Here is a 122,519-nt window from a genome sequence, read left to right as displayed (position 1 = left end):
CAGATTTGCAAAAAGTGTTCTGTAATACAAACCAAATACTTTTACATTTTATTTTTTATATTTCTATTTGTTCTGTACACTTTTAATTGACCAGTAGAACATATTTCAACTTAATATAACTGTTACAGCTAAATTAATTATTACCGTTTTTTGTTATTGTGACAAATAGGTCACATCACATTTTCAGTCGTATTTTAAGGCTAAAAGCCCAATGTGACATATATGTCACAGCGATATTTCCGTAACTGGTTTGATATTACTTTCTTCAACAAATATGGTCAGACAAGGTTGAATGTGATATAGGACATGTTATCAAAGCATTGGAACTGTTAAATGTGTTTGAAATTACCTGTAGTGTTAAAAATCAGCTTTTTGAAATTAGATGCTTTCTTGAAATTTCCACACAGGCCATTCCAGTATTTTGGAGAGGCCACTTCCTGTCAGAGTCACATGACTGTCACATGGTCATCATACCAGGATGTTTAGTATATGTCACATAGGGACTTAATGAGTTAAAGTCAGACATAAAGCTTTTTAAGGAAGAGACTGGTGTATTCAAAATGTTTGTTACACTGGTGTCACCGTGGGTTCTTATGGGTTAATGAAACACCGTGCTATTCAAGATGTTTTATCTGATACCAACATAATCCTGTTTAACTTCCACCGAATGTTATAGTACCTCAGGCAAACAAAAACTTCACTGAGGTTGTTTAAACAAAGTAGTGTGTCGGAGTGATGCACATCCTTTAACATGGAAATGTTACGAAACGTTACTGGTTAAACAAGAACTGGTAGAATACATGATTATGCTGTAGATTTTCCAGTAGTATTTCTACGTTCATTCAGCTTTTTTTTTAAACAACATTTACAAATTCAATATTATACATGAAGTAGTTCCTTATAGTTGATATATAGAATCTAAACTCACAGGCTGTCTGACAAGGTAAACTGACCAGAGGATCAGGTCAGAATGACTTGGATGACTTATTTTCTGAGGACATTCTCCATAAAATCTGTTGCTAAAATTGATATTTTATCTTAGTTCCTTCCAGCAATGTTATTGCTTTTTTTCACATCTCAAAGAAATAGTTTGTGACTCACTCAAAAGTTTTTAAAAATCTCATAAGAACACATTTTTTTGTGTCATATTTTTTTCTTTTATTTTCTCTGGACAAAAGTAGATAACATGAACAGAGAACCTCAGACACGTGTTTGAGGCTTTCCCTCGGCTCCCTCTGGCAGCTCACCAGGCTGCGTACTTCCCAGGTCCTTGTCCTATGTCTGTCTGTCCTGTTAAACAACAAACCTACCACACACACACACACAGCTCCAGTTAAACTCTGTAATTTGACTGTACTGACAGATTAGTCAATGCAAGCCTGTCTGTTTGTTATGTGTCAGAGCAAGGTTTTCTCTTTGCACGGACATATCCTACAACCTGTTCAAGCTGTTAAAACATACAACAAAAATATTTAATATTTTCAATTTGATTTCTTTAAAAAGTGATGAATTTATCTCAGTTATTTTTTGAATGTGAATTCATTTTATTGGTTCTCTGGTTCTCTGTCCCAAGTCATCAATCACGGATGTAGATAAATATATTACATTTTAGTATTTCCTTTTCAAATTGTGCACACAGTGACAACCAGCCCAGCCGGTTCATCTTTCTATCAGATAACTGACTGACAGACTAATAAAAAGTGAGATAACAGACAGGGAATACAAGGGAGTAGACAGTTTATTTTCCCTTCATATTTTATCCTTTCCTCAAAACGTTTTTTTGATGGGATCCAGCATTTTTCCTTCTGTAGTTATGTTGGTTAGGTTTAGTCACTCTGTGCTGTGTGTTTCTGCGCATATCTCCAAAAAGGCCAAACGGTCCCTTTTCTGTACTCACTCATAGATAGGTCAGCCGGATGGTGAACAGTTTTCAGAACAGTGTGTTCAGTGTTTTACTATTTGCCACATGTTCAAGCACAGCACTGTCCCAAATATTTTTACATACAAGCAGTGAGTCAGACAGTTTATCACATGTTTAAACAGTGCTGTCTGAACTGCTTTGTGTGGCCTCCGCTCCTCTAATGCCAACCTCTCGTCTCGACAGGACTAGCCTTCTCCATAGCTCTCCCTCCCTCTGGAGCGCTCTCCTCAAACACATTCCCACACCATGTATTTGTTCAGAAAAAAATCCCTTTGCATTAGACCACAACAGCTCACCGGAGGCACCCTGCAGTTCCTGGCTCTGATATCGAGTCATCCTCAAGAGCCTCCTCCTTACCTGGAATGCATATTTACTTCTTTTTTTTAGTTAGATAACAGGTACACAGTACTAGCAGATTTAGTATTCTTTAAACTTGTAGTGTGAATGTTGTAGAGTTGTTGAGCATTTAGATTTTGTGAAGTGAACTCACAACACAGCCAGTTAATTTTTTTTTTCTCTTGTTTCGAGTTACATCTTCTAAGATCCTTACATGTTGTCCCATATGCGCTCAAGAAACGCCATGTCTCAAAGGGTTTTTTTCAACCAAGAGTTAAAACTAGACCAGTAATTAACACAGCTGAAACAAGGAACCGCTTGTAGGATTATGTGTTTGCGCTCAGTTTTTTATGTGAGGGAGAAGATGATAGAGGGATGATGACGATGATAGGCACTCAGTAAACACGTGATAAGCCCTTGGTAAATGTTTAGCTAAATAAATGGTTGAGTGATTTAATGACACATTTGAACACATTTACTGATCGTCATGGAGACGGAGATACATCCTAAAACTTAAAAATGCTCTGTTTCAGTGGGAAAAGCACGCAAGTCTTGCATGAACACGTCACAGTTGAAGCATACAGTGCATTGCTTGATTAACTGTGGTTTATTTCCTTCACTTACAGGATATATGTTAATATTAACTAAGGAGTAGCCCAAACAGAGCTGTGGAGCCAGAGAGTTGTTGATATAATATTCGATGAGTGCTGTAATACGAAACCTCTTCACGGGTGTGATGTTCATCGAGCCAGAAACCACAGTGGTTGACACCCCGAATGTATCTTTGACCCCTCCTTAACAGCAAATATCCAATGAAGTATTTTTATGTGACATTCACAGTGGGACATCAAACGGCTCATCCATCTCTGTCAGGACCGCTCGTTGCTCTCGAGACAAGCCAAGATGCCACCTGATCGGGCAATACCATGGCTCACCCTCTGGTTCACCCTCTGGTTCGGACTGTCTGCCGGACTCACAGGTGAGTCCACTCAATGGGACACAAAGAGAGCTGCACATATTAAACTGAACCTTATTGTTCTGCACTATCATAAGTGAACTTATCCTGTGAAGACATGACATTGTATTTTTTATGTGCATATTGGATAATACAAATGTAAACAGGCTGCTTTTGTTAAATATCGTTGTGTGTTTTTTGTTTTTTTTTTACTAACTTAAAGCATGAATGTCTTTCTTTTTTTCAGTCATGGTTCAGAAGGTGACCAAAATGCCAATAATCACAGGTAAATGTTTTTTTTCCAAAGATAAAAGAAAAACAAAATGTATGATTCGAGCTTCAGTGTAATGAAGGTTTTTGTTCGTTTTTCTCTCCGCAAACTAGAGGTGAAAAGCTCTGAGAAAGACCAGTTCTGCAGCACGTGGGGAAACTATCATTTCAAGACTTTTGACGGAGATTTCTTCCAGCTTCCCTTCACTTGCAACTACGTCCTTGCATCCCAGTGTAAGAGTAACTATGAGCTTTTCAATATTCAGCTCCAAAGGCAGGTGATCAATCGGACCACTACCATCAAGAAGGTCACTATGAAGCTGGATGGGGTCGTCGTCGAGTTAGCCGACACTTCTGTCAAAGTTGATGATAAAATGTGAGAAACCTCTTTATTACCCACTGGTTAAAATGACGTTTAATTCAAGATTCAGTTGAACATTAGTCTACACAGTTTCATACAATGTAATGTTTTAGTATCTTATTGGGTTGATTTTCTTATTTGTAGTTATTCATTTATTTTTGTCGTCTCTAGTGTTACCATGCCATTCAACCAGCGTGGCATCTCAATCGGAAGAACCGTGTCCTATGTCCAGCTTGAGGCAAAGCTGGGTCTGATCGTCATGTGGGATGAAAAAGACTCCCTTTGGGTATGTGTATATTCATTGTCTCATCATACTTGCCTCTGCTTGTGTATAAATGATATCTGATGTGTTCTTTAATTTTTTTTGATAACTTACAGATAAGCACATTTACCGAGCTCTGAAAGTTCTACACTTGATTTAGTTTTATTCCTGTTTGAATAATATGAGAATTGACTCAGGTGAATCTGAGATGAGTTGAGATTAATTAAAGAGAAGCAACGGTGACAGCTATATTATACATTACTTCACTGTCTGTTTATTCATAGTTCAGTGTCTTGATCAACACATTTCTTACGTTAATGTCTTTACTGAACTTGACACACTATGTATGTGAGAAAATCTATACAGACCAAAATATTACTAAAGGCAACAGAAAAGGTCAGAGCCTGAGCGCACTTTATGTTTTAGATTTAAGGTTGTCAGTTCTTCCTCTGAGACAGCAGTTTTCAACGGATAAATTATATAATCACATATTAGATTATATGATAATATTATAAATTATGATATGGATGTGTCATGTGTTAAAAACAAAGGTACCAGTGAGCTACTCGGCATAAATTGTGCCAAGATTTCCTCTTTTCTGCCCTTTTTTTCAAATCTAATTTTCACTTGGTTCTAAGGTTGAGCTGGATGCAAAATTCAAGAATCAGACTTGTGGCCTCTGTGGTGACTTCAACGGAGTAAAGATTTACAACGAGTTCATTGAAAAAGGTATTTACTAAATAATACAGCCTTAAACAAACTGCACACAGGCAGTCTTCACATTTTTGCTGAAACCTATGTTCGCTTCTAGGAACAGGGGACACTTTAACTCCTGAAGATTATGGGGATGCCTGGAAAGTCAATGGTCCAACCGAAAAATGTGAAGAAATCCCATCTAAAGCCACAAAGAGCTGTACAAATCAGGTATGTAAAAATGAATTTGCTTCAAATGATTGTGTGTAAATAATTTTTGCTGATACAATTTAAACACATATACTTCGACCCACAGAAAGACCTCTGTAAGAACCTGCTCTCAAGACCGGAATTCCGCAGCTGTCAAGGCCTGATAAAGACTGACTCCTTCCTCAAAGCTTGTGAGAAAGACCAGTGCAACTGTGACAGCAACAGCACCTCATGCTTGTGTTCAACCATATCCGAGTACTCCCGTCAGTGTGCTCATGCAGGCGGGAAACCGCTGGAATGGAGGACCAAACACCTGTGCAGTAAGAACAGCATTTACATGTTGAAGCTTTTTGAATTTATATCTGAAACTCTGTTTTTATCAACTGTTCATTTTTTGTGCTCTGAATAGCAAGAACATGCCCTTTTAACAAGGTGTATCGGGAATGTGGTAGTCCCTGTACTGACACCTGCAGCAACCCTGAGAGAAGCCAGGTGTGTGATGATCACTGTGTAGATGGATGCTTCTGTCCACCAGGTAAGATTAAACATTTTAAAATCAATAAATCAATAAATGTAATTTAAGTATCATTTGTTCAAATAAATATTTAACTTGTGCCGTCAATTACTTAATATGTGCTGCTGTGTTACTGTCAAGTTGTCATAGCGTCATAAGGGGAAATTGTAGTTTTTAGCACCAGGCTAGCACCTGTGTTTCTGTCTTTAGTTGCCTAAGGTTGTTACATTGATTACATTTTTCCTTTTTCTCTCAACACTTATCTTTACACATTTGTGCTGCTACATAAGACTAAAGCTTTTAGCTTTGGCTGCTATCAGTTAGGTGCTAGCATGCAACACTCTAGCTTAATGTGCTATAAATCTAATTGAGGAGCTCAGATACAATGTTTGTTTTTTTTGTATGTTTCATTTGTATGGAGACATGTTCATTTACTGCCATTCATTTTATCTTTGACATTCCTCAAACATAAAACATATAATTTTATTTATGCACGCAAATTATTAATTGAGAGTGCAAATAAATACATTTTCCCCCAATACACCCGCTCAGCACACAAAAAAATATATACTTTGCAATACCCATGTACATGGAAGGCTTTTACAGTATTTCACTGTAGAGCTGTTCCGCTTCGACTAATCGTGTCACTGTGTTTCTTCCAAGGGACCGTCTTTGATGACATTACAAAACTTGGGTGTGTTGCTGTTGAGAAGTGCTCCTGCATGCACAATGGCAAGACATACTCCCCAGGGAAAACAATCTCAAGGCAATGTAAACAATGGTAATCACTTCACTTTAGTCAGTATAATGTTTACAGTTACAACATGTGCCCGTCATGATGGTCTGTCCAGGTGAAGTGACTAAAATCTGTTGACAGCACCTGCACCAAGGGTCGGTGGAGCTGTAAGGATAAGACCTGTCCTGGTATCTGCTCTGTCCTGGGTGGCTCCCATATCTCCACATATGATGAGAAAACATACACTTTCACTGGAGACTGCACATATGTTCTCTCCAAAGTGAGGCATTCAAACTTTAATTCATCCTTTAATTCACAAAAATATGACATAACCTGTAGAAAAATTAATACATTAATAAAAAAAAGAAAACTCTCTGTAACCGAGGGCACTTTTTTCCTTTCTGATTTTAGGAAACTAGTGGGCTTTTCCGTGTCCTTGCTGCCCTGAAAAAATGTGAAAAATCAGATAAGACCACCTGCCTGAGTGAAGTCACTCTGCAATTTCGTAACAGCACGGTAAAATGAGAGTATACTATGGATTTCTCCTAATAAAGTGAAAACATACTCATAGGATTTTCTCTGTTTCATATCTGAGGGAAGGTTGAGTTGTACTCTGTAGTTTTTAACAATCATATTGTCTTCTTTCCCTGCAGCAGAAGATTGTAGTTAAAGCAAACGGACAAGTTTATTACCCAAGTGAGAGAGAGATTGCCAAACTGCCTTTTTTCATGGGTGAGTGAATGGTTATTTTTGTCACTCATTTTTCTGTGAAATAACAGACATAATCAAGTTTTCTCAAATTAAAGCTGTCTGTTCTAATTCATGTGAAAATGTTTTTTTTGCCTGCAGATGACATAAAAGTCTTCAAACCATCAACATTCTTCATTGTAATCCACACTGCCTTTGGGCTTCAACTTGAGATTCAACTCACACCCACCATGCAGGTCTTCATCAAAGCCAGTGTTTCCAATAAGCGAAAACTCGAAGGTTTGTTTCACTTCTTGAGAACTTTTGATTATAGTGTAACACACGATATGAGGAGTATTGGGATGAGCATTAAGACAAAATCATTATCCTCATTCAGGTCTCTGTGGAGATTTTAATGATGTGGAAGCTGATGACTTCAGAACCCACTCTGGATTGGTTGAGGGAACAGCTGGTCCCTTTGTTAATGCATGGAAAACAGAATCAACCTGCCAGGATACGAAAAACAATTTGAAGGACCCCTGCAGTTTCAGCACAGCAAAGGGTAGGTAACAGACCTTATGCTCCAAATTGTTTATATAATCCTTCACAACACTGTACCAGTTAACAAGTCTTTGTTTTCTTTGTAGAGAAATATGCCAAGCACTGGTGCGCCTTGCTATCAGACCGAAACGGGATTTTTTCCAAGTGCCATTCTGAGATAAACCCAGAGGACTATGAAGCTGTAAGCAGGGATTGCATTGTATATGTTGTCTGACATATGTACAATTTTACTTTCTTTCACACGCATCTCAACTATTCATTCTGCCGTTTCTCTCCTTAGGCCTGTATATACGATGCCTGTGCCTGTGAAGACAGTGAAGAATGCATGTGTGCTAGCTTATCCGGCTATGTCCATGCATGTGCCGCTGAGGGTGTTTTACTGAATGGGTGGAGGAACAGCACATGCAGTAAGCTAAACCTAAACTACCAAAGCTGAAACAATGAATTCTATATCTATCATATTCAAACACTGAGTGAATCTGTTCCCTTTCAAAAGAGAAATATATGACTTCCTGCCCATCGACTATGGTGTATTCCTACCAAATGACAAGCTGTGGACGCACCTGCCGTTCTCTCAGTCAGTCAGACTCGACATGTGGGATTAGCTTTACCCCCCTTGATGGCTGCGGCTGTGCTGAAGGAACTTACCTAAATGAGAAGGGAGAGTGTGTGCCAGCCAGTAAATGCCCCTGTGGTGAGGTACCTCCCAAGGAAAAGAAAACTATCAATGGACAAACTTGGTGAGAATTTTCATTTTTCAAAGCAAATAATAAGGCAGAGCAGTCTTGTTTTTGTTTTGTTTTTTTCAGTAGTTAGCTGATGGTCGAGAGGTCACAGGATAGAAGTGAGAGAGAGTGGAGAGAGAGATGGGAAATGACATGCAGCAAAGGTCTCCATCAGGAGGCAAATTGGGAACTTTATTTTTAACTAAAGAAAAGCGACACAAGATTAGTGGATGCTAAGTTGTGGGCAAAGTCCCAGGAGCCAGTTGTGGGTCAACTTTGTGCACTACATATCAGGCTCATCACGGAGAGAGTACCAGTGTTAAGGCATGCAGCTCTCCAAAAAACGAGCTAGCCTGACATTGCTTGCCTTGTACATCGTAGAGATTTTTATCCTCAACTTACCTTTTTAACAGAGGTATGACTAGTAATACGGGAAATTTGGTTTGACTTTAAGTGAAGATTAACCAAAAACAAAAACAAAAACAACCTGGGTATGTTATATGCAGGGGTGTACTGCCCCCCCCCCCCCCCCCCCCCGCCCTTGCTTTAAGTCTAGCTTGTAAGTTGTTCTTCTCAGCAAAGACAATGCATCATTAACTTTATTACTAATCTATTCTCCTGATTAGGCCTGTTGACATTATGCTGTAAGAAACTAAACTGAAAAACTGCTTTGTGTGTCTTACTTAGTTGCGGCTCCTAGATGCAATGGTTTAAATGTATTTTTTTTAAGCCGTATTTTATTGGGTTTAAAGCTCACTTTACACATTTATATTTTATTTTGGGGGTTTTTTCGTACATGAAAATGAAGGAGGTCCTGGTTTTTGACACATTGTTTGTGTGTATTTCCTCTTGCGACATCAGTTTAATCTCAAAAGTCCAAAAACGCAAAAGCATTAGTGAATGGAGGGGTGTAGGGAGAGACGGAAAATTACAAATTAAATTAAAATCTTTGTAACACATGATAAACATTGTGAAATGGTATACTTTAAACCAAACCCTCATGTCCTGAAACTTACCAATTCTTGTTATTGTCTAAACCATACAAAGTTTTGTTTGTGCCTCAACCTTACCAAACAGCAGTATAACAGCATGCTCCAATGAGAGTCCTGCACTCAACCCATGAAGCCACAATGTTTTGCTTAAAATATGGACATTCTTTCTTTCTTGGGAGAAGAAATGATGACCCTGGAACAACATTATTGGGGAAAAACACCAACACTAGACTTTGACAGACCAATGATGGTTCACGTGTACACTGCTTTTTCTCAGTTTGCACTAAAATAGTCCCCAGCTTTCTGTAACCTCCTCTGTTCAGAGAATGCACTGATGGACACAAGATTTTATTGGCATCAATTTAGCCTGTGTGTAGGGACAAAGACCTAACTACCACTGAGAATGGTAAATCCTAAAAAAAAAAAAAGAGCCGTTTGGAACCACTGTCTAACACTCTTTTGCTTGAAAAAAGAATCTGAGCAAAAACCACCAAAAATTAACTACAAAATGTATTTCTATTCTTTGGCCTCCTTGCCTGTTTTTTCTCTGCATTTCAGCATCTGTCACAGTGGAAAGCTGGAATGTAAAGGACCAACCGAAAATGACTGTAAGTACAAATCGCTCAGCACTCAGGAGAGCACTGTGAGTGTAACATCAAGTGTACAGGGATGTCCTTTGTAACTTGCTTTCATTGTCATTAGCATGCAAGGGTCCGATGATTTACTTCAACTGTTCAAGTGCAAAGCTGGGCGTCAAGGGATTAGAGTGCCAAAAAAGCTGCCAAACAGAGGACACAGAATGTGTAAGATTGAAACGCTGGTTCATGATAGTTGTTAAATCTTCTACACATGTATACTAAAGCAGGATGACATGTTGAATACATTGCTTTACGCTGTACAGGAGAGTAAACAGTGTATCTCAGGCTGTGTGTGTCCTGCTGGCCTGCTGTCAGATGGCAATGGAGGCTGCACTGAGAAGGAGCACTGTCCTTGCAAATATGCTGACAAGTACTATAAGTCTGGACAGACAGTAACAATGGACTGCAACACCTGGTGAGCCCTCTAATCCTTTATACACTATTTTGTTTTTCAAATCTGTTTTGTAATGTGACATTACTTCATTGATATAATTCATAGCACTTGCAAAAGTGGAAAATGGAATTGTACAGCTAATAAGTGTGATGGAACCTGCACCATATATGGAGAAGGGCATTACATCACTTTTGATGAAAAGAGATTCTCCTTTAATGGGGACTGCGGCTACATCTTCACGCAGGTATAGAGCAACTTTGTTATGTCTTTTGCGATTTGTGGAAAGCTAGTCTTGGGATACTGACAATAATCAATATCTTGCAGGATTATTGTGGGGGCAATATGAATGGCAGCTTCAGGGTTTTGACTGAGAACATCCCTTGTGGATCAACTGACACCATCTGCTCCACTATTATCAAGCTCTACCTAGGGGTACATTACTCTATTATGTGCATTTAAATGCATTATTTAATGCTGTCTTTGCAGGACTACAAATAAACATGTTTTGTTTCTTTCAGAACAAAGAAATTGTTCTTTCAGAGGAAAATATCAAAGTTATAAAACAAAGCAAAGGGGTGGACATACCCTATCAGGTCCACTCTTTGGGCATATATCTTGTCATTGAGGCAAAGAATGGTCTTATTATCATTTGGAATAAGAAAACAACACTCATGATCAAACTCAGCTCAGCATTCAAGGTGAGCACAAACACAGGTGTTCAGGAAATTGTTGAAGTGGTTGCCAGATTACAAATTAACTATTCCATTTTATCCCAGGGAAAAGTATGTGGTTTGTGTGGGAACTTCAATGGGAATGTCAAGGATGATTTCACCACCAGAAACAAAGTAGTTGTGGTTGAAGGCCTTGATTTTGGAAACAGTTGGAAAACATCAACTACATGCCCTGATGCAAAAGAAATTAAAAATCCCTGCAGTCTGTACTCACACAGGAAGGCATGGGCCTCAAAACACTGCAGCATTATCAAAAGTGAAGTATTTGCTGCTTGCCATTCAAAGGTAAGGACACAGTTGAGCAATGACTCATGACATGAAAACACAAAGTCATTGTAGTCACAAAACTAACCTTATGATGACTTTCTGTATGATTAGATGAATATAATTTAGCCTCATCTTACATTTACATGTACATTTTCCTCCAAAAAGGTGGAGCCGCAGAATTATCATGATGCATGTGTGAGAGATACGTGTGCCTGCAATACAGGAGGAGATTGTGAGTGTTTCTGCTCGGCCGTCGCAGCCTATGCAGCAGCCTGTAATAAAGCCGGAGCCTGCATAAAATGGAGAACTCCCACCATCTGCCGTGAGTGTTGTATTTTTGTGAGGAGATTTCTCTTTAAAAAGACTGTGTATTGTCAGCTTACAGCAGCTTGTTGATATTCCTGTCCTTTGTTTCATTAGCTCTATTTTGTGATTATTACAACCCTGATGGAAAGTGTGAATGGCACTACGAGTCCTGTGGGAAACCCTGCATGAAGACCTGCAAGAATCCCTCAGGAATTTGCTCCAGTAGACTTCCAGCATTAGAAGGTACAAATGAAATAAAAGTGAAGTGGGTATTTCATACTTAAGAGTTTATTAGGGAGAACTTATAGACAGCACATGATTTTGTTTTGGCAAAGCCCACTGGTTAAGGGCAGGTGCTTACCGTCATCTTAACAACCTTTGGTTCACTTTTACCACTCAGAGACTGTCCCAGGGTTTGGGCTTGACTACCTTTCTGTACCTCTTGCATGGTTGTTTTGTGATTTACCGTATTATTTGAATTTTTAAGGTTGCTATCCACGTTGCCCGCCTGAACGATCTTATTTGAGGGAAGATACCATGAAATGTGTGTCAAAGGAGAAATGTGGCTGCTACGACAGTGAGGGGAATCATTACGAACCAGGGGAGCATGTGCCTCCTAGGGAAAAATGCCAGTACTGGTACGACACTTTCCATCTTATTAAGACTGACATTGGAGCAAAAGTTAATAACACTTATTATGCCAGTGGTGTCAAACTGATCCAGTTAAGGGCCATGTGGCTGCAGGTTTTCATTCCAACCAAGCAAGAACACAACTGATCCGAATCAGGTGTGTTCTTGCTTGGTTGGCTGATTGGTTGGCTGATCCAAATCAGGCGTGTTCTTGCTTGGTTGGAATGAAAACCTGCAGCCACATGGCCCTTTACTGGATCAGTTTGACACATATGTATGCTATAAATAAAAAACAAAAGTAGTAAAGCTGACACAATTGAATAATTAATACTGTCATACATTCATGCTGGTAAGCAATATCAAACTATTTCATGATATACCGAATATATGTATATATGGTTAATAAAGTACTGAGTAGTTCATGGTGAAAATAATTACGAATAAGACATTATGGGTTCTAATTTAAAGCATTTTGCAGCACTGCACTGATCACAGTCAAGTGCGTCTTGCCCACTCCATCAGGGGTGTGCCAAATGCATCACCAAAGAAGCATGTGTGATGTTGTGCCAAAACCAACATATGACCCTAAATGTTCATACATTGTGTTAAATCTCTTATTTTGTGCTTATCTTTCAGTGATTGTCATTCAGCAAAAACTGGATGCATTATCCAAGGTGAGCATGGTTATTCCTATTCCTGTGATTGACTATCACAACACAGAGAATAATGGAAAAGTCAATATAACATGTACATTTTAACCATAAACTATTCATGTAATTCTCATGTAAACATTTCTTTTACAGCTTGTGAAGGAACACCTACAACAACCACAGAAACACCTACAACAATCACAGAAAGACCCACAACAAAATCCACAACCACCACTGCAACAATCACAACCACAGAAACAACTGCAACCACACCCACAACAACACATACAACCACACCAATGACCACAACTACAATTACAACCACAGAAACAACTACAACCACAGGAACAACCGCAACAATCTCAACCACAGAAACACCTACAACAACCATAGAAACAGTTACAATTACCACAGAAACACCCACCACCACAGAAACAACTACGACCACACCAACAACCACAGCTACTAGTACAACTACAGAAACACTTTCAACTACAACCACAGAAACACCTACAACCACACCCACAACAAGACCTACGACCTCACCAACAACCACAACTACAAGTACAACCACAGAAACACCCACAACAACAAGTACAACCACAGAAACCCCTATAACAACCACAGAAACAGTTACAACTACAACCACACCAACGACCACAACAATAATTACAACCACAGAAACACCTACAACTACACTAACAACAACACCTACAACAAGATATACGACTACACCAACAACAACAACTACAAGTACAACCACAGAAACACCCACAACTACTGCAACAATCACAACCACACCCACAACAACACCTATAACCATAATAACACCCCCAAGTACAACAGCAACAACCACAGAACCATCCACAACAACACATTCTGACTGCTATGTTTGTAAGTGGTCTAATTGGACAAACAGCGATAAACCTGACAAAGGCAACCCAAATGGTGGGGATTATGAACCCATTGATAACATTCCTGATCTAGATCGAAATGTTTGCAGAAAACCTCTGGAAATAGAATGTAGAGCAAAAGGCTTAGATATTCCTTTTGATGGACTGGGTCAAAATGCAACATGCAATGCAGAAGTTGGACTCATTTGTCGTAATATAGACCAAGGTGTACCTTATTTATGTAACGACTATGAAATACGAGTAAAATGTTGTGTTACAATCAAGTGTGTAACATCATCCCCAACAACAACAACCACAACCACAAGTACAAGTGCAACATCAGAAACACCTACAACAACCACAGAAATAACTTTGACCACACCAACAACCACAACTACAAGTACAACCACAGAAACACCTACAACAACAACAGAAACGGTTACAACTATAACCACAGGAACACCTACAACAGCCACATCCACGGAAACACCTGCGACCACACCAACACCCACCACCACAGAAACAACTACGACCACACCAACAACCACAGCTACTAGTACAACTACAGAAACACTTTCAACTACAACCACAGAAACACCTACAACCACACCCACAACAAGACCTACGACCTCACCAACAACCACAACTACAAGTACAACCACAGAAACACCCACAACAACAAGTACAACCACAGAAACCCCTATAACAACCACAGAAACAGTTACAACTACAACCACACCAACGACCACAACAATAATTACAACCACAGAAACACCTACAACTACACTAACAACACCTACAACAAGATATACAACCACACCAACAACCACAACAACAACTACAAGTACAACCACAGAAACACCCACAACTACTGCAACAATCACAACCACACCCACAACAACACCTATAACCATAATAACACCCCCAAGTACAACAGCAACAACCACAGAACCATCCACAACAACACATTCTGACTGCTATGTTTGTAAGTGGTCTAATTGGACAAACAGCGATAAACCTGACAAAGGCGACCCAAAGGGTGGGGATTACGAACCCATTGATAACATTCCTGATCTAGATCGAAATGTTTGCAGAAAACCTCTGGAAATAGAATGTAGAGCAAAAGGCTTAGATATTCCTTTTGATGGACTGGGTCAAAATGCAACATGCAATGCAGAAGTTGGACTAATTTGTCGTAATATAGACCAAGGTGTACCTTATTTATGTAACGACTATGAAATACGAGTAAAATGTTGTGTTACAATCAATTGTGTAACATCATCCCCAACAACCACAACCACAAGTACAAGTGCAACATCAGAAACACCTACAACAACCACAGAAATAACTTTGACCACACCAACAACCACAACTACAAGTACAACCACAGAAACACCTACAACAACAACAGAAACGGTTACAACTATAACCACAGGAACACCTACAACAGCCACATCCACGGAAACACATGCGACCACACCAACACCCACCACCACAGAAACAACTACGACCACACCAACAACCACAGCTACTAGTACAACTACAGAAACACTTTCAACTACAACCACAGAAACACCTACAACCACACCCACAACAAGACCTACGACCTCACCAACAACCACAACTACAAGTACAACCACAGAAACACCCACAACAACAAGTACAACCACAGAAACCCCTATAACAACCACAGAAACAGTTACAACTACAACCACACCAACGACCACAACAATAATTACAACCACAGAAACACCTACAACTACACTAACAACACCTACAACAAGATATACAACCACACCAACAACCACAACAACAACTACAAGCACAACCACAGAAACACCCACAACTACTGCAACAATCACAACCACACCCACAACAACACCTATAACCATAATAACACCCCCAAGTACAACAGCAACAACCACAGAACCATCCACAACAACACATTCTGACTGCTATGTTTGTAAGTGGTCTAATTGGACAAACAGCGATAAACCTGACAAAGGCGACCCAAAGGGTGGGGATTACGAACCCATTGATAACATTCCTGATCTAGATCGAAATGTTTGCAGAAAACCTCTGGAAATAGAATGTAGAGCAAAAGGCTTAGATATTCCTTTTGATGGACTGGGTCAAAATGCAACATGCAATGCAGAAGTTGGACTAATTTGTCGTAATATAGACCAAGGTGTACCTTATTTATGTAACGACTATGAAATACGAGTAAAATGTTGTGTTACAATCAATTGTGTAACATCATCCCCAACAACCACAACCACAAGTACAAGTGCAACATCAGAAACACCTACAACAACCACAGAAATAACTTTGACCACACCAACAACCACAACTACAAGTACAACCACAGAAACACCTACAACAACAACAGAAACGGTTACAACTATAACCACAGGAACACCTACAACAGCCACATCCACGGAAACACATGCGACCACACCAACACCCACCACCACAGAAACAACTACGACCACACCAACAACCACAGCTACTAGTACAACTACAGAAACACTTTCAACTACAACCACAGAAACACCTACAACCACACCCACAACAAGACCTACGACCTCACCAACAACCACAACTACAAGTACAACCACAGAAACACCCACAACAACAAGTACAACCACAGAAACCCCTATAACAACCACAGAAACAGTTACAACTACAACCACACCAACGACCACAACAATAATTACAACCACAGAAACACCTACAACTACACTAACAACAACACCTACAACAAGATATACGACTACACCAACAACAACAACTACAAGTACAACCACAGAAACACCCACAACTACTGCAACAATCACAACCACACCCACAACAACACCTATAACCATAATAACACCCCCAAGTACAACAGCAACAACCACAGAACCATCCACAACAACACATTCTGACTGCTATGTTTGTAAGTGGTCTAATTGGACAAACAGCGATAAACCTGACAAAGGCAACCCAAATGGTGGGGATTATGAACCCATTGATAACATTCCTGATCTAGATCGAAATGTTTGCAGAAAACCTCTGGAAATAGAATGTAGAGCAAAAGGCTTAGATATTCCTTTTGATGGACTGGGTCAAAATGCAACATGCAATGCAGAAGTTGGACTAATTTGTCGTAATATAGACCAAGGTGTACCTTATTTATGTAACGACTATGAAATACGAGTAAAATGTTGTGTTACAATCAAGTGTGTAACATCATCCCCAACAACAACAACCACAACCACAAGTACAAGTGCAACATCAGAAACACCTACAACAACCACAGAAATAACTTTGACCACACCAACAACCACAACTACAAGTACAACCACAGAAACACCTACAACAACAACAGAAACGGTTACAACTATAACCACAGGAACACCTACAACAGCCACATCCACGGAAACACCTGCGACCACACCAACACCCACCACCACAGAAACAACTACGACCACACCAACAACCACAGCTACTAGTACAACTACAGAAACACTTTCAACTACAACCACAGAAACACCTACAACCACACCCACAACAAGACCTACGACCTCACCAACAACCACAACTACAAGTACAACCACAGAAACACCCACAACAACAAGTACAACCACAGAAACCCCTATAACAACCACAGAAACAGTTACAACTACAACCACACCAACGACCACAACAATAATTACAACCACAGAAACACCTACAACTACACTAACAACACCTACAACAAGATATACAACCACACCAACAACCACAACAACAACTACAAGTACAACCACAGAAACACCCACAACTACTGCAACAATCACAACCACACCCACAACAACACCTATAACCATAATAACACCCCCAAGTACAACAGCAACAACCACAGAACCATCCACAACAACACATTCTGACTGCTATGTTTGTAAGTGGTCTAATTGGACAAACAGCGATAAACCTGACAAAGGCGACCCAAAGGGTGGGGATTACGAACCCATTGATAACATTCCTGATCTAGATCGAAATGTTTGCAGAAAACCTCTGGAAATAGAATGTAGAGCAAAAGGCTTAGATATTCCTTTTGATGGACTGGGTCAAAATGCAACATGCAATGCAGAAGTTGGACTAATTTGTCGTAATATAGACCAAGGTGTACCTTATTTATGTAACGACTATGAAATACGAGTAAAATGTTGTGTTACAATCAATTGTGTAACATCATCCCCAACAACCACAACCACAAGTACAAGTGCAACATCAGAAACACCTACAACAACCACAGAAATAACTTTGACCACACCAACAACCACAACTACAAGTACAACCACAGAAACACCTACAACAACAACAGAAACGGTTACAACTATAACCACAGGAACACCTACAACAGCCACATCCACGGAAACACATGCGACCACACCAACACCCACCACCACAGAAACAACTACGACCACACCAACAACCACAGCTACTAGTACAACTACAGAAACACTTTCAACTACAACCACAGAAACACCTACAACCACACCCACAACAAGACCTACGACCTCACCAACAACCACAACTACAAGTACAACCACAGAAACACCCACAACAACAAGTACAACCACAGAAACCCCTATAACAACCACAGAAACAGTTACAACTACAACCACACCAACGACCACAACAATAATTACAACCACAGAAACACCTACAACTACACTAACAACACCTACAACAAGATATACAACCACACCAACAACCACAACAACAACTACAAGCACAACCACAGAAACACCCACAACTACTGCAACAATCACAACCACACCCACAACAACACCTATAACCATAATAACACCCCCAAGTACAACAGCAACAACCACAGAACCATCCACAACAACACATTCTGACTGCTATGTTTGTAAGTGGTCTAATTGGACAAACAGCGATAAACCTGACAAAGGCGACCCAAAGGGTGGGGATTACGAACCCATTGATAACATTCCTGATCTAGATCGAAATGTTTGCAGAAAACCTCTGGAAATAGAATGTAGAGCAAAAGGCTTAGATATTCCTTTTGATGGACTGGGTCAAAATGCAACATGCAATGCAGAAGTTGGACTAATTTGTCGTAATATAGACCAAGGTGTACCTTATTTATGTAACGACTATGAAATACGAGTAAAATGTTGTGTTACAATCAATTGTGTAACATCATCCCCAACAACCACAACCACAAGTACAAGTGCAACATCAGAAACACCTACAACAACCACAGAAATAACTTTGACCACACCAACAACCACAACTACAAGTACAACCACAGAAACACCTACAACAACAACAGAAACGGTTACAACTATAACCACAGGAACACCTACAACAGCCACATCCATGGAAACACATGCGACCACACCAACACCCACCACCACAGAAACAACTACGACCACACCAACAACCACAGCTACTAGTACAACTACAGAAACACTTTCAACTACAACCACAGAAACACCTACAACCACACCCACAACAAGACCTACGACCTCACCAACAACCACAACTACAAGTACAACCACAGAAACACCCACAACAACAAGTACAACCACAGAAACCCCTATAACAACCACAGAAACAGTTACAACTACAACCACACCAACGACCACAACAATAATTACAACCACAGAAACACCTACAACTACACTAACAACACCTACAACAAGATATACAACCACACCAACAACCACAACAACAACTACAAGCACAACCACAGAAACACCCACAACTACTGCAACAATCACAACCACACCCACAACAACACCTATAACCATAATAACACCCCCAAGTACAACAGCAACAACCACAGAACCATCCACAACAACACATTCTGACTGCTATGTTTGTAAGTGGTCTAATTGGACAAACAGCGATAAACCTGACAAAGGCGACCCAAAGGGTGGGGATTACGAACCCATTGATAACATTCCTGATCTAGATCGAAATGTTTGCAGAAAACCTCTGGAAATAGAATGTAGAGCAAAAGGCTTAGATATTCCTTTTGATGGACTGGGTCAAAATGCAACATGCAATGCAGAAGTTGGACTAATTTGTCGTAATATAGACCAAGGTGTACCTTATTTATGTAACGACTATGAAATACGAGTAAAATGTTGTGTTACAATCAATTGTGTAACATCATCCCCAACAACCACAACCACAAGTACAAGTGCAACAACAGAAACACCTACAACAACCACAGAAACAACTATAACAACACCAACAACTACAACTACAAGTACAGCCACAGAAACAACTTTGACCACACCAACAACCACAACTACAAGTACAACCACAGAAACACTTTCAACTACAACCACAGAAACACCCACAACAACAAGTACAACCACAGAAACACCTACAACAATCACAGAAACACCCACCTCCACAGAAACAACTACAACCACACCAACAACCACAACTACAAGTACAACCACAGAAACACTTTCAACTACAACCACAGAAACACCCACAACAACAATTACAACCACAGAAACACCTACAACCACACTCACAACAAGACCTACGACCTCATCAACAACCACAACAACAACTACAAGTACAACCACAGAAACACCCACAACAACAAGTACAACCACAGAAACCCCTATAACAACCACAGAAACAGTTACAACTACAACCACACCAACAACCACAACAATAATTACATCCACAGAAACACCTATAACAACAACAGAAACGGTTACAACTATAACCACAGGAACACCTACAACAGCCACAACCACAGAAACACCTACAACCAGAATCACAACTACAAGTACAACCACAGAAACACCTACAACAACCACAGAAACAACCACACCCCCAACAGCAACAACCACAGAAACAACCACAACCACTGAAACAACAACCTTAGAAGTTGTAACTAATTCACTGGATACAAAAACAACAGCAAAAACTGGATCCCAGGAGGAGATTTCAACAACCACAGAAACACAAACAACAACTACAGAAACAACCACAGGAACACCAATAACACCTACAACCGTGGAAAAACCTACATCAACTACAACAACAGAAACACCTACTACCACACCAACAACCACAACTACAACAACACCTACAACCACAACCACAGCTACTAGTACAACAACCACAGAAACAGTTACAACTACCACAGAAACACCCACCACCACAGAAACAACTACGACCACACCAACAACCACAGCTACTAGTACAACTACAGAAGCACTTTCAACTACAACCACAGAAACACCTACAACCACACCCACAACAAGACCTACGACCTCACCAACAACCACAACTACAAGTACAACCACAGAAACACCCACAACAACAAGTACAACCACAGAAACCCCTATAACAACCACAGAAACAGTTACAACTACAACCACACCAACGACCACAACAATAATTACAACCACAGAAACACCTACAACTACACTAACAACAACACCTACAACAAGATATACGACTACACCAACAACCACAACAACAACTACAAGTACAACCACAGAAACACCCACAACTACTGCAACAATCACAACCACACCCACAACAACACCTATAACCATAATAACACCCCCAAGTACAACAGCAACAACCACAGAACCATCCACAACAACACATGCTGACTGCTATGTTTGTAAGTGGTCTAACTGGACAAACAGCGATAAACCTGACAAAGGCGACCCAAAGGGTGGGGATTATGAACCCATTGATAACATTCCTGATCTAGATCGAAATGTTTGCAGAAAACCTCTGGAAATAGAATGTAGAGCAAAAGGCTTAGATATTCCTTTTGATGGACTGGGTCAAAATGCAACATGCAATGCAGAAGTTGGACTCATTTGTCGTAATATAGACCAAGGTGTACCTTATTTATGTAACGACTATGAAATACGAGTAAAATGTTGTGTTACAATCAAGTGTGTAACATCATCCCCAACAACAACAACCACAACCACAAGTACAAGTGCAACATCAGAAACACCTACAACAACCACAGAAATAACTTTGACCACACCAACAACCACAACTACAAGTACAACCACAGAAACACCTACAACAACAACAGAAACGGTTACAACTATAACCACAGGAACACCTACAACAGCCACATCCACGGAAACACCTGCGACCACACCAACACCCACCACCACAGAAACAACTACGACCACACCAACAACCACAGCTACTAGTACAACTACAGAAACACTTTCAACTACAACCACAGAAACACCTACAACCACACCCACAACAAGACCTACGACCTCACCAACAACCACAACTACAAGTACAACCACAGAAACACCCACAACAACAAGTACAACCACAGAAACACCTACAACAACAACAGAAACGGTTACAACTATAACCACAGGAACACCTACAACAGCCACATCCACGGAAACACCTGCGACCACACCAACACCCACCACCACAGAAACAACTACGACCACACCAACAATCACAACTACAAGTACAACCACAGAAACCCCTATAACAACCACAGAAACAGTTACAACTACAACCACACCAACAACCACAACAATAATTACAACTACAGAAACACCTATAACAACAACAGAAACAACTATAACCACAGGAACACCTACAACAGCCACAACCACAGAAACACCTGCGACCACACCAACACCCACCACCACAGAAACAACTACGACCAGACCAACAACCACAACTCCAAGTACAACCACAGAAACACTTTCAACTACAACCACAGAAACACCCACAACAATAATTACAACCACAGAAACACCTACAACCACACTAACAACCACACCCACAACAAGACCTACGACCACACCAACAACCACAACAACAACTACAAGTACAACCACAGAAACACCCATAACAAGTACAACCACAGAAACCCCTATAACAACCACAGAAACAGTTACAACTACAACCACACCAACGACCACAACAATAATTACAACCACAGAAACACCTACAACTACACTAACAACACCTACAACAAGATATACAACCACACCAACAACCACAACAACAACTACAAGTACAACCACAGAAACACCCACAACTACTGCAACAATCACAACCACACCCACAACAAGACTTACGACCACACCAACAACAACTACAAGTACAACCACAGAAACACCCATAACAAGTACAACCACAGAAACCCTTACAACAACCACAGAAACAGTTACAACTACAACCACACCAACAACCACAACAATAATTACAACCACAGAAACACTTACAACCACACCTACAACAAGACCTACGACCACACCAACAACCACGACAGCTACAAGTAGAACCACAGAAAGAATTACAGCTACAACCACAGAAACAACCACAGAAACACCCACAACAACAGCCACAACCACAGAAACACCCACAACAACATCAACTACAACCACTGAAACAGCTACAACAACTATAACCACAGAAACACCAAAAACAACCACAGAAACACCATCAACTTCAACCACAGAAACAACAATTATAACCATGGAAACACCTATAGCAACTACACCCACAGAAACACCCACAACACCGCCACCCCCTGAAGACTGTTCTTATCTCGAGCCACCTAGAAAGGTATTTTAAGTTGTGAAGTTATATAAACATGTACTTCATACTTGCATATTTTGAATATATATTTTTGCTTAAACATGACATTATGAAGTAATGTTGATTGCACAATATAATTGCTATAGAACAATGACACCATCTGCATAGAACTGGGTGGCATTCCAGTTTCATCACCATCACTGGTTTCACGTTCTACTACACCATAGATTTTGCAAGATCGTCATTAATGTAATGTCTTAGCATAACAGAAAGCTGGAAGCAGCGATGAATGGGCCCTTGCAGTCCACGCACGTCGGGGCATGCTTCAGTTGGGGTGTGCTGCATAGACATATTCAGGGCAACACCCGCTACATGTTTGAGCAATTTGGAGTAGATGGCAAATTGTTTGTGGAGGTTATAATGACTTAATGGTTTTATGATGAAGCATCAAAATGGACTGCACCACCACGGCCACCAGGTGTGACACAGGTGAAAGCTTTTGATAACTTTTGGCCACAGATGCTACTTGCTAAAATTTGGGTCCTCATACTCTAATTCACTAGCAAGGACCACACCGTCACCACACCTAGTGGTCATCAGCCAAAATTTTGCACAGAGCCTTGGGGGCTCATGGGGAAGTAGTCACCTGAGTTTCATGTCATTCGGACAGACCAATGTTGAGATAAGCAAGAAGTTGTTATTTAATAACTTGAGCATTGAAATATTAAAATTCTTTTTTTCTTTTTTTTCTCTTTTTCTTAGGTTTGCAACATTTAGCGAATTTGCAGAAATTAACGGAGGAAATGGGCCTATATGATGAGATTCAGCACAATTCAGTGAATGCGTGGATATAAGGTTTTTGAACGTGCAGCAAAGTATGTGAGTTATAAGGCAAAACGCACTTTCCTTGATTATAGCAATACCTACTGGTGGAAATTGAGAACGACAATAGATTATGACATTTTTCGGCAGGTGTGACATATATTCAAAGTTTGGTGAGTTTTGGATTATGCTGAGGCAGTGAAAAATGCAATAATTTGGAACAAAATCATCACTACAAAAACAACAGGGTCCTCTCAGGTTGAGACCTGCTCGGGCCCTAAATATGGTTGCAATTACATGAACCTAAAGGGCTTAACACCTACTCATAGAACAAAAGTTACATAAAGCAACCTTCATCTACTGCCACTATAAGAGGAAATGAAAACCCAATGCAAAACTCACCAAACCTTGAACGTACACCTGCCGCAAAATTTCATAATCTTTTGTCATCCTCGATTTCCACCACTAGGTGGGGCTTTAATCAAGGAAAGTGCATTTTGGCTTATAACTCAATATACTTTGTTGCATTTTGGCTTATAACTTACATGTACTTTGTCACGCATTCAAAAACCTTATATCCACGCGTACAAATTGTTTGAATTGTGCTGAATCTCATCATATAGGCCATATGTGTCAAACTGATCCAGGAAAGGGCCATGTGGCTGCAGGTTTTCATTCCAACCAAGCAAGAACACACCTGATCCAAATCAGGTGTGTTCTTGCTTGGTTGGAATGAAAACCTGCAGCCACATGGCCCTTTACTGGATCAGTTTGATACCACTGATATAGGCCATGCCCATTTCAGCCTTTTTTCTCACAATTTTTAAAAATGAAAGTAAGCTAGCATGGGGCGTGGGAGTTCTGGGAGGGCACGAGCACACATGAACAAGCTCATATAAAATATAAATGCTTATCATTTTGAAATGCAGGCGTATTTTTGTAGATGTGTCACGATTTTTATTTCTTTGCAAATGACGCCTTGATAATGGCAATCGCAAAATCTGACCCGCGCTCACCAGGTGTCCTACCAGATCTGCACCCATGTCAGACACCATATATTTTTCACCCGTTTCATCCAAATTGGTTTCTCCCAAAAAGCCCAGTCTGCTCTGATTCGATACCCAAACTTACGTGTACAAGCACTGAGAAATTTAGTTATTCAAAATATATTCCATGTAATGGGACAGATAAACTTAAAATAACAATGCCGTCATCATGTACTGATTTCTAAGTTTTGCCTTATTTGACCTTGTTACCAGTGTCTAGATTATTAAAGTCTTAGACAGTCTGAAACAAAGCCTTTAATCACTTCTTTGATAAAGGGAAATACATTTTAATGGCTGTTATTCTTATTGATCTTTTGAGTTAAGTACATGTGAAGCAAAGTGCACCCGCACTTATTAGATTTAAATTGTTATTATTTATCATTCAAAATGCCCTCAATGCCAATAATATTATAACAGCCGCTTGTTTGTGTATTTTTGCACCTTCCTTCCCTGGAGAAAGTCTAAACGAGTGTAGGATGACACCGAATTTGCTTCTATCAATAGACCTCCTCTTTAGCAGAATATTGCAACAAATGTCAGTGGTTGTGACTGATAATACCACCTTTGATTAACACTATATTTCATGTTAGCATTGTATCTGTGTAAAATTCTTCACTTGTTTCTGAATCATTTTCAAGATGTGTATATTGTACATGTGTCCAGCTATTGGGCTCAAGCCTTATATTGATTTCACAAATGTATTTGATTCTTGATTTGTGGTTGATAAAAGAACTGCTCTGGCTTTTACAGCATGGTGAAACCTGGAGGGAACACAAGTGTTCCACAAAAAATTGTTCCAATGGAAGCGTAATAACAACACATGTGCCATGTAAAACAGTGACCAGGCCTGTGTGTGAAAATTCGATGCCACCAGTGAGGATTTACGATGAAACAGGCTGTTGTTTCCACTACGAATGCGAATGTAAGTTCACATTAAAGCATTCTGAAAATTCACATTCAGGATATGTTAAAAATGCTGCACATATCAGCTATTGACAATATTTGCAGTATTTCTGAGATGTAACACTTATTGTGATTTCAACTTAATGTTTGCAGGTGTTTGCTCTGGCTGGGGAGATCCTCACTATAGTACATTTGATGGCAAGTATTACAGCTTCCAGGAAAACTGCACATATGTCCTGGTCAAAGAGATCATTCCTCGATACAACATTACGATTCTTATCGACAACGAAAACTGTGATCCTTCTGGAAGTGTGACATGTGCAAAAGCCCTGCTTGTTTTTTACAAAAACTATAATATTACTCTTGTCCTGGAGAGAGCCCCAAAGACCAGGAGCTTGGTAAGTTTTTTAATTTTAAAGACCCCCTCCACACATGTATTAAGGGTTAGGCATAGTATGTAAAATACTCTGACATGGTTTTTGCATTGATTATCTATCTATCTATCTATCTATCTATCTATCTATCTATCTATCTATATATATATATATATATATATATATATATATATATATATATATATGTATATATATATATATAAAGAGAGAGAGAGAGAGAGAGAGAGAGAGAGAGAGAGAGACTTGAGAACATTATTATATAATTATACTGCATCAGTATATTTAGATGATATGCAATGATATCGATGAACAAAACTGTTTCACCTAAACCATGTTCAAATTGTTTAGGTGTACATCAACAACAAGCAGGTAGTCCCAGCCTACTCTAATGATGACCTCCGCATAACAAGTACAGGAATTAAGCTGGTTTTGAGCATCCCAGCAATTGACGCAACTGTGCAGTTAGCAGGATTCTTTTTCAGTGTGCAGTTGCCACTTTCCTCTTTCCACAGCAACACAGAGGGGCAGTGTGGTAAGTTGATCACGAATTTGCTGTTGAAATAGGCATCAAGATTGAATATGAAAATGCCAATGGATGTATCAAATGTGTTAATACATGGGTATTAATATCTATCATGTTTATCTTAACTTTCACAAGGTTATTGTGACAATAACAAGGAAAATGACTGTAGATTACCAAATGGCCAGATTCATCCCTCATGCTCAGGGATGGGACAGTGGCAAGTAAATGTTACTAATAAGCCATATTGTCTGAAGCCGCCTTCTCCAACAAAACCAGTACCAACATCATCACCTCGACCAACTTGCAAAGCCTCTATTTGTGAAATTTTGATCAGCAAGTAAGACTTTACCTAAAAATAAACAAGAATCATGTAGATTAATTCTGGAGTGACACCTGGATTAACTGCCTACTTTCCTTTTATTTCCATTAAGGGTGTTTGAGGAATGCCACAAAGTAATCCCAGTAGGTAACTTTTATGCGGCCTGTCAATATGATGTTTGCCACACATCGCAAGGCATGGGTTGTTCCAGTTTAGAGCTGTATGCTTCAAAATGTTCTGAAGCGTCCATCTGTGTAGCCTGGAGGAATGCTACTAATGGACTGTGTGGTAGGAGGGTTTTTTTCTATAAGTAGAAAGCAAACAGTGTTATCTTATAGATGTCCATATATTTTTTTTTATGTTAAAATACACTTTCTGTTACTGTAGAATATAAGTGTCCAGCAACGAAAGTATACAAGCCTTGTGAGCGAGGTGTTGAACCAACTTGTAATGCAAGGTAATCACTCTGTCCTATGTAGCAATTTTATAAATTACATAATGTCAGCTGCTTGTGATTTTACAAGGCACAGCTTATAGCCATGCTAATTGCTCTGAGACGCTGTACTTAGGCTCAAATGTAACATCAGCATGCTAACATGCTCATGAAGACAATGCAAAAATGGAGTAATGAAGTTATGTTTACTATGATCACCATCATTGGTGTGATAGAATTTACATGTACAAGTACAGTCAAAGCTAATTGCAATTTTGCAGGTATTTTGGTATAGTGATGCTTTGGTTATAAACCAAACTTGGACAAATTAAAATTTTGATTTGATGATAGAACTAGATAAGAAGTAATTACACCACTGTACTAAGAAGTATTGTAATCCATTCAATATTTATTGAGAACGTTCTTTAAAACTGCAAATGTCAACCTAGTGGTGGCAATAGAGGAAAAGTTGGGGGTCACTAGTAATTAAGATTCTTACTCAAGGGACTGTGAAGTTCTGTGCAAAATTTCACAGCAATCAGTTAAGTATATAATACAATACAGTATGTAAATTATGTAAAGATTCTGTTTGTTTTAATCCATTTTCTTCACATTAAGATACAACATACGGCAAGAAAAAGGCAAACAAGATTATACTGGATTCCAGGATGGATGTTATTGCCCAGAAGGGAAGACTTTATTCAGTTCAAATTCTGACATCTGCGTCACCTCCTGTAAGAGATTCTGGTGTGAAGAAAAAGCCTTTTTTATTTTTTGGAATGAATGAATGTACAAGTAAATTGATTGTTTTTATTATTTAAGGTTGCACTGGACCTTCTGGTGAACCTAAAGAGGTAAATGCTCAGAACATGACTAACTATCATAATTTTTCATTGTGTAATTCTTGCTGTAACCACATTAACTCTGTTTCATTAAACAGGTCGGTGACACCTGGCAGAGTGGCTGTAAGCAGTGTGTTTGTGATAAGGTCACTATGAGTGTCCAGTGTGTGCCTCTCACATGTCCCACTCAAGAACCAATAACCTGTAATGAGGAAGGATACATGTTGGTGAACCGCACTGTGGACTGCTGTGAGAGACATCAGTGTGGTGAGTGATTCAAAGTCTGCTGACATAAAAGTTTAACAGGAACTGGTATGATGTTTTTTCACAATTTTGCACACATTTACACAACCGTTTACTCATCATGAGGAGTACTTCTCAGCTCTCCTCATTTGAATACTGGCTCTCCAAAGACAGAAAAAATACACTCATTTGCCACATCATGAGATACACCTACCTAAATCTGGTACAGTCCAATACAACTGCCCTGCCAAAAATCTACTCTTCATGAAGGTTATTTTTTTCACTGTTATTGGAAACTGCTGTTTAACTTCATTGCATTGTACAGAGAGGTGACTTTTATTTAGCTTACCCCCAGTGAGGGCTGGACACATTCATAGAATTTGTCAATAAAGGCACAAAAAACTGCAGCCTCAAAAAAGGATCATACATTTAAACAAAGACCATCACAATTTCACAATATGAACATTCATGAAAGTAGAATTTATGACAGGGTTGTTGCATTAGACTGCATTGATTTCAGATTGGTTTATTTATTTAACTTGCAATTGTGTGCTGTGGAAAGGAAACTTTAGAAATCGGGCTCACAGATTTTGGCAGATGCATTCGTCCACCAGGAGGGTCTAACTTTAAAGTTTCAATGTGTGTGATGAAGAGCAACATTTAGAGTTTAAAGGCACACATAATGTCCATCAGCAGTGCAAATTTGGAGCTATTACCATCACTGTAATCATTATAGATTATACCTGTGACATGCAGCTCATGTTAAATTCTGCATTAAAGGATTCCTAAATCATGAACACATATTATGTGCATGAAAAGAAAAAATGGAAAAAGACATGTGCATTGAAATTACATGGGAGAAATGCTCACATTAGACTTGGAAGAATTACATAGAAGTTGTTCCCCTTGAAAAAAAAAACACATTACTTCACTATAGAGTCAAATGATTGATATGATATTATTTTACCTTTTGTCCAATTTGAAGCAAACAGGATATTTTCAGTTGTTCTTAAAGTTTATATTTTTGTTGTATCAGTGAAATTTAGTATTCCTGTAACTTTTTCGGCGTTTAAATAACTTTTTTATTGTGAGTTATGTGTTTGAAAGTAATAGTGATTCAAGTTAATGTGTCTAACAATATTTGGTATTCTTATGGTATACTCACCAACCTTGGAAATGTGTTTTAACCAACAGAATGTGTTAAGAGCCGCTGTTCTTCACAAAAGTGCAAACTGGGATTTGAGTTGAATATCCACAACTCAAATGACAGCTGCTGCCCAGCCTGTGGTAGGCTTTGCATATATGTTTCAGTTACATTTACTAATAGTATTAGTGAATGTGTACAATGACCTTAAACTAAACTCAGCAAAGCCTTTGATGTGATCATATATGTTTGTTTTTTTTTCATCTAGTACCCAAAGGTGTCTGTGTCTTCGATGAGACTGAGTACAGGGTAATGAGTAATATACTGTTTATATTTTAATTCTGCACTAATTAAAAGTATACTTATGTTAAGTGTTACTAATATTCTGAGATCTTTAAATTAAGTATAGTAGAATATAACATAATTCACTATCCCATGCCTGAGTAACATTAGTTTTGCTGGCGTTCATAAGACACTGGCTCAGACGTTACATTTTACTGTTCACAGCCCGGTAAGGAATTCTCCAAAAACCCATGCGAATCATGCCGCTGTACAGAAACTCAGAACACCACCAGCCAGTTGAACATCATTGAGTGTCGCCAGGAAACGTGTAACAAAACATGTCCAGAGGTACTTAAGATACATATTTGGGAATTCATTCTTAATTGTTGACTGATGATACCATTGCTTTAAAAGATTAATGAAAATACCAACTTTTTTCACATAACTAAGATGTATCTAGTATTGAGTTATACAAATATTTTAGTTTTATTGGCTCAGGTTTGTGTCTCTAAGATTTCTGCCACTATCTGAATACAGTGAATGTGAATGGAACGTTGTCCTCCGTTGACAGTCTCTTCTGAAGATTATCCAAAGTAACAGACATTGTTTCTGGAAAACACTGTAGCTATTGAATTTTTTTAAATGAAAAGAAAATGTGTTTTGATGTATAATCACATCAGTTCAGCTGGTAGCGGAAATCTCAGAGATGGCTACACTAAAGAAAGTGAGAAGTTTTCTTTTTTGATTTGGATGAAATTATCTTTAGGGATGGAACTATTCTGTACGTACTAGTAATTGCTTACTATGTGTGGACTTCCAGTAATTGATCAGAGATGCAGACCACACTGATTTTGGCATTTTTCAGGGCTATGTGTATGAGAACAAACCTGGACAATGTTGTGGCTCATGCAAAAGGACAAGCTGCATTTTGACGCTTCAAGGCTTCACTTCTCCAATAATTATTCAAGTAAGTGCTGTGTAATGGAAACACTTTCATAACCAGCATCTGTAACCTCATAGGAAATGCTGACCAAAAAATGAATAGTCAGTCATATCCACCTAACCCCATGCTGATGGAATGTCAGGTGAAATTTTGTCAAACACAAAACATTCCTGGCAAAACAGTGTTGCAGCATTCTCCTAAACTAATGCGGCAGATATAGATTTGTTTTGAAACAGGAAAAACTAATCTCCCCTCAAAAAATGGCTCCCTATAGCTAGTCTGGTATAGTCTGCAGAGTTCCCAGATTTATTTATTAAAGATATTATTTACACCCTTTCTTAAGCTGAACAGTTCAGTTGTCGCTAAACTAAAAGTGTTAGTGTTGCACCCTGTCAAAAGTAAGTGCATGGGTCTAGGCTTGCTGTACCTCAAGGTTGTATGTAACACATTTTCAAATTCATGTGCAATTTAATGGATTATGCCAGGTGAGCTGCATGAAGCCTTTTTTTGGTCCAGCTTTTTTTTTTTTTTTTTCATTTTGAAACAGGTCCCCAGGTATTTTCCATAGGCATGTGGGTGAAGAGATATGAAGTAAATTTTCATTTTTGGGTGAATTTTCCTCTAAATTGCAGTATCATTCAGAATGGTTTATGTTCCCTAATCAACCTCCTCTACACCTCTAACAGCCTTCTCAGTCTTGGTCTCCACCAAATAACAACTGTACCAAGTATGATTGCCAGAAGGTGAAGGATGAGTTCAGAACCTCTGTAAACCACATAAAATGTCCTGAATTTGATCCAGAAAACTGTGTTCCTGTGAGTATAATCCAGTCTCTTTGTTTATAACTTTGAAAGGATTGTTTTACAACCTATAATCTCAAAACAGTTTAACATTTGTCATGCAATATGAGTCAATGTATATGGTAAGAGAAGTATGATATGATATGATATGATATGATATGATATGATATGATATGATATGATATGATATGATATGATATGATTTCATATATGATATGATATGAAACACACAAATGCATCAGATTTTTTACTTTGTCATCGTTGTTTATCTGCATATATATATCATCTCTATTTTACAGGGAACTGAACAAACTGATGCGAATGGTTGTTGCAAAAGTTGTAAGTATTCCTAGATTAAATTCAGATTACACAATATTTTTCTTTTTATGTTATTACACATACATATAGACCTTCATGGACCCCATCCGCAACCACTGAAATCTTTGTTTATTTAAATGATTTGACTAACATGCAAGCCCTTGGTGTTTGGGGGAAACATGGAGGTAATTTTGTCCCCTTTTGTCAGACCAGCAGCCAACAGAGTGAGGTATTTACAATAATAAAAGACCCAGAAACAGAGCAGGTCGACATGTTTGAGAAGCTGGAGCCAGTGAATGTTTGGCATGTTGAAATTATATACTGATTATTGATAAACTGTTGATCAAGTTTTTGTCAACATTTGATATATCAACTCACTAAATTTCTATCTTCAGAGGCTAAAACTCCACATATTAGATGCTTTGTTTTACTTTGCAACTGCAACAGTAAATGTGCGTGAAATGTAGTTTTTGCAGAAAGATGAAAAAGATGTTCATGTGTCGAACACAGGTACTCCTCGTCATCGCTGTGTAATGAAGAAGAACACCACTGTTCTGAAGACAAAGGACTGCGAGTCAGTTGAGCCAGTGGAGATGACAGCCTGTCAGGGATCCTGTGGACTTTCCTCATCAATGTAAGAGGCCAAGGATGACAAAATAAAAACTTTTTTACTCATTCTAAAACCACCCGCCCAGTTTTCATGTGAAGAGTAATTTTTAAGAAAATGTCTGTTTAATCTGAACGGCAGATGACTGATATTGATCCTGTCTCAATTTACAGGTACGTTATGGAGAGCAACAGATTGATGCATTCATGCACGTGCTGTCAAGTAACAGCCAGCAGTGAGAAGAAGGTGAAGATGAAGTGCTCCGGTGGCAAACTTATGACGCACTACTTTACTTCAGCTGACGAGTGCGGTTGCAAAGAATGTTCTTAAAGCGACATAACAAAGAAAAAAGAGAAGGAAAATGAAACTGGGAAAGGGAAATGGAAAGGGAAAACATGATTAATACACTTTTATAAACTTCAACAATTCCTCTCCACAGTCTATTAGAGAATCATGACTCAGTATGTGAAGATCACCAAAGGCACATCTCACATCTCTCTGTGTATTCAGCAGCCCTGAAATAAAAGCAAAAAGGTTAAAGCTTTTAAACAGCAAAGAGCTTCTTGTCTGAAATTTCCATCACCTCTTTGCACTTGTCAACACTTTCTCATTTGTTGTCAGGGAGGCAGGTCCATAGCAAATATTCGCGTCATTGTCTCTATAAGCTTTGGAGAGGGTTATCCTTTATTCCAATTATATCATGTGGTGTTTTCTTTCAGGGTGTTTTCTCTTCCTTTTTTAATTTAAAGATTGAAGAGATTAAATACACAATGGATTTTTCAGCCAGGAGAAAAGGGATCATATTTTTGGTAAAGGTGAAAGATCTGAATCATAGATTTGATTTTTTAAGGATTGTTGTTTACCATTTCAAACAGCACCATCAACATAAATTATCTAATTAAATGCATGAGTAAAAAAGTGTAAGGAATCTTGAAACTATCATTATCCAGCATGTGGTGTGTCACTCTTCTGCAAATCTTAATAAAACTCTGTTTTTCATGGCAATTTTTGTGTAATTTGTCTGCATGTGTTTACATTATGCATTGTTGGTAGTGAGGAGAATCTCTTCATTTCAGTAAAAATGTATTCTTTTTGCCCACAGGCAGTACACCATTATTTGTCATTTAAAATACATGGAGTCTTAATCTACTTCAAATTATGAATCAGTCTTTGTATTGAACGCACAAATTTCTCTACAATAGGTGAACCATCCATGTTGGTGGCTGTTAACACATTGTTTTGTCTTGGTTGAATTGACAAGGTGCTGCATTACCCTGTAAAGCAAAAATGCCATTGTGCTCAAATTAATTTGAAAAACAACTTTATTTAGAAACATGCAACATGTGAGCCTAAATAAATCATAGCAAATAAGATAAAGCTAGATTTTGGCAAAAGGCCACTCCAAAGGACAGGGCCAGAAGCTCAGATAATAGACTAACCCTAACCCTAACCCTAACCCTAACAGTAATTGGTACAAACTGCCAAATGTTTGCAATAAATTACATCTCCATAAACCATTTGACAACCTGGGCTTTTGGGGGTCTGCAGCCTTAAAGCATTTGTCCACTTTGAGTGGTTGGTAATGAAGCCATGATCCAGTAATGTAAATACAAACTGGTTCAAGAGTATGGACAGAAAATCATGATATCGTATGTCAGTTGTTATGAAAAACAAATGAAAACCTCTTTGGCATCAGTGACTGAGGGTGTAGCAACAGATCCTGTTTGAAAAAGAGCCTGGTCTTTGGCTGTGTGAGGATTCTCTGCAGAAAAAATTCAGTAAACCTGATAATTAGATTTTGGTGTAAGAATAGGATCAGACTATGGAGGACTGAAACTGGTAAAACTAGAAAACAAAAGGGGGGGGATATAAAGTGCTCAATGACTAAATTAATTAAATGCACCATAAATAGAATGATGAAGTATTATTAAAAGTTAATAGCTTAATTAATACAATGGTAAATACATGCTGACTCACAGTTGTGTCGCCTGATTCAACTTTTTAAAATCAAAATCAATTTAAACAAAACAAAAAAGAAATGATTCAATAAAAAAAAACAACTAAAGAAAATAAGTATTATTTTATGTATTTATTTTGTATCAAAATCTATGTTTGCATTGAATGAACTGAATTGCCCTCTATTGTTCGGTAGGCTCTGAGTGGAACTGATTCTTTATCCCATTATCCAGTCGGAACTATTTGAGTGTAACACACGGCTTGGCAGTCATGTCGGCGCAGAAGTCGGGACGCTCACTGTTATAGTAGTCAGATATTGTGTTTAAAATAACTCATTCTGTAATATTTATATTGAAGCTGCATCAGTTTCAGATGAAGTGTTGAAGGAAAGCGACGTGGTCGTTGCAGTATCGATTTATTTTGAGGTAAAATAAGTTCACTGCCGACTTCTCCCCCAGGCTTTTCTCTCCTCTTCACTGTTAACGTTAGCTAACGTAAGGCTGGTTAGCTACGTTGATATGATTAAAAAACGTCAACTCAGTAGTGGCTCGCTTGTGTTTGGGTCACATTACCTAGCAGGGAAGGTGTTGTAGGAAACGTAACATTTATTCATGACGTTGTGGTGCTCGCAGCTGAACTAGTTCGTGCTTGTATCTCAAAGTGCTTCGTGTCTCGGTGTTTGTACTTGTTTTACTCCTGCTTCCGTTAATGTCACTTATGATAATTATGTATTGAGTGTATTAGTCACAGTGTTAAACATGGGTTCATACGTTTATATCAAGGGCTCTTTTCTCTTATGTTAGCTCAGATTGTATCAGTGCTGTTGTGCATGATTATTAATTATTAACAATGCTCGTTTTTGTATGCTGTCTTCTCAGTTATTGTTGTGAGCCATGGCATCACTATCAGAGGAGGTGCTGCTGGTGGTCAAAAAGGTTCGCCAGAGGAAGCAGGATGGCACACTTTATCTGATGGCTGAACGTATAGCCTGGGGTCCTGAGGGCAAAGACCGCTTCACAGTCAGCCACTTGTATGCAGATATTCGCTGTGAGTCCATAACATCACATCACAAGTAGTGCTCAAATAATGATGTGTTGATGGTGTTCAGGAGCTTAACTCTGTTTTATGTACAGGTCAGAAGATCAGCCCAGATGGTAAAGCTAAAATTCAGCTCCAGCTGATCCTTCACACCGGTGAGAGTACCACATTCCACTTTTCCAATGAGAGCAGTGCACTCAAAGACAGAGATGCTGCCAAAGAACTGCTGCAGCAGCTGCTTCCCAAGTTCAAGAAGAAAGCTAACAAGGAACTGGAGGAGAAAAACAGGTGAGATCTTGCTGTTTTCACATGTCTTTATAAGATAAGTCTGGTAACATCATGTGTTCTCAAAATTCAGAAATGGAGACCATGCAGTTGAATCAATACCTACTACAAAAGTAGTCACAAAAACAAAAACTAAACATTATGACCTTCATGAAGGGAGGATTTATTGTAGGACTGTTGGAGACTGTATGCGTTTTATTCAAGTGGAACCTAATAAACTGGCTACTGAGTGTATATGGACGTAATTTAGATTTTTTTATAGTTGTATGAAGTTTATTTTTTACATAAATCAGTATATAGTTTGATAACATCTTTTCCTCTTCTTAAAAGATGCTTTACAGTAAATTGATACAGTTTTCTGAAATTCATTGATTAATTCATTAACAGTTTAATTCTTAAAATATTATTGTTTGGTGTTTTTGCTGTAGGATGCTTCAAGAAGATCCAGTGCTTTTCCAGTTGTATAAGGATCTTGTGGTGAGCCAAGTGATCAGTGCTGACGAGTTCTGGGCCAACCGGTTAGGAGACATAAACAACTCAGACTCCACACCATACAACAACAAGCAGGATGTCGGTATATCAGGAGCCTTTCTGGTGAGCACAAGCCTTTGGAGCTTATATTCTTCTAAACACAGTAATTTGTTTAAACATGGACACCTCCGACATCACAACACAATGAAATTTAACAGATCTTCATTTTTTGCTTCACAGGCAGATATTAGACCTCAGACAGATGGCTGCAATGGTTTGAGATATAATCTGACAGCTGACATCATTGAATCCATCTTCAGGACATACCCTGCAGGTAAAAGATCACATCTCAACTTTGAAGTTTGCAACAGCAGAAAAATTCTGCTGCAAGCTCAGATTTTCATTTCATCTAAAGACAACACTGATTTTACTGATTAACACCCTCAGCCAGAGAAGAAGAATTGATTTGTGAAATCAGCTGGCATGTCTTTAACTAGACAGTGTAGTATATGCTCTCCTAAGTGACTGATATTTGATAGTGTTCCCCATTTATTACATAAAAGATTGGACTGAAAACAGTCATGTCAATTTGCCTTTTACATGCAGTGAAGCAGAAGTATGGCGAAAATGTGCCTCATAACCTGACGGAGAAGGAGTTCTGGACCCGGTTTTTCCAGTCCCATTATTTTCACAGAGACCGTATCAACACAGGAACACAGGATATCTTCTCAGAGTGTGCCAAGCAGGATGAAAAGGGTAGGAGTTTTTAAGTGTTTTTAGGTGCAAATATTTTATAGAAATGCAAGTATTTTCTGAAATTAAGAGCCTAACCTGATAAACCACAAATCTGTTGTCATATGTAACAGATTGTGTAACAAAAAACAGATTGTGTATATATATTTATATTGTATAGTTATATCTTCTACTTTTTAAAATAGTTTATATTGTTAATTTGTTATATTTTCTATTCTTTAAATAGTTTATATTGTTAATTTGTTATATTTTCACTTAATAGTTATTTGATGCATGCACCAATATCACCACAACAAATTCCTTGTATGTGTAACATCGTACTTGGCAATAAAGCTTTTTCTGATTCTGATTTTAAATCTGTCTCATGCAGGGTTAAAGTCTATGGTGGTTCAAGGAGTGAAGAATCCTTTGGTTGACCTCCTGTCATTGGAGGACAAAACATTAGATGAGGTGAGATGTGGTGAGATGATAAGTGTATCACAGCCACATCATACAACTTAAAAATAATTTTCTTGTATAGATTTCTTTTTCTATTCTGTCTTCCGACCTCAAGACTTGGTATTATCTGTGACACAGGGTTATGGAGCCAGCGCAACAACACCCTCAACTTCCAGTGCAAACAGGACAGTGAAGGAGAGCAGTAATGCTGCCATCATAAAGAGGTTCAACCATCACAGTGCCATGGTGCTGGCAGCAGGCTCACGAAAAGGGTAATGAGAAGTTCCTTTTTTCTTTTGTTTTTTGTTTAGACAAGGCTATAATTTTTGTGTCTTAAATTCGTTGCCAACTGTATCATATTCTAAAGTGAAACACCAACTGACCAAGCCAGTGAGACGAGCAGCACAGATGGGAACTCGAGGGATTCTGACTTATTCCAGCCTCCTGTAAAGAAGGTATGATGGCTCTGTAGTTTGAACAGATTTTTTCCAAAATATGGTTGTTCCGCTGTAACAGACTGAATCCTTTTTTTCTTTTGGCAAACTCTCATAGGTTAGATTACAAGAAGCCATTGAGTATGAAGATCTGCAAAGGGAAAACAGACTAAAAACAGTTGCGTTAAACCTCAAGAAGTCTGACAGGTACAGTGTGTCCATTTAATTAAAAAAAAATTTGTCCTTAATGGGTAAGTTAACATGTTCTTAACCCCAGATGGCATTAGTGATTATTGTAACACATCCATCAACAGCCCTTGTGCAGACTATAGCACTTAAACAGTTTTAGGCCTCTGTAGACAGAAATTAACTGTGCAGAATTCAGGAAGAAACTCTGTTGTGGGTGAGTCTCACATCCTCTGGGCAGAGTACTGTTTCGAAATAGATTATTGTATTTTAATTTCACGGTCACTGTGTGTAAGTTCCTGCCAGTCGTCATTAGCCAACACCTGAAGTTCACATAAAGTCAGAAATCTCAGGTACAGGACAAAGGATGCTCTTCCAATTTGCCGCCCCCATTTTGAATGTTAAAAACTTGACCAGTAATGAAATATTGATTTCAATTCTTGGTTGAATTTATGGCTACATGTTCTAACATATTTCTCAATCCCTCTCTTTGTTTATAAGATATGCTCATGGTCCTGTGCCACTTCAGTCTCAGCACTATACAACAAGCCAGGATATCATCAACTCTGTCAACTACATCCGGCATGAGATGGTCAATTACAAACCCAACCTCACTCAGGTTAGATCATACACGCTTCTGTAACTGAACATGAGTATATAATACGTATAGAGAACATACAAAAATCAGAAAACAGTATAACAGCAATAAAAGGTATAAAGCAATAAAATGTTTGAAAGGGTTTGAATAGGTTGTAAATAGAAGGGTGACAAACATAACACACAGCCTTTGTTGTCACTCTTTAAACCATGACCGTCCTTTGGTAACTGGTACTTGTGTTTGTACTTCTGTAAAGAATCAACCTTACACGATTATATATTTAATGTAACCAAAACCATGGTCTTTTCCTGAACCTAACAAAGTAGTTTTGGTGCCTAAACCCTAACCAAACTGTGACCATTTTACATTAACTTCTTAAAATGTGATTCACTTAAAATGTGATTTATGGTCATGTACACCCAGTTGTGAGTTACGAAGTGTTTTTCAGTATTCCTGAAAAGCAAGTAGAATGTAACTTGTTGAATGAATGAATGTTCCCTTAAAACTGATTCAGTACTCTTACTCTCTGCAGGTGTTGTCCAGCACAGCGGCTAGTTCTGCCATTACAGCACTTTCTCCAGGTGGTGTCCTCATGATGACAGGAACACAGCAAGCCATAAATCGTAAGTGCGTTATACAATTAATAAAAGACTGTAATATTACTGCTGTCTAGGTGTTTGGAATAGATAGAGGAGATAATAGTTTCTGTAAAAATAGCCCAAATCTCTGTTTACGGAAAATATTTAAATACTGAATATTTAAACTTGCAATATTCCATTTTTTTCATTTCTCTCCAATCTTTGTTTTTCTCCAGAGATGGTCCCCACTGAGGTTCAAGGAGAGTTGAAGCATCTTTATGCAGCAGCAGGAGAGTTGTTGAGACACTTCTGGTCCTGTTTTCCTGTAAACTCACCATTTTTGGAGGAAAAGGTGACTAATACTCCATGTATTGAAAGGACAAATAATTTTTGTCACACAGTCTGTTACACTGTCCTTTGGCAATTCTAATCTGGATTTTCCTCATGTATTTTCACATAGGTGATGAAAATGAAGACAAACCTGGAGAGATTTCAGATGACCAAACTTTGTCCTTTTCAGGAGAAGATTCAGCGTCAGTACTTGAGTACAAATGTAAGTCTTGAAGCAGTTAACAGTGACACAGTAATGGCTTATACCTTATGGCACTTGCATTTAAACTCTTATGTTGTTCCCACAGCTCACAGGGCATTTGGAGGAGATGTTGCAGACGGCCTATAGCAAGTTCCACATCTGGCAAACCCGGCGCATGTTGAGGAAAACCTGAGGTCTAATGGTTTAACAAAGAGAGAACGCGGAAGACATTAAAGTATTTGGACATAAATGGCCTGTGAAGGTTTCTCCAGACTGCTGTGAAGACACCACAGATCCTGATGGGACATGGTTCACAGGGGCTTAATGAGGATATAGATGGACGCTGCTACAACTGTTCAACAGAGACTAACTGCATCTCAGTCACAAATAACTGTAATTAGTTTCTTTCTCTTTTGTTTGTGTTTTTTCAATGGCTGAGAGACTGGTGCCGGTAATGGTTAAATGGGACTTTTAAAAAAGTGTAACATGACCAAATTTCAAGATGGAAAATCAGAAAGACGCTCAGGACAACAGGCTGAGGTGTGAGATGCCAGCGGAGGGCTGCCAACATGTGTTTATCAGTGCACAGAGCAGAGAAAGAGAGCTTGGACATTACAAGGAAGCCCCTCTGAGCACTGGGTCGATTTGTGGAACAAAGTTCCCAAAAATGTTAAGCAAAGGCGAAGTGAATATAGCAATACTGTAAAGACATTTCACACTCGAGTGCACTAGTGTGTGTGACTACAATCACACTGTCACTGGTTTGTAATGTCTGCACCCTCTGCACTGAAGACAACAATGTAACTCTGAATTAAAGTGAGGCATAAAGCTTTTGATCATACCGCTGTCTATTGAAAATGTAGTATTTCATTAAGCACTTCAACTTACTGATGCTTTTGTTTCTGTTTATATGCACATTCATCTCAGGTTTACAAGTTTGTTTTTCCCAGTGGCTCCTAACTGTGGCATCTAGCGCTACAGCTAGATGTTGTCACCTTTCTAAATATGCAGCGATTGTTGTAAAAGATACTCCAAAGTCATAGTTGAGTAAAAGTAAAGATACTCTAAGGTTTACAAATGCAAACAAATGTCTGTAAGGTACATCAAAAAATTACGCTGCCATTTGTAAAATTCTATTCTTTATATCTAGAGCCCTGTCTCTGTTCTGAGGGCCATGAAAGCTGCATATCTAAAAAGTACAAATAATACAATACAAAATCAGACTTCAGGTCCGCCAAATATAAACACTGTCAAACAGTATGAAACTTTTGGATGGGTCAGTTTGTTTATCAGTTTATTCAGTCATGAGATTTATTATTATTATTATTATTATTATTATTATTTAGTTTGTTTAGGCATTTAAAAAAAATCAATGAAGGTCTTTCTCTTCTGGTTAAAGTGTCTTCCCCATAACTACAGAGTACACCTTTAATTATCAAACACTCAAGTAAAAGTAAAGTGTTTATTTACATTGGGTCAAGGAATTTGGATATTTAACATTTTCTGATTCAGAATCTGTAGTTTTGTTTTCATCGGCTTGCCAATAAAGTAATTGAAAATGGTGCCGGTTTTGCTCTAATGCAGAATACAACCTGCAAAGTAACTGTCAAACAAATTTAGTGGAGTAAAAGCATAATATTGTGGTGGAATGGAAGTACAGTATAAAAAATAAAATACTCAAGTAAAGTACAAGTAACTCAATATTGTACTTAAAGAGATATACTCAGTTACATTCCATCACTATGTGTAACTGCTTTGTATAACTGGTAGATGGTTTCACTTTTTGTTAGGGCGTCCAGCAGCATCCACATCAGGGCTGGTGGGGAGGCCGCCGCGCTGCATTCAGGAAGTGCACTGACATCAGCTGAGAGAAGCCGTGACAGGTCGGCTGGCTGCCGTCCGAGTGTGGCGACACTGACCGCTAACTTTCTCCTCAAAAAGTGAGGGAACCCAGCGATGTAAGACAGCGAGGTTGATGTGGATTATTCATCGACAGTAAGTCACTCCGACCATTTGGTGAGTTTCACTGACGACACGGCGTGTGGATGACAACATCACGGTCTCAGCTAGCTAGCATGCGGGCTATAGCTTGTACATATATAAACACTGAGGCGAGTTGACATACTAAGCAAGAGCCTTTAGCTAAACATTAATTTTAATGACCCGTCCATGCATATTTAGCAAAAGTCACGTTGTGCTCATGTGTGTATATTAAAGTTTTCGGGGTTGCGTTAGTTGTGACAGAGACGTTAGCATCAGTGTCAGCAGACGGGTCTCGTGATGCAGACTGCCATGGTCGACCGATCGACTCGCCCCTTTAAATTAGTTGTGTTGAGCGAGGCAACTTTATCGATATTGTCGCTTTACTGAGTACATTCAACAACGACTTTAACCGAAAAGAGCCGTCCAGTAATCAAGTTGACCGAGGTGTAGTGGTTGGGTTGACATTAACTTGGAACGACTCGGCACGAAAGCTTGAAATGTAAAGGTCTGTTGTGGGTCAGTAATGTTAACGTGAAGACGTTATAGTGACTTAACGGTTAATCAACGTCCCGTCGCTGTCCTCTTTAGCTAGCACAAGTAGCACCTAGCTTACTGAACTGTAAACAGCCATGCAGTATTTTGGGTGCCGGTGCTTTCCTCGGGTATTTCCACTTCATGGCACTTCATGTTTGCAGTTTTGTTTCAAGTGCCCAAAAGTCGTACTTGAGTAAAAGTGAAGATACCATGTCACAAGATTACATTGGTTAAAGTGAAAGTCGGAAATTCACACAAAACCTCAGTGAAAGTGTTGGCATATTAAATATACTTAATATCAAACAAAAGTACAAGTGAAAGAAATGAGGCATATATTTACATATTCAGCCAGGCAGTAGACAGAGACTCATACTTTTATTATCTGCCTGATTTAAATATATTTATTTAAAAAAACAAAAAAACAGTTTTCTTTTCTTTGGTACATTCCATCACAGCATACTTGTACTCCACTTCAACTGTGGATGTAATTGATAGCTCTGTTATCTTTCACACTGCACGATTTTACATGCAAACACACACACACACACACACACACACACACACACACACACACACACACACACACACAATGAGCTTTAGAATAAAATTTTAAAAGATAAAAGAAGACTTTGGCGAGCTGCAATAATGCATGCTTTGTAACCTGTTGATGCAGCAGCAATAATGATCTCTTATAGGTAAAATAAAACTGTTATACTCAAGTGGTCATGTTAACCTTTTGTTAGTTTAAGTAAGATGGCTGTTAAAACTTCTCAGCTTCCAGTGACTTAAAGTATTGTTGTTACTTTGACTTTTAAGTGAGGGATCTTAATTTAACCTCTACCACTTTACATTCCTGTAGCACTTAAGTGCAAACAAATACAGTCAGAGTTGAATGCCACTCCTCACCTTCTTTTGAGATTCCTATGTCAGCTACTGAATGTTCAGGACCAGTTATGTTCTCTCACACTGATCTTTTGCCAACAGTAACTGATAACTCTCATGAGCTGCAGCGTTAGTTTTGCTTCTGCTTCCTCATAATTTAAATCCACAATAAGTCAATTAGAGTGTGTCTTGTCCTTCATTCTGGTCCTCTGGTCCTTTCTGGCAATATCAGCTGATGGTTCCAGGACAAGAAATATTTAAACAGCACTTGCACAATATTACAGGATAAGATGTTTTTACTCCTAGATGTTTCATCTTCATTTGTCTTCCTCATGTTAGGGATTACATGAAATGTATGTGAAACTTTGCTAAATTACAAAATATCCTTTAAAGTGTAGTTTTGCGTAACATTTTAAATGTCCATGAGAATGATGAGGATGTCTTATCGGGCCAGAGTCAGTGAAAATTGAAGTCACGATCGGTCAATTTAGGAGCGTTGGTACACTATTAAAAGTCAGATGGCACACAGCTGAGGACCGTGGTATGTGAGGAAGCAGAGTAGTGACTCCCGTTTTTGATTCTTTCACAGATGTAGAGGATCACCAGTGAAGATGCCTCTATTACCAGTCGTTCCAGAGAATCACAGTCATGTTCTGGCAGAGTTTGACTGCCTTGATCCGCTCCTGTCTGCTCTCCGACTGGACTCCGGAAGGCTGAAGGTAGGATTCACCATCACATGCCTCACGAGAAATACATACATCATACAATACATACATACATAAATCATACATCGATGATTTATAGTACCTTGTTATTTAATGTCTTTAAAGCAGTGCACAGTGAACAATTGGTGAATAACAGTTGGATTGAGTCGTAGGAGAAGTTGGGGTAACACTTTCGATGAAGACCACATCCATTGTTCATTTATTTAACAATGTATCTAAATTAATAGGACGAGTAACCTGTTTGTAAATGTGACCCTGTTGCTTTACAGTGTACCTGTTTGGCCGTGTCAAGGAAGTGGCTCGCATTAGGGACTTCAACAGGAGGGTTGCACCTGATTCAGAGGGAGGGCTGGAAGCAAAGGCTCATCCTCACTCACAAGGTAGTATGTGAATGAGTACCTCAGGCTATTGTTCTGCTTATAAGATAATAAAGAATACAGTGTTTGTGTGTGTTGATTTCTCTCAGTTTCGTGTTTAATTCTAAATCCGTGGTGCACTCTTTTTCAGGAGGGATCTATCACTCAGGTGGCGTGTTGTCCTCATGATGAAGACTTTATTGCTGTTGCAACAAGGTTAGGTCCTCTCCCTGAGGCAAAGATATGTCTCATACTAATCTTCCCCCTGTCTAAATTCACCTCTAGTTATCTGGTGCTACTGACTTCTTGTGTTTCTTTGTGTTGGGATGCGTTGCCTGTATTGTTCACAGTGTTTTTTTCTGCTCCAGTCAGGGTCTGGTGGTGGTGTGGGAGCTGCAGCTGGAACGGCGGGGTCGTCCAGAGAGAGTCAGTGTGTCCTGGGAGCACCGTGGTCACGCCATCACTGCTCTCTGCTGGGACACCAGCACTCTCAGAGTTTTTGTCGGGGATTCAGGAGGCAAGGTGACCTGTCTCCGTGCAGGATCCTCCAAGCTGGGCAAGGTAGTGGCTGCTGATTAATGTTGAAAATTGTTTGTTTCGTCAATGATAATGTAATACAGTATGGAAAGTAAATGTGGGTTTTGAAAGAGTTTAGAAAATTACTAGTTGGTAAGGTAGCAGTCATGTATGGTCTCAGAATTAAATCAGGCCAGCAGGCTTTAATTCAAGTCAGGTGATGATCATAGCAAGCTTCAATCAGCTGACTAAGGATCTAAAAATAAAAATGACTGACTCTTACATGGCACATTCAACAAAGAAATTCATCTCAGTCCCCAGATTTGAATATTAATTAGACACTGGCGGTTCAATATCAAACATTCATTGTGCGCAACAACCTAATATTTCTGAACTGCACTACTTGGTATGTCATTTTTTGGTTTAATTCTGATTGGAGTTTATTTTAATCTCAAACAGAAAAAACCTAGAAGGTTGAAATTCGATCAACAGAATACATTTTTTTTACAGCAAAGTATAAGTAGATTGTAGTAAATAGAGTAAAATATGCACAATAACCACCAGTATGCTAAATTATTATTTATTTATTAGAATAATATTTTACTATTGTTAAAAGTTTTTGTTATTTTTTTCTTACCAGTTTCAATATTTCCATGCTTTAAGTGACAATTTGATATTGTGTTGTTCTCTCTAGGGGTCAGCATTTGTTATCTTTCCTGTTCAGACCGTCACCACTGTGGACTCAAGAGTGGTTCAGCTCGGGTACCAAGATGGCCGCCTGTTGGTGTCTTCCCTGAGCCGCTGCTACCTCTGTGACACAGACAGGTGAGTACCAGCAAGGCTGCATAAACCACAAAACTGGTATGTTACTACTGGACATTGGGACTGGACTAGGGACTATACTTACCAAAATGAAGGCCTTAACATGGACACTATTATATTATTATTATTATTATTATTATTATTATTATTATTATTATTATTATTATTATTATTATTATTATTATTATTATGAGAAGTGAATTTGGTACTTTGTTTGTATTGTAGTAATTTGTATGTTTTAATTACCGTGGCAGGTATAGAAAGTGAATGAAAGTGACTTTTCGTTCATAATTTTCTTTAAAACGGTAATGCAACAGAATCTAAGGTAAATCTATTTTTGCAATCTATTTTTTTCTGCGTTTAGGGAGAAGTTCTGGCGTGTTGGAAATAAGGAGCGTGATGGGGAGTATGGAGCTTGTTTTTTCCCCCAGAACAGGGGATTATTAGTCGGTCAGCCCCCCTTGCTGTACTGTGCCCGGCCGGGATCCCGAGTATGGGAGGCCAGTTTTAATGGCGAGGTTTTGAGCACCCATCAGTTCAAACAGCTGCTGGCCTGTCCTCCTCTACCTCTCATCACATACAGGTATAGGCTGTTCCTGCTTTTAAATTGTCTTTTCTAAAAGAACAAACTCCTAATTTGCCTTTTGTTCCTCTATACCTGCAGAAATGAGCCACATTATAATCCAGCACAGAAGAGCTCCCAGTCAATAGCCTTCCCTAAACTGCTTTATTTGGGGTAATGTTGGCTATGATGATATGTTTTCTTATCAGAGTGGTTAGGCTTGTTGATCACTGTTTTTTAATCATATACACACTACTGAATACAAGACAAATGTGTTATTTACGTCAGACTAACTGTATACTTCTATTAATTTGTGTAGAGACCAAAACTTGCTGACATGGACTGATTCCGCTGTTTATATCTTCACACCTCAGAATGGACAAGTCCTCCTTTGGACTGAAGTCAAAGGTGTGTTTTTTGCTTTTCCCAAAACACCATGAGAGTTCCTTTCAAGTAGTTATGACAGTTTTTTTAATCAATAAACGCACACATGCTAGATATGTTGTTACAGATCTAAAACAGTAACCCCCCCAGACATATTTTTTCTATTTAATGAACTGTAAATTGATTTAAACTTGTTTTTTCATTTATTAGACTTGGTTGATATCGTAGTCTACCGCAGCGAGCTCTTCTGTCTCCACGGCAGCGGACGTCTGTCTCACCTCTCCTTGTTATCTGCCGAGCGCTGTGTCGAGCGTCTGCTGCGGCGGGAGTCCTGGCCTCTAGCTGCTGTTGTCTGCTGTATGTTCCAGCACACAATCACCACCAGCAGGGTAAGATGGCTGCCACTGCCATGCTAACTGGTCTCGTCACTGTGCACTGTTGTTGTTCATATGACTTTATGACTTCCTGTGTTCCTAAGGTGAGGTTTCACAACTTGATTGGCCTGGCCATAGAAATAAAAAAAACATCCAGGTGTAAGATATGACTGCTGCTATTGTCTTAGAAACAGTGTTATACTTTCATCAGGGATTGTCTCTGTCTTTCCTCTTAACACAGCACATAGTGAATCAGATGTAAGTCTAGTTTTGCCTTGAAATCAAGTTTTGTGAAATTGACATACTACAGATTAAAGTAAATGAAGCATTTTTGAAGTCAGGTATCTTAAACACATAATAAATCATCTTTTGGAATATTGATACAGTATTGATAAAAAAGCTTTTCTGGTTCAGGCCAGGAAATCAATTCCCATCGACCGCCTTGAACATCTCAGGTCCCAGCTCAGCTCCAGTACACACCTGGAGCTCTCTGGCCAGTTGGAGGAAGTCATCAATAAACTAGAACCTCTGGACTCGGCCTGCAGCAGCCGAAGGAGTAGTATCTCCTCACATGTAAGTTAAAGTAACTTTCTGTAGATGAGGGGGGTTTTAAAGTTCAAGACTGTAGGGTTCCCCTCAGACAAAACCCTTAACCCCCCCCAAATCTCTAGATTTCTGTGACATCCAAGACAGCCTAATATTGCTAATTGACATAACTTCAGACAACACCAAATATAAAAAAGTTCTGTCTAAGGTATTTTTTACTCTCTGACTCTGAACTTACGCTTTATCGAAATGACACAGATGAAGGTTATTTTAGCTACTGGATCTAATTTTGATACCTAATAATGTAATTATGTAATGTAAAAAAAAATCCCACTAATTGTAATAATTCTGGATTATTAGCATACCACTTCCATTTCATTTAATGTCTATGGGAGCCAGTGAATCCAGTTACTGTGGAGTGTCTCTGTGGCATTACATTGTATTTGATGTTTGTTAAGGACTAGCAGGTTTCAACAGTCAAATTAAGCTCACAGTTAACGTTGGCCTGTTAAATATCTCCGCTATGACTTTCTTTTATCTCATGACTAATTAATAGCTCCATGGAGCAGAACTGCATGCAGAATAAATCAACATAAAAAAAACACATCATGGTTTAATTGAACAGGCATTCAGCATATTTAATTCTGAACTGATTGCAACAGATGTTACAATCTGTATGTACATGTAATAAATGCCTGGACTTATCTCGGTCACATCATTAACCAGGAGAGCTTCAATGTCCTGGACTGTGGAATCTATCGTGTGATCAGCCGCAGAGGGAGTCAGTCGGATGAGGAGACAGGCTCCCTCATCAATCAGTCCACGTCAGAGGAGGAGCGACTCAAAGAGTTCAGTTTTGTGCAGGAGGAAGATCAGGTGGAACAAGGTAAGAGATCATCAGCCACAAAATGAGCCATCAGTGTAAATTATATAACGTACAAAAATGTAATTCAGAGTTGTGTTTCTTTTTGTCCCTTCAGGACAGCCTGATTTAGATTTTATGAATAAACAGGTTATCTTCAAGTGTTAATACAATTATCACTGCCGTGACCCAAAATGATATAGAGGTGCAGATGTTCTCATCTGCTCTCACTCAAAGTAAATTCTTCATCAGCAGAACAAATGATAAAGCTCTTATTCACAAACAAACTTATTCACACACAGTCTGTTGTTTCTTTCTTTCTTTCTTCACTCCTTCTTTTTCTCTGCTTTGGACTGTGTCTCTCTCTCTAAGCAGGAACAAACTCCTTTTTTGCAACTTCTGAGTTCAATGTGAAAAGAGAGTGAAATTATTTTCAGTTTTACATCTAACACTATATTGAAATAAATGAACAATAAAAAACAAAATATGAAGGAAAATGCCAAATACGATATCTTGGATTTTTGCCACTGCTGAAAGATTTTAAATATAAATAAATGACATGATAATAATTTTACTCTTTGACTTTATGTGCATTGTCATGAGGATCATCATGTATACATTTCTGAAACCTTTTTGTATGTTTCTAATTTGATTTGAAAAAATTAAATCAATTAATACTGTTGCTGTGCTGTACTGGATTTGTTTGAGAGAGCTGAATGAGCAGTCTTATGACTGACGTGCTTTGCGAATATAATCATTCTGTTAATATCAAGTTTCCTGTCTGTTCCATGTTATCACACATATATCACCATTTGGTTCCTTTGCATTGTGCAGCATTTAATTTACGTTGTCTTTGTAGTGGTGTCTGGCACCTTTGCTCCATTTGCTTGCATTATGTCCTCTGCCTCTCATCACTCCCGTCCAGTACTCCATCCATCTGTGTTTTTCCTCTGGCTCTTGCCTCCATCCTTGTTCAGATCCACAGAGCAGCGAGCGTATGGAGGCCGAGCGATCAGAGCAAGGCCTGCAGTTCCACCTCCCCCTCTCATTCCGCCCCAAACCCCCTCGCATCGCCCTGCAGGCCGTCAAAGACAGGTGAACAACCAGAGAAATCAAGGACAGAATTGTGAACAGCTTTAAACAGAATGGATTGTTCTTCTTTCATTTGTTCTTTCACTCCAAATATAATATTGTTCAGGCGCAGCTGTGCTTTCACAGGGCTTACTTCCCCTTTCCACTGAAGAGCCACATCTAGTTTTTTTCAAAGCACTTCACACTCATTTGTCACTTGTCATATGAAATCCTCCACTGCTTGTAGTTCAGTTCTGTAAACCCATCAGATGCAATCTCATCAACGACAGGTTGTGTTATTATTTGATTTTATTTTCTTCAGTGTTTCAAGTTTTGTTAAGAAGACAACAGAGAAGATCAACACCCTTCAGATGAACTCTGAGCTCCGGCAACGATCTGAATTCAAAGAGGGCATACAGGCTGACACTACAAGTTCACACTCAGAGGAGATGGATAACGAGTAAGTAGACTTGTAACAGTTTCTACTGAGAACAGTTATCACTCCATGAGCTAACAACTTCTATTTTCTTTCAATTATGAAAACCACTGAATAAAATTTATCGCCACAGAGTTTATGATGAAATGCCGAACACAGAGGCTGACATGCAGGAGCTTCGAGCAGCAACAGAGCGAGCTATGTAAGTATTGCACACCATTTTTTTTTAGAATATTTGACAATCTTTTCCCCAGTTTTAATAGTATGAACTGAATGTATATTTACTCTATTTTCCAAACTTCAGCTCCCAGATCCAAGATCCTTTGGTGCTACTGGATCCAGCCTGCTTGAGAGAAACTCTGCTGGAGTGGCTGCCGGTGTTGGAGCGAATACTCGGTCCTGAGGAGCACGGGTCAGGTGCTGCAGGGGATTCAAAGGTGGATGATGCAGGAGAGGAGAGATGGGAGAGAGATTATCTCAACCCCTGCTCAGAGCAACAAGAGGAGTCTTTTTGCTTATCAGGAGAACCAACAGAAAGCATTACTGAGGATGAGAAGAAAGAGGAATCTCCTGAGCTCGGAGGAAAAGAGGACCAATGTGACTCTGCTGAGAAGGAGCCCGAAGCTTCAAAAGGGAGTCCTCCAGAGCCAGTTCGAGTGGGGTCTCCCAAACCCGTACCGTCAGATCTCTTGGCTAATCTCACCCAGCTGGCAACGCTGTACACAGAGCTGAGCTGCTTCAGAAACCAGCAGGATAAACCAGCAGTGGGGTGCACACATTTCCTGCGGCGCTACTTCTTTCTGCTGGATAAGGAGCGCGTGAGAAGAATGTGCCTGCTGTGTTATGAGGAGCAGCCGGAGGTGCAGAGCTCCTTCACTGAGGCCATGTTAGGTCAGCTTCACCTTCTGATTCTTTTTTTCAGATTTCAAATTTCACAAATAAAACAAAGAAAATAATATAAAGAAAAACAGTAAAATAATTTAAAAAAATATATATTAAAATCTCTTCTATTATTTTATGTCATTCTCTGTAGATCTCACTCAGTCCAGTAAGGTGGTGGAAGTTATTCAGAGAGGTGATCTGCTGAGATCCCTGCGCAGTCTGAGAGAGCTGCAGCCCTGGAGTGCACCTCCTCTCCTCGCTCATTTACACCGGTCAGTGCACTTATTTCTTTCACTGTCAGCACACTTTATGAACCTTGTAAGTAAGATCTCTTTGTTGTTATCTAGGCTGTATGAGAAGCACGGGGAGGCGGCTGTACGGTCGTTTTCTCAGTTTTATCCTGCAATAACTCCTGCTGACATAATGACCATGGCTCAGCGAAGCCACTTCCTGGCATACCTGGATAATCTGGTCCAATCACGAACTGAGGGGCACAGGTTAATCTTCTTATCATATATTTGTCATAAATTAAAAAAAAAAAACAAAGCTCTCCTTGTTGCTGAATTTTACATTCACCTCTACCTCTAGGTTGTCATTTTTGCAGTCCCTTCTGGATCCAGAATCGTTAAGACAGGACTGGCTCGAGCTGGCACTTACCCATGATGCTCCTCAGCGCTGTGATACCCTGACCCCTGATGGACTGCCCAGGTCTGGTAACATTATATCAACAATGGTGTACCTTTAATACATTTTAAGACTTACTTGAAAAAAGAGACACATTTAGACCTGATGGCGGTAAACTAAGCCACTATCATGGGTACATTTCATTAGTGAGTCATGTTTAATCCGCAGATCTATCGATATGCAACGTGCAGCCCTATAATAATTGTAACAGTGAATTGGTATGACTCCTGCTGCAGGCGGCATTCTCACTGTTACAGTTGGGGATACGGACGCCTCCTGTCTCTCCTGATTCATCTTCCTGCTGATCTGTCCTCCAAGCAGAAGATGGCAGAGACTTGCCGCAGTCACGGGTATTTTGGATTTTCTTTCTTTTTGCTGTTAATGCTTTGTGGTGAGCTTTCATTGTCTATATAACCCTTCTGTATCGGGTGTGTGTGCAGGTACTGGATTGGCTACCTCTACCTTTGCAGTGAGCTGCAGTGTCGTACGGAAGCATTTGCCACCATCTGTAAACTGGATGACATCAGTCTGCTAGAGGAACCTGAAGGTAAAATGGAAATCTTTTCATTTTACTCTTCCACACAGTAGCAGAATTATAATGTCTAAGGGGCTGAGAGGAAAGTTTGTATCATGAGGTGTGTCAAAGGTTACTCAAAGCCCTGTCACACAAAAACCCATAATCGCTGCACTGGCTCGCTGTTTTTTTCCAGGTGTTGAGCCCCAGACCTTGGATGAGTGGAAGCTCTTGATCCAGTTATCACCGCAGTGCAGCAGCGTGGGTGACTCTGAGCAGGTCCCTGGTGTGAATGGGAGCAGCTGGTCCAATGGCTCGTCTGACTGCGGAGGGAAGATCAGCCCAGAGAGTCTGACCCTGATGCTGGCTCGGACGGCCGGTCCGGACCGTGCGATGGCCGTCCTGGAGGAGTGTGGAGTGCAGGTGGTCCTTTCACAGCAATCCGAACTGGTGTGTGAGCTGCTGAGAGTCACTGAGAAGAGGCAGAGGTGGGTCACGGTGCAGGTTACCAAACTGTAAAACTTTAAAAATTATAATTCTTGTGACTCCTGACTAATGTTGGGTTTTTTTGACATGATGGGATTCTGTTTATCTTTTTAAGGTGGTGACATTTTGGCAGAAGTGCTAATTTAATCCATCAACTTTATTAAGTTTGCTTCTTGGAGAGAGAGAAACATTTTAGAGATTTCTTAGTGGCATGGAGAGCATGACAGTGAGCTTAGTGGTCTGAAAATCCCTTTTTAATAACTTGATATTGAAACAAACTGTGTGTTTGTCATCACAGGGACTATTAGAATCATTAAGAATGGGTGTGTTTTGTATTTTATAGGTATCACAGTATGATGTCTTTTTTGCATTTCAGAGCGATGATCCAGACGATGCTCGAGCGCTGCGATCGCTTCCTGTGGTCTCAACATGCCTAACTAAAGATCGCCACCGTGTGGAGAGAGGCGTCTCTACAAGATGACTAACACTGTATGTAAATCTCCCCAATAACTGCTGATAAAACTGTGACTTAATTTATACACTGTAATATTTGTCAGAGCTTTGCAGTTTAAATGATGGTACTTCTCCTCCCACTGAAAACAGTATTATCGTTTTAAATGTTACTTTCCTTTTGCACAGATTTTTCCAGTATTATCCTCTTCATTCCATTAAGTTGCCAATTTTATCAATATTCAGACATGTGTACAGGGTTATCTCTACACTACCTTTTTTTTTAAACAGTTCAGGTGAGATGCTTTTTTGCATGTGCAGGTTGTCAAATATCGAAACAACAAAAAATTAGCTGTCAATAATAACTGTGAAATGTTCTAACCAGGTGATATTATGTGAATAAAAGCTGTCGATATAAAACCTCTTTTTATTTTCATGAGTTCTTTTGTTTGTTTTTTTAAATGTGCATTTTTCCCTCCTGTATCAGTGTCAGTGAGGACAAACACGAGAGAGGCTCTAATCCAACCTACAGATGAACTGACGATGCTACTGCAAACTAGCTGTAGGTTCTGTTTTACACCTGTCCAATGAAGTTTGCAATCATCTACTTGTCTGTTGAAAATTGAAAAACACAAAAAACCTTTTATTCCACACACGTCTCAAGCCAGTAGAATCCACTGAAATGTCTTAGCTGGATAAATTATACAGAAAGTTGACTCGGTATGAAAACTGTGTGACTCCACAGCAAGTCCAGCTTCCACACTGTCCTCAACTCCACTGCTTCACTAAAGTAAGAGTACTCATTTATCAAAATGAATGACATGGCGTATACTAGACCAAACATATCAAACCAAATATAAAACATATAAATCTTATTTTTGATATGAAAAAATGTATGTTATCTGGAATTAGTATAAAATATGTAAATAAAAATAAGAAAAATAACAAGCTTGTCTTTTCCTATTACAGTAGTGTTTTGCATTGTTTATTTTTGCACACCAAAAGCATAACAAATCAACCTTATATCTTAACTTCTCTTATTGCAACTGCAAAACAAAATTAAGTCCCATCCTTGTGTCCAACTACGTAGACAGATTTGGTCGATTAGTTCAGGTTTTGAGATAAAGGTTAACCCAGAAAGAATCCACGTAACTAGAGAACATGGACAAGTGGGAAAAACTGGTGAACTGTCTGGTGTATTTTTCAACAGCACCCAGACGATGGGTAATGTGGGGCAACAGAGATAATGTTAATAACGACGTAATGAAATGGGACGGATGACTCATTTGATGCTATCACACACCTGGAGCATCAAAGGGCAGAAGTGTGCAGAGGGAAGTCCTTCACATTTTGAGTTTTTAAGCCGGGCTCTGTGCCACAGTGACCTTTCTGTCTGATCCTCAATGCTTTCTCATTGTCATTCTCATCCCTGCTTCTACATCAATTCCCAGAAACCTCACATTCCCCTTCTTCCAGCTCACCATCCTGTTAGAGTGTGTCTGTGTGTGTCACTGGAACAGGGACGATCAGATTGAAGGCTTTGGCTTGTGGGAAGACGGACTTAGTTGAAATGAAAATGATCCACAAAAAATGTTTAAGTATTGTGAAATATTATAAGTAATCCTGTCTTTTCAATCTGCTTCTGAATTTGTTGTCGAGTGTGTCAGCATTTCAGCTGGCTCTCGAAGGACGGGTAGAATTGTTTCATTTAATTGAAATGATCCACATGTGTCAGAGGGTTTTCATCACAGCCGAGAGGATAGAGGTAAATTTGATTTGAGAGCTTCTTCGGTCGGGGCGGTGAATCCAGTGTTTGATGTTGCCTCCCTGTCACCAGGAGGACAGATAAGGGGATTCTGCACATACCTGTTGCCCCTGCTGCCACTGTATAAATGGCAGCCTACGATGCTTTCAGCCGGACACACACACACACACGCACACACACACACTCTTTGGTTGGCTCTCAAGATGAGCCACGGTCAGCCCCATGGTCAGCTCCTTCGAGTGTGATTTAATTTTCTCTCAACCAGAAGTGATTTCAGTTGAAGAGTTGTAAGGTTCTAGATGGACACAGCACTCATGGTAAGTTTTCCTTTATATTACACTTTTATATTTCTGTTTAATTCAAATAAAAGTTCCACAGTTCCTGAGATGTTTAATTAGAGGTGTTCTGGTTTCAGGTGTCCATCTCTCTGCTTGGACTGGCTCTCGTCCTGCTCTCTCTCCCTGAACACGCTTCACTGAGCAGAGAATTTGCCAACACATCAGGTAGGATGTCTGGCTGATTATTACTGAGGAGAGCTGCCACTGAGGAGCCTTTCTAACGGCATCCTTGTGTTTTGGGGTTTTTTTTTCAGGAACTGTGTTTTTGGGATCTGTGTTTGTGAAGGAGGCTCTTCAGAGAGCGATTGAGTTGACTGATGCTGCTTACGCTCGCACAAGTGAAAGGTAAAAATGACAAGATCATTACCCATTTATACAAGGCAGTGTGATGGCACCTAAAATAAAAATCTATAAACGTTTCCAGGGTGAAGAAGTCGCTGTCTGAAGGCGCCCTGAGACCAAGTGACCTGCTGGCTCAGTTTAAACAGATCGAAGCCAAGACCAGGACTCAGGTCTGGGCTGCAGAGCTGCTGGACAACACAGTGGAGCTGATCAGAGAGATGGTGTACACTCACACTATGGAGCAGCCCAACCCTGCTGGTACTGAACAGCAGCTTTAACACAACACATACAGAAACTGTTGATGAACCAAACTTATCTGAGATGCCAGGCTCTCATTACCCTGGCTCTCTATGTCTTTTAGACACAGATTAATGTTGTTTTAATCACATTAACACAGTCGATGGATGGTCCCAGAATCATTCCCAGAGGCTTGGTGTTACTCGTCAACTCAGAGAAAGTTAAAGCCTGCTATATCTCTGTATATATGGAAGCTGTTATTTGTTTAATTGTGTTGCTGTGTTAACTGTTCACTCCCCAAGAGCTGCTGAGTGAAGCAGACATGGAGAACCTGCTGCAGGTGACCGGCTGCTCCGCTGAGCTGCAGAGACCCAGCTGTCGCTCTGACTGTCTGTCTGAGCGCTACAGGTCCTTCACAGGAGAGTGCAACAACAGGTCAGTGCTTACAGAGATTATTATAATGAACTGAAACTAAAATAAAAACTAATGTCTGATGTGAGCTGGGACCGGTTCCAGCCCTCTGCGACCCCTCAAAGAATACGTGGTAACAGATAACAAATGAATATGAGTAAAAACTAAAATTAGATATGAAGACACATTTTACTGACATGTAAACAGGAATTGTCTTCAGTTTTAGTCTCTGTCAGTCTGGTAATAAGCATGAGGAGGCACCGCAAGTGAGCTGCCTTCATAATAGAGTGTTGAGTTCGTTCTGTAATTTGTATTCTGAACATCTTAAATTCCCCCATATTATAATAACAAAAACTAAAACTACTAACTGACCTAGTGAAAATTAAACCAAAACTAAACATTTTTAAACAATAAAAATTCAAGTAAATGAGAAAACCCATTCTGGAAACTAACTTAAACTAAAATGAACTGAAAACAAAAATAAAATACTATGCTAACTCTGGTGCTCACACAAAGAAACATGCAGTCACAGATTTTGTCCTGCCTAGAAAACATCCCAGATGGGGAGCTGCAAACATCCCGTATTCCCGCTGGCTGCCTCCGGAGTACGAGGACTCGTGGGGGACGCCCAGAGGCTGGGACCCGGAGCACACCTACCATAATGCCACTCTGCCTCCGGTAAGAGTCGAGCAGCAGCGCTCACTCATCCTTTGTCCTGTCAGCTGCTGGAGCCCCAACACTTTGTCTGTTGTCTCCAGGTGCGGCTGGTGTCTCAGGAGGTGCTGTTCACTCGCAACGACAACATCTCTCTGGACTCCACTCTGTCCCACCTGCTGGTGGAGTGGGGTCAGTGGATAGACCATGACGTGGTGCAGACGCCTCAGAGCCCCAGTACAGCCGCCTTCAGGACGGGAGCTGACTGCACCCACACCTGCAGCCGGGACACGCCCTGCTTCCCCATACAGGTGAGCTTCACCGTCAGCTGCTTCTTAGTCCAGTGTGCATTGTTTTTCTGTCCCTCCTTAACTTGTCCTTCAACCTACATGAGGTGGAGTTGCTGCAACTCTTTATTTTATTTTGAGGCTTTTCCCTCACAAAAATAAAACCTCTCCTCTCAGATCCCTTTGTCAGATCCTCGTAACGGCATCCAGAGCTGCATGCCTTTCTTCCGCTCTGCTCCCAGCTGTGTCGCTGGCGTCCTGTCTCACCGCCGCCGTGAGCAGCTCAACGCCATCACCTCCTTTGTGGATGCCAGCATGGTGTACGGCAGCTCCACCAGTCTGGCCTCGGCTCTGAGAAACCTCTCCTCTCCACTGGGCTCAATGGCCATCAACTCCCAGCACTCGGACCAGGAGCTGGCCCACATGCCGTTCCTGCCCCGCCTGCAGGCTCACCTGGACCCCTGTGGCCCTCGAAACTCCACCACCTCGAGGGCGTCAGACAGATCCAAGCGCCAGGAGAACACCACATCCTGCTTTCAAGCTGGTGAGCGAGTACGTGGAGTGAGATCTCCCTTCAGATTTGAGTGGAGCTCTTGTTCATGATTCATGCTTCACAGGTGATTCCAGAGCCAATGAACATCTGGGAATGATCGCACTGCACACGCTTTTCCTGAGAGAGCACAACCGGCTGGTCAAAGAGCTGCAGCGGCTCAACCCCCACTGGAGCCCTGACACCTTGTATCAGGAGGCGCGCAAGATCATGGGAGCCATTCATCAGGTATCACTTCAGCCAGACTTCATTCACCTCTGCCTACACAAGCATTCCCTTCACTCTGACCTTCTTCCTTTGCCTGTCCAGATCCTAACGTGGGAACACTACCTGCCGCGGGTCATCGGTGAGGGCGCCATGTCTCGTCTGATGCCGCCCTACAAGGGCTACGACCCTGAGCAGGATTCCACCATCGCTAACGTCTTCGCTACAGCTGCCTTTCGTTTTGCCCACGTCACCGTGCAGCCAGTGGTGAGCAGGCTGGGGCCAGGGTACACCGCCAACTCACAGCATCCCCCGCTGCCTCTGCATCATTCACTGTTTGCCTCCTGGAGGGTTGTGCAGGAAGGTAAAGAACGACGCTGTCAAGCATTACACTTTGATGACAGCAATTTACTAACGTTGTCTGTTTTCTTCTGGTGCATCAGGTGGTATAGACCCAGTGCTGCGGGGTCTGTTGCTGTCTCCAGCCAAGCTGCAGACTCCAGGTCAGATGATGGTGGAGGAGCTGAGAGAAAGGCTGTTTCAGGCACAGGGAGGGATGCCTCTGGACCTCGGGGCCCTCAACCTCCAGAGGGGCCGGGATCACGGCCTGCCAGGTACTAGCTTCATTACCTCTGATATCACTTGTACTTATATTGATACTACATAAATTGATGAATGCGAAATGAATGCTTTCCAAAATTAAAATTTTAATGTTAAAAGAAAAAGTGAGACGATCAAGTAAACTTAAAAAGTCAGTATGCACACCGAATCTACTTGTGTTGTGCTGTTGCTGCACGTAGAGGAGCTTCACACAGCTGCAAGAACATACAATTGAGTGCAGAGTGAACATTTTTTACATTTATAACCTTTTAATCTTATAATGAAAACAATTTCAGTTCCTCTTGTAGTGTTAGTCTTGTTTGAACTCACCTTAGACTGGGCCTCCTTGTGTTTGACTTGACTGTGTTTATTCCAGAATACTGTCTTGCTTTTGGTTGTTTGTCAAAGCAATGTAAATGCTGTTTTAATAGGAGCTATTTGCAAGGTAATTTATTATCTGGAAAAGTTCCATTCTAAAGGTGAGTCATCCATTGGCACTTGCATCATTTCCTAGTAGAGTGAGCTAACTCAGATAATAACATGCACAATTCCAACCTTCATACACCAAACAAATTCAGCTACCTGTGATGTGAAGAAAGTCTGTTGATTCCTAAACTAGTTTGACAAGAAGGAACGTACACTATATTACCAAAAGTATTCGCTCACCCATTCAAATGATCAGAATCAGGTGTTCTAATCACTTGGCCTGGCCCCAGGTGTATAAATTCAAGCACTCAGGCATGCAGACTGTGAAACAAGACATTTGTGAAAGAATGGGCCGCTCTCAGGAGCTCAGTGAATTCCAGCGTGGAACTGTCATAGGATGCCACTTGTGCAACAAATCCAGTCGTGAAATTTCCTCGCTCCTAAATATTCCACAGTCAACTGTCAGCTCTATTATAACAAAATGGAAGCGTTTGGGAACAACAGCAACTCAGCCACGAAGTGGTAGGCCACGTAAAGTGACGGAGAGGGGTCAGCGGATGCTGAAGCGCATAGTGCAAAGAGGTCGCCGACTTTCTGCACAGTCAATTGCTAGAGAGCTACAAACTTCATGTGACCTTCAGATTAGCCCAAGTACAGTACGCAGAGAGCTTCATGGAATGGGTTTCCATGGCCGAGCAGCTGCAGCCAAGCCACACATCACCAAGTGCAATGCAAGGCGTCGGATGCAATGGTGTAAAGCACGCCGTCACTGGCCTCTAGAGCAGTGGAGACGCGTTCTCTGGAGTGATGAATCACGCTTTTCCATCTGGCAATCTGATGGACGAGTCTGGGTTTGGAGGTTGCCAGGAGAACGGTACATTTCAGATTGCATTGTGCCAACTGTGAAATTTGGTGGAGGAGGAATTATGGTATGGGGTTGTTTTTCAGGAGCTGGGCTTGGCCCCTTAGTTCCAGTGAAAGGAACATTGAATGCTTCAGGATACCAAAACATTTTGGACAATTCCATGCTCCCAACCTTGTGGGAACAGTTTGGAGCGGGCCCCTTCCTCTTCCAACATGACTGTGCACCAGTGCACAAAGCAAGGTCCATAAAGACGTGGATGACAGAGTCTGGTGTGGATGAACTTGACTGGCCTGCACAGAGTCCTGACCTGAACCCGATAGAACACCTTTGGGATGAATTAGAGCGGAGACTGAGAGCCAGGCCTTCTCGACCAACATCAGTGTGTGACCTCACCAATGCGCTTTTGGAAGAATGGTCAAAAATTCCTATAAACACTCTCCTCAACCTTGTGGACAGTCTTCCCAGAAGAGTTGAAGCTGTAATAGCTGCAAAAGGTGGACCGACATCATATTGAATTCTATGAGTTAGGAATGGGATGGCACTTCAGTTCATAGAATGAGTAAAGGCAGGTGAGCGAATACTTTTGGTAATATAGTGTATGTGTGGTAATTAGCACTCCAGATCCCTGCAAGTCAAGTCTAATCTCTCGTTGGGGTTTCAATGTGGTCAGTAGATGATGGCCCAAACAAAAGCTTCATGGAGTCAAGGCCCTGCACACCCACACAGATGTTTTGTGCAGACCTCTGCTCAGGTAGAGGCTGGGTGGAGCTCTTCTGGGAAACAATGGGCACGCTCCAACACACAGCTGGCACCGAGCCGTTTGGAGCCGGTCGGGTGTAGTTTCCATGGCACACTGTAATTACAAACATGTACCAACAGCCGACTGATATCTCTGCCAACACTTATGCCAACACAACATCAGAATTACAAGGATACCAATCAAGCACACACTGTTGCTGCCCACACAGTCCTGAGAAGAAATATAATCAGGCAAAATAAGTGGGTGCGCCATGGGTAAATATATAGCCCCTGCTGTTGTACAGTGTGTAGCCATTCGCCTGAAAAAGTAATAATTTATGTCATTTAAGTGCTATAATTTATTTTGATGTTTACTAAATGTGAGGTTTGTTTCACGTAATTGAAAACCTGTTATTTAGTGCTCAGTCCTCTGTCTGTCCCGTCTCTACACATCAGGATATGGCTCATGGAGAAGGTTCTGCAGCCTCTCTGTTCCCAACACGACATCAGAGCTGGCCGAGATTCTGAGCAACTTCACTTTAGCTCACAAATTCCAGCTCCTGTACGGGACGCCGCACAACATCGACGTGTGGGTGGGGGCCATCTCTGAGCCCGCTCTGCCCGGAGGTCGAGTCGGACCACTCCTGTCCTGCCTGCTGGCGAGACAGTTCAGAGCACTGAGAGACGGGGACAGGTAAAACTAAATCCGGATTCAGAACTATGAATGTTATCGTGCAAGAAGAGAAATCAAACTGTTCTTCTTCCTCTCCTGAGGTTCTGGTGGGAAAGAGAAAGTGTTTTCACCGGCCCGCAGAGGAGACACCTCCACGGCGTCTCTCTGTCCCGCATCATTTGTGACAACAGCCACATCACTCATGTCCCTGCAAACCCGTTCTCACGCACCGAGAGACCAGAGGATATGCTGGCCTGTTCACACCCGCTCATCCCCCACCTGGACCTCAGCCCATGGAAAGAACCGGACACGGGTAAGAAAGTGAAAAAGAAGAATTTGACATCAGGTTTGTTGTGTTGTCATGTCTCCCTGCCTGACCTCTCCTCCAGATCCCAGCTGTGGTCCGATACCCAGGATTCAATCGGGCTACTCTCTGCTGTGCAACTCTGTGATTCTATATCAGTGTCACTCTGGATTCAAGCTGCTGGGATCTTCATCTGTCAGGTGTGATCCAGACAGCCAACAGTGGAGCCCCAAACCCCCAACATGTCAAGGTACAGAGCCTGGACTAGGCCCAGGTGACCTGAGCGGAGTATATATTGAGGATCAGTACATCACGAAATGTTTTATGTCTGTAAAATCACAACAGAAGTCACTCCTCAAACCACTAAGGTCCATTGGAGCTGAATTGTAGATACTAAAGTAATTTTTTTCTGAGCCCTTTAATGACTTCTCATCCGAAACTTGAGATACAAAGTGGGAAAACTCTCCTCTGCTCAGGAGGACCATGTGTTGCAATCCAAAACTACTGAATAAATCGTGAGGTTAAATTGCTCTGTTAACCTTTTCCCAGAATGTTACCTGTTTTTCATCATTGGTTTCATCAACACAGTTGGATCATGTCTCTACTATATATTCCAAACATATGATTTCACTAAAAGATTAACAGTAATTGTGACTAATCTCTCCGTCCAATCAGATACAGAATGCGTGTATGCCTGATTTGTTGCAGATATCAATGAATGTGAAGACCAAACTTCTCCCTGCCCACAAAACCTGGAGTGTCTCAACACACCTGGTTCATTTATTTGCTCAGGTTGGTTCACACATTTTCTGCCTGTTTGATAATTAGTGCTTTACTGTGAAGCCCTTTGTAACTTTTGTTTTGAAAGGTAGCATGAAAATCAAAGGGACCAATACAACATATTTTCATCTTTATCTGTAGTGCCATTTCTCCATCCAGATTGTTTTGGCATGAGTTTCCTAGTTTTAGAGATCTAATTTAATGCAACTAGATGGAACTTGACTTGTGGTGCTCAAAGCGCCAAATCAATTCACCTTAAAAACTAAACAGTAGTGTGTCGTTCCCTTTCCAAAAGTCATGACCCATTTACCCAGGATAATCCACAGAGCGGTTTCACGTAGGAACTATTTCCTTTCTACCAAACTACACCTACCAACTGTATCACAAAATGCAAAAGGAATTGTGCATCTAAGCATGAAACAGAGGCTTGTGTCAGTGGAAGCCCATTTCCAAAGATGGATTGAATAAAATAGAAAAAAAAAAAGATTTCCCATGCAGATAGCGTCAAAACTCTGCAACTCTCATCAAAACAATCTAGATGATTATTTATCCATCTTTTGAGGTGACTGCCCCTTTATTCTTTCCTCACATTGCTGAGATATTTAAAAATTTGGAACATTTAAGTGTTATTGACTTATGTTCTTCTGTTTGTGTGCATCGATCCAGAACCGTCCTCGCTGTCCGCCATCTCTGTCGTCACTGCGGTGATAGTGGTGATTGGTGGTGTGGCGGCGCTGCTGCTGCTGCTGCTCTGTTACCGCAGGTCAGTCACTGAAGGCAGAAGTCAATTTAATGGACTGTTGACTATAGGGCCGAAAAATAGGGCGAAATTCTGTAGGTGGCCCTGATCAGTTCACAAAACACACCAACATATACATACACAAGGAGAAAAATGTTCTGTAAATATGTAATTTAAATTTAAATAATAATATAAACTCGAATATGAATAACTTAATATCTCTTTTGCAGATATTTTCCAAAGAAAGAAGAGTTGGGGAATGCTGCATGTTGCCAAGCGAAAAGTTAAGAGTTTGGTCAGTTTTTGTTCTGATATTCCTGTATGTCATGTGAACAGTATCTGACTATCCTCAATATATTTGCAACCTAAAATAATCATCTGTGAACTTTCTTCACCTGTTTTTATTTTGTTTTGTTTATTTATGTTGATGCCATATCACACTACAGCTGAACAAATCATTATTACCCCTGTGGTTAGTGTGCTTATATCGTACGATGTTCTCTGACTACACATTATGTTACTGACCAGTCTCCCTCATTAAATACAAGTCAAAGATGAGGTCATGAAAAACAAAATAACAAGCTTGCATAAGTCCTTTCAATCCGGAAACTAAAATCTTACTGGAATGTCAGCTCCAAAAACAGATTTTCATACCATAAAAATCCCTCTGAGCGGGATCTGGTCTCAATATCCCTGTGACTGATTCCTGCACACAAACCTGTTAGGCAGCTCTGTGTGTGTCATTGTATCGAGGGGCACCAGGCTGTTCCAGGCAGCGATCTTATAATCTAAAGCCAAATCAGTGTCGTGCTCTGAGAGAAATAGGTCTCTGTGTCATCCGGTTGTACTGGTTGTAGAATGAATCACGGCGATGAGTCATCGTTCCCAATCTTCAGTTTAAAATGTACATAAGACCAAAAAAACAGCATCAAAGTCAGACCAGCTAATCCATTTATCTGCTGCCAGATAAAACACACACAGTACAAAGGAGATTTAATCAGGCTACAATGGTGGTCTTTAATGGCGTGTTTACACTGGAAGACACAGTTGATTATCAGTACACTGAGGTTAGAAACCTCGAAGCCCTAAAGAAGGCTAAGAAGCAGTTATTGCACTTTCTGACACAATATTCTTCATTTTTACCTTCAACAGAAGCTTTCTGTAAAAAATGGCCATTATGAATATTAAATCTACACTATGAGGTACAATCAGTATACATTGCATAATATGGCTATGTACTGCATTCATGCAAAGTCATTTATGGCTTTTTCTGTACGTACAGACGTTCATTGCAGACGTGCAAAACTACAGTTGTGCATATTGTGATCACCTGTATTAAAGCTTTTTTATTCTCGAACTATATTGTGAATCTGTTGCTATGTGAGCTCGGTTGTGTCAACACTAACTTGTGATTAATGTATCTGGTCATTAAAGCAACAATGTATTACCTCCTGAAGAAAGACAGTTAGTTGATCGCTGAGTCTCATCTCCAGGTCATCAAACACGAATCAGTGTTCAAAGTGTCTGTATTTGTTGATTTGAAGATGGGACTCATCAATTAGCCATCTTTCTCCAGGAAGTTACATTCTAAGGGCTTTTCCACTGCCACTTTTGACGGTGCCGAGTCAAACCGAGCCGAGTCTCTGAGTGTTCAGCTCCCAGTAATTTTGTAGCTTCTTACTGAATCTCTGTGGATGAAATTTAAATTCTGTTCAGTATTTCACTGTTTAATAAAGTCAAGTTAAATTACTGCTGGTCAAAACCCAACATTTCCTGACTTTGCTGCTTCATAACAAAAGCTTTTAAAATGACTAAATAGACTTTTAATGTGAAAAAATGTATAGGAAATGAAATGTGTTTGTCTGCTCTTTTATTCAATAGTACTGCGGGGAGCAATTACGCTGCATTAATGGACGATGTTTTGCTTTTTATCACTCTGTTTCACCTTTAAACAACACACTGACAGCTATTTCCTGTATTTGAGTGACAAGGAGGAGCAAATGTACGGGTCATGTAAGTCATGAAATATGCATCACAAATATGTTACCATCAACCCAATGTTTACCTTCGTCTGCCATGTTTCAGCATCAAATGAAGTCAACTCGGCAACTCGTACCAAATTTTCTCAGACTGAGTTGTTGCTCCAATCAAGACAAGCTCACCCATTAGTTGAAGACCTAATAGCCCTGTTGAAGTGGAAATGTAAATCCCTTTCCAATGAGCAGACGTGCTGAGTCAAGTCGAACCAGCACTTCTGTTTGGAAAAACCCCTATATGTCGCTTTAAGTAAGGCTAGGCTAGCATCAAGCTGGTCCTTTCAAAAGGCTGCAGCTGTTACGTTTGTGTTTTTTGTACAAGGCAACGAGAACAGGAAGTGCAGGAGTGGACCAACTGCTGAGACAAAAACTCTCGTCTGGTGTTTGAGCTGATGAGCATCATATTTATGTAAAAATAAAGAAAACAAACCAAATAATTGGTGAAAACTTGGTGGAACTAAGACATTACATATGTAATACTTGAGGTAAGAGACAGCTCTACTCTCTAGACTGCTTTCATCTCACTTTGTGCTCCTCTTTTCATCAGACCAATGCCTGAAATATGACACATAGAATCTACTGTATTAACATGAGACTCCACCGGGGAGGTACAGAAACATCTCTCCTCATCTGCAGTCAAGCATGTCATTTCTACTTCAATCTGTCTATCTGTGCTGGTTTAATTCTTTGTCTTATTGCATAAAGGTGAACAGTTTCTTCTTCCCTTGTTGATTGACTTCTGCTGCAGCACTATAATGCTGCACAACCTCTGCTACTAAAACTGATCTATGACCTGTTTGTTACCACAGTTTAACCCTGACCAGGACCTTTAATAATCCTGGTCCTGGGATCTCTCTGTCCTGCTGTGTGTTTCAGAGGACTGTCAGGTCCTCTAGCATTGGTCAGTGAGGTAGAAACCCAACTTGGCCACAGTCATCTCTCTGCGGAGACGCATCACCTCCCAGAACATCTGCTCCGCTGGACAGAGAGATAACAAGAGGTACAACATGTCAGCTGCCCCGAATGAAACCCTTGTTGGAAAATCAAAGGAGGCTGAACAAAAATGATGAAAAAAGAGTTTAGTGTTAACTTACCATCATGTCTCACCAGGCCCTGCTGTATGTAGCGGATGTAAGTAAAGAAGTTGCAAACAGCCGTGATCTAGAAAAACAAGGTCACATGTAACAGAAGTTAACAGTAGTAACAGCAGTGTATCAAATGAAGGTTACAGAGATAAAGCAATAGTTACCCGTGCTCGGCTGGAAGGAGAGATGTAATAGTAGCTCCCTTTGTCGCCAAGTTTAATGCGATGTCGGCAAAGGCGCGACATGCCACTTAATGCACATTTCCTACAAATAGAGAAGGATCAGCTGTCAGAAAACAGCTACAAAATGTGGATACACAGTGATTTAACACACGAAACAGTGAACGAGTCACATCCAATGAAAGCTTGGTTTGAACAACGACTGAATGAGTGAGACCACACAAAGGGGAAGTGCACAATCAGAGAAAGTTAGTGACTGGAAGAGGAAAAGTTTCACAGTTTCATTAACAGACACCAGACACATGCAGATCAGTCATTTGTTAGTGAAATGTTGACAAGTGCTTGGTTCCCGAGAGGACTTACGTCTCTATTGCTGCTCTAAAGCCACTGGAAGAAAAAGATTTTTTAAATCAGACAGTGATTAGATATGTGCCCACTGATTGAACCCCTCTGAGATAAGACTGAAAAACCTCTGGCTACGACTACTTACAGCAGTGAGAAACCAAATATAAGTAAGAGTGGATTTTCAGTGATGACTATGCCATTGTTTAGAAGTGAATGGTGAAAGAGCGGAAAGGTGATCATTGATCTGTAAACGTGATAACTCACTTAGGCCCGCCACACTCTATAGCTGAGGCTTTGACCATCGGTAACGCTGACATGGCCACAGGCTCGATAGTCAAAGAGTTGTTTTCGACGGCGCTCTGCACCAGCTGTGACAGCTGTGGAGAAAAGTAATCAATAAGGTTAATATAACTTCACACAGTGAAATATAACATGCAGTGTTTATGTGAAGATGCAGTGAGATTCTGGCCTCGGATCTATTGAAGGAGAGGCAGGGTCCGATGTCTTCTCTGTAGATGCGGCTCAGGAAGGCGGAGGAACGCTCAAGACTTGGATTCTCCTTCCACATTAAAAACTCTGCATACAGAACGGAGTCCATCTGCAAGAAGAAAACAGTCCGTCACACATGATGGGACAACTAAATGCAACTAATGTGAAAATATTTCACAGGTTAAGTGAAAACTTGTTATCTGCAGGTGGCGCTAGAGAAAATGTCAACAAAACGATTAGGATCCACCCTGAACTCTAAAACCATTTGATAGCATTCGTGCAACAAAAGCTAAATAGTGAAATAATTCAGTCTACAAAGTGTTCAACAGACCAACATTGTAGAGCCACATAGTAACCATGGCAACAAATCATGGTTAGATAATATAAACTGTGAAAGTGGAATAAAGAGGCTGTGCATTTACTTTTCTACTTGTGCCTCCATGAATCTCCACAGTGAAGATTTGGTTCCTGCTGCGTACTTGTGGCTGTTTAAAGAGCTGTGCTAATGTTGCTACTCTCCAGTGAAGATGGTCTGGCATTAGAAGAACAAACTCTTTCCAAAACCAGACAGAAGTGATAACACACTGTTTTGTAAGTCATAAACACATGAAATATTGTATTTCGCTAATAAACTAGTGACAGGATCAAACATTAAAATCAAGTATTAACTAGCGAGCTGTTTTAAAAAAGATTAGCTGGACATATCAAGTCCATCACAGCAACACTGAAAACAGAGGCACCACGTTTATGTTACTCACTGAGTTTTCCAAACAATAAAATGACTGACAATACAATACAATACAATTCTCCCAAGAGAACCAGTGTATTATTATCACTTTGTGCTCTGGGGGCAGGAAAAACCTACTCATTGTCCCATACAAGGCCAAAAGTACAAAAAACAGATCCAGCTGCCAGCAGCTAAAGGCCAGTCATAGAGATGCAGTTACCTGTCTGCCGTCAATGTCTAGCCCCTCCCCCTGCTCCTGCCAGTAATGGTCAAAGTTCACACTGACAGACTGGCCAGGGACCAGGCAGAGTATCAGAGAGAGGAGAGCAGGGACGGCAGGCTGAGAGAGGAAGAGATACCAGAGACAGAGAGGAAGATCAAGACAGGGAGAGGTTAGTGAGAAAAGAAAAGCAAAGATACGAGTGACTGGAAACGGGAATGAGGGGCAGAAACAGAATCCAAGTTGCAGAAACATACTTGAAGGAGAAGAGAGGCACATGTGCAAACACCATATAGGTTACCTCTCGGTCCTCTTTGGCCGCAGGCTGAATGGAAACAGAGGACGGTTCTGGTTTTCCAATTGAGGATGGAAAGGCACCGCTCATGCTCTTGTTGCGGACGTGGCCCCCGACATGTTTGTACGCTCCCCTGGTGCCTGAAGACTGCAGCTGTGGATGCAACTGGCGGTTCGGTGAGGAAGGTGTTGATGTCAACACCAGAGTCTTGAGCGCTGTCACCTCTGCTTGCAGAACGTCAATCTGGGTGTTAGACCCAGAAGAAGAAGTGAGACAAAAAGTTAAGAGGCTGATGTGCTTCTGTTGTTGTCTTCAAAACAACTTAGTAGAGCAGCCCCAGAGTGCAATTCAAAAATAGGTAGGTGCTGTGAAGGAATTTTAACGGGACAAAGGGTCATGAAGTATTACCTGATGGAGAACAGAACTTTAGAGAAACAACATCACACACCTTTCCCTGAGCCTCCTTCAGTTGTTTTTCTGCTCCCGCTTGTTTGACGTTAGCTTCATGCACCATCTTGTGAGCTTCCTGTCGAGAAGAAGATTGAAACATCAACACAAGGTTAAAACACTTAACAGTCTCTATAAATAAAGTTGTAAAAAGAAAAATGGTTTCAACATCTTGTTTTAGATCACTCATGTCCATTTGCTTGTTGGTTGGTTTGTCAGCAGGATTACACACATTGAACACACTGAAAGTATTTTTCACATCTGTTTTGTATAGATTCCTTCATAGTATAAATTATCATTGCAGCTCTGCGGCCAGAAAAACCAAACAATGAGCCACAAGAGGTTTAATGCTTTGTAAAGCTGAGGGAAACTGAAGAGTCCAGTAGCTTGTCAGCATGAGTGAGCAAACCCTTTCACATGCTGTATAATCATTTGATCCAATGGTCATAAAATATAACTCTGATATGTGCAGATTTAAACTATTTGGGAAGTTTCTGTGAAGCGATACCTCATCACAATATACATTGTTTCCATACAGGGAAAAGGTTGAAACATTAGTGTTAAACCTCCACTTAATGTTTTTACTGCAAAGCAAACTGTCATTCTGATGACTTGTAATGAGGCGCAGCATTATGACACTTCCCTCATCACCAGGGTCAAACCCACGTATCATAATTACAGTGCACTCCGCAGAGAGCAGTGATTACTGCTAACCTCGAACAGACTGGCAGTCAGCTCCTCCAGCTCCTGCTCCAGCTGATTCCTGACCTGCGACAGACGCTCACACTCCTTGTCCTTCAGTTTCAGTTCCTGAGATGTGCAAGAGAAACGATCACAACCACATTTACGAGGAAGGACATTTGCTTTGTCAACTTTTTTCAGGTTTTGTGTGTGTCAGCAGAAAGTAGGTTGCGACACCTTCTTGGCGGCGTCCAGCTGTTCCCTGAGGATCTCCGACCCCTTTTCTCTGATTTCTCTTTCTCTGACCTCCAGCGAGGAGCTACGGAGCCGGGAGAGGTTGCCATGGTCTCGGCCTGAGGTGGGCCCAGCCTGGCCTCCCCCCTCCACCCTGGACTCCAGCTCTGGATCAAGATCTACCAACCTTTGCAAAAGCAGAAATACAATCAGTATTGAAACTAAGGGGGAAAGGAAGGTTCTAATGATGTTGATTTAATGATGATGACTGGTGACACCACACATTGTTTTGGTTGCTAATTGGCTGCAGCTGTATTGTACACTGACCCTTACATGTACAGCCATTTTAGTTTCAGAGCGTTTGATGATGAGGATTCATAAACAGATTCACAATGTTTCAAGCATTAGGCTTTACTGACCAATAACACTGATTTTTTTTAATATGAAGTTAATTAAAATGCTTCATCAGTTTTCACACAATATTTGCCTATCATCAATGCAGACACCAGAATAGTGTCTGACAACATGAAAACTAGGGTCGACCAACGTGTTTTTTTCATGGCCAATACCGATATTGATTACTAGTAATCCAGGAGACCGATATACATTTACAGGTGTCATAAAAATCGTCTCAAAGTCCATTTTCTGCTTCTTCGTACATTCACTCCATTCATTTGATAACACTTGCAAACAGATTCTGATTATTCAGTACTGATCAACTATTGCAGAGCTAAATTACTGCATTTTTATTTTGAATTTTATCTGCAATCCGACACATGAAACACAGATACCCCAGCTCTGGGGTCTACACATTAACTACACCACTGAGTCACAGCTAATTAAAGTTATAATGTGAGAGATCAGCTGAGCTACAGACCCCGGAGAGTCCGCGGACCACAGCTTTAAACCCTCTGCTACTACATTAGCAATCTCACGTATAGTTGTAATTAAACGCGGTGCTGTTTTTCCACCAAGTTGCACAATTCGTGCGCAAGTCTGTTTGCCTACACACACGAACCAAGACTTTTAGCTAACTAGCTAATCACCATAAGCTAACAATTAGCTAACGTGACAACTTTTTGATACGAAGAGGTTTCCCCCCGGTGTCCGCCCTTACCCCTGTCAGTGTCCAGGACCGCAGATAAACCTCCCGCCCTGTCTGGGTATCTGTCAGCTTCTCCCCTCCAGTGTCCTTCGGGTGTTGTTTTTGTTGTTGTTAAGTTAATAAATAGTGTACAGCGTGAGCTAACGTTTGCTAGTTTCAGTCAAACTCAATCTCAACCGTTTAAATCACAGTCAGCGGTGGAATGCGGACGCTGACGTAGACAACCGACACATCAACAACAACAGCAGCAGCAGCAGAAGCAGCAGCCTCTTCTACTACTACTAGTGACTAAAACGATTAAGTTAAATGTCCTTCACTGCTTTTCTTCTTATTCACTGTATTCCCGTTATTCCAGACAAGGAAAAAAACCGAGTGTCCCTGCTCTGTTTCTGCGTCTTTCTCACAGGTCACATGACAGCGCATCCGCTCCCAACGCCCTGAAAACAGCCTGTCCGGTCCGGAGCCAGCAGCAGCAGCACACACACAAACACACACAAACACACACACCCCAACACATCAAGCCAGCATCCATGTGTCCGATTACTGCACTACTCCAGTACTTATCAATATCTTACTCAGGTCAAAGTACAAGTCCCAGTAGAATTAGCATCAAAGTGGAGTACCAAGAGTGAAAGTACTTATTATGCAAAATGGCCCATGGATGATATAACTACAGTAGAATACATATGCAACAACATCAGCTTAATATTTACAATATTAATGAGGCAATAATACTTACTTACATAATATTTATCTTTTCCATAACTGAATAAACAATCTGCCCTAAGAGTAAATTAAGGTCTGCACTGGTACAAGCTGGAAAGCTGGCAGGGTCTGCCAAATATAAACAAAGTTAAACAGTATGAAATTGTGTTAAGGTCACTTTGTTTATTCTGTTATTTCAGTCATGAAAACAAGGAGAGTTTGATTATTTAATGAAGATTTTCCTATTCTGATTTAAATGTCTTCCCCAAAACTATATAGTGCACATTTAAAGGATCACAGATTGGACAAATTAAAGCATGTTAACAGTTATTGGGGAGCATTTACTGCCTATCATCAAAAAATATAATGTAATAATTAATTCAATAGATTTAAAAAAATAGTAGTATTAAGCTTTTTTTTTTTTTTTTTGGCTCCAGAGGAAGCTGCATGTAACCTGATGAATTGCCCCCAGTGATGTCACTCAGTGGCTTCAAGTTGCATTGTGGATAATGTAGGCAAAGCTGTCCACTGCTCCTGCATGGTACTTGCTATGTACAGTTTAAAAACAAATTATCAAAACAGCCACAGACACCACCTTCTTCATTCCACACCTTTTTCTTATTCTTCAAAACCTGGAGACTTGATTACCCACAATGCATTTTATCCACTGAGTGACATCACTGAAGTTAATTTATCAAATTACATGCAGCTTCCTCTGGAGCCTCAAAAGACTTCATACTACTTTTTGACAAGTGCAGTAGTCCTGTACATGTACTTAGTTACATTCCACTACTTGGTCACAGGTCTTTGAGAAACAAAATTTAAGAGACATTTTTTGTTTGTTTTTCTTTTATTAAAATCATGTCATCATCAATATCATTCAGGCTCTACTAACCACACAAAAGAGCATCTGTGCAACTCTCATATTACAGTAATTCACCCTGACGCTATACAAATTCACTTTAGCCACCTTAATATAATCATGATAAAGCAGCAGGCTGCTTTGACAAGGACTTCTCTCTCTTCTCTCATTTCCTGTTGGCTCTCTACAGTACTTTATAATGAAGGAAAAAATTAAAACCAAAACAAGTCCTGATCTCACCCTGCAGTCAGCCCACAGATTGAAAACATGCCTGATCATGTGGTTGTCTGTGAACATGTTGCGTGTTCCAGCCACAGTTCCTCCGCCCTTTTACTACTTTTGACTGACGGCTGTGGAATAAAATTTCCATGTTAAACAAGCCATAGATAAAATCATGTATTGTTGAGTTAAGCCAGTGACTCAGTATAGACCTTTGTAAGGTAGTTTACATACTGACCTGTCCAACTGTCTTCTACCTCAATGTGATGGTCACAGGTGACAACAGCATTTTTCATTTCAGTCAGTAGAATTCGTGAGCAACTGATTAGTTCTCCACAATGATAATTGATTAAATTCATTTGTGTGTTTTGAAAGATAAAAAGTTTAGACTATAGGATCCCAGTTTTCTTAATGCAAGTATTGCGTGCTTTCTTTACTCCTCAATGAAAAAAACATAATTTTGGGTGGTTGTGGACAAAATAAGACACTTAAAGATGTCATCTTGGACTCTGGGAACTGACAATGTGCAAAATTAACTGGAGGTACTAATATGATAGAAAGAGTTGAGCATTTAATGAAAAAGGTAATTATTTTATATACTGCTATTGTAGTTTCTTTTAGGGGGTTAATCAATAGTTTAATGATCGAACACTAAATTTTAGGAGACCCCTTTTTTTAACCAATAAAAAACGGTCTTGTTTATTCCATACAGGTGAGATCAAACTCATCAGGTTCTGACACTTACCGTCCAACAACGCAGCCTTTCTCCTCAGTTTCCGTGTTGGACTTGTGTCTGGATCCCAGGACGTCAGGTGTGCCGAAAAACACTGCAGAGGAATATACTGCTATTCCAGACCTCCCCGCTTTGAGGACTTCATATCCTGGGCTGGCTGTTGTTGAAGACGGTGGAGAAGAGGAAATCCGGACACTGTGAATTCCCTCAAAAGCATCCATGTCTGTCTCAGGCGATGCAGGGACTCTTCAGAAGCTAAGAGATGGCTCCATTGAAGTTACATAAAATGTGTTGAATGCCTCTCCTCCTGTTTAAATGATCCTGATTCCTGTAAAATGCAGAGAAAGAAAGAGTTACACACTGCAAACAAAGTCAAAGTCTTCGTGACCTCTGCGGTGTTTAAACTCTAACTTCCACACAGAGCTCAGGGAAGTCAGGCTCTTTCTTTGCAGGCTTTCGTGCTAAAGGAATTTCTTCCTGTGAGATATCCAGTGTAAACATTACAGCAACCTAAGATAAGATACAGTATCACACACATGATAGACTGACACTCATCCTGGATCAAAAATAATACACAGAATAGACTCACCAGATTGTTCAGAGCTGCACCAACATTCAGTAAAAACTGCTGAAACAGTGCTTTGATAATCTCAAGATTCGAGAGTTCAGCAGGTTGAAGTCAGTCCGCACTTCGCCCTGCTGCTGGTCTCCTGGTTAGACAGGAAGGGTTAAACACTAACACCTTCTGGTAAAAGTCCGGCTGTGCACATTTCTTCCAGCAGAGGGGGGTGACACACACTCTCACCTGATCGAGAGTTTTCCATGATCAAATACAGACTGATGCTTCAAATGGAAAACAATCAAATCTCCCTGCAGAGGCTCAGTGAAATCAAGAAATGAGAATGTTCGCTAAAAAAAGGTGTGTCTTTGTGTTGCAGTGAAAGAGAGAGAGAGAGAAATGTGTCAAACTTTAAAGAAAGTGGTTGGACTGGCTGCTGAAGTTGGTCACACAGTCCCAAAACATCTGAACAACTCAGCACTCATGCCTTTGACCAAACCTATTTGTGGCCGTGTGGGTGCTTCAGATTAACAGGACCCGGTCTCACAATGCAGCTTTGTTGCTGAAACAGATTAACACATCAAGTGACCGGAGGTGTAGGAGTCCCCCGCTCTCTTTTTCTTTCCTTCTCTCCCTTCTACAACATTCGCCGAGAACTCTGCCGCCACACATCTCGAGCCACAGCGGGTACAATGGCCAGACGTCCTCATGTTGCATGGTAAGTAAGCACAACTTTTATAGCCTTGTGTTTGAGTCAGTCGAATTGACCCTCTGGGACCCTCACATGTTGTAGCCTGACAGACACCTGCTCAGGTAAATGATTAATGTTGTATCTCAACACAGTGAGGGTGTATGATTTCAAAGAAGGAGGAGAACACTGTGTGTAAAATAACACAAATAACTGTGTGAAATAACACTGCTGTGTTTTTCTTCATTTTCAGATATGTGACCCAGTTGTCCTTATGAGATCCAGGTTGGTCGCTGACGCTGAGCTCAGACGAACTCCAGAGAGCATTGTCACACTGGTTTCCTTCATGTCACTCCACAGTCAGCCAGCAAGTTGGCCAGAAAGAAGCAGCAGCAGCAGCAATGACAGTCACATACTCTCGCAGGGTTGCTGATGCAGGTCTGGGGACCTTCTTTAACCTGCTTCTGCGATGGAAGGGCAGCATCTATAAACTGCTCTACAGAGAGCTCATCATCTTCACTGTTCTCTACTCCTTCTTCAGTGTCGTTTATAGGTACTCTCTCTGACCGAACACTCTAAACTCCACTGGTTGTTTTTAATGTCCTCCTTCTGCAGTTACAGTGAATGTAACTGGATTTTTAAGGCTAATTGAGTATTCAAATTTGAATCAATCACTTAATTAGTTACTTGAATGGTTATTGAATAGTTGTAGAAACTTGTGCTCTTTAGTGTACATACTACATAATGGTGACACTTTCTCTTTAGCATTTCACGATTGGAATCTCGTGTTACTTATTAGACAATTATTAGAGCTGGAATTTGGGGGCCAGTGGAAAATCTGTGAGTAGCCTTTGTGGGATCTATGGGTGAGGAATTGTAAATTTGAAGGTCCAGTGTCTAAGATTAAGTTCCCTCTAGCAGTGAGATTCCAGATTTCAACCAACTTAATACGCCTCACTGAGGAGTCTGCCATGAATGTGACAGTCCCTCTCGAGAGCCAGTGTTTGGTTTGTCCATTCCGGGCTACTGTAGAAACATGGTTGACTCCGCGGAAGACGACCAATTACCTCTGTAGATATTAAAGATTAATTGGAGCGGTAACAAAAATACAGGCCATTGTTTCAGGCCATAAGAGACATACAAAAAACATATTTCTGAATATATAATTCTAGTTCTGCAAGTAGATCCCTCTTAATACACACTGGCCATAGCTTCCGTTTTTGCCAGTAGTACAGTGTATTTTAATTGTATTTAATTTAAATATAACTGTATAGTTTAAGAGCAACTACTTACATCATGGTTTCATCACACCCATTGCTTTTACCTACAAGTGTGACAAAGTTAAATGGATTTCTACCAGATACAAATTTAGTTGAGGCGTCCTTCACATTTACAGTGACATAATAATGCCACCATGACAAAAGTGACATTTGCTCAGATTCATATTATAGTATGAAAATGTTAGCCTGTTGTTAAATGCAATAAATGCTTCTTGTTTTGAATATATATTGATTTTGTGAAGAAAAGAACAGTTTTGATGTAAAAAGAATACTCTGGTATGTTAAGTCAAGAGAAACATGAGAAGTATGTTGTTATTACAGAAAAAGTAAGAAACTTTTCACTTTTTGAGGAGAAACTGAGTTTTTTTGTCAACAACAGCAAAAAGACCAAAAGGCTCCCCTCCATTTTTTAAAATTGTGATGGACTCAGTAGTTGTTTCCTTCACCAGGTTTGTGTTAAGTGATGACCAGAGGAGGCTGTTTGAGAAGCTGGCTATATACTGCGACCGCTACGCAGAGCTCATCCCTGTGTCGTTCGTGTTGGGTGAGTTTAGACAGATTATTTTCTATTTTTAAAATGTCACATCCTTGTAACCATCACAAGAGGTTGGCATCCGATTCTTGTTCTTTCTTTTTGTCAGGGTTTTATGTGACTTTGGTCGTGTCACGTTGGTGGGGCCAGTATGAGAACGTCCCCTGGCCGGACCGCCTGGCAGCGCTGGTGGGAGGTCATGTTCGTGGAGCGGACGAGGCCTCCAGGCTGACCCGACGAACCCTGATGCGATACGCCAACCTCTCTGGCGTGCTCATCTACCGCTCTGTCAGCACTGCCGTCTACAAGAGGTTTCCCACCATGGAGCATCTGGTGCAGGCAGGTACGACGTAGCAATGAAACCACCTACCAAGCCAGTCTTAACACATACAAGAGAGTGTGTGAAGTGGTGGTTTCGTCCACGCTGTGTTTGTTCCTCTCAGGTCTGATGACGTCGGAGGAGCTGAGGCACCTGGAGGACTTGCCCTCTCCTCACAACAAGTTCTGGGTGCCCTGCATGTGGTTCGTCAGCCTGGCTCTGAGGGCTCGCACTGAGGGTCGCATCAACAATGACGTGGCGCTCACAGCCATTCTCACTGTAGGTCTTCATGTTTTGTCTGTGTGCGGGCCTGAACATCTTCACTATGTGAAAATCCTCTGCTCTGAAACATGTTTTTTTGCCTGTCTTGCTCTTTTTTTCCTCTCTGTTCAGGAGTTGAATAGTTTACGGGCAAAGTGTATGAAGCTGTACGGTTACGACTGGATCAGCCTGCCTCTTGTCTATACTCAGGTTTCGTTGATATACTGCGATGGGACTGAAGAATAGTTTGCATTTAGTGATGAATGTACAGTGATTGTGTACAGAGATAACACAGCTAATGACAGTGATACCTGTAGTCTATATGAATGTGATTTTGTGTGCTACAAAAATCATCATGTACCTAAAATGATTTGCTCAGTTTGATCAAAATTAGTGATTGATCATGAAGAACAAGATCCAATCAGCAGCGTGAACACTTTACAAGAGACTAATCCTGAAACACTTGTAGATTTGACTCATGTCTCTTAACTAGGTGGTGACGGTGGCGGTCTACAGCTTCTTCCTGGCTTGTCTGATTGGTCGCCAGTTCTTGGATCCAGCTCAGGGGTACCCGGGTCACGATATAGACTTCTACCTCCCTGTTTTCACCCTGTTGCAGTTTTTCTTCTATGTTGGTTGGCTGAAGGTGAGGAACAACGGATTCATGTTGTGATCACGTTACACTGATGCTTTGCCCTTTTAATGTTTTCTGTCTTTCCTGTTCATGGTCTCAGGTGGCTGAACAACTCATAAACCCTTTCGGTGAAGACGACGACGACTTTGAAACCAACTGGCTTGTTGATCGTAACTTACAGGTTTGCGTTCAGACCAAACTATTTCCCCCCTTTTTTGATCGAGAGTCTGTCTTCATCTTCTTGCTTTGGTTTCTTTTGTCTCCCAGGTGTCTTTGTTGTCTGTGGATGAGATGTACGACAGCCTGCCGCTGGTTGAGAGGGATATGTACTGGAATGAATCTGAACCTCAGCCTCCCTACACCGCTGCCAGCGCCGAACACCGCAAACCCTCCTTCATGGGCTCAGCCCTCGATATCAGGTTCAGTAATGTTTATGTTTTTCCTGAAGACATTATAAAACAGTCCAGCTAATCATCACCTAACCATTTATTTGATCCAATCTAGTGTTCCAAAGGAGGAGATGGAGTTTCAGTCCAATCTGGAGCAAATCAAAGAACACGAGGAAGCCAACTACTCCACCCCGCTGATTGGAGGGCTGGGTCGTCTTCTCGGCGTCCAGTCCCCAAACTTCCCTCGCTCCTCCCGGGTCTCTCTGCTGCGCCGACGCCCTGGAGCTCCGCTAAGTCGCTTCCCTCTGTACCTTCAACAGGAAGGACCATCGCCTCCGAGTCAAGCCCGCCAGCCTTTGAACCAAGAGCGAGATCCGGACTACGCCTTCTCCACCATGCCCTTGTATGAGAGGCCGGGTTTTTACAGCTGCCCACAAACACCCATCCACTGTGTGCCCCCGACGGTGCCCCGCCCTCGACCAGCCCGGCGGACTCAGAATGAGTGGGACCGCAGCTGCAGCTCCCTTGCTCATCCAATGGTGGGCTCACAGTTGCTGCCTCCTGACACCCCAAACCACGTCCCCCCACCTCCATCCTCTGCCTTTCCCTGGCTAAGTGAGGACAGTGGGGTCCCCAGTGCCCCTACCTTCTCCTTCCCAGACCCACCTGAACTCTGCCCGATATCTAAACTCAGACCTGGACACGGCCTGCTGTCTCGCCGCCCTCCACCTCCACGCCTTACTCTGGACACCCTCCCCTCAGCTGACGCCCAGCCCGGACCCCCAAGTGCTCGAGCGGCAGGAAGCGGAGGGGAAAGAGTGTTCTCGTTCACTTCACCCGCTCGCACAGCGGCAGCAAATCCCAGTAATCCCAACAGCAGCTCTAACAGCATTAATGCAACAAGCACCAACAGCACTGGCACAACAGGAAGTCTCTGCAATGGTGCAGGTCACAGTAATTTTAGTAACCATGGGAACTTCAGCGCCAGCATGAGGGCGAGCAACGGGGGCACCAACGGCGGGCTGAGTAATAACACAGTTTCCACTTCGGCGTCATCGCAGCAAGAAACCAATCAGCAGAACTCGCCCAATGATTCAGGAATCTCATTGGCTGAAGGGGACCTGCTGGGCGTTCTGGTGGACAGCGGGGTGAACAAGGCGACAGGGGAGAGGGAGCAGGACTGAGAAAAGGTGTGACAGACTGTTTTTGTATCACATGTGGCTTTCAAAACATTACACACGAACAGGTCCTGATCTGCGCTCCATCGGACGCGCATTACAGCCATCTGAAGCCTAACACACAAACTGAAAAGTATTTGTTGCAAACACTGAGTTAATCTCTACTTCCTGATAAGCTCTTATAGAACAATTAACCTACTTGTAACGCAAAAAGCACCTTATGAGATTTAACTGTCAACATGCAAAGGAAAGGTTTCTACTAAAACTCAGCAACAGGACGCAAAAATGTGTACATTTAAAAAAGAACTAGTCTTCTGAGCATTGTTCCCCATCAGTGTACTCTTTAATAAATACTAAGCATCATATGTTTTGTTTCTTTTGGCATTTTGTTTTTTCAATAAAAAAACTGAAACTTGAAATTATTTGATTACTATTTTATTTTGTTATACAAGGAAATGATTTGTACAGTTCAACTTAAAATCACACATATTCATATAATGTTCATGTTATATAAAGCAAATGCAGAGAGAAGAAGCCAACTGTACGAAGAAACATTTTCCTGGGTCACATCTGCTCAAACACGTCAGTGTGTTCGGATAACAAACATATTTGATTTTAAGCAGCTTCTGTACAGTCAGCTTACACAGACACCTTATGTAGTTATTCCATAAATACACGATTGATGCAACTCAAAGCTGATGCATTTAGAAGTGAATGATAAGTGAATATATGGAGAGTTTAGTGTGTCATTTTTAATCACAGTAGTTATATGTTTTTGAAAATGTAAATTAAAGGATGAGTTCATACAGATTTTAAATATTAGTCAGGATCTCACGGCTTGCTGAAACTTGGATTATGCTGCAAAAGTGATTTTATTTTTATTTTTTACATTTTTAAACAACCTCACACTTCAGTTTAGGAAAATGCTCTGATGCTCCACAAATGTTTTGCAAAAAGAAAAAAACTTCACCCAATTTTCCCTCCACATCGTGTTGAGAAGATAATGATTTTTTATCTACTTTTTTTTCACCTTTACTGCATTTTACCGGGAAGTCCCACTGGGATAAAGATCCCATTTACAAGAGAGACTTTTAATTCATCATTCGATAGCAGATAGACCAAGTGGAAATTAAATAATGAAATCACTTTAATTCAATAGCTTTTAATTAAATGTGTCTGTAACCTGTCAATTCATTTGTCCCTTTGTTCACTCTTCAAAGTTTCCTTTTATGCACAGTTTCAGTTGATTTAAGTTTGAGTTAAGTTTAACAATTTTTAAACTGAAGGCTATTACAATGATGGATAGCCTAAATGTTCAGGTTTGAGAACTCTCATCGCTTTAAATATCGTTAATGACGCAAATATTTTGTTGCAAAATCAGGAAAAATTGTGGATTATAAATTTTTAAAAATATATGGAATGCAATTTAACACTCAGCTAAAAAAAAGGCTTGTAAAGTAAAAAAGTAAAACTTGAAATGATTTCACGATACATCTAAAAATAATTTCATATATAAAAAAATATTACAACCAGAACTATAAGTTTCCATGTCATTTGTAATTTCCTTGTACTTTAAATTCAAACTCAGACATTAGATTGTAGAGTTTTAGCAACTGTACTTTGGAAACATGAAAAACACTGAACAGTCTGTTAAATATACGGAAGTATGAGGCCTAATTTAAAGGATTTAAAGGTTTGCTTGGTCTTTATTTCTACAAAACATTAGTTTAGAAAGCTATCTATGCCTTGTGCAAATTCTGCAATTGATTGACAACATAAATAAAGCAGCGTTATCTGTGATACATGCAGTACATGACAGGGAGCAGGACGGCATGCAGTGGAGATGATCATCAGTGTCATCTATGCAGTTTAACTGCCCTCGTCGGCCATGGTGTGTTTGTCAAAGAGATACTCAGCCATGCCGCTCTGAGGGGCTCCCATGCGGCGCAGGTTAGATATCCAGTCAGCGAGCTGTTTGATAGATTTGACCTGCTCATCCAGATAATGTGTTTCTATGAAGTCGCACATCTGTGAATAAAATAGATAGGATGTTATTCTTATTACACAGTCAGATCCTCTAAATAAAAGGGACTGCATGTTCTCTAACACCGAATGTACACAGCATCAGGATGCACTGCGGCTCAGTCACAGCACCGACACGATGTTGTGTAAACTGGAACCACTTCAGAAGTGGAGCGGCTGTTTTTCAGCAGCAACCCTTACAGTATAATGTAGTTTGGAATAGTTTTCTCCACATTTCTCCTGTTTTACGAGCATAAGTACAGATTTGCAGCTCATTCAGCTGTGGAATGTGTTTTTGGCTGGGCTTCAATATGACAACATTTCAATGCTTGTTCTCATTCTACATGTCATAACACTTAACACTGCCTCGCTTTCCTCCTCTCTCTTTCATTCACTAATGACAACTGCTGAGACTGTGTGCAGTTTAGGCCCCAAACAAATAAAATACATCAGGATGAAAGTTAAATGCTAATTAAGACAGACAGCGGATCGTCTTTGGCAGCAGTGACAGAGCTGGAGCATGACGCAGCCTGATGCTGTGTAACTTACATGAGGGTCATTGTGCTCAGCCGCCATTTTCTGCAGGTCCAGCAGGGATTGGTTTACACTTTTCTCCAGCTGCAAGGAACACTCCAAAGCTTCCAGACCGCTCCCCCACTCATCTCTATCAGGTTTCTATGACATACATACATAATTAATAACAATTCAACACTGATATTATAATCCTTTTACAAAAATAACCAACAGAAAAATAGTAATTGCATCATAAAAGGGTGCTTGCATCTCAACTGACAATCTTAGAAAGCATCATCCCTTCCCCGAAAAAAAAAGATGCTGTTATCACAATCATTTTGTCAAAAGTAGAAAAAGTATCAGTACATACTCTGATGTCCTGCAGAAAAATTCTGCCTCCTCGCTTGTTCTGCAGACTCATCAGCTTCTCTGCATGTTCCTGCTCTTCTTTGGACTGTTCCTTGAAGAACTTTGCAAAATTTGGCAAGGACTTATCATCCCTGTCAAAATAATATGCCTACAAGCCAACACAAACAAAGAAGAGAAGCTTTAAAGACACAAACAGACCTGAGCTGTGCACAAAGCACATTGCATTACGAGCTGAAACGTATTTCTTACCATGGAGAGATAAACATAAGACGCATAAAGCTCCAGGTTTATCTGTCTGTTGATGGCAGCCTCGCAGTCCTGGTGGAAGTTCTGTCGGATTTGTGAAGTCATTTCTGTATAAATGCAAATAATGGAGAAAAAAAAAAGGTGTGAGAAAATTTCAGTGACACTGTTCTATCAGTGACATGTTAGGCAGAGTATGAGATGGAGTCGGCAACTTAGGGAAGCATAGCAAGAAAAGACCTTACAGACCACTGCTAATGACACACCTAGACGGGTACAGCTGAAGTCGTTTGTGTTGTAACTGATCATGAACCAGGACACCGATGCTGAGACAGAGGCTGATGATACATCAAACCTGCTAACACCTGACACACTATTCTTTTCAGCAAATAACTGAATACATGTATTTCCAAAAGACGACACATTTATTCAAACATGCAAACCAATGAATTCACAAATAACTCATATAACAACTAATAAATAATACATTGTTTTTTCTTGTTTGTATTTATCCATGCCGTTCATTTTTTAGTTCAAAGTTATTTTCGTTAACATGTGAAGTTTACATGCATTTCTTTCTTCTATAACGTTCTGATAAACAAACTGCACCTTTACAAACTCACTCCCATGTCTGCGAATTATGCTGATTCAGGTGCATCGACCCTTTAAGGGATATAACTGCATCCATATTGATCCAGACAGACTGTGACCTTCATCTGATTGTAACCCAAATGAAAACAACATGAGACACTATTGTTCAAACCAACTCCTAACAAGCTGAATAAACACTCCTGACTTTTGTTTTTAATGTGTAATTAGCTAAATATGGCTAAATATTTACGAAGTAATGATAATGACATAACGTAGCAAGTAATGTCTCAAGAGGGCGCAAAATGGCTGTGACTTCTATAATCAGCCAGAATAAGATTGTTTGGCTAATTTAGCATATAAGCTTATTTAAGAAACGTTAAGCGTCAAGCCGAGCTGTTAAATGATAACAATGCTTGCTAACATGGTGTCAAATATAACATTAAAAAGGGACTGTAATGTTAGCAGGGACTAGTAATAATACTATGGTATTGCTAGCCTTATCAGTTGTTTTATTTGACAGGTTAGCTAACTATCTTATTAACAAGCTACCAGAGACATCGAGCGTTGCTAGCACAGATGTATAGTTATGGTTGCTAGGCGCTGTTAGCGAGCACATCTCGATCAGTGCATCTGCAGGTGACCATCGACTAGCTAGCTTCCAAGCTAGCTAGAACGCTGCATCAGAGGTGGTGTGTAAAACCTACCTGTTCTGTGGATCTCTGACGTTTTAACAAAAGTAAAAAGATAGCTGTGAAGTAGTCCGATATTTATGCCGTCAACTTCCCAACGACTTAAGTTAGCAGACTGGCTGACGTTACCCGCCGTCACTGCAAACGAACACAGTCTGCTCGACGATCCGGTGAGTATGGAAGCTCAAATCCGCCAGGCAAACAAAAAAAAAAACAAAACAAAACAGAAAAAAACATTAAAAATAAGTCTTGACTTAAAAACAAAAAACTTCTCACGATAAATCGTAATTATAAGACCTTTTAAAAAGTCACATTAATGTGACTGAACACTGAAATTAGGAGATTTTAAAAAAGGTAAAAAGTCATAAAGAATCAAATTTTAAAAGAACAAAATTGAAAGTAAAATCAATTAGATGACAAGATGACAATGATCCCAAACATACAAGATAGACAGATACATCATCTCAAGTTTCCTATGTCAAGCATATTTCTTGTGGTGGTAATTACTTTTCTGTCAATATCTTAAGGTTTAACACTGTTAAAGACTTCCCTAGGCAACTGAGACAGGGTGGTCTAATTTCTCATGTCAACTTACACTCCACTCAAATACAGTCAATAGAGAAAAGTGATCTGTTGCATAAAGCCTTTGTGACACATCTTAACTTGTCTTCATAACTCTCCACATGTACACAATATTTTGCCGTAATCAACCATTTTATTGTATTTGAATAAATCCCAGACATGAGAATTCTGCTATCATTTACAGTCAGTACACACAATCATACAAAAGAAAGTTTTTACTGATCATTTGGGAGGAAAAAAACAAAAACAAAACTTTAATATCCCACTGGGTTATAATACACACCCTTTTCAAGTACAAGTAAAAGCATCACTTGTGTATCACTCTGAATCATGATATTTTACAGACTACTAACAATATTACTAAAACACAGATGCCTAAAACCATAAAAACAATTTAATATAAAGGGGAAAACATGTTACTTTATTGGACTTCAACACAAAATGAAAACTTTATACAACAAAGTACATTTGTATCAGTGTACAGACTTTACTTGGATCCCACTGGAGGCGAGTGCCACACAGCAGAGCTGGTGCGTTTAAAATAGCGAGGCTTCTTCTTGTAAAAGATATTTTCCAGTCTGGGTGGTTCAACTGTTCCAAAGATAGAGTCTAAATCAGGAGGGTTAAAGTACTGCTTCATTATTATCTGCTGCAGATTGTGACCTAGACAGGGGAAAAATTAAGAAAAATGTTTAATGAGTGCAAATGTATTTTGGACATGTGAAACCAAAACAAAAGCATAATAATGTTTTGAATTAAGTCCAAACAACATGAGAAAAAACACTGACACTGGCAAAACATGTCTGGACCCAACTCTGCAGCAGTTCCGCCATGATGTAAAAACTTAACGTCATCATAATAAATGATAGTTTCATGAAACCATCCCTACCTTCTGCCCAGGATGGAATGGGTTTCCTTGGGGCAGACTCGTCATCAGTAGAGTCGTCACTGTTTTGGTCCATCCCATAATCTTCTGCACTTTTGGACATCAAGGGTTTGTTTCCGCCCTTTGGAGTGATGACGTATGATTGTGGTGATTTCTACAGAGGAAGATAAAACACACACTATGAGGATGTACTCTGATGGAAACTTTATAGTCAGGTTTTTAGAAATTAAATACATGTGCAAAAAATACATTATGTCATTTTACCTCAATATCCACAGTCACGTTTAGGCCACCACCTTTTCCTACAGGCGTGCTCATTACAGAGCGCTGGAAACAGCAAGAAAAGAAGCAGTCAAAATATGTTTTATGTCACCACTGCTGAGAATGACATGCACTTTACATGTTTGCAAGACCTCACAGATACACTAAAGGTGTCTTGTTGAGTAACACTGTATTCTGAACATGACTTTTTAAAAAAATATCTCCACAGCGCCCAGAAAAGACAAAGCCGCCACAGAGACATTTAAAGTTCCCATTAAACAGCAAAGTGCTACTAGATTCGGCATATTTACTTGTTTCCTGTAAAATCAAGAAACTAATGAAGAATTTGTCATGGATGCCAACTGGTATTTTCAGCAGCCAATAGCACAGAATGTGCATTTATCCTCCAAGATCCAGTTTTGCCCAAATCGGTGAATAAAGTAAAAAAAAAAAAATTGTGAACTGATCTGGGATTTAAAAATTGATCACAAATATCGTTTCTGAATGCAGGATCAGTCATCAATATTTTGACCATTTTCCAGGAAATTACAAACTCCAAAACAAAGTAAAAGTTTGGAAAATACACAAACTTACACCTATGCTGAACTGATGGGAACTTTAATGATGATGATGGGAACTAAACTCATTAATGTAAATAATTTGTGTGTATTATCAGGATCGCTGAATACTTACACCTACATTTCAATAAAATGTTTCATTCAAAAATGTCCCAATTTATCTGAATGATAAATTACCAAAAAATTAAAAATATATGTTTTTTAGTGACTAGGCTGCAATTCTTACCTCGATATCCATGGTCACATTCAGTACAGCAGCGGTCTTTGGGGGAAAAGAGTAAATGTTGAGAATTATATATAGAGACCTCTTGAAAGTGTTCAAGAGCAAAGTTTGTGGATAATGAAGCTAAATAAACAAAACCTAAACCTACATGAGCAGATGATATGAGAACGTTTTGTAATTTAGATGAAGCTCCTCTTCAAACTGAGAATAATTAACCTTTGTCAGCTTTTGCTTATTTTCAGCTGTGCAGGTCTATCTAGCCTCATTGTAAACTCTAGATTACCTGTTTAGCAGCAGCAGCGGCGGCAGCTTCTCTTTGTTTAGCAGCTTCTCTCTCTTTCGCAGCTTTTTCTTCTGCAGCTAATCTCAGTTGCTCCTCCTAGTGGGAGAAAGACACATTAAAAGCTGGCCAGATGAGCAACCAAATAAACCCAGAGCTACAGAAGCCTAGACAAATTTAATTCATTAGTGAGTGGACTACTTATCCACACAGTTGATTCAAGGAGGTAAACATGACCATGGTAACAAGGTTATATGGAGGTCCTTAGTCAAACTAATGTCCAAGCATCTTCCTGGATACATTTCTTACCAGTTTTCTTCTTTCCTCCAGTGCCTTTCTCTTTTCCTCCAGTTCTCTCCTCTCCTTTTCCCTCGCTGCTCTCTCCAGCTCCCGTTGTAGAGCGAGAGCTTTTTCCCTTTCCACACGCTCCCTGACAGACACCAAGTCAGTACAACAAACCCTGGAGTCAATAAACATTTTTCTTATAACTTCACCAGTGCATGTTTATTTCATACACTGTTCAGACAGTTAATTCAGTTACTTGGGTTTATAAAGACGTTATGACTGACCTTTCAGCAGCAGCTAGTCGTTCTCTCTCTAGCTCTCTCTCCCTCTCACGTTCTTGCTCTCTCTTTAGCTCCAAGGCTCTGCGAGCTTCAGCCAGCTTACGAGCTAACTGTTCTTCCTCCTCTGCCTTCTTCTTGGCCAGTGACTCCTGCTGCCGCTTCTCCTCCTCCTGGTAGAAACAAAAAACAATGTTAAAACCCCACACACACATTAGAAACATTTAATTGCAATACTGTGCATTTGAGTTACAAAAAATCTAGTGAGCAGTGTGATAGGATTGTGCTCTGAGCGAGTCCGTTATCAGCATGTACATGACGAAAACGTCAGTGTACACCAAACTAAGCACAGCTACAGGTAACAGTGAGTGAAGCATAAATAACTTCCAAAAGAGCATCATCTCACTGCTTGTTGCATCTTCTTCCTCTTTGCCTCGTCTTCCAACTTCTTTTTCTGCTCGAGCTCCTCTTGGCGCTTCATAGCCGCCTTCTTCTTAGCCCTCTCCTCTGCCTGACGCTGAACCAGAAAACATATCAAAGATTAGACAACATTGTTGAATCAGTTTTAAGATTGACACACAGATTTCAAAAACACAAAATGTGTTATATACCTTATCATTTTTCTCATCAATCTGGGCCATTTTTTGTTCAATCTTCTTTTTCTTTTCCTCCTCCCTCTGCTCTTCTTTTACTTTGGCCTCAAACACTCTCCTTAGCCTCTCATCCCTTTTCCTGCAAAACATGGTCATAGTTAATATAGAAAAAATAATATTCAATTAATCAGCTGTCCAGTGGGTGTATAATGAAGTTAACCTTTTAAGTTCATCCTGTTTCCTTTTTTTCTCATCCTCCATTTTCTTCATTCTTTCCTCCTCTTGCTCCTGTTTCTTTTTAAGTGCTTCCAGTTTGACGCGCTCTTTGGTCTGAGGGAAAAAAAGACAAGGATTTTGTTTGGCTGATGTTGCCAAAAATCAGCTAATTCTGATACACTATATTAAGTGGTAAATGCAAAAAGAATCCAAAGTAGCAGTGTGCTACTTTGTGCATTTATGCTGAAGCAGATCATCACATCCCTGGAGCCGACAGATGAAGCAAGGATCCACCCTAACTGACTGTGTTTTTTCCCCATCAAATTTGCTCCAACACTGCTGAACTGCAGAGATATAGCCGTCCTTTGACGAGAGACAAGCAACACTCATCAGATAGATTGTGTGCCTCAACACTTGGTTACTGTCATGACTTTAGCCTGCTTATGACATCAATACTGAACAATCCAATCACAAGTGGACAGTTTGAAATCTGCTGATTCACACCTGACTGATACAGCAATGCAGCTGACACTTTTTTGTGGAAATAAACAACTTTTTGTATTGAACTAAATGCCGAATTTTCACGGCTTGAATGATTTAGAAATTGCAGTACTCATTTTGCAAAGTTTGTTATGTTTCTCCTCACGCAACCCTTTAAATCATGCAATTTGTAAGGGAGACTACCTCCCTGACACTCACTGCATTTACTAGTTCAATGGTTAGATTAGCTGAAGCAGATGGCACTAAGGTCTGCTGCTCACAATTTACATTAGAGTGAACCAAATGGAAATCAGGCAATCCATTATGTTTGTTGTTGTGGCTTCTCATTATTCCAGAGAGAGCAGAACCGGGTCTGAATAGGGCCTGTGTAATTTTATCTAACAATTAGTTTTATTCCTAAACAGACATGAAGCATAGAAACAGCAACACATGTCCAAAGACCAACAAGAGTGGCTGAATGCCATTTGATCACAGAACAAGCCGCTGTCAAACACAGAATCCTATAAAGTAACACTAACAATAGTTCCAGTAACTTCTCTGCACAGTAAATCTTTTTTTAAAAATCAGTAAAGTTTAAGTAAGGCTTCTCGTTAAGATGGATTTTTACTTCAATTTCTACTTCTGGTCAAATAATGCTTCAAAGGCAACAAACAGTGAGTTGCTAAAGCCATTAGGCAGTCTGAAGGATTGTTAGATTTAAAGATTGCAAACGATGAGAATTAGTGACCCGTGGGATGAGAGACCATCAACTAAAAAGTGAAATTTGGGGTGGTGTTGACAGTAGCCCCTTTCACCTGTGGACCATGCAGGGCAGGGCTCAGTTATGGTGATGTGGCTTTGGTTTTCTTCATGCGTGTCTGTCTCTGTCAGAGAGTCTATTCTACATAAGATTTAACTCTTTATGTGATTTAGACTGAAATGTAGCAGCTCAGGTTCCCACTAACTTAAAAGAAGTCTTTCTAAATTTTCAGCTATAGAACTGTGGTAAGTGTTGATTTCAGCTCAACATTTACATTTAAATGTGGAAGTGTGAAAGGGGCTTATGTGGGAAATAAGGAAAATTAGTTACACAGTGGGATATTAGACACCACCAATTGCCCACAACCAACATACAGTGCACATCCACACTTACCACTATACCAGTGCTCAACTGGGGAAGGGAGAAAAAAACATCCAATTAAGAGGACTATAACATTTCATAGCTCATTTAAATGTGAGTCACATTATTACTACTACTACTTATTTTTAGAATATGCACTGTTCACCCTAAAAAAGGTTCAGGGTTTTTTAGGAATGCACACAACTGAAATTATAAGATGGCCGATAAGCAAATATCCCCATGACGAGTTATGCAGACGCAATACTATTTATTTTCAATAAAATCAATACCACATGTCTGTTTTGGGTAAGTGGACTATATTTATAGAGTCGAGATGTCTCGAGCCAATCTTTATCTTAATAGATCTAATATCAAGCTCATCAAAATCTGATCCTTTGTCCACCTTTGCCTATCAGTAACTCATTCAACACAGCGTTGCTGCTTTACACTGATGTAGTACCTTAGGATCAATCTTCATAGGAGTGGTGTGTTTAATGAAGGACTTGATAACACCAGTGCGGCCGAGGGTATTTGGAGTCATCATCAGCATCTGATTCTTCTGCACAGTTTGGAGGAAAGACCTCATGTTGGGTCTGATGGCCTGTATTATACCAAAGGAAAGGGTGTCAACTGAAGGTTCATTCACATTTTTACTAATTTTCCATTTCTTGACCTCAACATTTTTTGCATCTTACACTCTGACTTTTCTTCGGAGGGGAGAACCTCTTTGTGGGACTTTCCTCTACAGTATCTGGTGCTTTGCGTTTGGTACTCTGGCGTGACCTTAAGACACAAAAATAACACATTTTAAGACAGAATACTGGGTATACTTAACAGTCAACAAGTTGATATGGCTTTAGAGCTTTGCAGAAATCAGATATTGTAGTAAGCTCCCATCTGTTATGTAGGGCAACTAACACACAAAGCACTTACTTCCGTTTGGACTTGGAAGACTGTTGCTTCTCAGCGATGACTGAAACACAGACACAACAAATGTGGATTTAGCCCATACAAGTTACTGCTAAAACTTAACATTCAAAAAGAACTCACAGCTAAAATCTGAACAACACTTAAATAATAAAATATAGAGTGCACACACACCTGTTCTGCTGTTTGGAGTGCTCATATTTTGCTCAGTGGTAAACAATGATGGAGGCGCCAATTTGGGAGAGTGTGCAGCCACAGATCGAGTAATGCGTCCAATAGAAGGATTTATGCGTTGGTTAACCTCGATCTATATTTATTTAAAGCAAACACACACAAAAAAAGTCAACTGACAAATAAATCAAAAGATAAGTTGAATTCAAGTTTGGCACTTTTAATACACAATGACATATTCATACCTCTGGAGTTTCCTTTGATTCTTCAGCTGCAGAATTATCCTCTGTATCAGCAGTTACAGCTTCATAATTGCTATAGCAGTGAATAAATTCATATGGGTAAGAAATGCTTAAGAAACAAAATGACAGTGAATTCATATCATGGCACAATTGGCTATCACTTCAGCACACTTATTTTAAGCGTTTTTTCATTACTTACGTTTCTTTATCCTCTTCTTCTACAGAGCCCATACATGCGTCCTCTACAATCAGAAAGATCACCAAAATACAAAATACAGATTTTTAAGAATCAAAGAGTGGAAGAGTTTGTCATTCATAAACAAAAGATGACTAATTCCTCACCATCAGTGTTGCTGCTAGATGTGGCATTGAACACACGAGACACCTTCCTCTTGAGCATGGAGCGACGTGAGGCACGGCGAACAGATTCCTGAGTCATACTGTGCCGTAGACCAGCCCGCGAGTGACGAAGCTTGAGGGAGCAGCGTACAGAGCTCCGCCGCGAGCTTTGAGCTGCACCAGCGATGGCAATCTTAGCAGCTGTGCGGCCAGGAGAAGGCTCTGGCTGGAGAGCAATCTCAGCAGACAAGCGGTCTGTTGGAGAGATGCTGACAATAACTTCAGGTGAGGGTATTTTAGGTGGAGACGGGTCTGCCGGAGAAGTGCTGACAACAACCCCAGATGCGGGTGTCTTAGGTGGAGTCCTAGGTGCATAGTCTGGCTCCACTTTTGCATCGTTCACTACGTTACTTTTGTCCAGCTCTTCTACGAGCTCTGGCTTCCTGTTCTCCACCTTCTCAGTTTCACAGTTTCCATGAGTTGACTGGTTCACTTCCTCCGTCACCTCAGACTTTCTTTGTTTGTTTTTGCGAGTGGTACGTTTAGGCTGTGTGGTGGTTTCAGAGGTCGAGGCCTCGGGAACAGACTCTTCTTCAGCAATGAAGTTCAGTGATTTGACAGAAGAACCACGAAGGTTGCTGCGCTTTCCCTTTGAAAATCTGGACAAGAAAGGAAAAATTACTTACAATTACAAAAGGCATCATTGTTTAAAATGGCTCAGGTTGAATAAATAAGAAAATTCTGCATTTATTGAAAAGGTAATGAGGACACCGAACCTTCGCCTGGCTTGATTTTCTTCCTGGCGACCCAGAGACACGCGCTTCCTGCGACTATTCTTTTTCTGTGATGGTGTCTTTGGCATTAATTCTGGTTCAGCATTAAAATCTCTGAAATACAAAGAATCAGCTTCTTTAGTAAACCTTAGAAAATTCTGAGGTAAGAACAATAGCTCATGAGGATAGAAACTTGTGAAAGGAAAAAGAGAGGTCATGATATCAACTCAAGCTTACCTTGAGAACATGCGGTTGGCTTCCTGTTGGATCTCCTCAAGCCAAACCATGTGAACATTCTCAATTTCATTGGCAAATTCTTGTGCTTTGCCATCGAACATTTGCATGAGGGACCGCACGGATGTTAGTACGGAGTTCATGTTGACGGCCTGAGGGAAAGAACGCACCGTTACATCAGGACAAGTTTTAGCAGACTTGAGATAACTATTAAAAATATATTAGGGCCAATAAATACATGACTAGACCTTTATGTTTTAATGTCTGCTTTGACATTGTTTATTTTGCTTTGAACAGGACTATGAGACCCCCCAAAACACTCATCTTTTAAACCTGCTTACACCATTTAATGCATTAATAGCTCACCAAAAATGTAGATTAAAGTAGTCAGAGTCTAGGAATATAATTACATCCCATTCACAAAACTGCTGAGGCTATTATTTACAAAAAGTGTGATCTTTATGGAGGGACCTAGAAATTACATTTTTAACGTCAATTGACACCAAAACATGCTTGCTATTAATACTTAAATAGTTGAAAGATGTATCTATGTAAATATTTCCAACATAACATTTTCTGTTTAGTCAATTGTCCCTATGTACAAAGGGGGGCCATGAGGTGTGCAACACACCCCAATAAGCTCCCTGTCCTAAGCATAACAGTGTTATGAGGTAAACTATCTTCTAACATTTTCTAACAACCCGACTAAGTTAAATCATCAAAATGTCGCTACGTCACAGTCAGTTCTGGGTAAAATCATTCCTGAACACGTTTCATAGTTTGCTTTGCCAAGTCGGGCAGCTGTGCAGACTCCCTAAATAATAATCACACTATTGACATATAATGTGTTTCTTTGTCCTGGATAGCCAGATCCATTTTGACCACTCGATGTCTTTTTAAATGCAATCTGTGCATGCGCAATGTCATTTTATTTTAGCGAACGGTTGATGGGCTTGTCGGCTGCTATTTAACAACAATATGGTCGTCAATCACATTTGGTTGTCTGACGTTAGTTCTTTTCATTTCACAGTAGCACTGATGTGTTGTGGTGCAGTAAAATCTCAGTACTTTCATATCAGCCTAACATTAACACAGGCGCTTTGTGATGTGACAGAATTAGCTAACGTTCCCCAGGTAACAAGTTAGCTTAGCTCAACTGCAGTCGACGAGCACTCAAATAATATTCAGTAATACCCAAACCTGCTATAACAGCCACTGTAAGATGCGGCAGGTTAAATTCAACCGACATGTTGTCGTGCGTCTGTACATAAAACTGCTATCATGGTGATGTTGAACAACGGTGTGAACCAGCTAACGCTAACTTAGCTAACGTTAATATTGTCTTAAGCGTCAAAATAAACTGCGTTACCTTTGATATCCGGGTTTCTGAAGAGGGAATACGATGCTCGTTGCTCCGCTATTTATTTTAAAGCTAAACCAATAGCATATTGACGAGAAAATAAATGCTCTAAAATGAAGGACTTCCCTCTTTGCTTTACAGCTCGTGTGTAAACTCGGAATAATACTCGGTGGGTAAACTGCAAACCTCCCCGCTAAAACCGTTTAACTTGTTCAAAACTCCACCAGCCAATCACGACCCGAAGCGCAGTGACGTTTCACAAGATGTGCTCGATTTGGTGTTTGATATCATTCACAGGGGCGGAGCTAGCCGTTAGGAACAATGGCAAAAAACGGGGCGGAGTGTTTAATCAGTCGACCTCTGAGGAAGAAACGAGCAACCCCAACGGAAGTATGGGGCGGGGTTACAGCGTTGCTCAGATTTAAATCAACCAATTGACATGTAGCAGGATATGCTCCGCTGCAGGCACAAATACAGAAATGTTTATCTCCTGCTCTTTCAGACATTGTGTCACAAAACATGTAGAAATGTAACTTGATGAGCCTTGAAGTAAAATCATTGTGTGTGGATTAGTTTGAGAGGCATGAACTGTGTTTTTTATGTAACTGATGACCTCTTTCTGCCCCATCATCTACAGCAGACTGCAGGACTGCTGCTGCCTTCCTCCTCCTACATAAAACAGGATATTTGAAGCTATCAATCACACAACAAAGGCTGGGTTGATCCAGCTAACAGAGGTAAGGTGAACACTCACAGAAAAAATCGAGGGGAGAAAATGAAGTGGAAAATGAAGATTTGCACAGAATGAAAGGAGTTTTATTTGAACACATTTTGATCACAAAACAAAATATTTCATAATGTGGCATATTACAATAGCAAATAACTGAAATAAGTTGCAACAGATGTTTTTTGGACACTTTCAAAATGTTCATGTCAAAACATTTTTTCATTTTAACCAAATAAAGAAGTACAATAAACATTCTGTAAAATGATATAAAAACAAACTCATGTTTAGTAATTCTTGCGATCCCACTGTGTTATACAGCAAGCTATTTCATACATTTTGTCCATGGTTACACAAGTGAATACCAACATACAACTGAGCAGTAGCTCAGATATGAAATGACTTGGTCAGCATCATTTTAATTCTTTGTACATGAAATGATCAGGAGGGTCCCAGGTTGAGGTTTCAGACGGGCCAACAGGAAGACGTCCAAGCCTGTTTACAAACATACCCAGGCTCTCGGGGAAATGTTACTGGCTGCCCTAGAAATACAAATGAGTACATGTAAATTAAATATAATCTGTTACTACTTCCGTGATTAAATTTATGCACACAGTAAGAGTAATGCAATGCTGAATATAATTACATAATAACACATGAAAATCAAACCAATAAGCTTGTGGAGTCATTTTCCTGTAACAGGTAATCTGTCGTGCACCATTTTGGATTGGGGTGGGACTGCACCACAGGATGTTTATGAATTGCATTGTTTAATTAAATAACTGAGAAACTGAATTCCTCTAGGTATGATTTTTTTCACATCCTCCAGTCTGCAACAATACTTCAATCACACATGCCTTATTCTTATAAGTGCTGTGTCACTCTAATGTCCCTGAAGGCCGCAGTTTTCTCCTCTAAATGGGAGTCACATTACAGGAAATCACTGCAATAGACGTCTGTCTGTCTTTTTTCCACTTTAGTATCTAAAAAGATAAAAATAAAAGTTATTCTGAAAAATGGCACCTTTGAAAGCATGTCGTGCATGTTTGCGTGTTACCTGGCGAGAGAGGGATTTTGGTTCCTGATGCCTTGAGGACCACCTGCAGATCAGGGGTCTTGGCACGTCCTGTCTGTTCCCTCACTATGATACAAACTTCATTTTTCCTCAGCAGCCAATCCATCTGACTGCCCAGGTAGTTCACACCACGAATGCAGAGCTCAGAAATGTCCTTGGGGAGAAGTGGAGAAAAGGCCAGGCATTCCTTCTGAACTCTAGAAAGATAACACAGTATATCAATCACCAAATCACTGCCTATGTGTTCTGTGTATATGTATATAGGGGAGTAATACCGACCTGAAGCCAGTGTAGCCAAACAGCACAGCTTGCAGGAATCCTCCCATACCTGTGAGGAAGTTGACTGCACCAGAGCCATCTGATGATTCACTCCATACCTGTGAGCAGAGGTAATCACACATTCACTCTCCAGTCAAGAGGAATATTTTAGAATTAAGAGCGTGTGTGAGACAGAAGGATACCTGGAAGGGTGCCTGGATGTTCTTGAAGCACTTCTGAAGTAAACTCTGCGCCTTCTCCGCCTCCCCAAGCTCCATCCAGCCGATTGCAAACATACTCTAACAATGTAAAGTAAAAGCATTGGTGCAAACATACACTAATAAAGAAGAAATGGCAGTCTTTTACATACAATACAAGTGTTCAAGATTTAATCACTGAAAAGTCTGAGGAAGATTAAACAAAAGCTCCATGGTCAGCAACAACAAATAAAGTAAAAATATTTAGATACTGTACAAGTAAGCACTGACAAATGTTTTTATTTTTAATACTTCAAGAGTCAATGCTTGTAAGCTTTGGAGCTGTTTTAATATTTTGGCCACATAGGGGCGCAACAAGCTGTTATCACAACAGTCATGTTTTGTCACCCTATAGTTGATAACCTTAATAGTTAAAGTTGATACGGCTAACGTGTTAGCGAACATCTGTCTATTTACACATCCAGCACTCATGGAACAACATTAGCATATACTTAAAGTCACTCTCTTGGACTCATGATGATTTTTTTCAAGCTCAATATTCAATATATTTTAAGCTCCGTTTTTTGGTCGCTAGCAACTCCTGAATAATACGGAATATCTGCCTATATAGCTGCTAATTCTTCCTCGATGTTCTCTAGCTAAATGCTAACTGTGTCACAGCTTGGTTAAATGTCACTGTGGTGCATAAAGTAAGTGATTATTGGAGCCCTCAATTGATGTTTTCTTTGTTAAACAAGAACCGTTTCAGGCAGAAATGTTCACGGACAAGGTGATGTATCACATTTTTATTCATGTTGTGTTTAGTCACATTCGCCTACTTCCCTCCTCAGTCTGATAAAACGTCTGGTGTTTCCCGTTTTTCCCCTTGAGTTATAGCAATATGCTTTGTCTTGGTTTGAACATTGTTGGAAACATTTAGGAATGGAAACTCAACAAAATATATAATAATTATCTTAGAGATTTTAATTGTATATCTGTAAGTAATATTTTGAATGCAAGACTCTTACCTTGTGATATCACTTACTTTCCAAAGGATCTGAATTATTATTTCACAACTGCCAAGTTTTAACTAATAAATTATTAAAATCATTAAAATTGTTAAAGCTGTAGTCTGTAACTATTTTTTGTTTTATCTGCAATTTAAAATTGTCATCATGATCTGACAGGTCATCTGTGTAAAAATCCACTGTCTTTGGCTCCACCCAGAGGCCCTGATTTGATTTGCAAGAATTCACCTGGCACAATACAACCAATCAGAGCCAAGGGGGGTGTCTGAGAAGTGTCAATCACTAGCCCTTTTTAGATAGAAAAGGCAGCACATTTGCTCCAAGATAAGGGTGGCAATGTGCCACATTGACGCCTCGGGTTTAGATAGCAGACGAGGCGGAAATATGTGTACCCTCCGAGGCGGCAAATCTGCGGACTAAAACAGACCCCCAATTTGCCGCCCTCTGTCTAAAACCGCAGACTGAGCCGCCAAAAGGACAGGCAGTGTCTGTGCCTGATCTCACTTGGTCAGATACGTTCAAACTCAAACTGTAAACAATGGCGGAGAACAGACAGTAACAACAGAGCCGAAAAAAAATGACCCACCATTGCCCACGTCAAAGAGAAGAAATAAGAACTCTGACTTAGAAAAGCAGCGTCAAAAGAAAGAATTGAGCCGAGCCAGAAAGAAAACAAGGATAAATATCGGAGCGTCATTTCAGAGGAGGTTTTCTGCCTAAGTCCACTTTTTTCTCAAAACTCCAGACTGCAGCTTTAACATTTATTGTGTCTTACCCATGTCATGGCTGGACCGCTGGGGTCAGTTACTGGCTCATACGCTGCAAGGTCATTCCTCCTGACCTCTGGGGACATTGGCAAATCAAGAGGGTAGCTCAACATAACTGCATCAGCCTGCTTCACTGGATGACCTGTGACATGTCCAAAGGACAATCTGACATCATATTGTGAACACTCAGCTTTTTTTAAAATATAGCTCAGTGTCATAAGTCTTAAAAATGAACCTTTAATGTAGCCATCAAACTCGGGATGGTACTGGGATTCTTGGTCGAAAGGTATTTTGAGGCCATCGGCCACTTCCTGCCATTCAGTTGGTGCAGGATGTTGGAGGAGGGCAGCCAGTTCTACAGCGAACTGGAGACTGACGAATGAGAAGCTTTTTGTATTATTGATATTCATCAGTTTAAATCGACTACAGGTAAATATTCACACACAAGTACCTGAATTTGGCCACAGTGTTTGTGAACACAGAGTTGTTGACATTGTAATAATATTCATCAGGTGGCATGACACCTAAAGGCATAAAAGAAAAAAAAGAAAAAAATAGTCATGCAATTATATAATGATTACATTAGTATAATGCTTCCAAATTAGCCACAAAAGTATCTTAAATATATGAATATAGAAATGGAAAATTTTACATTGCAATAGCAACATTAATATAAGGTGACTAAATAGGATTTTGACCTATAACCATGTCAAGCTGACAGATACAGCAGAATAACATCTTTCTAATAAAAATCTTTACCTATGAGGTGATACTTCTGGTCCTCAGGGTTCCAGGTAACTCTAGAAACCCAGTAATCAGCCACACCATAGATCACCTCACTGCCCCGGCCCTCTGTGAACATGGACAGATCCTGCAACCAACAGCCCCGTTAATATCATCACACAGGCTGAGACAATAGGATGGTGATAAAAGAATGTACCTCGGTGAGGTACAAGTATCGTTGGAAGGCCAGGGTGACGTCTCCATTTATATGAATCTCTTGTTGTCCGTAAATGTCCTCTGGACACACCTCCCTCCCTGACACAGCACTCTCCCAGGGGAACTTTAGTCCCTGTAAAGTAAGAACACTGATTCAGAGGACTCGGACACAGTTTCATTATTAGAAGTACTTCTTACTACGTATAAAGAAGAATACAAACACAAAGACCGAAGATATCAGCCGTAACATAATGATTTTGTGTTTAATTTGTATTGTGCATGTTTATTGTGTTTGTGTTATGGGATCCTGGAGAAACGTCATCTCATTTTTGTTGCACTACTTTTGTTTGTACAGCTATATGACAGTAAAGCTTTGACAGCAGTTCCACAATTGCCTCAAGTAACAAGCTAAAAAGACCAATTCTTGTTCTTGTGCACCTTCATCCCTCTGCTCATCATACCTTGTGGCCCTGCTTTTGTGCGTTGTCCTTTGCACCATCTATAGTCCCCACCCTGTACTCTAGCACTGCTCGGGCTAGCTTGGGATAGAAAAGGGCTATACCAGGATACATCCAGAGGTCCTGTCAAGAGGAAGGTAGGGTTACTGTGTGATATATCATACTACCCAAACAAACAACATGCAAATAACGTATCTAGCCATACCTGGTCCCAGAAAACATGGCCCCAGTAGTCCTGACCATCCCCTCCATTAGACAGCCCACCTGGACTGACGCCACCAAAAGAGCTGGAGGTGTCATGTATGGAAGGGAAGGCACTGAGGAGGTAGAACATGCAGCCAATCACGGCCTTGCTCAGGGTTTCTGACCCTGTCACCTCCACCTTGCTCTGCAGCCACAGTTCTTTCCAGGCATTCTCATGAGACGGGCGCAGGTTGCCTGCCGCCATCAGATCCAGGCCCTCATCAAAACTGGCCTTGGCTATGTCTAAGCTGTTAGTCCCGACCAGGATGAATCCCCAGCGAGCCTGGCTCTGCTCTGGAAGCAGTGTCAGAGTAGAGGGTAAATGGCTCCAGATAAGGTGCACCATGGGACAGGAACCTCCTGGGATCTCAGCACTCTTTGTCATTCCATGGATGTACCTGAATAAAAGGTGAGTGTAGACTTTGAGAGATTTCATACTTGTACAGTATATTCAAAAAGTGTCATTGTCACACTTACGTTCCTCCTTTGTAATCAGGACCAGACTCGAACACGATGTCTTTGCTCTGAGGCGTGAATGAACTGACCAGCTTTACAGTGATTGGCTCCTCTGAGGTCACCTGTCGCACCAGCAGAACCTCCATCACCATCAGGTTGGAGTAGTATCGGTGTGAATACAAAGACTGTGAGATGGTCACATTTGCCGAGCTCAGCGTGTGGGTAAAGATGCCTGGACGAGAAGATGAGACAGTGATCATTCTTCACGGCATGAAATAAGATCAGCAACAACATGTCCTGAAACCAGACGGTCAAACCCTGCTGACGCTACCTGAGTGAGTGTCTAGGCTGTAGGTGTGCTGGGTGGTTTCCTCCGTCTCCACCTCCACAGCGAAAGGACAGGGGACATCCGCTCGGTGACACCGTCCACCCTCCCCGTTATACACACCACCCATATGCATGATGTTGCTGTACACCCTCCATCCCAGACGCCCATTGGCCAGTGGAGGGAGGAAGCGGCGGTCAGCAGGTAGAGTGTCAGTGGAAAAGATGTAAGGGTCTGAGTCACAGGACATGTCGAGGACTGGAGCTTTAATTGGAAAACTTAAATGGAACCAATAAGTCTGATTCCTCAAAGGCAGTCAGGCTCCGTTGATTTTGTCCCAGCTCTTGAACAATGAAAGATCAACTTATGTTAGTATCCTTTGGAAACGTTACATTCAAAACTAATGTAAATACTCTTGTTTACTTGAGCCCCATTTCACACTGGCACATTTAATCTCCGTGTTTAGCCGGTGTTCAGATGCTAACCCTGCAAACTCTGGGCTGAACCTGTTCTGAAGCAGGGCAATTAAGCCTTAAGCAAAAGTCAAGGATGTGCCAGAATTTTTTTTTCTGACCTGGGACGAAATGGCATGTGAAAAGCACTTATATTCTGATTATTTAATTATTTTTTATATAATGGTTATATTCTGTATCTATGCAAATATAGTTGGGCTAAACTACGCGTTACATGTTCTTAGCCCAGGGATTTCCTTGGGGAGCTGTTAGCCCCAAGCTAAGGGAGCTGTTATGCCTAAGCGAAAGCTATTGTTAGCCCATGGCTAAGGAACCGTTAGCACCAAGCAGAGGGGAGCTGTTGGCCCCCAGTGAGGGGCACCAATAGCCCCAGGCTAAGAGAGTTGTTGGCCTCAGGCTAACACAGCAGTTAGCCCCAGGCTAAGGGAACTGTTAGCCCAAAGCTAAGGGGGCTGTTAGCCCAAAGATAAGAAAATATTCACGTTGGCCTAATACTGGTACATTCCAAAGTGGGCTAACACTGATTTTAGTCTAGGACTAAAGGGGCTAAGTTAGCATGGTGAACAGCCCTATTGTTAAACCAAGATTAACCTAATACCTGGGCTATATGATTCACACGGTACATCTACCAGCTCTGGGTTAAATATCCTTTGGAATGTGTGACTAATGTTAACAATTAAGAATGAGCAGGACTCAGGGTAGCCCACTTTGAAAAGTGCCAAGAGTTTACCAGTGTAAACTCTCTTTTAGCCTGGGACTAACAATGTTTTCAGACCAGGTCTAAATGCAGTGTGAAAAGCTTTTAGTTCACCATGCATGGTTAGAGACATTACATCATTACTGGAAAATTTTACGGTAAACAAACACACAACACTTTTTTCACAGGCTCCTGCCAATAAAGACTATTTGTCGACTGTGTACTTTGACACTTTTGTGTCACAAGACATCACCCTAAGGCATCACCATGCAAAAACGTGTCATTTAATGAACAAAACTAAGGTTCACTCCAGGGCAAATACTTTCTCCTCATTAAGTAAAGTTGACTGAATTTTGTCTGAAAATAAACCTACAATCTCAGCGATCGGGTCTAAACCACTCCTGCATAACTCCTTCTAACACATTACTGCAGTGGGAATGTTTTACTCTCACGTGAACTGGAAGAATCATCTGTTTCTGCAACAAAGAAAAATGCAGGAAAAAATGGAAAATTGAGGGCAAAAGTTCCAGAAAAGCGCTTGTTGTTTCCAGTTTACAGCAAGAAGTTCCTTTTAGCACTCATGTCTACTGAAAACAAAGAAGTTTATTACATTTTGTACAGAGGAAGTTTGAGGTGACGAGTATCACTGCTGTGGGAGGAGACCATGCAGCTGTGTGTGTAAAGAAAACCTGGACAGGACCCTCTGATGTAAAACATGACATGGACTTCATGTGGTGGACAGGTCACAGTGTGTCTGAAGCAGCTGGGGACATACAGAAATACATACAAATAAGTAATGTACTCATCACACTATAAATCATGTCAACTCCCAGCTTTAAGAAAAAGATCTGAACATTATTAATAAACACCTTTGTTTATCTTTTCCAGGCTCTAATGGCTGCCAACTTGTGCATACGTCTGTACAGTTAAAACACCACGACCACTGGGCCGAGGCAGTGAAAATACTCTCCAGGTCACAGTGAGACTGTTTACCTTTTCATCCAATCTTTTCCAAGAAGTTGACATCACTCTCTCCAAACTAAATCATGTCCTCTCTCCTCTGCTTACCAGACACCGTAAATCTTTTACTGTTATGCTGATAGCTTTTGTTTTACTCATTTTATCCAACAAATCTTTAAAGTCTTTGCAGTTAGTGCCTCTGAGACTATGAGCTTGAGGAAAGCTGCCTGAGAGAATCACCATTCTCTTATAAATCTCCGCCTTAAAGGACAAGTTCACCCAAAACCGAAATGTCGAGCGAAATTTCGTAATCCACAAAAAGTTTCTGGAGCAAAAAATTGTTGCAGCACTCTGCTAAACAACCGAAGTGGATGGCAACAAAAGAGCTCAGCTTTAAAAGGGTTGTAAAAAATACTTTTTCATGTAAATGTGTTATCTCTTTTATCTGGAGACTTATATTATGCCAGACTAGCTGTATGAAAATATTTTTTGTTGTTTTGAAACCAATCCCCATTCACCTCAGTTGTTCAGGAGAATGCTGCAAGACAGATATGCTGTGAAGCTTCAGAGATGATTCATGCATGACAGTCCGACATCGGACTTCTCATTGGGATGGGGGTGAGTAGATAATGACTGAATTTAATTTTTAGTGAACTTATCCTTTAACTTTTATGAGCTCATACTATTTTGAGAGTTTTCCCATTTTCTCTTTTTGTTTAATTTTCATGCATGGACCATTTTTGGAAAGTGCTCTACAAATACAGACATATTATTAATTTTCCGCTATTATCATTACCACACTTTGGTCACAGGGTTCTGTTCCAATGAGGGCCATAGGTGGAAGTTGCCCCTTTAACATAGTGCACAAAAATAAAGCTGGTGCAAGGGCGGCATAGAGGTTAACGAATCATGGTGCTCACTACATCCACCAATTTTACAGCTCAGCTCGTGGGAATATTAATTTTAAAGCCTGTGTTACGGAAAAGGAACATTGCGCTATCTAGCTGCATCGTGGGAATTGCAGGATACAGCATTTTTTAGGCTCGACACATGCTAAAGATTAAAAGACTGGATGATATCTCCACATCTGCAGCTTGAATTCTTTTTAAAATTTGACCCCTATGAGATTATTGCAACCTAACAGCAAATCCCTGGAGTAGCTCTGTAACATGCACCATGTAAGCATTACATCAACTGAAATATTATATTTCAGATCATATTTCATTTTCAAATTTCATTTTTTTTTTTTTTTTTTTGAGAGTGAAACAAGACACTGCCTAGATTAGATACCTAAATACCTTTAGCTGCATTCTTCGATCCTGGTTCTGTCTCCTGATTCAAATGATCCGCCTGTCATCAAGCTCTGCTGAGGCCTGATGACGGCCCATTCATTTAAATCAGGTGTGTTGGGAGCAGGGAATCATCTGAAAAACACAGGGCAGGTTCCCCAAGGGACTGAAGAAAACTGCTATAGACGACATTACGAAACACGTCCCCGATTAATCTACTACCAGAAAGTGCCTGACACAAACTACATTGAGCCTCAGCAGCGGTCACCCACTTTGCTCTTTGGTAGCCCTGATTACAGGATCATAGTCTGAGGTATGTTTGGGTGCATTATTTCTCAGTTGGTCTGTAGCTGTCATCTATCTACAAAAAAAACCCCCAAAAAACTGCAGCATTTCATTTGTTTCACCACTTGGTGTCACTGAGGAGCTGTTTATGTAGCATCTGGCATCATGCCGGGGGTCAGAGCCACAAACCCTGGGAAAAGCAGTGCTTTGTCCATATAAGGCTGCAATCCATCCGCTTGCCTCTTCCTCCCCAGCTCCCTTCCTCTGTCTTTCTCAGACCTGAGGGATATTTACAGAGAGAGTGCCTCGGCCAGCCTGCCCTTCCTTATTAGGAGCTCAGCTTGTTGTCAGTACTTCTACCCTGCAGGACAGTGGTCCATCTCTCTGCTCTCAGATGAGACAAACAGATGGATGACTGGCGTTAAATACACTTCATGCAGATGGACAAGACTTCAGAAGACAACTTAAAGCTTTCACCCAGACGTCAACTGAGCACTCATCCAGCGAATGTAACGACACTCATTTTTATCATATCAGTCAAGCCACTCGTGATGTACTGTCCACCTGGGAGCTGCTGTGAATTGATGTAACAGTCCAAACATACTGTAAATACATTGCATGTTCGCTTTGTGTGAGTGCTGTCATGTTGCAGCTGTTCCTCTTTCCTTCTCCCCAGTGATGTGGGACATCTGGCTACCAGAATACAGAACGACTATACTGTACGCAGGGATGATACAAGTACAGTGTGGGGGAAGCAGCAAAGAGGGAAACCACCAGGTGACCACAAATCTCAAAAGTTAGCAGTCTGATGACGCCATCTGATATGACATGTTAGTAAAAAGCCAGACACTTTAGCACAAAATTTTCCTTGAATCAGGAGTTTTGTGCACAAATGCCGATGCTGATACAAATTCTCAGCATCCAAAATAAACAGGCAGTCGCTACAAACACACTTTTTTTTTTATTAGGGTGCAGACATCCATTCAATATATTAGAAAACCAACATGTGAAGAAAGGCTACATGGAATTTTACTTCAAAAAGGGTATTGTTCAAGACTAATATTTATACACAGATAATATACATAACCATGCTCCCTTGCAAGAGAGGAACTGACAATGAAAAACTATGAAAATAATCTTTATCAATGGTAATAATTAAAACCATTCATAGCATTATAGGCTTTGACAGAACAGCAATTCCTATAATTGTGCAATGACCTTTGACCTTCAGCTATGGGTAACTTCTCCCTCCACTTACTCAGTGAGAAGGCGCTGCTCTGATATTAAGTGTGTGTCTGGAGGACGGGCAAAGCCTCGCAGATCGTTTTATTGCTTTGTAGATAGTAAAGTGCTGCGGTCGACGGACCTGGTTCTGCGGTCATTTTTTTTTTAAGAGCATGGAGTGTGTCTGTGGTCACAAAAAAATAAAAATTTATGTGGGGAAGTGCATGGGTGGAGAGGTAGGTGGGTTCAAACACTTGCATGTGGAAACAAAACAACCCAACAGAGCTTCATGGACTTCCCCCCCTCCCCGCTGAACGTCAGGACGTAGCTGAATGTAAGGACAGAGTCTGATTTCAGAGCTGGGTTTTTTTTTTTTTTTTAAAAGAACTACACCAAAAACTTTGCTGACAACACCTAACATTTGATCCGTGAGTGGGGTAAATTCGTGAATGTGTGACGTGAGTGTGTTCACAAAAAAATAAATACTTAAGTGGGAGCTTTAAGGCCCAAGCTGCCTTGTGCGCTCGTGGAATGTGCATCGAGGAAGTATGTGATGCACGCATAGGAATGTGTGCGCATGTCCCCCCTGATGCACAGTCGTAGTAGATGTCGTGTTTCGTGCGTTGGACCAGCCGTGGACATACTGGCTGTTGTCAAGTCCGATGTTGCGACTGTGGGAGCCTCTGGCCAGAGCCACAGGCTTTCATGCCGTTGGTCTGCCTGTGACAAACGGGCATTGAAAGGCACACAAAAGCCACTCCAGCTGTTCACAGAGAGGCATCACAATCCAAGTCAAGCTGTGGTGTTCATATACGTGGGACATTCTGCTGCTTCTCTCCCCCTCTCTCTCTCTCTTTGGCACCGGGAGGAATGTGTGGAAGGAGGGAGGGATGGATGGATGGATGGAGGGAAGAAGGGAGGGGGTTCCCTGCTAGTGTCTCTCTCTCACTCTTTCCAGCTATTTGGAGAGTTTGCTGATGACACGGATCAGTGCTCCATTTTCATCTTTAAGACGCTGGTTGTCCGCTCTCAGGTCAACCAGAACCTGGTGGTGAAAATTGAGCTCACATTAAAAACAAATAAAATAAATTAAAAAAAATGTTTGAATTTCATTACTTGATTGTATTGCTTGTGTTCACATTTAATGTATTAAGAGATATTAGATGAAAAGTACACGTGTAACGAATAATATTGACAGTCTGATTTAAATGTCGCAGTAAGCCATGACACAGAATACCAGCAAACTTCTGTTAATCCGCTAATCCATAGTGGCATGCTAAAATGTCTAAAAAAAGCCTATTAAACAACTACAGAATGGTTAAACTGGAACCGCTTTGGGATAAAAAGGATCATTTATTCATATCATTGCCGAAATGTATCAAATAAAGCTGTTCCGGTGAACTGTGACAACTTAGGTCATGAAATGATTAAAATGCTGCCTGCTCATGCTACAGAGCCTCAGCAATGGGGAGCAGGACTTTCACAAAGTTGCTATTAATTTTCCAAAAGTGTGTCCTGCATATGGTACCACATGTTTCAAACAATATATGCATTTCATTAAAAAAAAATAATAGTGATGACCAACAAAAAAAAAAAGATTTCTACAATCATATTTTCAAAAGAGGTGTTGAGTATTGTTTTATAAATTAGTACTGTGGTACTGTGAAAACCTTCAGTCATGCATATCACTAAGGACTACTCTCCTGCAAACAAGTCATGTTTGAACCCTCTGTGGGATAAATCAGTGTTAAAGGCCCAAAAGGAGTAGCTGGAAACAAGAAATGGATATATACAGTATATTTATAAAAATCATCAAACTGAGTATATGCTTTGTCCTTATATATTCATATTCAACATGTTATAAAAATGAAAATTGTAGTTTGACATTTGGGCGAATATATCAATTTGCTTGTTACTGAGAGTTAGATGAGAAGATTCACAACACTGTCATGTCTGTATATTCAGAAAACTAAAAACTTGTGTCCTGGCTGTTCTCCAGTCAACTACCACAGTTACACACATTGTTAGAGGACACATGAAAACAATAATGAAAATGACGAAACAAATAGAGCAGAAAACACATTTGGTTAGTAGCTACTTGCCCCTGTGTCCTACAGATTGTAAACAGTCTCACTGCTGATGACAAAAGCTGTCTCTAAAAGAAGGTGTGTGAACCCCATTGCTACACTATGGCTTAAGTGATGACAGCACAAACCATTGATCGATCACTTGGATGAGTCTCTGATAACAGCTTTTTTTTTGTATTTTTTTAGGGGAGGTTGCTTAACAATCATGACAGGCAACCAGCAGAGACTGAAGTTAGCTTCATACAGTCCTGCAATAGCTGTTTCCTCTTGTTTCAAAGAGCTAACCAGGTGATGGTGAGATTTATTAGCACCATAAAGACAAGAAAGTGGTATCAGTCTTCTCGTCTAACTCCTGGCAACATGTAAAGTAAGCGCATATTTACCAGAACGTCCCAGTAGTCCCTTAGAGAAATGGACTCACATTCTTGCTCTCTTCTTTCTGTATTACGTCAGGCAATTTATAAAGGAGTCATTTCACACCCAAAATTATGAGATTGTAGGGATCAGATGGGTAAAAAAAATACCCTGAGGTAGTAGATAGTAGCAAACAGAAACATCCATCATGTGAAAAGCAACCAGATGCATCCACCATATGTGACAGAAGCACATCACACCAACCTGAAAACAGCTCAGAGTGTTCACTGTATAAAACGGCAGTGTACCTCCACATCACTGATGCCCTGCACAAGCTAAAGCCAAGCTAATCAAGCAGAAGCATGCAAAGTGTCTGTGAACATCTCCTCACCTTTAGCTCCTCCTCCAGCTCTGCCATTCTCAGCTCCAACATCCTCCGGTCCTGATGCCAGGGAGATGTGAGGGAGAGTGGGGGGTGAGGTGGGGAAGAAGGAGGACCCATAAAGGTGAGTGGAAAAAAAGTGAGAAAGTGGTTCAAGTGAGGGGGGGGGGAGAGAGGAGAGAGCGTCAACAGAAAGCAGGGGTGGCTATAGTGAGGCAGTTGAAGCTACAACAAGTAACTACATCAGCAGGGATGCATTACCTTTCTCTCCAGCTCCAGCATGGCCGAACAGTCAGTGAAGCGCTCCTGTCTCTGTTGGATTCAATACGTCAGTAACATTAAAATCATCACCATGACAGACGCACACTAGCACAAGCAGCCCCGAGTAGGGCTGCAGTGATGTACGGTTTCCACTGGCATGGGATAAAAGTTGACCATTATTATACTGTGTGTTATACCGCAATAATCTCACCATTACGACCTCAGTCATGAGTTTAACAATGTCAGTAGCACAGTACCATCTATGTTTGCTAACATTAGCTACTGGTCAAGCTATACCAGATCACATAAGGCTGTATAGGCAAAACCCTGGCCTTTTTTTCTTTTGCTAATCAAAATACTTTTTCTTAAATCAAGAAGATAAAAAATACCTTGCTTGCACAAGTTAAAGACATCTTTTGGTGATTGTAGATAGTTTAGTATGTGAAATGGTCAAACTTTAGAGGTGGTTTGAAGCAAATAAATTACCCTTGAATTGGAATAAAACTTTTGCTTTTGTGCTCCTACTACAACCTCAGAGAGAATATATAAAAGACAAAAGTGTTTCGAATAAAGCAAAGGACGGTTTAGTTTTGGTTTCTCGTCATATTTTGTACTGCTTGTTTATTCTTCCATATTTTGCTGACTGCACACAGGTGTGGGGCGACATGTCTATGAGTAATAGTAAAACCTTTGTATGTGTTACAGGAAAGAGCAAAAACACTTACGCAATAACACAAACAAGGTGGATATAAAAGAACAAACCAACAATTTATCAAGTCACACGTGTTGAAATTTAAAGATTTAGTTGATTTGAAAATGTTATCAGTCATGTATAAAGCCAGAAACAGTCTATTAACGGAAAATGTACGGAGGTTGTTTATATTAAGATCAAAGGAAGAGGATCCTAGATGGAAATTTAACTTTTATGGTCTGTATGCACAAACTACAGCAAAGCAGATGTGTATTCCATTATATGAACTGAAACTGTGTAATAATAACCAAAATGCTGCTCAAATATCAATAAGAGAATCTATGAACTGAGCCTGCTGTGTTTATTGCTCAGTGGGGCTTTAGAATTAATTAATTGCACTGCTAGTGAAATTCAATCTTTGTGTTTTGATTTGAGTGACTTAAGTATTTCTGCTTTCAAAAGTTCCAGATTTGAATGTGTAATGGTTGAAGATCCAAATCTTTGAGTTGTTTTTCCCCACAAAGAAAAAAAACCAGAGAAAATTGGAAACAACAAACATCATGTTTCAAAAATAGTGTTTGGGGTAAACAGAATAAGGTTTTGGCAGACAGGATGTCTACAAGTAAAGCCACCAGAACTGAACACAGAAATACCAGCCACAATTACAAAACCTGTCAATTACCACTTCAAGATGCTTTCTTTTGTCTTTGCATTGGGATGTTTACAGTGACCATTTGTGTGTCTGAGTCATCACCTGTGTGGCCTTTTCCAAGTCCAGCCTGGTCTGACTGATAATTCTCTGGGTGTCCTGCAGCTGAGACTGGAGCTGACTGTTTTCTCTGGAGACCTCCTCGAACATCTGAGGCACAGAGGTGCACACACAAGCAAACGCGGCAGTAAACAACTGGGACAAATAAGAAGGACAAATGCTGTGACCTCGATATCAGCTCTGTCCGCTGACCTTCTTAAAATCCTTGCTCTCGGAGCCCCCTCCCTGGATGCAGTCATTAAAGGAGATGTCCGACCTGAGGAGAGGAGCAGAGGTCAGAGATAGTGCGATCAATACATCGATTTTCCCTCTTTCTTTCCTCAAGCAGCAGCACAAACAAGTCAAAGGCCAAATGCATACCTGGAACTCGAACGTCTGACTGTCTGTAAACAGAGAAGACAAACAAACAAGTTATAGCTGGTGTCTTAGGTTACAGTCCATTGAATGAGCTAATAGAAACACGCATACACACACAAGCACACACCTGTGGATCCAGCCCACTGCCTGAGAACTCTTCCTCTCCACTGGGATCATTGTCATCACTCTGTAGACGACACAGACAGCAAATTACAACATTATTATCACTTCATATTAGCAGCCGCTGAATTTATCCTCTCTTGGGAGCATTGTTTACTTTCCATCCAGAATAAAAAGAAGTTTGGAGAGTTTACCTCCCCGGTCCTCTGTGCCTTCCTCCTGGCCCGAGCTTGTCTCCTCTCCCTGCGCTCCCTGGCCCATCGCTCAGTCTCACTCTCCCCTGTGCCGGCCTCAACATCTGGAACAATGCCAGAAAGCAGTCGTTTAATAGCAAATCAAGTATTGCAACGAGCACCACATCGTCGAGCTCTAGCTCACGTGGAAAAAAGCAAAGTGGTGATGCGTACCTCTCCTGTCAGATCCAGTCTGAGGCCTTGGAGTGCCAGTGGGCTGTGTGAGGCCCAGCAGGTCAGACTTCTGCAGACTGGCAATACGAGACCTCCAGCTCACTTCCTGTAAACACAGTATCCCCTGTTATGTGACGTCACGTGACGTTATATAAGCACAGTCAATGCAGGGCTATAACTCTGAAATATGGCTCTCACCCCTTCCTCTCCCTTCTTCGCTTTTGCTTCTTTCTCTTTCGCTTCCTTCTCTTTCTCCTTCTCCTCCTCCTCCTTCTTTTCTCTCCCTTTGTTGTCCGTCTTCATTGTCTTCTCCGCCTCCTGCAGATCTGTTAGCGTCACTCCCTATGGCGTGAAAAAAAAAAAAAAAAGAGATAACACCGTCTTATGCACCAGTCTGACATACACTAAAACCTGCAGTGGACATGTGAGCAGGTGAGGTCTGTACCTGAGTGGAGCGGCGGGACTGCCGAGCGTGTCGGGAGCGAGCCTTCCTCTGTGCCTCTGCCTCTTCATCCCGCACTGGTGTCAGATATGACCTACACAAGTCCCACACTTTTAGACACAATGCAGCACTCTCTTTCCCATCCACACACACAGAATAAATGCCTTGACTCACTTGCGCCTCTGCTTGGTCTCCTGTTCGCCTGTGGTCGTGGTGCCTCGAGAGTTGGAGGTGGTGACGGCAGGCTGATCCTTCTTTTCTGTCTGTTCCTGAGGGAGTCTTGAGGAGAAAGAAAGAGTGTGACCATCAGATCTTAAGGGTAAGTGAGAAAAACAAACTGTTTAACGAGTATAAAACTAAGTACCTCTGGGCCAAGACACTATTAAGGCGGCTGAGTCCGGCAGAGCTTGTTCCTGTGCTAGCTGAGGTCACAGTGGGGTCATCCAGTCTCTTTCCATAAGATGAGCTGGAAGGACAAAACCCATTGGAGACACAAAGGCATCTTTCACAGCCACACACACAAATTAGTATTCAATGCTGGGGGAACATAATAAGCTGTGACACAGCAAACAGAAGAGCAAACAAATACAAGATGGGCGGTGAGCAGCATGACTGACCTGTGAAGCAAAGAGGGGGTGGAACTAGTGAGATCATTCCCTGATTGACTATGAAGGCGCCGGGTGTAAGAGGAGCTACGGCTTAGCCAACTGGGAGAGAGACAGGGTGACAAGGGCACATATGCGGTGACTCAGAAAAACAGATTCTGGTTTCACAAGCGCAGGAGCACATGAGAGCACAGGAGGCCCACCTGTTGGAGTTGTCAGGGCTGCTGTCTGGAATACTGAAGAGTCTCCGTGTAGGGATGGGCGGTACCCGGGCGAGCTTCGGCTCCTGAGAATGAGATCAGTTTTTTTTGTGTGACTCAGCGAATAGAAGCTGTAAAAGAAGCCTTTCTCTGGACTCATGACATAAAATAATAGCTGGTTTCATGGGTGTGAAAATCCTCGAATCATGTGAGCGCCTGTGGTCTTGTACCTTGGTGTCGGCCTCGGAGCTCAGACGGGGGCTGGAGGCAGAGCGGGTCATGCCCAGGACACTCTCTGGAGGTCTGCTGGGGTCCTGGCTGGCGTCAGACAGTCCAGCTGAGCCCAGAGTAACCGAGCTGCCGGCCTTCCTAAGAGACGTCCTCCAGGAGCCCGGGGCCTCGGTGGTTGGGGGCTTGCTTAGGTCCTGCTACAGAGTTGAAGTCATCATCTATATTGTTCAGTATCGTTGACACAGGATGTGCCTACGTAATTTCTCTACATATTTTACCTTTTTTACTTGGCTTGCAGCAGTACTCGTTGACATGGAGGTAGGAAGCAGGCTGGTGGCGTTGCGTTTGTTGTTCAAGTTGTTTATGATCTCTCGGTTCTTGGCTTTCTCTGAAACCGTGTGAGGTCACATTAATGAATCACTAGCAGAAGTCATAAAACCCATCTGATAAAACACCTTAATCAGATCTCTTACCCGATTCTGCATCACTCTCCGACTCGCTCTCCTCCTCTGAGCTGGAGCTGCTGGATGCCTTCACCTGGCTCTGAGACTGGCTCCGTCCCGTCTGGCCTTCCTCCTCCTCATCCTCGGCCGGGCTGCTAGGCAGGGCTGGGGGCGGATGCTTCTCGCGCTCGTGGAGGCAGATCTTCTCCTTACTGCTCATACGAGAGATAGAAGTCCTGCAGGGGCGGGGCCAAGGTGGGGTGGAACAACAGGTGGCATGCAGGGAGCTGATCAGTGAGGGCTATCATTCCATGTGCAGCCAATTAGAGCGAGCATGCAACACGTTGGTGGGCGGGATAGTGGGTCACTTTCTGTGATGCCATGTGCACCATTGCCGTCTTATCAATGGATCACCATTCAGTTAAAAGTAACTTTGACCTACAGCTTTTTACTGAATCATATCTAATCTTTCCCCAATATGTGATAATGTGAACAAACCCACAGGGATAAAATAGCAACAGAGCCTCCACACAAATGACAAAACAATGTGTGTCCAAACCACATACTGTATACTACAAAGTACATGCTGTACCAATTACATAGTGTACTATGTTGTTTTTTAGTTAACAAAAAGTAATATTATGTTTATTTTATGTTTATTGGCTGTGTAATGTGATTTTGATCACAGTGATGTTGTTTGATCCCAGACAATAAACACCCCAAGAACATCTAGACTGACATAACTCCAGACTACACACATAAGAAAAGGTCTGGCCTTAAACATTTATCAGTATGGCAAAGTCATGGAAAACAGTCAAACTGGCTCAAACTACTGCATATCTGAAAATCAATTTTCAACCAAATAGTACTATTCTGTGTGACAATAGAATAATCATTAAAATAATTTATCATGCAAATATGACCAAAGAAAACATCCCTGTTTTCAGCCTCTCAAATATGTAATTTCCTTCTTTTATCTGGTTTAGTTTTCAGTAAGCGGGGTGACATTTTTTTTCACAATATTTCATAGACGATTTACCAATTAATCTAGAAAATAATCATCAGATTATTCGATAACGAGCATAATCGTTAGTTGCATTCTGATGTTGCTTTTTTTAAGGTGTACTGTCTTTTTCCAGTGTGTGCTGTTCACACTATTAAATGAAAACATTCAGTAGGAACAGTATGAACCTGGGACACAGACTGTTGCTGACTGCTACATCTATTCAGTGTTACGTCAGTGGATAGAAGTAATGTGGCTCAAAGGAATGCTGGGACTGTTAACATCATACCTGCATGCAAACTACTGGTACTGGGACTACTGGGATTCAGCTGAGGGACAGCGTAGCGTGTGCCCACATACACACTGACACGCACACACATCACACACATGCCCACACATCAACACACTGGCACTGACCTGCGCGTGCGGACTGGTACCATGGTGATTTGCGGGCTGTTCTCAATAACAGGAGTCTGTTTCTCCTTCTCACTGCGTAACTGAAGAGGAATATAAACACACATAAACACAGAGAAACATTCGGCGCTGTAATGCGATAAATCATATCAGGTTTATCTAACTGAGTGAGATAGTTGTGGAGCCTGTGTGTAGGTGGACTCACAGCGTTCTGTTTCTTCTGTAGCTCCTCCAGAGTGTCGGCAAGGTTCTCATCGGCAACATCTATAGGTGTTTGGCCCTACATGTGCATTCAGAGTGCATCAGTCTTGGCACATTTAGAGGCTTTAATGACATGTGTTTATGTTGATTGCGTTTGTCTCGCACTCACCACATTGTTGACGGCACTCATATCGCACATGTGGTCAGCAAGCAGACTGCACACCTCCTCCTGCCCCCAGTGGGCTCCTGCATGCAGGGGAGTCCAGCCGTCAATATCCCGGCTGTCCACATCGACGTCACACTGCAACAGCACTCTGAACAAGGGCAGGGAGAGGGGAGGGAAACACACAAGAGAGGGAGAAGATGAGAGGAATATCCATGAGAAAAAAGACAAATGCTAACAAGCTGTTATCGCTCCTGCATGCGTAGACTGATGCTCACTTCAGGACTTCGATGTAGCCTTTGGCAGCGGCAACGTGCAGAGCGGTGGCCTTGGTGTTTGGATGAGGTGTGAGAGTGCCGCCCCCGTCCTGCACGGCCAAGGCGTCCTGGAGCATGATCCTCTCCTCCTCCTTTCTGGCCTTGTCCACGTCTATTCCTGTGAAGCACACGTGGACAAAAAGTTGCAATAAAAAAAATTTTAAAAAACACGGACACACAAACACACCATCAAATTTGATTAAATACATTGTCAGTTTAATTAATAACATACTTTAAGACAACACACTCAGCTTTGTATTCATTCATCTTCAGTGATTTCAGTTGCATGATGGATCTCAACAATGTGTGTATGTGACATTGATAAAGTTATAAGCCTGGAGCCGCAGTACACTTCAGTGCTATGGAGGTCACAGAACATTTGGTACACATTGACTCTGTCCTCATTTCTTTGCCTATTTTTGTCTGCTCAGAGCAGACATGTGCTTTAAATGTGACCCCTTGTAAAAACGGGATGTGACAAAAATGCAGAGCAAGTTTTAGAGCCATATGTTTACGAGAACAATTTGAGACACTTAAGCTCTGTTTTTGTGCTTCAAGTAGCCCGAGCTCTGTGTGATTTCACTTTCATTCATTGAATTTATTTGTGAAAAAAATTCACTGTTGCCAAAGCTGTTGAGATCACTCATGCAAACCATCAGCTGAATAAATAACTTTGCACTGGCATACTGGCACCATTACAATATACTAATTTTTGAGAGGATGCTGTAACAGATTTCATTTACAAGCACAAAATAGTCAATGTTTTCACTTATTCGGAAAAAAACGTCATTCTTTACTCAGATGTTTACATGGCTAATGAAAACGAATATTCATTTTATATTCCTGTTAAACATGCAGCGGTGCATACACTGACACTTTGGGATTGTAGGTCAGGTTGGCCGCCACCTGAAAGCTTCAGTGTTCGACGAGTTAGGGGTTACGCTCAAAAATCAACAATCTTACTGACAGGAGCTCTAAAAGGGACATTGTAGCATAACATCTGATGTGCTGCACGTGCCGTTTATAGTGACTGCTAAGTTTAAACTTTAGCACAAATCAAACATACAGCTTTAAAAAGTCTGAATCATGAAATCACAATATACAATAGATATGGAAATGATGAATGAAACATAAAATGAAGGAAGTATAGGTACCACAACACACATACCAAAATACATCAATAAACATCAAATGTTCAATTACTTAAAATGAGTACAGCTCTGGTTTGCTTCTAGCCAAGAGTTAACCTTTATTGTAAAATATTTTTATAACAGGAATCAGTTTGATTTCAGTTAGTAATGTATTTCAGAGTTTAAAGCCTTTTATGGAGAAAGCTGATTGTCTAAATTTAGATCTACAATGTGGTATTTTACAGTTGCCATTCATCAGGCTCCTAGTTACTCTGTTACTGTCTTGTCTTTTGATATATCTGGAGAGAGGCTCTGAATCTAGACTGATGATACATTTGAAGATTAATTTGAGGAAACAAAAATGAATAAAGCTCTCAAAGATGAGTAGATTATCTATATTTAGTATCTGACAGTGATACTAGCATCTAGCAAAGTTATTATTTTAGCTGGATCAAGCAGGCTTGATTACAGCCTCACAACAGCCTTAAATCTGATGACAACACAAACAGACCGTCACATTTTGCAGTTGTCATCCCGTGCGCAGCCATTTCTCTATGGGACTGTCAAATGCAACTTTAGACTCCTCACCTTGTTTTTTGATTTCGCCTTTGAGAAGTCTCTCCATGGCGTCTTCTGTGGCCACATCCAGGGGAAGCTCTCCTTCGCTGTTCACCGCTCCGACGTGGGCACCATGCTCTATCAGGTATCTTAAAAAACAAACACAATCAACATACAAGTGACACTAGAACTGGAATACTATATAACATATATTAGTTGCATGTCTTTTACCTGACATCACTCTTGTCTATTGTAATATTCTGTACGGTATCTACCTCTGAACTGAAAATGTAAAGTAGGTCTACACTTTTTGTATACTTTAAATTATAATGGCAGTGATGTGTCATTGTGGTGATGGCCAACACTCACTTGGCGATCTGGATGAAACCGCAGGAGGCTGCAGCGTGCAGAGGAGTCCAGCCCTCGTTGTCTCCTCTGTTGACGTCACTCCCGCTCTCCACCAGAAACTGCACCATCTCAGCATTTTCATCAATGCAGGCCTGCCATGGGACACACAGCCACATGATGGATTGCCATACAAGTGTTTATTGTTTGTCGCTTACTCTAAGAATCCCCACTGCGCACATTAACAAAATGAAACCAGAGAGCAAATGTCAGTCAGAGTCCAGTTTGGGTTCAGTAGAAATGGTCTTTGACCCTCTTCATTTTGGTTTGTTGTGAAAGGCAAAACTGCAGTCACTTCCAAAATCTATTAAATTCAACCAAAGCACTGGGACTAAAACAATGACTACTGTGTCTACTCGTGGTAATGACTTTCTGTTAAGTGGGCTGCTAAAAGCCCTCAAGTACTTTCCAAAACAGTCATTCTGTGGTACGAGTGAAACAGCGAATCTATTTAACTGCTTTTCCCAAGGCAAGGTTTAGCTAAGATCTCAATGTGACCCAACCCAAGTCCCAAGATGAATCTCATGAGGACCTCATGGTTTTTATGTAGATATGTTATTATTATTTATGAGAAAAAAACTCAGAGGATGTGATGCTGTGTGTACCCCAAATTTATACTGCAAAAAACTGTAGTTATTAAGTCTTTAACAAGTGTTAATCTTGAAACAGGACAGAATGAGAATGATTTCTGCACTAGCATCAAAGTTAGTTGTCATTTGTACAAAAAAAGAGATTTTCCAGCAGTGACAGATTTCCTTTGCTTATTCTCTATGTTTTTTCTTTTTTTGCAACAAGCTGAATTGATAAACAACTACCTAAATTAAAAACCTGCAGAGCCTCCCAAAGAAGAAGTAACAAGAAATAGTTTAGACTATGCAGATGATTATTTTCACGTTTGGTAGTGTAAGTTTCTCACGTATCACCATCACATTTTCCCAGAGCCTAGGGCGACGTCTTCAAACTGCTGCTTTTTATCAAACCAACAGTCCAAAACCTAAAAGACTCTTCGTATACTATCATAAATGACAAAGAAAAGCAGCACATTTTAAGAGTTAAGAAACTGGAATAGTTGTAACATCATCTTCTTTCAGTTGACTAACCATTAGAGATGTTGTTTAAAGACTGGGCTGCACTAACATTCAATAATGCTGCAACTATCAAATCATCATAGATTCATTTGTGTGTTTTTTTTTGGTTTTTTTTATCAATCAGTTGTTTGTATACTTTAAAAAATATGCAAAAATTAATGTGAATGTAAATAGCGTTTTCTAGAGCCCACAGTAACAAGCTCATATTGCTTCTTTTGTCCAAAATTTAGACTTGCTGGCAGCGTAAGATGAAATGTTAAGTGATCATGAAAGTTGTTTACTAAATTAACATCTGCTCATGACAATCCACCCAATAACTGTTGAGACAACAAGTGTCAACTGCATGCTGACTCTTAATCAGGGGATTCCCAGAGCAAGTGGGATTCATCCTCCTGGGATCTTGAACACCGGCACAAAACTTCATGGCAATCCATCTCATAGTTGTTGAGATATTTCAGTCTGGAGCACTGACTGACCGACAGACCAACACTGACAGATTCAGCACTGTGCACTAGCAGGTAGCTCGAAGACAGATAGAAAACCAGCCTGAATCCAGTGTCCGTGTTTCCTCTACATCCATATATGAGTGGTGGAGCATCATAGTGAGAACATTAGCGAGATCAAGGCCTAGTATGTATAAGTAGCTCTTTATCCATGATGAAGTGACCATATATGAACAACATCAGTGCTGCAGCCACTTATAGCACAAGACAAGACCAACAAGGATGGACGCTGAAAAAATACCAAAAACTACCCGCTGTTATCACTGCTAGAAAAAATGCACAGAGAAAACAATGGAGGGTTAATCACAAAGATATTCATTATTTTCTTTCACTACTAGGCTACAAAGATTAGGCGTAAAATATTTTGATGATCGACTGATCATTAAAGTCAATTTTTCAAGCAAAAAAAAAAAAGGTCAAACCTTTGCAGGAATCTTTCGGTTAAAGGCAAACCAAACAGTCACATATTCTTATTTTCCTACTCTTCCTCATGTCTCGTCTGACGGATGGATAGATGAATGTTGGGCTGCACGATTAATCAAAATATTATCGCAAATGCAACAAAGGTAAGCGTCACAAGAAGCTGCATTTTTTGTGAGACAAAACAGCCCATCACAATACCTTTGAGAATAATCACAGTATTACTTTTTGACCATGTCGTGCAGCCCTATATGGACGGATAAAACCTGGATGAGCAGCATGTTTCTATAGCGGCTTTCATGCATACTTCTTGCTAACTTACTGGAAAACTTTTGAGGCACCACTCTTGTTTTTTTTTACCACTCACACATGCAGCTACATCATATCAACTACATCACTGACAGCTGATGAGATGGCATCTTCTCAGGAAAAGAGTGCCCTCCCTAATGTGACAGCGTTTCCGGACGCTCATTATCATCGCAGCAAGTGTCAGGAGTGGGAACCTCGTCCATCAGGCTGTCTTAAGCCACCAACTGTAAGAGGCTTTGCATTAAGGGGTAAATCAACTAATCACAAAGCTGCTACAAGTCTCCGCCCTCGGTCATAATATGAGATAATTAGCATGGTAGTAGGGGTTGGTCTGAGAAGAGGCTCGTAGAGGCAGAACTCTGCTAGTCAAAAGCAGCGTTCACTTGCAGCAGAGGGGGAGTCCTCTGAACAAGTAGGGGGCTCCCAGCTGAATGAATGAACAGAGGGCACTTCTTGCACCCTGCACGTTACGAGGGTGCACACACAGCCGGCCAGCAGCAGACTCCTTCACTGGGTCATCAAGTGACTCATTGTGGAAATCGCCTTTGACAACAGCAGCTTGTGCTGTTTGAGGAATGTTTTCCATTTCTTCATCCGAAATCCCTAAAAGTCCCCACCATGGGGAATTGGCAAAGGAGAAGGAGAAAGAGAAAGGAGAGGCAGGGAGACGAAGGGGGGGAGGAGGGAGGTAGGAGGGGGACAAAGGAGAGAGAAAGCATAGTGGGGAAGACAGAAAGGCTTTGGATGGAGAGGATGGAAAGTTTGGAGAGAGTGGGCCTATATTTAATTCTGGTTGCGAGGCGACCGATGAGCAACAGGGGAGAAAGGGATGGAGGGACCACACTGGGTGACGGTCCCACACGTGGATCCGCCGGAGGAGGGCACGTTTAGCCAACATCCGGGCTGGAGCATGCTCAATCTGAACTGGTCACGGGAAGGTACCACACAAGGGTGAAAACACCGATGACATCAGGCTTGCTGAGCTACAATTCAGCTCCAGTGGGCAGGAAAATTAAAAAGCACCACCGCCAACATTTATGCCGACTAGCGTGCCTAGATAACCAAAAGTCAAATCCACGAGACTGTGAGATCACCTTATGTGAAGACGCAGCAATGTGTTTATGACACGCGGTATCATAAAAGCAGAGGAAATACTGCATCAGTGAGGGCTTGTGTGACAGTGATGCTATCCAGACGGCTCCTCTGTGTTATGACTGAAGTGGAGGGGAGGGAGGGACCTTAAAGGCTGAGCTGCATTAACACTGGAACATGCTTAGAAGGAGAAGAAGAAAGGCGTGCAGCCAATTTGGGGCATGCAGGAGCAACAATCTTCAAACTGTTGTTAAAGAACTGAAGGCTGAACCAACCCTTTATGATGGGTGCCACAGATGCCACGATCACAGTGGTAGTTTTCTGGTAGTTTGCACAACCCTGCAGCTTGAAACCCCCCCCCAAAAAAAGAAAATCCAACCTAAGTCCTGATGATCAGATGATGAAAACCTCTCTGAATTCACTGACCTACTATTTAGACTCCAGCAGGGACTGTCTGACACAAGCCTGCCAGTCAGTGCCTATTAATGTCTCAAACTGATCCCACAGGCTGTGATGTGGCCGGTTTTTACTGTCTGCTGCTCGCTGCCCCTCCACACATTACAAGTTAGAGTTGGGATAGAGAAACTAGCCTGTACTTTAGTAAAGACAACAGTGCGGATGGCCCAGCCTACCGACAGGATAATAAACTAACTCAGGCTGTTCTACAAAGGCCAGAGACAGTGCCGCTGCTGCTGCAGTTGCAGGGGAAACACAAGTTCAGTTTTTAAGCTAGCTTTGTCGAAGCTGCCACATTGAAAAGCACCAGAAAACTCGTGTATTTACTGTATTTAACAGGACTTTTTTTTTTTTTAAAGCTCTTAACTCCACGATAAGTTCACGTTAACGCTCCTCCGCTGTGACGACCATTAAGTTAACGGATAAACGGTGAACGGTTGCCGCTACTTGTGCGGCTGTTAGCAGCGCCTTCACTCATGTAACACGTAAATAAACCCACTTGTTACCAGTTGGAGAGTAACGTTAACTTTCCCACCTGATGAAGCGCTGTCAGTCCGTCTATGTTGGCGTGGTTTATGTCAGCTCCCTGCCGGAGCAGCGCTGCCACCTCCTCCCGGTCTCCGGCGGAGCAGGCGGCCATAAACACGGCTCCTTGGGCGAAGCGGACTTTCGCTCGCCGCGTCCCGGAACCGCTCAAAGTTTCCCGGGCCTCCGACCCCGTCCGATCCGTCTCCGAGCCCAGCCATCGCTGCAGCTGATCCTGCCGTCGCTGTTTGGCAGCTTCGGACCGGGAATGGTCAGTGGCCGCCATCTTCCCTGGTCTGTCCCGGACAGATTCAGCTCATGGTACGAGGAGAAGCGGAGTGGAGGGTTTGGATTGAGCCGAGCCTCCCTCGGGCTGTGCCCCCTGGTGGACACACTGGAAATGAAACCGTGAACTTCAGAGCGAACTTCTGTGGCAGTCTTGCTGCATTCAGGTGGTGCTGGGACATTCCTATTTCTAGAGGGAGGGACAGTGTATTTACCATACAGCACTTTACAAACTTATTTTCTCTTCTTTTTGTTGTCTTTAGTCTTATTTTTTCTTTTCTCGTCATATCTTTTCTTTTTTCCTCTATTTTTTTTTCTTTCAGATAATTAAACCAAATGAAGGACTACTGTTTTTTGGTTTTGGTACTATGTTATAATTCTTTTTTGTATAGTTTATTGTAGGTCACACAAACAATATACTGTTTCACAACCAAAATTCTCAATATTTTTTCATATTAATTTCCCTTTTTATTCATCTTGCATGTGTAGTATTTATTTGTATTTATTGTACATATTTATTCATATTATGAGCATAATGTGTTCATGTGCTGTGTTGTGTCTTCAGTGTACTGGGGCCTAATCAATCATCATATGGTGGATTCGATCTGACAACACACACACACACACACACACGCACGCACGCATGCACGCACGCACACACGCACACACACACACACACACACACACACACAAACACAAGGATTAAAGATAAGATTAAAACCTGAACTGACACTGGCTGGGCACCCTAAATTCATGAATTCAAAATAAGGTCCTAATGTAGCACCTTATTTTGAGTGTCACAAAATTCATGGGAAATGAAAAAGTGAAATATACACTATTTAAATGATGGCCAATATAACATTGTATGTTTTTCATCAGATAGATCTACTGAACACATACTCCATGCTCCAGAGGCAAATATTGGTAAATAAAGTACTATTTGAGCTAATGTAGATTTTTCCGACATCACTGAAGGCATTGTCACGTATGCACGCAAAAATATGACCATACTGTATGTGTACATCTAGCATTTAAAAACCCAGCTCAACTACTCGGTCCATTTTGTATCTGCAGCGAACTTGTTTGAAACCAGGATTGTTTCAGTTTATGAAAGAAGGTCTCGCAAAAAATCCAAACTCCTAAAACTGTGTGATGACGACTTTTATTATTATGATGACCGCATAAGGCTTAGGGTATCCCGGTGTGCGCCTCTAGTGTTGGCACTACGGTACGTCGACTGTTGACTGTCTGGTCTGCAGTA

General features: G+C 40.8%; 10 protein-coding genes across 27 annotated transcripts; 5 read left to right on the top strand and 5 right to left on the bottom strand.

Moving 5' to 3' along the window:
• The first annotated feature begins 3,140 nt into the window (after nt 1-3,140).
• LOC119024168 (mucin-2-like) lies at nt 3,141-33,939 on the top strand. The gene is made up of 50 exons (XM_037106686.1): nt 3,141-3,236; nt 3,460-3,498; nt 3,597-3,858; nt 4,015-4,129; nt 4,744-4,834; nt 4,917-5,029; nt 5,115-5,328; nt 5,418-5,543; nt 6,186-6,303; nt 6,400-6,538; nt 6,670-6,774; nt 6,912-6,990; nt 7,108-7,245; nt 7,343-7,507; nt 7,593-7,687; nt 7,787-7,913; nt 8,003-8,246; nt 9,782-9,831; nt 9,926-10,026; nt 10,125-10,276; nt 10,361-10,499; nt 10,580-10,687; nt 10,774-10,953; nt 11,032-11,271; nt 11,419-11,575; nt 11,674-11,802; nt 12,047-12,197; nt 12,826-12,863; nt 12,993-13,075; nt 13,309-13,403; nt 13,467-13,471; nt 13,521-14,235; nt 20,908-23,341; nt 25,933-26,104; nt 26,239-26,483; nt 26,829-27,012; nt 27,139-27,340; nt 27,435-27,610; nt 27,710-27,779; nt 28,374-28,489; nt 28,578-28,609; nt 28,696-28,864; nt 30,035-30,127; nt 30,253-30,293; nt 30,492-30,614; nt 31,132-31,233; nt 31,896-32,024; nt 32,309-32,348; nt 32,838-32,961; nt 33,108-33,939. Exons 1-50 carry the CDS (start codon nt 3,161-3,163, stop codon nt 33,262-33,264), a joined length of 9,198 nt encoding a protein of 3,065 aa, XP_036962581.1. The 5' UTR covers nt 3,141-3,160; the 3' UTR covers nt 33,265-33,939.
• Nucleotides 33,940-35,137: 1,198 nt separating this feature from the next.
• On the top strand, nt 35,138-41,045 carry gtf2h1 (general transcription factor IIH, polypeptide 1). The gene is made up of 15 exons (XM_037107108.1): nt 35,138-35,315; nt 35,769-35,937; nt 36,024-36,216; nt 36,642-36,807; nt 36,925-37,018; nt 37,291-37,440; nt 37,808-37,887; nt 38,014-38,147; nt 38,243-38,330; nt 38,428-38,516; nt 38,997-39,114; nt 39,626-39,716; nt 39,908-40,023; nt 40,132-40,224; nt 40,310-41,045. Exons 2-15 carry the CDS (start codon nt 35,784-35,786, stop codon nt 40,394-40,396), a joined length of 1,653 nt encoding a protein of 550 aa, XP_036963003.1. The 5' UTR covers nt 35,138-35,315; nt 35,769-35,783; the 3' UTR covers nt 40,397-41,045.
• A 956-nt stretch (nt 41,046-42,001) lies between these two features.
• Nucleotides 42,002-53,696, top strand: hps5 (HPS5 biogenesis of lysosomal organelles complex 2 subunit 2). Of its 4 annotated transcripts, none has more exons than XM_037107104.1 (23): nt 42,005-42,198; nt 44,192-44,321; nt 44,597-44,707; nt 44,835-44,899; nt 45,052-45,244; nt 45,894-46,024; nt 46,386-46,604; nt 46,686-46,757; nt 46,903-46,991; nt 47,178-47,356; nt 47,756-47,914; nt 48,614-48,773; nt 49,727-49,844; nt 50,143-50,280; nt 50,390-50,458; nt 50,561-51,147; nt 51,290-51,410; nt 51,486-51,635; nt 51,727-51,846; nt 52,059-52,172; nt 52,263-52,369; nt 52,533-52,824; nt 53,199-53,696. In XM_037107104.1, exons 1-23 carry the CDS (start codon nt 42,179-42,181, stop codon nt 53,257-53,259), a joined length of 3,405 nt encoding a protein of 1,134 aa, XP_036962999.1. In that variant the 5' UTR covers nt 42,005-42,178; the 3' UTR covers nt 53,260-53,696. The 4 variants fall into 4 exon arrangements, with proteins under 4 accessions (XP_036963002.1, XP_036962999.1, XP_036963000.1 ...); XM_037107105.1 differs by having other exon boundaries at nt 42,006-42,219; XM_037107106.1 differs by lacking the exon at nt 42,005-42,198 and adding an exon at nt 42,334-42,691.
• A 1,640-nt stretch (nt 53,697-55,336) lies between these two features.
• Nucleotides 55,337-64,935, top strand: epx (eosinophil peroxidase). Its single transcript, XM_037106684.1, has 17 exons — nt 55,337-55,354; nt 55,453-55,540; nt 55,588-55,720; nt 55,800-55,975; nt 56,257-56,389; nt 56,914-57,043; nt 57,124-57,330; nt 57,484-57,850; nt 57,924-58,084; nt 58,166-58,424; nt 58,504-58,674; nt 61,146-61,383; nt 61,464-61,675; nt 61,752-61,916; nt 62,375-62,458; nt 63,113-63,209; nt 63,416-64,935. Exons 1-17 carry the CDS (start codon nt 55,337-55,339, stop codon nt 63,471-63,473), a joined length of 2,697 nt encoding a protein of 898 aa, XP_036962579.1. The 3' UTR covers nt 63,474-64,935.
• A 664-nt stretch (nt 64,936-65,599) lies between these two features.
• On the bottom strand, nt 65,600-74,261 carry rab3il1 (RAB3A interacting protein (rabin3)-like 1). 2 transcript variants are annotated; one of them, XM_037107053.1, is made up of 12 exons: nt 74,137-74,261; nt 73,560-73,875; nt 69,927-70,110; nt 69,723-69,818; nt 69,010-69,087; nt 68,568-68,804; nt 67,300-67,428; nt 67,095-67,207; nt 66,849-66,872; nt 66,471-66,570; nt 66,316-66,382; nt 65,600-66,199 (listed from the first exon to the last, which is right to left on the bottom strand). In XM_037107053.1, the coding sequence occupies exons 2-12, from the start codon at nt 73,766-73,768 to the stop codon at nt 66,114-66,116; spliced, it is 1,323 nt and encodes a 440-aa protein (XP_036962948.1). In that variant the 5' UTR covers nt 73,769-73,875; nt 74,137-74,261; the 3' UTR covers nt 65,600-66,113. The 2 variants fall into 2 exon arrangements, with proteins under 2 accessions (XP_036962948.1, XP_036962949.1); XM_037107054.1 differs by lacking the exon at nt 66,849-66,872.
• A 137-nt stretch (nt 74,262-74,398) lies between these two features.
• best1 (bestrophin 1) lies at nt 74,399-81,193 on the top strand. The gene is made up of 10 exons (XM_037107047.1): nt 74,399-74,824; nt 75,048-75,347; nt 76,524-76,618; nt 76,716-76,949; nt 77,050-77,204; nt 77,319-77,396; nt 77,680-77,832; nt 77,921-78,001; nt 78,088-78,239; nt 78,325-81,193. Exons 2-10 carry the CDS (start codon nt 75,196-75,198, stop codon nt 79,391-79,393), a joined length of 2,169 nt encoding a protein of 722 aa, XP_036962942.1. The 5' UTR covers nt 74,399-74,824; nt 75,048-75,195; the 3' UTR covers nt 79,394-81,193.
• fth1b (ferritin, heavy polypeptide 1b) lies at nt 80,263-84,010 on the bottom strand. Of its 2 annotated transcripts, none has more exons than XM_037107057.1 (5): nt 83,830-84,010; nt 82,541-82,644; nt 82,293-82,439; nt 81,959-82,084; nt 80,263-81,415 (listed from the first exon to the last, which is right to left on the bottom strand). In XM_037107057.1, exons 2-5 carry the CDS (start codon nt 82,640-82,642, stop codon nt 81,257-81,259), a joined length of 534 nt encoding a protein of 177 aa, XP_036962952.1. In that variant the 5' UTR covers nt 82,643-82,644; nt 83,830-84,010; the 3' UTR covers nt 80,263-81,256. The 2 variants fall into 2 exon arrangements, with proteins under 2 accessions (XP_036962952.1, XP_036962950.1); XM_037107055.1 differs by lacking the exon at nt 83,830-84,010 and adding an exon at nt 82,801-82,858.
• A 499-nt stretch (nt 84,011-84,509) lies between these two features.
• On the bottom strand, nt 84,510-93,850 carry LOC119024341 (inner centromere protein). 4 transcript variants are annotated; one of them, XM_037107043.1, is made up of 21 exons: nt 93,652-93,850; nt 92,286-92,434; nt 92,052-92,162; nt 91,279-91,934; nt 91,136-91,178; nt 90,940-91,009; nt 90,698-90,830; nt 90,530-90,569; nt 90,292-90,379; nt 90,057-90,197; nt 89,630-89,647; nt 88,001-88,110; nt 87,799-87,919; nt 87,594-87,704; nt 87,194-87,360; nt 86,934-87,084; nt 86,628-86,723; nt 86,348-86,383; nt 85,547-85,609; nt 85,286-85,436; nt 84,510-85,059 (listed from the first exon to the last, which is right to left on the bottom strand). In XM_037107043.1, the coding sequence occupies exons 2-21, from the start codon at nt 92,423-92,425 to the stop codon at nt 84,884-84,886; spliced, it is 2,622 nt and encodes an 873-aa protein (XP_036962938.1). In that variant the 5' UTR covers nt 92,426-92,434; nt 93,652-93,850; the 3' UTR covers nt 84,510-84,883. The 4 variants fall into 4 exon arrangements, with proteins under 4 accessions (XP_036962938.1, XP_036962940.1, XP_036962939.1 ...); XM_037107045.1 differs by having other exon boundaries at nt 86,934-87,054; nt 93,652-93,848; XM_037107044.1 differs by lacking the exon at nt 89,630-89,647.
• Nucleotides 93,851-94,430: 580 nt separating this feature from the next.
• On the bottom strand, nt 94,431-103,668 carry pgghg (protein-glucosylgalactosylhydroxylysine glucosidase). Of its 5 annotated transcripts, none has more exons than XM_037107049.1 (15): nt 103,541-103,667; nt 101,735-102,045; nt 100,119-100,455; nt 99,809-100,019; nt 99,294-99,729; nt 99,092-99,211; nt 98,632-98,763; nt 98,451-98,562; nt 98,143-98,215; nt 97,927-98,063; nt 97,700-97,833; nt 95,903-95,998; nt 95,721-95,818; nt 95,424-95,638; nt 94,431-94,908 (listed from the first exon to the last, which is right to left on the bottom strand). In XM_037107049.1, the coding sequence occupies exons 3-15, from the start codon at nt 100,360-100,362 to the stop codon at nt 94,832-94,834; spliced, it is 2,085 nt and encodes a 694-aa protein (XP_036962944.1). In that variant the 5' UTR covers nt 100,363-100,455; nt 101,735-102,045; nt 103,541-103,667; the 3' UTR covers nt 94,431-94,831. The 5 variants fall into 5 exon arrangements, with proteins under 5 accessions (XP_036962944.1, XP_036962945.1, XP_036962943.1 ...); XM_037107050.1 differs by having other exon boundaries at nt 101,893-102,045; XM_037107048.1 differs by having other exon boundaries at nt 100,119-102,045.
• A 1,090-nt stretch (nt 103,669-104,758) lies between these two features.
• Nucleotides 104,759-121,405, bottom strand: zmp:0000001167 (protein phosphatase 1 regulatory subunit 12A). Of its 6 annotated transcripts, XM_037107039.1 has the most exons (26): nt 120,984-121,259; nt 116,545-116,675; nt 116,206-116,324; nt 114,449-114,605; nt 114,177-114,321; nt 114,012-114,086; nt 113,810-113,889; nt 112,420-112,625; nt 112,225-112,334; nt 111,946-112,143; nt 111,719-111,801; nt 111,528-111,617; nt 111,275-111,376; nt 111,085-111,189; nt 110,914-111,004; nt 110,667-110,810; nt 110,469-110,574; nt 110,256-110,359; nt 110,069-110,128; nt 109,945-109,967; nt 109,777-109,840; nt 109,570-109,674; nt 108,125-108,175; nt 107,873-107,923; nt 107,511-107,566; nt 104,759-106,085 (listed from the first exon to the last, which is right to left on the bottom strand). In XM_037107039.1, exons 1-25 carry the CDS (start codon nt 121,257-121,259, stop codon nt 107,531-107,533), a joined length of 2,712 nt encoding a protein of 903 aa, XP_036962934.1. In that variant the 3' UTR covers nt 104,759-106,085; nt 107,511-107,530. The 6 variants fall into 6 exon arrangements, with proteins under 6 accessions (XP_036962934.1, XP_036962931.1, XP_036962933.1 ...); XM_037107036.1 differs by lacking the exon at nt 107,511-107,566 and having other exon boundaries at nt 120,984-121,405; XM_037107038.1 differs by lacking the exon at nt 107,511-107,566 and having other exon boundaries at nt 112,420-112,601; nt 120,984-121,405.
• Nucleotides 121,406-122,519: the final 1,114 nt, after the last annotated feature.

Source organism: Acanthopagrus latus, chromosome 8 (genome assembly GCF_904848185.1).
Source record: "Acanthopagrus latus isolate v.2019 chromosome 8, fAcaLat1.1, whole genome shotgun sequence".
NCBI classification, from domain to species: domain Eukaryota; kingdom Metazoa; phylum Chordata; class Actinopteri; order Spariformes; family Sparidae; genus Acanthopagrus; species Acanthopagrus latus.
Note: the sequence above shows the minus strand (reverse complement) of the source record. Positions and strands in the feature narration are given on the sequence as shown.

Bases quoted from the DNA above. Each gene is read 5' to 3' on its own strand.
- fth1b (XM_037107055.1), bottom strand. From the start codon at position 82,843: ATGATCAGTTACAACACAAACGACTTCAGCTGTACCCGTCTAG. The intron at 82,440-82,540 runs GTAAGAAATACG...GTTGGCTTGTAG, and splicing joins CTTATGTTTATCTCTCCATG to GCATATTATTTTGACAGGGA. The intron at 82,085-82,292 runs GTATGTACTGAT...TGTATGTCATAG, and splicing joins TTTTTCTGCAGGACATCAGA to AAACCTGATAGAGATGAGTG.
- LOC119024341 (XM_037107043.1), bottom strand. From the start codon at position 92,425: ATGAACTCCGTACTAACATCCGTGCGGTCCCTCATGCAAATGTTCGAT. The intron at 90,380-90,529 runs GTAAGTGCTTTG...TTGTGTCTTAAG, and splicing joins TCTTCCAAGTCCAAACGGAA to GTCACGCCAGAGTACCAAAC. The intron at 87,361-87,593 runs GTGAGATGATGC...TGTTTCTACCAG, and splicing joins GGAAGAAGATGCAACAAGCA to GAGGAGGAGAAGCGGCAGCA.
- epx (XM_037106684.1), top strand. The intron at 58,425-58,503 runs GTAAAGAACGAC...CTGGTGCATCAG, and splicing joins CTGGAGGGTTGTGCAGGAAG to GTGGTATAGACCCAGTGCTG. The intron at 62,459-63,112 runs GTTGGTTCACAC...GCATCGATCCAG, and splicing joins TGGTTCATTTATTTGCTCAG to AACCGTCCTCGCTGTCCGCC.
- rab3il1 (XM_037107053.1), bottom strand. From the start codon at position 73,768: ATGGATGCTTTTGAGGGAATTCACAGTGTCCGGATTTCCTCTTCTCCA. The intron at 70,111-73,559 runs GTAAGTGTCAGA...GCTTTTGCAAAG, and splicing joins AAAGGCTGCGTTGTTGGACG to GTTGGTAGATCTTGATCCAG. The intron at 66,200-66,315 runs GTAAGTTAACAC...CTCTCTGTCCAG, and splicing joins GGGCCTGGTGAGACATGATG to CGGAGCAGATGTTCTGGGAG.
- hps5 (XM_037107104.1), top strand. From the start codon at position 42,179: ATGTGGATTATTCATCGACA. The intron at 45,245-45,893 runs GTAGTGGCTGCT...TGTTCTCTCTAG, and splicing joins GATCCTCCAAGCTGGGCAAG to GGGTCAGCATTTGTTATCTT. The intron at 48,774-49,726 runs GTAAGAGATCAT...ATCCTTGTTCAG, and splicing joins GGAAGATCAGGTGGAACAAG to ATCCACAGAGCAGCGAGCGT.
- gtf2h1 (XM_037107108.1), top strand. From the start codon at position 35,784: ATGGCATCACTATCAGAGGAGGTGCTGCTGGTGGTCAAAAAGGTTCGC. The intron at 37,441-37,807 runs GTAGGAGTTTTT...TGTCTCATGCAG, and splicing joins TGCCAAGCAGGATGAAAAGG to GGTTAAAGTCTATGGTGGTT. The intron at 39,115-39,625 runs GTTAGATCATAC...TACTCTCTGCAG, and splicing joins ACAAACCCAACCTCACTCAG to GTGTTGTCCAGCACAGCGGC.
- pgghg (XM_037107048.1), bottom strand. From the start codon at position 100,362: ATGTCCTGTGACTCAGACCCTTACATCTTTTCCACTGACACTCTACCT. The intron at 99,730-99,808 runs GTAAGTGTGACA...CCTTTTATTCAG, and splicing joins CCTGATTACAAAGGAGGAAC to GTACATCCATGGAATGACAA. The intron at 97,834-97,926 runs GTTCATTTTTAA...GACATGTCACAG, and splicing joins GTTTGATGGCTACATTAAAG to GTCATCCAGTGAAGCAGGCT.
- best1 (XM_037107047.1), top strand. From the start codon at position 75,196: ATGACAGTCACATACTCTCGCAGGGTTGCTGATGCAGGTCTGGGGACC. The intron at 76,950-77,049 runs GTACGACGTAGC...TGTTCCTCTCAG, and splicing joins GGAGCATCTGGTGCAGGCAG to GTCTGATGACGTCGGAGGAG. The intron at 77,397-77,679 runs GTTTCGTTGATA...TCTCTTAACTAG, and splicing joins TGCCTCTTGTCTATACTCAG to GTGGTGACGGTGGCGGTCTA.
- LOC119024168 (XM_037106686.1), top strand. From the start codon at position 3,161: ATGCCACCTGATCGGGCAATACCATGGCTCACCCTCTGGTTCACCCTC. The intron at 3,237-3,459 runs GTGAGTCCACTC...TCTTTTTTTCAG, and splicing joins ACTGTCTGCCGGACTCACAG to TCATGGTTCAGAAGGTGACC. The intron at 13,076-13,308 runs GCAACAATCACA...CACAGCTACTAG, and splicing joins CAAAATCCACAACCACCACT to TACAACTACAGAAACACTTT.
- zmp:0000001167 (XM_037107036.1), bottom strand. From the start codon at position 121,259: ATGGCGGCCACTGACCATTCCCGGTCCGAAGCTGCCAAACAGCGACGG. The intron at 111,190-111,274 runs GTACTTAGTTTT...TTTCTCCTCAAG, and splicing joins AATAGTGTCTTGGCCCAGAG to ACTCCCTCAGGAACAGACAG. The intron at 110,129-110,255 runs GTAAACTCTCCA...TGTCGTCTACAG, and splicing joins AGGCACAGAGGACCGGGGAG to AGTGATGACAATGATCCCAG.